Source organism: Argentina anserina, chromosome 1 (genome assembly GCF_933775445.1).
Source record: "Argentina anserina chromosome 1, drPotAnse1.1, whole genome shotgun sequence".
Lineage (NCBI taxonomy): Eukaryota > Viridiplantae > Streptophyta > Magnoliopsida > Rosales > Rosaceae > Argentina > Argentina anserina.
In genome coordinates, this window is record NC_065872.1 from 4276765 (window position 1) to 4415544 (window position 138780).

At 37.7% G+C, this 138780-nt stretch overlaps 18 protein-coding genes and 2 pseudogenes across 26 annotated transcripts; 14 read left to right on the plus strand and 6 right to left on the minus strand.

Moving 5' to 3' along the window:
- Window positions 1-7195: 7195 nt before the first annotated feature.
- Window positions 7196-7792, minus strand: LOC126796429 (auxin-responsive protein SAUR78-like). Its single transcript, XM_050523257.1, has one exon. The coding sequence runs from the start codon at window positions 7710-7712 to the stop codon at window positions 7341-7343; it is 372 nt and encodes a 123-aa protein (XP_050379214.1). The 5' UTR covers window positions 7713-7792; the 3' UTR covers window positions 7196-7340.
- A 6010-nt stretch (window positions 7793-13802) lies between these two features.
- Window positions 13803-21935, plus strand: LOC126797150 (uncharacterized). Of its 3 annotated transcripts, none has more exons than XM_050523824.1 (11): window positions 13803-14645; window positions 14798-15074; window positions 15181-15366; window positions 15465-15620; window positions 15756-16277; window positions 16602-18887; window positions 19240-19442; window positions 19533-19688; window positions 19979-20213; window positions 20766-21073; window positions 21161-21935. In XM_050523824.1, the coding sequence occupies exons 1-11, from the start codon at window positions 13915-13917 to the stop codon at window positions 21465-21467; spliced, it is 5367 nt and encodes a 1788-aa protein (XP_050379781.1). In that variant the 5' UTR covers window positions 13803-13914; the 3' UTR covers window positions 21468-21935. The 3 variants fall into 3 exon arrangements, with proteins under 3 accessions (XP_050379781.1, XP_050379788.1, XP_050379794.1); XM_050523831.1 differs by having other exon boundaries at window positions 14498-14645; window positions 14809-15074; XM_050523837.1 differs by having other exon boundaries at window positions 14499-14645; window positions 14842-15074.
- Window positions 21936-22467: 532 nt separating this feature from the next.
- On the minus strand, window positions 22468-26808 carry LOC126797172 (sucrose synthase). Its single transcript, XM_050523847.1, has 11 exons — window positions 26645-26808; window positions 25893-26029; window positions 25650-25776; window positions 25382-25533; window positions 25090-25282; window positions 24673-25008; window positions 24484-24579; window positions 24211-24384; window positions 23045-24117; window positions 22813-22951; window positions 22468-22727 (listed from the first exon to the last, which is right to left on the minus strand). The coding sequence occupies exons 2-11, from the start codon at window positions 25991-25993 to the stop codon at window positions 22698-22700; spliced, it is 2421 nt and encodes an 806-aa protein (XP_050379804.1). The 5' UTR covers window positions 25994-26029; window positions 26645-26808; the 3' UTR covers window positions 22468-22697.
- Window positions 26809-41507: 14699 nt separating this feature from the next.
- On the plus strand, window positions 41508-46950 carry LOC126805015 (kinesin-like protein NACK2). 3 transcript variants are annotated; one of them, XM_050532104.1, is made up of 15 exons: window positions 41508-41740; window positions 42105-42366; window positions 42467-42556; window positions 42662-42762; window positions 42972-43085; window positions 43172-43253; window positions 43494-43561; window positions 43727-43786; window positions 43872-43996; window positions 44117-44315; window positions 44397-44486; window positions 44573-44662; window positions 44742-45656; window positions 46063-46373; window positions 46469-46950. In XM_050532104.1, the coding sequence occupies exons 2-15, from the start codon at window positions 42129-42131 to the stop codon at window positions 46794-46796; spliced, it is 2811 nt and encodes a 936-aa protein (XP_050388061.1). In that variant the 5' UTR covers window positions 41508-41740; window positions 42105-42128; the 3' UTR covers window positions 46797-46950. The 3 variants fall into 3 exon arrangements, with proteins under 3 accessions (XP_050388061.1, XP_050388059.1, XP_050388060.1); XM_050532102.1 differs by having other exon boundaries at window positions 44117-44486; XM_050532103.1 differs by having other exon boundaries at window positions 44117-44486; window positions 44573-44653.
- A 206-nt stretch (window positions 46951-47156) lies between these two features.
- LOC126798754 (triacylglycerol lipase 2-like) lies at window positions 47157-48355 on the plus strand (annotated as a pseudogene).
- A 1066-nt stretch (window positions 48356-49421) lies between these two features.
- LOC126786194 (eukaryotic translation initiation factor 3 subunit K) lies at window positions 49422-51204 on the plus strand. Its single transcript, XM_050511982.1, has 8 exons — window positions 49422-49671; window positions 49771-49827; window positions 49921-49971; window positions 50084-50146; window positions 50306-50356; window positions 50437-50503; window positions 50585-50667; window positions 50815-51204. The coding sequence occupies exons 1-8, from the start codon at window positions 49531-49533 to the stop codon at window positions 51016-51018; spliced, it is 717 nt and encodes a 238-aa protein (XP_050367939.1). The 5' UTR covers window positions 49422-49530; the 3' UTR covers window positions 51019-51204.
- A 219-nt stretch (window positions 51205-51423) lies between these two features.
- Window positions 51424-60215, minus strand: LOC126786110 (phosphoinositide phosphatase SAC3). The gene is made up of 16 exons (XM_050511867.1): window positions 59667-60215; window positions 59253-59457; window positions 59000-59165; window positions 58263-58485; window positions 57921-57997; window positions 56100-56287; window positions 55928-56025; window positions 55574-55707; window positions 55353-55472; window positions 54253-54613; window positions 53974-54095; window positions 53652-53765; window positions 53297-53482; window positions 52601-52777; window positions 52356-52467; window positions 51424-52046 (listed from the first exon to the last, which is right to left on the minus strand). Exons 1-16 carry the CDS (start codon window positions 59808-59810, stop codon window positions 51936-51938), a joined length of 2538 nt encoding a protein of 845 aa, XP_050367824.1. The 5' UTR covers window positions 59811-60215; the 3' UTR covers window positions 51424-51935.
- A 5380-nt stretch (window positions 60216-65595) lies between these two features.
- LOC126796330 (GDSL esterase/lipase 1-like) lies at window positions 65596-67725 on the minus strand. The gene is made up of 5 exons (XM_050523132.1): window positions 67444-67725; window positions 67231-67349; window positions 66904-67134; window positions 66549-66813; window positions 65596-66271 (listed from the first exon to the last, which is right to left on the minus strand). Exons 1-5 carry the CDS (start codon window positions 67703-67705, stop codon window positions 65973-65975), a joined length of 1176 nt encoding a protein of 391 aa, XP_050379089.1. The 5' UTR covers window positions 67706-67725; the 3' UTR covers window positions 65596-65972.
- A 692-nt stretch (window positions 67726-68417) lies between these two features.
- On the plus strand, window positions 68418-72327 carry LOC126785344 (suppressor of mec-8 and unc-52 protein homolog 2). 2 transcript variants are annotated; one of them, XM_050511017.1, is made up of 11 exons: window positions 68418-68586; window positions 68818-68961; window positions 69059-69108; window positions 69265-69379; window positions 69523-69571; window positions 69685-69774; window positions 70024-70092; window positions 70175-70298; window positions 70688-71043; window positions 71165-71545; window positions 71842-72327. In XM_050511017.1, exons 1-11 carry the CDS (start codon window positions 68540-68542, stop codon window positions 72115-72117), a joined length of 1701 nt encoding a protein of 566 aa, XP_050366974.1. In that variant the 5' UTR covers window positions 68418-68539; the 3' UTR covers window positions 72118-72327. The 2 variants fall into 2 exon arrangements, with proteins under 2 accessions (XP_050366974.1, XP_050366967.1); XM_050511010.1 differs by having other exon boundaries at window positions 68419-68586; window positions 70682-71043; window positions 71842-72325.
- Window positions 72328-74636: 2309 nt separating this feature from the next.
- On the plus strand, window positions 74637-77335 carry LOC126789524 (uncharacterized). Of its 2 annotated transcripts, none has more exons than XM_050515719.1 (5): window positions 74637-74767; window positions 74979-75909; window positions 76084-76284; window positions 76458-76653; window positions 76972-77335. In XM_050515719.1, the coding sequence occupies exons 2-5, from the start codon at window positions 75028-75030 to the stop codon at window positions 77154-77156; spliced, it is 1464 nt and encodes a 487-aa protein (XP_050371676.1). In that variant the 5' UTR covers window positions 74637-74767; window positions 74979-75027; the 3' UTR covers window positions 77157-77335. The 2 variants fall into 2 exon arrangements, with proteins under 2 accessions (XP_050371676.1, XP_050371668.1); XM_050515711.1 differs by having other exon boundaries at window positions 74649-74774.
- A 5301-nt stretch (window positions 77336-82636) lies between these two features.
- On the plus strand, window positions 82637-83098 carry LOC126794161 (E3 ubiquitin-protein ligase RSL1-like). Its single transcript, XM_050520824.1, has one exon. The coding sequence runs from the start codon at window positions 82637-82639 to the stop codon at window positions 83096-83098; it is 462 nt and encodes a 153-aa protein (XP_050376781.1).
- A 1745-nt stretch (window positions 83099-84843) lies between these two features.
- Window positions 84844-86691, plus strand: LOC126794141 (E3 ubiquitin-protein ligase RSL1-like). The gene is made up of 2 exons (XM_050520806.1): window positions 84844-85846; window positions 86274-86691. Exons 1-2 carry the CDS (start codon window positions 84960-84962, stop codon window positions 86350-86352), a joined length of 966 nt encoding a protein of 321 aa, XP_050376763.1. The 5' UTR covers window positions 84844-84959; the 3' UTR covers window positions 86353-86691.
- A 1214-nt stretch (window positions 86692-87905) lies between these two features.
- Window positions 87906-89282, plus strand: LOC126794196 (E3 ubiquitin-protein ligase RSL1-like; annotated as a pseudogene).
- A 1783-nt stretch (window positions 89283-91065) lies between these two features.
- LOC126798601 (E3 ubiquitin-protein ligase RSL1-like) lies at window positions 91066-91880 on the plus strand. Its single transcript, XM_050525612.1, has 2 exons — window positions 91066-91646; window positions 91796-91880. Exons 1-2 carry the CDS (start codon window positions 91066-91068, stop codon window positions 91878-91880), a joined length of 666 nt encoding a protein of 221 aa, XP_050381569.1.
- Window positions 91881-92351: 471 nt separating this feature from the next.
- On the plus strand, window positions 92352-97943 carry LOC126794222 (E3 ubiquitin-protein ligase RSL1-like). The gene is made up of 5 exons (XM_050520889.1): window positions 92352-92451; window positions 92537-92998; window positions 95152-95156; window positions 97601-97797; window positions 97904-97943. The coding sequence occupies exons 1-5, from the start codon at window positions 92352-92354 to the stop codon at window positions 97941-97943; spliced, it is 804 nt and encodes a 267-aa protein (XP_050376846.1).
- Window positions 97944-101553: 3610 nt separating this feature from the next.
- Window positions 101554-104797, plus strand: LOC126794247 (uncharacterized). Its single transcript, XM_050520917.1, is given in 3 exon segments — window positions 101554-102026; window positions 103749-104166; window positions 104555-104797. Coding segments are annotated over 3 exon segments (1134 nt in total).
- A 1596-nt stretch (window positions 104798-106393) lies between these two features.
- On the plus strand, window positions 106394-108605 carry LOC126794267 (transcription factor bHLH128-like). Its single transcript, XM_050520935.1, has 7 exons — window positions 106394-106969; window positions 107070-107165; window positions 107247-107348; window positions 107467-107532; window positions 107711-107776; window positions 107974-108033; window positions 108270-108605. Exons 1-7 carry the CDS (start codon window positions 106394-106396, stop codon window positions 108603-108605), a joined length of 1302 nt encoding a protein of 433 aa, XP_050376892.1.
- A 1257-nt stretch (window positions 108606-109862) lies between these two features.
- LOC126786193 (1-phosphatidylinositol-3-phosphate 5-kinase FAB1A) lies at window positions 109863-118634 on the plus strand. Of its 3 annotated transcripts, none has more exons than XM_050513016.1 (12): window positions 109863-110140; window positions 110397-111102; window positions 111432-112190; window positions 112722-112875; window positions 113056-113400; window positions 113873-114763; window positions 114871-115202; window positions 115595-115718; window positions 115800-115970; window positions 116275-117687; window positions 117820-118086; window positions 118195-118634. In XM_050513016.1, the coding sequence occupies exons 2-12, from the start codon at window positions 110483-110485 to the stop codon at window positions 118519-118521; spliced, it is 5403 nt and encodes a 1800-aa protein (XP_050368973.1). In that variant the 5' UTR covers window positions 109863-110140; window positions 110397-110482; the 3' UTR covers window positions 118522-118634. The 3 variants fall into 3 exon arrangements, with proteins under 3 accessions (XP_050368973.1, XP_050368282.1, XP_050369519.1); XM_050512325.1 differs by having other exon boundaries at window positions 109863-110101; XM_050513562.1 differs by having other exon boundaries at window positions 109863-110070.
- A 5323-nt stretch (window positions 118635-123957) lies between these two features.
- On the minus strand, window positions 123958-132101 carry LOC126782222 (conserved oligomeric Golgi complex subunit 3). The gene is made up of 25 exons (XM_050507470.1): window positions 131984-132101; window positions 131692-131775; window positions 131491-131604; window positions 131365-131409; window positions 131196-131270; window positions 131000-131095; window positions 130754-130831; window positions 129977-130062; window positions 129779-129845; window positions 129614-129676; window positions 129399-129500; window positions 129074-129178; window positions 128887-128979; window positions 128415-128503; window positions 127920-128139; window positions 127104-127190; window positions 126461-126574; window positions 126336-126368; window positions 126081-126167; window positions 125933-125995; window positions 125604-125720; window positions 125259-125351; window positions 124648-124770; window positions 124382-124482; window positions 123958-124297 (listed from the first exon to the last, which is right to left on the minus strand). The coding sequence occupies exons 1-25, from the start codon at window positions 132056-132058 to the stop codon at window positions 124165-124167; spliced, it is 2343 nt and encodes a 780-aa protein (XP_050363427.1). The 5' UTR covers window positions 132059-132101; the 3' UTR covers window positions 123958-124164.
- A 323-nt stretch (window positions 132102-132424) lies between these two features.
- LOC126791258 (DNA repair protein RAD51 homolog) lies at window positions 132425-135492 on the minus strand. Its single transcript, XM_050517687.1, has 9 exons — window positions 135293-135492; window positions 134537-134681; window positions 134332-134442; window positions 134087-134178; window positions 133614-133708; window positions 133394-133507; window positions 133156-133285; window positions 132897-133018; window positions 132425-132810 (listed from the first exon to the last, which is right to left on the minus strand). Exons 1-9 carry the CDS (start codon window positions 135371-135373, stop codon window positions 132687-132689), a joined length of 1014 nt encoding a protein of 337 aa, XP_050373644.1. The 5' UTR covers window positions 135374-135492; the 3' UTR covers window positions 132425-132686.
- Between the last annotated feature and the right edge of the window lie 3288 nt (window positions 135493-138780).

Sequence of the window (138780 nt, forward strand, 5' to 3'; positions counted from 1 at the left end):
GCAGGGCATGGAATAACTCCATGACTCTGCTGTCTGCATGCTTATCCTCAAGTCTCAAGTGCAGATATTAGATCAAACCATCCACTGGTTTTCGATCACGTCATATCAAATTTCTGGGCAACATGTACATCTCTTCCTCTCGATCGGCCCTAAAAAACAAGTAGTGGATAGTATTTACTATTTTTAGCATCACATCTGCTGCCAATATGGGTTGAACTACATACCCTAGACTAGCCCATGTAGTACATTCCAAAATCTCATAAAAGAGAGGCTCTATATGCGGCCGCGTTGTCTTTTCTAGCGGCCGGTTTATGCTGACTAGCTATCTATTTAAACACCGAGCAACAGTACGTGAAGCAGAACATCATAATTCATAAGAGTGACTACATATATATAATCGAGTGATTGAGATCGAGTATACGTGACAAAACCGGCCTATAGCAAAATAGTCTTACGCGCTCGAACTATTTAAGTGTCGGGCTTGTATATGATGTTCGGATACATTCTGTGCATTTGAAATCCTGATGTTGATAATTAATTTTACCTCTAACTTCACTCATCATAATATTGACCGTCACATGAATGTACGAAAGGATCTTACGTTGGAGTCCTATGGTTGATAATGAATCATAAGAAGCAACTTGCACCGAAAGCTAAAGTTCCTCCCCGAAGCAACTTGTGTCAATAAAACAGTAACCATGCATTCATCAATCATCATCATAACACTGTGGGCAGGGGCGGCCCATGGGATATGTGCCAAGTCTGCGGCCGCACAGGGCCTCCGATAGTTTTTATATTACATAGAAATAAATATATATTTTTATCATTATTACTTACGCACTAATTATTGTCTTGTTCAATTAGTAAATTAAAGGTTTATGTTTTTTTCAACTTCTTGAAAGAAGAGGTTCGACTCTTACTGTTCACATTTTTCAATTATAATGCATATTACTTTCTTGTGTGTCACTGTTCTTTAACATTTGGTTAGTTTATGCTATTTTATTGTCACAATTCATCTTCTCTCTCATCATCTTGTTATAATATATATTTTACTATCTCTATTTTTTTTAAACACTCGAAAAAATTACCTAATAAAAAAAATTTCGCACTAGGCCTCCAAATATAATGGACCGGCCATGACCGTAGGAGTTCGAATCCCTCGGTTGGTATATGCTTGTGTATACATCTAATTAAAGTACATATATAACAAATACATATACTTTCAAATTATGTATAATGTGAATAGATATATCTATGGTAATTAGGGGAGGCCACATGCAAATATTTTGGACTCGCCGAATCCAATCCATTCCTCCATTCCTAGCTAGTAATATATAGTAATTACATATCACTGTCATTGATGCGCCACCTTGTATATACACACCTCCATATAATTTATCCACCTCAAAAATGTTCCGGAGGTCTACTCCATACAAACACCGCAGGTCCACCTCCATATAAGTCTCACATATATGGACTTGCGGTGTTTATTTGCTCTTTCAATTTAGATGATCGATGAACATAAGTCTCACATGGACCTGCGGTGTTTATTTGCTCTTTCAATTCAGATGATCGAAGAACATAGCTCCATCTCCTTCTAGTATCTATAGTACTCCCCTCCTATGGGGGTCGATAAGTTAAGAGGTTAGTGTGGAAGCTCCCTAAGTATGCCCCAGAACGAATACAGACCACTGTTTTGGATGGTGGCTAGTAATTAAGTAGTAACGTGCAATTCAACTTGAGATTTCAGATTTCTGCAGGCATCACATGCCATGTCTCTAATTTGGTCTTATGCTTTTGTTTGTTTGGTAACTACCTACAAATTTTTTGTGTTTTTCCTGTGGAAGAAACCCACATCATCGTCAACTCCAATTCAGAAACTTTCTGCATGCGTCTACTACAGATACTGTCGTTGCATGTTCTCTCATCATTTCTATATAGTTGTGGGACAAATATCAAATGCAATCAAGTTTAAATTGACCGATCAAAGTTGAAACATAAGCTTGAATGTCTTTTTAAAGGCCATAATAATATAAAGATAAAATCCAGGTCTATATCTTGAGTAGGAGCTGCATTAATGTGATCAATTATCAGTTGTAGCTACAAAATTACTTTTCTAATGATGTACATCAAGGAATCTCGAAGAGTAAATCTCTGGGGTTACAGGTTGATCGATCAACCAATCTACCATATATAGATATGCATGCGTGATTCATAACTCACTTCTATACGGTATCATATGTAATATATGGAACAGTGTGATTATGTACGTTTGATTGTATTAAACGAGCAGCCAAACCACCAAAGCTCTCTCTCTCTCTCTCTCTCTCTCTCTCTCTCTCTCTCTCTCTCTCTCTCTCTCTCTCTCTCTCTCTCTTTTTTCTGGTTATGCCTCTCTAAATCCGCACTCTGCCTCGAAGAAACAAAAAAACATAAGGGGATAAGAGAGACGGAAGCACACACGTCAAGCATAGGACACGCGTCTATATCAGGTTAATCAACAGAGGCCCTAACACCCAGTCCAGATATGGCAGCCCCAGGCCCAAACAGTACTGTAGTGTGATTGTAGAGGTACTGTAGCTATACTGTTGAAAATGCAACCGACGTATAATATATAGTAAATATATGTGTGTGTATGTTCCAATACATGCCATAACCATGCATTATGCTCGTTTATAAATAGAATGATATTGCTAGAGGCCATTACAAATCCCCACTTGCTCATATCCAACTCCCACATGCATCAGTACGTACTCGATCAGTAGCATCACGAATCAAAACGATAAGTGACCACAATTAGTCTGTTAATATATTTACTCTTTAGTTCAGTTCAATTATGAAATAAATCTTAGCAACCAAAATCAATTAACAGCCATATCAATTATCGCTCACAAATCACGATCACGAGTCGAGCCTGATTCATATTTGGAAATAATTACAGATAAACTTGCCTCTCGATCTCAATATCACAATGAATTCCCATGCAGATATTATGTCGTGGCTCTTAGTGTGCATGATGCTGACTACCACTGCAGCAAATTAACTCGGCTCTGTTCATAATTTTTGACGTTTCCCTGGTGTTATCTGGCCTTGATTGGAATCAATAATACCACGAACAGCTTTCTATATATGGCGAACCCTACCCGCACGTACTCCCCACTAGACCCCGATATATATATTTCCTACCCCCTCTCAGTCTTCAATTCCACTCACTTCATCATTTGGCTTTCAAATTGATCTGATTTCATCTCCTTTTCAGAGTTGAGCCAAAGTGCCAAATACATAGCTACAAGTAAGATTAAAACAGGTTGGGACTGGTCGATTGGATGATTATCTGCATTTCCGGCTCCGTTTGTTATATGTATCGGCAAGAACCGAGGGCCTGAGAACTTATGGTTGGAATAATCTATTTCCCCACGAGGCATTTCTCCTTCTTATCGGTTTGAGCTTTTGAAGTAGGATATATGATACATATAGATGGTCAAAACCCTATCTTATCTGTTGGGACAATATTCGTAAAAGTTAGTAAATGTCGTAAAGCTACCCACTTTAGATCATGCTAGATAGTTGGGCATGTGCGATGATATATATGGTTCTCAGCATCTCGTTTATAACTTAGGAATAATATATATGCTAATCGTTTTATCTTTATCAGGTCAGATTGAAGGAGAAAGCTAGCTTCATAATATATATGATGCGCACCACCTGATTATTAACATCACATATATAGTGCGATCGAAGAAATGAAGTACGTGCGGGCTCATGGCTGTAGTATATACGCATGCAATAGGATTCATCGTAATGTTTATAATAACTACGTACATACGCATGCAATAGCATGAAACAAATCTTCCGAATCCACAATTACAGACATCGTACGTACGTCATGCATGATTATCGAAAGTATTACTGATTATGTATCACATTAGAAAGATAAGGGTCTTACTCCTCACTAAATGTCACCCTCGATCTCTTCTCAGTACTTAACCTAAGGACTTCAAAATCTCACTGCAGGGAGACATCTCCAAATGAGATTGATGGGTACATCGACTATAAAATAAAAGTGAGTCTTCGATTTCTTTCTTAATATGCATATGAGTATTCTAATCTCACAATTTAAGTCGACCTCTCCAACTGAATTTATATATAGGTACGTACCAGACTTACGTTTTTTTTTTTTTTTGGTCTCTTTCTGTCTTAATTGATAATGAAGCACTATCATATCGTGCATGAATTCGGACAAGGATTTCGGCGACAAAAATTTCATGCAGCACATGGCGTCGTGGAGGGAGGGAGGGGGGTCCGATCAGGAGGCCAAATCCGATTTGACGAGCCTCTAACCACGTGGGCTGGTTTTTTTTAGCTCCGGCCATCTGACATTGCTGAAATGACTTAAGTGCCCTTTGGGTCTCTAAGACCGATGCTACATGTCCATCAGTCCATCTACCAAAAGACAACAAAATCAATGTAGGGATGATTGGGATTATGGGGCATCCTATATCATGAAAAAAACCGCGAATAGCGGCCGTCTTCTTCTGCGACAGTAACCTTTGTCTTCTTATATGGTCTTGACAGTTCAGTGCTGTCCAGAACTAGCTCGGTGGCATTTATGTCCTTCATTCTTCTCGCCCTGGTTGATCGTGCATGGCCGGAGCCCGGTCACTACATCTGAATATATATACTGCCGGAACCCTAGATCTTATTATGAAAAGTAAGTACCAAGGTGCAGCCACGGACAAATGACGTATAGTGCACTAGGTATCCAATAGTTTCAATTCTAGTTATTACACATTTTTTAGTAACGAGTATTTAAATCACGTATTTAAAATAGTGAACGATAAATAAATAATAATATATTACGACCCCATACGCAAAAATTACTAAGAACCTAAAACATTATATTGTGAACATTTGTACACGCCGTGTATGCGTCTAATAGTAACAATAGTTTGACACTCTCTCCCATTTTAGCCACCCACACTAAAACTCATGCATATATATGATTTTAGCACAAAATGCCTCAACATTAGCGTTTGAGAATGACTCTATTCTAACTTCTAAGCCAAGCATACTTCTCCAACACCACGTACATGAAGAGCATTTCAAATTGACTGTCAAAATTATATCTTTACCATGGACCATCTTCCCTACATGCATGATCATAATTATAAAATATTCATTGGCCGAACAGTATCATATATGCTAATCGCTAACAAATTGTATCGGTCATACATTCATGCTAATATAAATATGCTGGATCACCTTTAGTTTGCGAAAAGTATGTGGATCAAAGCAAGTTGACGGTGTGTATATACGTACTTTTGGGAGCTTTAGGGTTGGCAATCACTGTTGGCGATAGACGTGTTACTGGTACTATCTAATTATAACAAACTCAATCGATCTGTGTCTCCCACTTAATTTTTGTAGCATAAAGTCTTCGATCAAATTTCAATTGAAACCCGCTTTTCTGCATAAACCCAACACAGGAAACAAAAGCTTTAGTTTGCTAAGCGTGTAGGTGTATATGGACGTATCGATGGGTTGCAATTCTTAAAGATATCTCCAACTAGCTCATCATTAGCTTCCTCTACCTCAAGAAAAATATTTCTGACTTTTTATGTTGAGGAATCTTTCAATTCAGATGTAATATTACTACTTAATTTATACGAAATATGTTTAATATTACTTAATGATATAGCAAACTTTAGAATGCATGAAACTAAGGATTATAAAATTGTAATGCCGAAAGGATCGCCTACTGTAAAGTTGTTGACTTCTTCGATCTGGGGTTTCATAATACGACAGTTTTCTTCATGCTCTCCATATATTATATATAACTTTCTAATTAGGTAGACCTCGTATTCTTATAGTTAGTTACAAAGGGTGTATTACAATAAGCAGTTAATTAAATCTGTAAATATGTTGTTTATGTATGTTGAAGTTGAACTGATTTCTTAATCCAAAAGAAAACAAAACCCTAAATTTCTAACCTTTATTATGCCCTCTTGGCATTTAAAACAAAACAAGCTCGATCTCCCGATTCAAGACTGAGACTGTCCGTAAGGTCCATAATCAACGAATCTGAGCTTAATAAATTGTGGAATCGAAAATTAGCTTGCTGGTAGGCTCTGATTTAGTAATTAAATTGTAAGTTATTGCGAATAAAATAGTGCATGATCGATGATCAATTTGAGTAGAGACAACTCCGATGTGCTACCTAGTTTTCAATTAGCCAGTCTGCATTACCACTTAATCAATTAATTAAGGCTACAAGCTTTGTTGACATGCATATTCAAGATTTACAAATCTTTTATTTCAATTTAGGGTTCTTAATGTTCAAACAATTAGTCTCAAATAGTTAACTCCATGGTGAAACGTCTGCATTGTGTTGGTTCTCTTTAGTATTAGGAAAACTTAAACAGAATTCACAAAGGTACGTATAGCAAACTGGATCAACTAGACAACACATGCATAAACTAAAGGCCTATAGCTTGTTCTACATTTTTGTTAAGGTCAAAACCTACTTCGAGTTATAGTTATCTCTTTGTGGCCGGGGACTTGGGACGAGCATCATTAGTAGTACGTACTGTACAGTGTTGATATTAATTACGTACTCTGGAGTCTGGACGTACTATGTATAACCTTGTGGCTAGTACCCATACGCAACATATTATGGTTAAATGACTTAAATCTATACCAAAATTTCGTACACTCAAAAAGTTGGATCCCACACATTCACATAGCTAGTTGAATCTCTTCTTAGAATGCGGTAAATTATTACTTTGAGCTGCAAAAATATGGAAAATATGCACGTTTTTGGATAGTGATCGTTAAGCAAGAACGAGTTGGGTGTAGTGACAGTATACTAGTGTAATTAGTGAGATTTAACTCTACATTTATCGAGAAGTATAGCGAATCTGAAAATTTCTAGCAATTTGTAGGTAAAGATAATATTAGAGGAATACTTGTGAATATACAAAATGCATCGACCCATAAGTATCAGACCAAATGGAGAATATGCTTAAAAAATACAGATCATTACATATATTTGGATTGACAAAGAACAATGATACATATATATTGAGCTGATCGACCAATTGTCGACCAGCTTGATCGGAGCTAACCTCAGATGGATGTGAAATATTGGGTTAAATCATCCTCAACCGTGCAATCAAATCACACTCGCAATCTTTTACCTACAAATTTTTTTTATCTCTTGAAAAAGAAATGTACAATCCTCCTCTTCCTTATTCGGTTATTCCTCATTCTTCTTTCTCAGTCACTTTCAACTTTCACCTAGTAGTAGTTACCATGCATATACATTCCTTAATCTTTCTCGATCAGCAAGCGTAGAACTCAACGAGCTCGTCCATCGATTCCGGCTGAGGGTCGGCGTTCTCGAGCATCCAGAGCAGGTGCTCGAACAGCACCACCTCGCATGCTACATTGATCGTGTTGTCGTTTGAGGATCTCTGCGCCAGCTCCTTGAAGAGGGGGTGGTGGACGACGTCGGGGCCGACGAGGTAGCGTCTTCGGGACTTGCCGACGTAGACGGCATGTAGGTCCCTGGAGGAGACGACGGCGTTGGAGGAAGAGTAGCTGTCGTCGTCGGCGGATGCTATGGAGCTGATGCTGTGGCGGCTGCTTTTGCTGAATGAGTTCCACTTCTTGAGGACTGACTTGAGCTTCAGTAGCTTTCCACCTTTCGCCATGTTGAAGATAAAGAGTATAACGAAGAAGCTTAGTTCTCTGAGAGAGAGAGAGAGAGAGAGAGAGTTTGGGAAGGTGTTGATAAGAGTTGTGGGTGTTTCTTGTTGAGGGATTTGGAAATGGGAAGGAAGGTTCGTATATAAAGGAGACGGACAGGGGCGTAATGGTAAATTAGTAATTGGGCCGGTGGGTTTGCATTTGAGGGGATTTTATGTTTGCGGCGATTTATTATTGTTTTTTTTCAATATTGTTTGTATTATCCTCAAAGCCACATACACCGCCACATCTTTGCTCGAGTTCCTTTCTATTTTTTATTAATTACTACATACTAATTCATTTCCAATTTATTGATTTGGAATTTGTGGTGCCAAATTAACTTGCGAAAATGTGTGGTACAAGGCTTGAGTTGGGCCGCTAACAGACTTGGGCTGTGCCGAGCCGATATTTAATGGGTCGAGCTCGTGCTGAGCTCAGGCTTTTTTGCCAATTTTTCACCAGTTATTAAGATGATGTGAAAAAAAATACTCACATGAGTTAACTTAACTAGTATTTTTATTCCTAAGTAAACACGATGAATTTTCTAAACTTTCTAGCAAGAAAACATAATTAGTTACTATTGCTTTTGGAGTTTTGAGTTTTGTAGTAAATCATTTCCTTTTCTTTTAGGACTTTGTTATGATTAAGGCCCCCTCACCTCTTTAGATTTCGTGTATATTCTTTTGCTTCCTAATTCTTGTATATTTCTGCGCCTATTCTCTTCCACATTTTAATCTTGTATATGCTTTTTGAACCATTTTGTTTCCTAAGTTCGTTTGATGAGTTAAAATAATTAATAGTGTTTCTTTATAGTTTATACGAATATATGGAATAATTAACAGTGTTCTGTGATTTTAACTTCTGGGACATTTTGACTAATTTGTTTCCTAGCTTTGTCCTAGTGAAAGAGTTGAACAAGATTTGAGAGTGCTAGCAGGATATATGTATATTATATCTGATATCTCTATATCATTATTTTGTTGTAGTTCTTCCTCCTCTATTCCTTTCGAACGAATTTGACCGGTTTCATTCTACTATTTATCTTTTTAAGTCAGAGATAAAGGAAAAAACAAGTTAGTGATGAAACTGATAGACACGTGCTATGTCGTTTTCATTGTCTTGAAAATATTATCCACATACACACTTCTTTTTGGTTCTACTGGCAGACGATTTGAGAAGGTTAAATAATCTAGAAGTAAGCCAATGAAGAAGAAGGAGTCTTCGTCTTCCAGAATAAAAATCCGGGGCAAAATGCCATTATATGCTAACCGCTGGTAAGTGGTAACAACCCTAATTCTTAATATTATCAGAGAAGACAAGGAGAATTAATCATAAAACCCCATAACCTACCTATAACTTGAGGAAAAGGTAATACCCCATGGATAATATAACAATGCCCGAATAATTTATTGGCCTTTTGAATTAAAAAGATTCTACTTGTTTCCCTCCAAGAATATGTCCATCGCGACAGAAGACATAGCAAAGCAAATTGTTACCCAATTATTAAGGTAAGGCGTGAGGATCATACAATATCTTCTCAAGCCAATATTAAAACTTATAGCATTGATATATAGTTTGCAAGTTTTTGGAAAATCTTGGAAAAGATACAGTAGGTCAGTAGCAACCAATGATCATGTAAAGGCATGTGAATTACACATGGACTTGGCATGACGTCCCATAATACTTGAGCCATGTCCTCGAGTTTAATTATTTGTTTCCATTTCTATTAGTAAGGTTTATAAACATTTGATCAGTGCTTAGATCGAAATGTTAACAATTAATGTTCATCACACCCATACTCCTCCACGTGGATTCATGTACATTGTCATAAAATATATATATATATATATATATATATATATATATATATCAAGCAGGGATGATATATAATGGAATACCCGCATATTAATGTGCGAGGCAAAAACTAGTGTGAAATCATTAAGTACTTAATTATTATGCAGATTGAAATGGCAACATTATTTGAACTGTTGAAACCAGTCATGATAAGCCCTGATTCAGAATGAGAGAATGGAAAGGTTAAAAACAAAACATACTATATATATATATACAAAAATTTTTAGCTGCGGACGTCCGCACTGTCCGTACGACGCAAATTCGGCGATTCCGACTACCGGCGACACGCAATAACGGCACCGACCACCGACCAACACAACCGCACTTCCCTCCTCCCGGCGCTCCTGCTTGTGTCGGCCGAAATTGCAGCGCCGGTCGGAATCTCGAAATCTCCGAAAATATTGTGAAGAATTTGATCAGAAATGTATGGTAGAGTATATTAGAAAGGCAATAATAGAGATGAGGAGATACTTAAACCTTTGTTGTTGATTAATGATTATGAATAACTAGTAGTTCTCACTACTCAGTGTCACCCTACCAGTAACATATATGTTATATAATTGCAAATATATAACTAGGTTTTAACAGTGTAGATGATCTTATTGCATGTGCCTTGGCCAAACACATATATGTATGCGCACCGAAAATAACCTTGTCATTTTATAAACATAATTGAATGTTTGATTGATCGATCAATTAATGCGTAATCTTGTACATCATTAGAAATATACCAACCTCTGTTAGTTTAATTTGAGTTCATGTTCTCACTTGATCTGCGCGCGAAGATATATAGAATAATAGTGTCTAATGACTAATTAGTATGTAATCACAACTAAGAAGACTTCAATCTCTCTAAGGCTCTAAGCCTCTAACACCCGGGACAAAAAGTGTTTAAATGAATATTAAACCATTTAAACCAAGCTAATTAAACACTTGTGGTCGAAACCGCGATCGAGGTGTTTAAGATTCTTTTATCATGTTCTTCAATCCACATCAGTCTTCATTAGTTGTTAATTCAAAAGCGATAGTTGAAGGAAGCCACATCAATATATTTCTGACAGCAATCACATCATTCAGAAATCTACGTCAGAATTATAGTAGTTGCTGCAATCTGATTGCTCTCTAATGGAAACATGTACAATCAATCTCATGTTTTTGGGATTGCAGGTTTTTCTTTGTTTTGTTGGAATATTTTGCAGGTTGGTTATGCGAACAAGACATATTACGCAGCTTTCTTTATTGGTACAACACAAATAAAATGCAGACAAGATGTCGTAGTCTATCTATCAATGTGTCACGGTCCCAAGTTTAGGCTCACGGTCATGTGTGCTTAAGGAATATGGTCGAGCTTATCGTAAACGTTAGTCTCTAATTATCATAATCTATGATAGATAATTAGATATATAGGTCGATCAGTGTTTCATGACTTTGATCTGATCGATAGCAATGTGCCCTCTCACCTGTAAGGCTCAACGCTCATTTGGCGATGGATCAAATGGATTAATTGCTACTGTTTGGACCATGGAACAGCAATGTGAGTCAATACTGACAATGCAATTGTTTTCTTATTAGTAACTACTATACATGCACCATTAGCAGTTCAGCACCCATTAGTATAACATTCTCATCAGTGAAAGAGAGTTCCCGCAGGTAAGTTCTGCTGCCGTGCTGCGTATCGTTGTTCAAAACTGGAATTATTTCTCTAGGCAGCAGCCGGCTGATCTTGGCTGCTGGGTCTGCCTTACCTTAGGCATTGACCGTACCTCATGAAGTCATGATCGACCTGCTGCGTTTGCCAAACATTTTTGTTCAGTCACTTCTCAAAAAGAGAATAGTTACTTGAGCACGAATGGAATTTAAACGAAAGTCTAGATGCGTTAAAGAGACAATTGAATATAGAAGTACGTACTGTAGAGTTGCAAAACTTCATTATGCAAACATTTCTGCTCTAAATATATGTATATGTATTCAGAAAGAGATTGGATGGAATATAACCCTAGATTTTTACGTGAAAGTGCGAACATCCAGTAAGATCGAACCTTCGACTGCAATCATTGCAACCCAAGGCAGAAGTGTAAGGTATCTCTGGAAGTTTGGTTTCACAGCGGTAAAGCAAGTATAACTGACGTTACTGACCTAGAAAAATATGTAGTTCACTCACTTCACTGGAAAATTAAGCTTAGTTGGACCTCGCAGTGCCATACGTACCAGCAAACTGTTGGATCTCTTAGGTGCAAAAATGATGCATGCATGATATATATGCACAAACACAAACCCAGATCAGGCTCATTTCTCTTTGTCCATCAATTCTTCAACTGCAGCTTAATAATATTTGACAGGCTTCCGTCTTCTGAACTCTGAAGGACATCCGTACGTCATTCCGCCATGCTCAGTACGTTTCACCAATGATATGTCGACTATCTTCAATTCTTCATCGTTCAGTTCATTTTCCAATCCTTATCAGTTTCACTTTCAAAAGGAACTTCGGCCACTTTCCCCTCATTCATTTCATCTTCATAATCCATCCCAACTGTAGCATGTAGTTTTCGCTTTCGTCAATCAAAACCATAACCTCCCTAGTTAGCTCAATCACAATCATCTGAACCATGCCTTCCGGAATTCCTGATCATCTTTATCTTCAGGGACTTGACAACTTTAATCGGCAACTGGCAACTATATATGCTTGTTTAGAATTTATATATGTCAACTGTGTTTCATTCTTTAAGACGGGAACATTACTTGGAGAGTTGGCCGGAGACAATTTAGAGTTCGGAGTTGCTGTCTCATATGGGCTAACCTTTTCTACTGGGCCGTTGGGCTTTAAGTCGTAGCTTAGTGTCACCTTGGTCCACACTCGCCAACCACAATTAGGGGCACGTCGTAGGCCTTCTCTAACGGGCTGATTATTGGCTAGACCCAAATTATTTCCTTTTCAAAATTCTGAAATTAGTTATCAGTTCAACTGTGACCCTTTTCACGAACTAGAATCAGATAACCTCTTTGAGTATCCAGCTGAATCAGATTACATTCGCCAAACTTCAAATTTAGCTCAATTTCCGCTAAATAAATGATACTGGATCTTTTTGAGTATCTAGCTCGACCACTCGAGCAACTTATATTCACCAAACTTCAAACTTAGTCTAATTTTTGTTAAATAGGACTTCTTTAGTTTACTCCATACGTACGTAAAACACATCTAAGATATGATTGAAACTTGATACTAATCAGTATATCGTTGATATTTTATCACAGTTTATATCTATCATCCCAATTTCCAACAAAACTAACAAAGTAATATTTTTAACTTTTATGTCCGAGGAGAAGTTTGGCGACTTAAAAAAAACGTACTGCAACTGTATTCATTGATAACATATTACATCAAGTATCTTGATTGATCATAAATTCAATGTGATACACACCGGAATAACCGGATGATATAGGGCCAATTTGGCCCCGTAGTTGCTGCTTAAATTCCAATTTAAACCTAGTTGAGTTGTTTGATAAGATGAAATTGATCAACTTTCTTAGACAGATTATGAAAGTTTGTTTTTGAAGCATCGAATTATAGAGATTTCAAAAGCTACCAAATTATTTGAAAGATTACTTAGCATGCCCTCATTTAAAGTGTTTTCATATAAAAACAACTATTTTTAACTTTTGTCGTTTTAGTCAATATCTAAACTCACCACACTTTTATATTAAAATTCATCACACTTTAACATAATTTTGACAATTATTCATACTACACGACTATAACCGATTATTCACACCGCACAGTTAAAATTGATTTTAAATTATTCACCTGGGAACAAACGGCCTATAGTAATATAATTTCATTAATCAACATTACATATTTGTGGCATGTCGACCAAAAAGAGGGTTCCCTCAATGCAACACTAAAATGACCGCACAAGTCGTTATCTCAAAACATTGAAAATAGACCCCGAACTGTTTCCTAACAAACTATATCATAAAAAGAAAAAATGCACGGTCAAAAAAAAAAGAAAAAAAAAGAACACGTAACGTAATTATGGACCGTTAGTCACTTGGAAAAACGTTCCCAGGTGTTTTTGTTTTTAACAAGCCCCCACCTTTAACAGTTAGCGCTCCCGCCTCAAAATCCAATTAACAAATCAAAACGCGGATCCCCCACACCCGACCCGTTTTGTTCTCCACCGTCCACTCCCTCTTCTCTAGACCTTTCGCGCTCTCTCTCAAATCTCAGTCTCTGATTCGCTATCTCCTTCTCTTTGTCCCCATTTTCTTCTTCATTTCAAACCCACCCCCCAAAATCCACGTGATCATCGCCCAACTATGAACCTTACCCAAACCAACCACCGCCTCACCTCCTCCTCCTTCGTCCCTCGTTTCCCGCCCTCCCACGCTTTTCAGATCCGCGAGTTCCGCGTCTTCCGCCGCCGCCGACTCAAGCTCCGCCACCTCACTCTCCGCAGCCGCCTCGGTAACCCTAGCTTCCACGACTTCATCTCGCAGCTCCCCTCCCCCAACTCCCTGCAGTTCGCCGCTCCCGCGATCGCCTTCTTCTCCGGCGCGGCGCTGTTCCTCTCTGATTTCTCAAATTCAAAACGCAGCTCCGGCGAGGTCTCCGGGGAGTGGCTTCTGCTGACCAGTCCGACGCCGTTTAACCGGTCCGTGCTGGTGAGGTGTCCGGCGATTTCGTTGGAGCTGCTGGAGGAGGTGGACGAGAGGCTGGTGAAGGAAGGCGGCAACTTCGTCAAGGTGAATTCCGGTTGGATTCTCTCCGGTACTACTGAGACTGATAGTGATGTTGTAGAAAAGTTGGAGTATCAGAGACGCTGTGTGAACACAGACGACGGCGGCGTCGTGTCGTTGGATTGGCCGGCGGGTTTGGACCTTGAAGAAGAGCATGGACTGGACACCACCTTGATTCTGGTGCCTGGCACCGCCCAAGGGAGCATGGACCCAAATGTCAGGTCGTTTGTGTGTGAGGCTCTCGGCCGGGGCTGTTTTCCGATCGTCGTGAACCCTAGGGGCTGTGCTGGCTCACCTCTGACCACGCCGCGGTATGACCTCACTCCCTTGAGTCTTGTATCATAGTGATTGAATAGTTGAATGCTAGTTGTGTGATATGCATATGTAGTGGAATTGATCAATTGTTAGGGAGTAGAGAAGGCTCGAAAATTAGTTGATGACAGTAGGACTAAATTGTATGTAGGTTATTTTCAGCTGCTGATAGCGATGATGTATCCACTGCTGTAGAGTTCATTAATAAGGCGAGGTCAGGGACTACTTTGGTGGGAGTTGGCTGGGGTTACGGTGCAAACATGTTGACAAAGTACCTGGCTGAAATCGGGGAGAGCTCACCGCTTACGGCCGCTACTTGTATAGACAATCCTTTCGATTTGGTGGAGGCCACTAAGTCCTCTCCTCATCGAATGGCCGTGGATCAGCAGTTCACTGAGGGACTGATTGATATTCTGAGATCGAACAAGGTATTTCTTTCAAAACTTTGTGAATGGAATTTACAATCCTGGTATGGAAGGAGTTGGTACTTAGAATGCTCTCTGTGGTCTTAGTGCTAGTATTTATGCTTTGTAGGAACTGTTTCAAGGAAGAGCAAAAGGTTTTGACGTGGATCAAGCTCTCTCCGCAAAATCTGTTCGGGAATTTGAGAAAGCAATCTCCATGGTATCTCATGGTTATGATGACATTGACGATTTTTATTCACAATCAAGTACAAGAGGTGTGGTTGGGAATGTGAAGATTCCCGTTTTATTTATACAGGTGCTGTGGTTTTCAACTTCATGCCATGCTTTTGAACTTTGATGATATTATTTGTTTGTTTACTGTGCATTCATATACCAAACCTGTCCTTTTATCAGAAGCGCGACGATGAATCAGCACCACCGTTAACAATTCCACGCAGTTCAATAGCAGAAAATCCATTTACAAGCCTACTCTTGTGCTCCTTTTTTCCTTCTTATGTGGTTGACAATTGCGGATCTGCTCTATCTTGGTGCCAGCGCCTAACAATCGAGGTAAGGTCTAGCTACTTATTCTTTGAGGTTTGGAAGAAGTGGTATGATATCCACCTCATGGTCGTCACTATTAAAGAAGCTGATGGAGTCTCACCTTGGACTTCAATATACTAATGAGGATTGTGTGATTTGCAGTGGCTCACAGCTGTGGAGCTTGGACTTTTAAAGGGTCGCCACCCACTTCTTAAAGATGTGGATCTGCCCTTTGAGCCATCAAGAGAATTAGCTCATGAAGAACGTGATGTTGCTGCTAGCTTCTGGTTAAAATCTAAAAAGAATTCTTCAGATCGATATATCTTGAGCCAGTCAGGTTCTTTAAATGGATATGCAGCAAATAGTACAGAGAAGATGTTCGGAGAAACTGATTCAGCTGCTAGCTTCTGGTTAGCATCTAAAAAGGATTCATGGAGAAAGTCAGAGACTGAACATACAGAGCTGCAAGATGTGAAAAATGGTGTACTGGATAAGATTCACACTGATGATCCCGCGTTGGTTGTACTGGATAAGACTCACCCTGATGATCCAGCGTTGGTCAATGAGGAGGAAGTTAATCCTGCAGATGGTGAAAGAGGTCAAGTGTTACAGACAGCAGAAGTTGTTATGAACATGCTTGATGTAACCATGCCAGATATTCTAACTGAAGAAAAGAAGAAGAAGGTGGTGCTTTAAAGTTTTATTTTTCATGCTGTGTTTCACATTTGTTATCCCATTTATGTTCATATCATATATTAATTAGGCTCTCTTTGCTTGGTAACTTTCTTGAAACATAGTATAATTTATCAAGCATATGTACCTGAATGTCAGAAATTGTATCTTCTGAAATTTATGTGGGTTTATTTCTTAGTTGCTCCTAGGTGTTAGGAAATAGCTGTCTTTAGGCTCATTAGTAATTTACTATATCAGTACTATACAAGTAATTGTTTCATACTACTATTTCCATTATTATATTTTGCCTGACATTTTTGTGGTCTGCATGCCCAGGTCTTAGCAGCAGTTGATCGAGGAGACACAATAATGCAGGCTTTGCAAGATGCTGTGCCTGAAGATGTTCGGGGGAAGCTAACAGCTGCTGTATCTGGTGTTTTACATGCTCAAGGTCCTAACCTAAAATTTGATCAGCTCCTGGGTGCTGTTCGAATCCCTGATATATCGGCAGGTTTGAAGCCAAAGATCCAAGACGAGAGAATTTCAAGCTCAGAAGGTGCAAAAGAAGACCATCATTCGTCTGATGTGTTGAAAAAATCGGATGATTTGTTGGATAGCTCTGTTGACAGTCAACCGGCTGATAATAAGCTCCCTGGGGAACTAGAACCGGGGTCTCATCCCTCAGAGCAATCACCAACAATTTTAACTCTGGATCCTACATTGAGCACTGATGGGAGCGATATCTCTGGTTCTATGGGGTCTCATCCCTCAGAGCAATCACCAACAATTTTAACTCTGGATCCTACATTGAGCACTGATGGGAGCGATATCTCTGGTTCTATCATCAAGGATACTTCTGAATCAGGAAGTTCTGATTCTGAACATCATAACAATAGTGCAAAGGGATCAGAGCAGACTAAGCCTAACAATTCCACTGGAGTAATTGTCGAGGACAAGAGGAAGCAAGATGGAGGAGATGCTCAGTTAGACACAAAAGTTGAGGAAGGTAATGATAATCAAAAGAAGGAAAACAAGAATACACAGCCTGTAATAGATGAAAGCAAGTCTGATACATCTGATTCCAATGCCCCAGCACCTAGTACCTCAACACCTAATGCTCCGGCACCTGGTGTCCCAGAACCTAATGCCCCGGCACCTAGTGTCCCGGCGCCTAATGCCCCAGCATTTAGTGTTACTGAGGCATTTGATGCCTTAACAGGGATGGATGATTCCACCCAAATGGCAGTTAGCAATGTTTTTGGGGTTTTAGAAAATATGATTACTCAATTGGAGGAGAGTGCCGATGATGAAAATGAAGCAAACAAGAGTGATTCTGCATCTCTAAAGGAGAATCCTGGTGGTGACAATATTCAAGAAAATTCAGAAATCAGTAAGTCGGACCAGCGTGTTCATGTTGATGGATTAAGCGATATTTCTGTATCTAATGGTCATGTCAATGCTATCGACCAGCAGCCTGATGCAACAACTGTCTTGGAAGAGAAGCCTGCTCAAAGCCCTGTATCAATTAAAGCAAATGGTATCAGTTCACTGGGAAGTGACAGAGTTAATCAGGTAGGTGAGGACAATACTGAGATGAGGGATCAGATGGTTGGTATCGATCATGTAAACAATGTACCACCTTGCTTGACTTCAATACCACCTTGCATAACTTCAATCTCTAGTGGGGTGCATAATTATCTTCTTTCAAAGGTTCGTGCCCAATCACTAGATTTAGATGCAACCGCTTCTTTATTGCTGGACTATTTTCCAGAAGAAGGTCAGTGGAAACTCCTCGAGCAACCTGGAAATGTTGGGGATTCTGTTGATGATGTGGTTGCTCAGAAGGTTGAGGCACAGAAATCTGTTGATGATGAAGTTATTGAACCAGCTTATATAATTTTAGATACAGAAAAGCATCAGGAGCCAGTAAAAGAATATGAAGCGGTAGATATTGTTGAAGAGAGGGTTGAAATTGGTGAAGATGAAAGAGAGGACTTTGGGGAGTTTGTGAGAAATACTATATTGGATAATTTGACGGTTGAAGTTGGTCGCAGACAAAGTGCTGCTGACATAGAAATAATGGAACCATATCTTACCAGAGAATTGGAACAAGTGGCTAATGCTGTATCGTTTTCTGTTGGAAATGCCTATGATCCACGTTTGGAAGTTGAGTACCATAGTGTTGGCTCAGAAAAAGTCGGTACCCTTCATGGAGAGCATGTGATTACAGCCATATCATCTGCTGTTCAAGAGACTAGCTTCTTAAGAAGAGTAGTGCCAGTTGGTGTAATAGTAGGCTCAAGCTTAGCTGCACTGAGAAAATATTTTGTTGTGGCCACAGTGCGAGATAGTGGCCACGCGAAACCTCCAATTCTTAGTCAAGCTAAAATGTCTGGAGAGCATGATATGGCTAAAGTTAGAGGCACAGAGATTCACCACGTGGCTGTTGATAAGTCTGATCATGTTACAAGGTCGGACAGTTTGATTGATCAGAAAGAGGAAAAGATGGAGTCGGTTGATAAGAAAGAGGAAAAAACGGAGTTGAAGAACTTAAACAACAGTGTTATGGTTGGTGCTGTTACAGCTGCCCTTGGAGCGTCTGCTTTATTGGTGGACCACCAGGTATCTTTGAAACAAATTATGTTTACAGTTTACTTATAATTATAGTTATATGCATATATGCCCATACTTGGGTTTTACTGGACTGCTTACTTTATAGTTGGAGGCGACAAGTTTTTCCTTTCCAATAAGACAACTATGCTAATCAAAATTTTATAACATTAAAATGGTGCCTTTGTTTTTTCATCACCTTGTCTTTGCCTTCCTGATGGTGTTTATTTACTTCTTCTGCTGAAGTGGAAGCTGCCTAATAGGATGTCCATGTGGTTTCCCATTGCCCTTTTGAATAAGTTTGGCCTCTAAATTAATATCCTTTTTATGAAGATAGAAGTCAGCTGACTTTATGTACATACAGGATTCAATCACCGGCAATGAAACTTCTGGGAGTTCATTACAGCCCATCAAGATGAATAGTAATGGTCAGATGGAGCCCGAGAATCCTGAGGAGGCACCTGACAAACACCAAAGTAACATTGTCACGAGCCTTGCTGAGAAAGCTATGTCAGTTGCTGGCCCTGTCGTACCCAAGAACCAAGATGGTGGACTGGATCAAGAAAGGTCTTAGCAAAGAAAGAATATATTCAATTTACACATAAATTTATCTGCTACTGCTGTCTTTTACTAATTTTATTGCTAATTCAAAACCAGATTGGTCGCAATGATGGTTGATATGGGACAAAATGGTGGCATGTTGAGGCTAGTTGGCAAGCTTGCTTTGCTCTGGGGTGGTATGCGTGGTGCAATGAGTTTGACTGACAAGCTAATCCAGTTTCTTCATCTATCTGAGCGTCCCTTGTACCAAAGGTATTCTCTGAATTGATGCAGATTTTAATACTGAGCTAGAAACGCTTTTGGTGTTTCTTTCTTCCTTTTTTTCTTTCTTTTTTCATATCGTTCGTGATACATATTGGTGTCTTGAAAAATGTACTCTGATGTTAATCTATGTAGTAAAGATACTAAGACTATGTGAGTCATAACTTTTTTATCTGTATCATTGCATCATGTTCTCAAGGAATGTCCCTTGTAGTGGAGTTTGACTTCTAGCTTTAAAATTGTTTTACTGATGCTCCTTTGTGCTGATTTTGTGTAACTAGGATTTTGGGTTTTGCTGGTATGACACTTGTTTTATGGTCACCAGTTGCTGTCCCACTACTTCCAACATTTATGCAAAGCTGGGCAACTCATACCCCCTCCAGAATGGCTGATCTTGCTTGCATTATTGGCCTCTACGCTGCATTCATGATACTTGTTACATTATGGGGAAAAAGAATACGTGGATATGAAGATCCCCTTGCAGAATATGGGCTGGATTTGACGTCATTGCCAAAGGTATGAGTTTAACTGAAACTCTGGACAGGAACTGGGTATGTGGTCCGGGTCATGCATGTCTATTCATAAGGATTGAAGACTTGACTTGTGTTTACATGCTCTAGTCATTGTGGGGGAAAGCATTGTTGTTTAATTGAGTCCAATACATTTAAGTTGGGGGTATAAGATTAATTGGATGGTTCCTCTTTGTTTTTGGTTTTGACTGGCAGACTAGTAATGGAACCCAACGCACGCATTATTTGAACCACCCCCCCCCAAAAAAAAGAAAAAAAAAGAAGGGAGGCTAACTCTCATTAGTCAATACTCAATATGGTTTGAATTGCGGATTATATGGAGCAGAATAGGCTTTCTAAGGAAACTGCGAGTTCAGTATGGGTAAGATTTTAAGGAACAAATATCACTTTTTTGCCCCATTGGATTCGCTAGAAATCAGTACTCACTATCTCCACTACTGCATAAACAATGCTTACTACCTTTCTTGTTTTGTACATAATCTTATAATGTCAGTTGCTAGCTTCCAGTGATATGATTTTTAAAGCTCTGCGCTTGCAGTTGTTCGATCTTTTCAAGGGGTTGATTGGTGGAGCAGTGCTTGTTTTGTCAATGCAATCTGCAAATGCATTACTTGGCTGTGTAGATATCTCTTGGCCTTCCACTCCATCTTCTTTAGATGCCATGAAATTGCTCCAAGTGTCTGGACAAGTACTTAAGTTGGTTGGTCAAAGTATCTTAACAGCAACTGGCGTTGCTCTTGTGGAAGAATTATTCTTCAGGTCATGGCTCCCTCAAGAAATTGCTGCAGATCTTGGATATCATCGATCTATAATATTATCAGGACTTGCATTCTCATTATGCCAGAGGTTGCCTTTATTTATTGTACGTCATTTGTTTGCCTTCTTGAGGTCTTGTCTTCTTCAGTCTCATCATTTCTTTTAATGGGATTTCAGGTCTCTGTGGGCAATACCAGGACTTTGGCTGCTATCTGTGAGTTTAGCTGGTGCTCGGCAAAGAAACCAAGGCAGCCTTTCTGTTCCAATTGGGTTGCGTGCAGGAATGCTTGCTTCAAGTTTCATCTTACAGAGGGGTGGTTTTCTAACCTACCGGGCTAACTCTCCTCTTTGGATTATCGGAACACACCATTTTGAACCATTCAGTGGGCTAACTGGTTTTGCATTCGCTTTATTATTGGCAATAATTCTATACCCGAGAGAGCCTCTGCCTACAGAGAGTATGGAAAGTACAACTGAGGAATAACTATATCTGATACCAGTGAACATGTTATCGATGATGTTAAGGCGTTTTGACCCTGAAACCAGGAACAGCCTAGGGGTTATGGGGAAGCAAGTACAACAAAGACCAGGTTCAAAGGTGGAAAGGAAATTGAAAGTTGAAAGTGCTTCATAGTAGCTTTTGATCTTTCATGACAGATGGTCACCAAGGCTGTGTATATACATACAAAATCAAAGGTGGTAGGCAATTCCGTGACTAGGAAATGAGCTCGTGTCTTCAATCATCATCCCCATATGATCCGATCAAGTGCTCTTGACTGCAACTTCAACTCTTTTTGCTTCTTCGGTTCTTCCCATCACTATACATGTATATATATGTATGTATAGTGATAAGTACTAATACTGTAAAAATATATAGAAGGAACTGCATATATTGCAGCTGTAAAAATACTGTACATTTGTAATAAGTAATAACCAAGTCCAAATGCCAATAGTTGAAGGCGAGTTTTGTTGCTGAGAGTATATATATACATTGTTGAGGAATAAAATAGAAAAAGGGAATTTTTCCAGCGTAGGGATTCCCTCGCGAATTTTCACCTCTTCATTCTGGAAAATTAGTATATATTTAAGACGAGGGCATACAACTTACTCAGATTGAGGAACGGAGAACAACGATTGAGGTATAAAGCCGAGTCCAGGAAGACAGATATGCAGAAGCAAATAACAAGAAGCTCAAGGAAGGTCAGGATCAGATACGATTGTGAAATACTAGACTTGGCAAGAATGAACAAGGTGTCCGAAAATAACAATGGCCAGTATTTTCTACCTTGACGGTCTCTTTGCGTTCGATGGCACCACATGCAGATATTGAAGTAGCTTTCTGGGACTATATATGGATAAAAACTCGTTTTATTTACTTTGAACATTGTATTTATTGTGTCTCATCTTAAGGTCGTATTGTGAATCGATAATGAGATATCTAAAGCCCAAATTCATAATCGATAATGAGATTGAGATAATGGTGATAGTGAGAAATACGATCGGATAATTGATGAATGGGTTTAAAGCCCAAATTCAAAACATTTCCAATTACAATCAGCAATGATGAATTGAAAATGGAAAAATTAAAGGAGAAGGAAAGCCAGAACACATAATCACAATATTTAGTTATTCTCCCAAACCGCCAAGGAAAACTTGATGATGACACTCGGCTAACAGATTGCTTCTGCCTCTTTTATTTACTTGATCTTGCACTTTACTCCTCAGCAAGAGGAACAGAATCGGCCTGGAAAGGTAAACAGAAATTTGGTGAGTAAAAATGCGTGAAGAAAATTTAGTATAAGTGGGGAATTCTAAGGCAAATAACTCACCAGCTTTTTGTACTTGAGAGCATAGAACATTTCAATGTAGCGACGGCTCTCAAGGCGATCAAGGTTAGAGACATGCTTCCAGAACCCATAAACTCCAGTCAAGGTCAGGAGCCTTTCAGAGTAGATCTGCCAGGTGTACCTAAACAACAAGAAACCAAATATTGGATGAGCTATTCAACAAACTGTGTGAAATGAAGTGTAATAGATAGAGATCAGAAGATGCTTTGCTTACTTCTCTTCGATACGCTGCAGGCCTCCCTGGGAAATCTTGTCCCAGTGAGAAGGGTCTTTCTTGCACTTCTCAAAGAAGTCAACAAGGATCTCAGCAGCTTGCTCACCATGGTATGGATCAATATGGTAGCCGGATTTTCCGTGCACAATAATCTCAGCCGGGCCACCTTTGCAAGTAGCGAATGTGGGCAAACCACAAGTCATGGCCTCAACAACAGTCAAACCAAAGGCTTCATACACAGCAGGCTGCACAAAAGCTCCCTTGGTGTCACAAATGACACGGTAGAGTTCACCATTCCTCACGCGGTTCATCTGAGAAGAAATCCATCTGAACTGCCCATTCAGCTTGTAGGTGTCAATCAGCTCATACATCTTCTTAAGCTCAGCCTTCTCCTCATTGTCCTGGGACTCCTTTCGTCGATCCCCAGCAACAACAACCAAGTTAACCAGCTCTCTAAGCTTCTTGTTCTTACCATACCACTCAACCAGCCCAGTGATGTTCTTTACACGGTCCAGCCTTGCCATTGTGAAGATGATCGGCTTGTTCCTGTCCTTCAACACACACAAGTGTTCTTTATTCTCCTCTTGGCTGTAGATGAGCTCTTCGAGTTCAGGGTGGAAATGTGTCAACCTCTTTTCCTTCTCAGTATAAGGGAAGTAAATGTCCATGTCAGCCCCTGGTGAAACAATGTTGAACTTGGGGTCGAAGACATCAATCCCATGAACAACACGGTACAGACCAGGCATGGTGAAAGCGGTGTGACTCTCGTACTGGCCTACAGTGTCTTTGCTTCCAGCAATCTCCTGGAAGGTACTGGTGATGATGAAGTCGGTGTGGTTCATGGCGATAAGATCAGCAGTGAACTGGCAAGAGAAGTGGTACTTGTCATCTAGTTTCTTCCAGTAGAGGTCGGAATCAGGGTACTTTGTCTTCTCCAAAGCATGGGCAATGGTGCACTGAGTAACATGCAACTTATGAGCCAACAACGAGGCCACAATGTTACCATCACTGTAGTTTCCAATAATGAGATCAGGCTTGCCCTGGAACTCTTTAGCAAGTTCTGTTGCAACATCCTAAAATCACCAAAGATGGTCAGTCTGAATCCGAGTTAAATACAAACCAATAAAAAAGAGACGGGGGTAAAATCAATGGAACAAGGTCCTCACCTCGGTGTAAGTCTCTAGGTATGGCCACACCTCGAATCTTGAGATCCATTTGCGGACAATACCCTTCTCGGTTCTAAAGGGAACACGAAGAATATCAGAATGTTTGGTATTGTACACCTTCTCGAGACGTTGACCACAAGTAGTTCCAACGGCATCAGGAAGGAGCCTTGTGACCTGAGTTGTTAGGTCATATTAACATTAGATAAAGGTACATGATTATTGAACTTAATGAACAAATAGCTAGAGAAATATCAGATTCAGAAAACGACTTACAATAAGAATGCGAGGGGTAATGTCAAGCCCTTGTTCCTTAATACGTCTGAGCATCTCATTCTCCAAAGCACGAACTTGATCCAAGATATAAACAACCTAGAAACAGCAATACAACATAAAGGATTATTAATCAACTAAAACAAACACAAAATAAGACTTCGAAGAACATAAACATGCTCATAGACTGACCTGGCCACCAGTGTCAGGGTACCCCAACACATTGTCTTGTGCAAAGTAACCATGAGGAGACATGATCACAACATTGAACACCATGGGAACTTTGCCAAGGAACCTTTCGAGATTGCAGGGATCAGGTGCCTCAAGGAGTTCCAAGAGGAGTTGGATCATATCGAGCACGCGCTCAGCGTTGTTTCCCCAACCTCTCTCCAAACCAAGATCCTGCAACTTGGCCTCAAATGTTTTGTATGGGGTTGCTGGTGCGAGCGTAGACAGAAACTCCTCTGCCTTCCTCAGAACATGTTGAAGTGCATTCACATTCTGAATTCTGTCATTAAGCATCATATTCTGCACCAACAAAACCCCAATCAATTTCAGATGTCTCCAGAAAATGGGTACTAAGTAGATCAACCAAAAGAGCATGTATACCTTGCCCTTGTAGCAGTGAACTCGGAGAAACTCTAGCAGAGGGTGCATGCTCTCCTTGTCATGGAAGAGCTTTGCAGAGAGGTGACGGTTGAGGAACTCGACACCATTTCCAATAGATTTGGAAAGAGTTGGTTTAGGGAAAGATGCATTGAATGGTTCAAAGTCCAACTCAAGCACGAAGTTTCCATTAAGACTGCAATCAACAAAAGCAACACCAAATAATTCGTATGATAAGAACATCAAACACATCAAGCATAGCTAGGAGACTATAATTTAACCAAATCCAACTCACCTTCCATCAACAAGCTCCTCTTTGAAGTGCAAGTACTCGGGCACAAGCAACTCCTCGGCAACAAGTGAATGCACATTGACACGAATGTACTCCCAAACACCAGGCCTGGGACGAACAGCCAGTGCCACCCATGGAGGAAGAACAATAGCTTCCTACATTAACCAAAACACTTCAAGTTCAGAACAAAACAGAGACATCCTAAGCAGATAACGACTACTTGTACCCAAAAAAAACTAGCGAAAACAAGCAAAAACTTCTAAAAGTTTACCTGGGTGTTCTTCAGAACTTCCCCAAATTCACTTTCCAACAGATTCTTTTTGGTGGCTTCAGGAATTGCTTCAAACTCATCAATCAGCTGATGAGGCTGCAAAAACCCTTTTCCCTTGGCTTCAATCCTACAGAGACCACAATCCCACACATATTACCCCTCTAAAACTACGTTGTTTTCACTGATCCAAACAAACACAAAGTGAAAAAAAAAAACCTCATTGTGATGATCATAGATATATACCTTGAAAGAAAGGCCAGGATCTCGTTACGGTGAGCAGAGAGAGTGTCATCAAGCCTCTCCCTGAGGCTGTGGACACGGGTCAGAATACGTGGGTCCGCCATTGATTTCGCTTCTTAGTGAATCAGAGAAACCAGAAACTGCAAAAACAAACCAAAATGTAAGTGGATAATCACAATACAACCAGTCAACTTTTCAACCTTAATATTTATAAACTAATATCATCATCATCCTACAAAGACTATGATTTTTCAACACCGAACAAACAGCCTTAGACTAAGATTGCAACCTCATATAGTGCTAGGTGGAATACTTTAAAGATCCTAGTGGTCTGTATCACAAGAAACCAGTGGTTTTTAACTATTAAGAAATCAGATCAAAACCAAAATAATAAGCAGAGTGGCTTCCAGTTCAGACCATCATGAAAACCAGGCATTAAATAAAATGAAGGGTTCTGAGCTAAAGATGACATAAAGCCTCTACAACTGAAAACGTTGTCTGGAACAGAAAATAGTTCTCTGGAAGTAAAGCTGGAGAAACCCATTTTAGTTTTTGCTTGTTGGATTTGAACAAGCCCAGTCAAACATTAGTTATGGAAGTGTCAACATAAAGATCTAAGCTCAAACTAAGTGCCTCAAAACCGAAACAGAGCATGTAGAAGGGTGTGATCTACATGATCAGAGCAAATGAAGCTCAAGAAACAAAAAGGGAAACAGAGAACGGGGGAAAAGAACAGAGAATGAGACTAGCAGTACCTAGTTTCAGAATAGGCAAAGAGAAACGGAGAGAAATGGGATGTGGGTTTTCTGAGCAAAGTTGGCAGGTGATTTATAGAAGCGCGAAACAGAAATGGAGTAAATGCCAAGACTTGGAAAAGGGGTAGACTCCAAAACTCGTAAAAAGAATATAAACTTTATCCACTAAAACTTTCCTCGGCTTAAATCTCGGAGATTAAAGAGTAATTTGCGGTGACTGGTGAAACCAGAAAACCATTAAAATGGATCAGACAGAAATGGGAAGAGTATCCATTGATATTCAAGAAGCTGAGGCCTTGGGCTCCAAGGAAATTAAATTGGGATTTACCAGAAATTCAGCAAGGGTGTGAGGTAAGGTAGGAAGGAAATTTAGTCCTGTAAAAAGAATGGGTAGGTTGAAGATTCACATGTTGGACTTTTAGGTCATTTTTGAAGACTTGCAGGTATTCCCTATAAACCCTACAGATGTTATCCTCTAGAACTTTATGGGTTTAATGTAATCTTATCATTAATCTTTGGTATCGGATCAATTTCTTATTACTTTCCTTGTTACTCTGTAGTTGGTACGAAAAGAGACGTATATACTATACACAGATAAAATGAACAGAAAATGTTGGGAGAATTTCAAGATCCAATGGCATATTACTCTAGGGCTCAAAGTGGCAATGAGCTTAAACAAATTGATACATAATGCAACTATTTTGTTAGTAACATTACCTTGAAATGCGACGGATTTTGTTTCGCAAATGCAGAGAGGAATCGAACGCAGAGTTTAGTGAACTCAATGTAAGCAAAAACGCATAGAATGGGAGAATAGAAAGAATGAACGAGAATGGGATGAGGAAGAAGAAGCCTAGATGACCCTTTATATATGTGAAATCAGAGAGGAGAGGAGAGGAGAGGAGTCTTCTTCTTCCTCACCCTCCTAGTCTTTCTTCAATTACAATCTTTAATCAATTATCAAATAGTGCCTCTGTTTTGGAAGAAATGAAAACCACCAATTACTGCAGTGGTTTCAGTGTTGCTTTCTCAAAACCACCGTCTCTGCATTTCCCACTTTCCCCAGCGACCCTAATAATTTATCTGGTTTTTCACTCATAGGTCCATTATCCACTTTCTTATTCCTTTGATCTGTTTAATTATACCGTAAACAAACCCATCTTTGTCCTTGGGATTAATTAATTAATGGATTAATTAAACCTGTTATGGTTTTTCCAATGGCTCCTGTTTCTTTGACCTCATGAACGTCATAACGGGTTCTTGGCGGGCGTTTTCCACCGCGTCTGGTCCTGTAATTCACGGCCGCCTCACCTTAGATTGCTGGCAATTACCCAATTTTTAAAATGAATTTTGGCTAAGATCAAGTGTAGTATTTTAAAATGAATTATGCATTCAATAATGTAATTTTTGTATTCAATAATGTAAATTTTGTCCTAGGACCACAATATTTCTAAATTTATTGTCACTCGTTCCATAGTGCACTGGCGGACCTAGAGGGGACGACCCACTGATTTTTAGAATATAGTAAATTTTTTAATGTTATCTTAATTAAAATACTAAATATTAGTCTAAACATTAACATATATGTCCACTCATAAATTTAAAATACATATTACATGTCAATATACTCTCATATGAATAATTTTATGGGTCCATCACTGCTATAGTGAGATTATATGTGATTAGTCGTAAATAAAACAACTTAAGTGATATACTAAGTGTCCCTATACTGAAATTCAGTGACCATAGACTATAGTCTATCGGTGTTGAGTGATCGTTTCTCACATTATGGCCATATGCGTAAAAGAATGAAATTCAATACTCAAGTAGTGTTTATGACTGTTTGTTATGCGACATACCTCCATTAGACAATGGTATCACGTAAATGTCTGAATAACAAGAAATCGCAGCTTAAATAGGTATTGTAGATATTTCGCGCAACATAGATCTCGTTTTACATTGTCAGCATTACTAGCAAATGAGTAAGATAGTTAGTTCAAATACCAATGATCTGTCCGTTTCTATGATTTTTTTTTCTTCCGAAAAACAGAACCGAACAATAATACGGTAAATTCTAAGGACCGAAGTGCAAGTGCAAGTATAATTTCTAAATTTTAACCGTAATTAGAGTATACCAAAAAAACGGACTGAGGAGTTGCAGGTTGCGTTACGGTGCGGAGCAACGTCAGTGTCGGGAAAAAGCTAAAAGAGTACAAATTCCGAGATCTTGTTATGGGAAACTACGTGGCACTGTCTGATTGGATTCTCTGACAGATCTCCACTCCCCCATACGAGACCAAGATTATTACAGTCTGGGCCGATTGGTGGAGTTTGTATCCAAATGAGGGCAAAGAGCCAAAGACTTGTGGATATACTGTGGGCCTGACACGTCGGAATGGGGTCCGGCATCTGACGTGGCACCGGCAGGTGCCTTTTTTAGTGGTTAATGTCACCGGCAGGTGCTTGTGTAGCGTAATCACTTAATTTCATTTGGGGTGATTAAAGTACTATAAGCTAGATGATTAGGAAGTAAGCAAAATGTGTTAATTAATCACATAATGTGGACATTCAGTGGGAGTAAGTGGTTTTTTTGGACACAGATTTAGTGAGTGGGATCATGCTTTATTCACGTGTGCCTTAACTTTAATTTTGAATTTATTCACGTGTGCCTTAACCATTTGACTTTCTTTGAGTGAGGTTTTGCCTAACGGGTTGTAAATTAGTGGAAGAAGAGTTAGAAGACAATGAATGGCTTCTATGGCTTGAGCTTATTCATTTTTGAGGTTTCATGGTGATAAATTGATGATTTTGTGATGGATTATGAGAATAAGCTTAACAAAGAAATGTGTATGGTAGTAAGAGAACTTAATTTCCTAATTTTAAATTATAGAATAAATATGCCATAAAGTATACTAATATTACAAACCACAACGATACACTTCATTTTCGTGCACGTGTCAATTGAAAATTTCATAGGACAATGGGTGTGGTTTTGTAAAGACAAATTGTTAATTTTCATCTTTAAAAAAGGTTCATGGTGTCGTTAAGAGCAGCCGCTCATGGCATTGGTGATTCAATCGATATTATGTCCAAATCATTGGTCATTTTGTGAGTGTTATTAGACTGTTAGGCCAATATATCAAAGCTATATATAGGTATCAGTACATGAAAATTAATGTTACTTTCGTGAAAGACAAAAGATTTATCTTACTCTCAAACTAACAGGTTTATTGACTTATCATTGAGCTTGTTTGAGTTTGAAGGTTAAGTAGACGAGGAAATTGAAGATGGAACGAAAAATCTATCATACGCCGATGTATACGGTACGCCGGCACATACGACCGCACAATCTCACCACCACCACTGCGTGCAAAAGCTGACAGCCCATGTCGGCCGTTCAGCGGTTCAGCCCTTGATGTATGGTATACAACGATGTACTCCAGACGAACCCATGAAACTTATCATTTTCTTGAATTCATGGAGTTTAGGACCCACTCCAAGCTGGATTTGGTATCGCCATTTACAAACTTTCCATCAGCACTCAACTCTGTTCTGCCCATGTATATATAGGCACTTTCAAATGAATCAAATCTTCAATCTCTTATGGCACACTTCAGCGCGCTGCCACAGATTTAGTTCGAGTTGGCACATATGTCTATAATTCATTAATTCTATAACGCCATTATTGGGCCTTCGATATGTTTTGTTTATTTAAAAAACACTAATTCTCATTAGAGTTCTAGTTATTTCTCTAATTACAAGAAGAAGAAAAAAATAATCGAAATTACTATCTGCTTCATTCCGGCCTTCCGGGGTACGTAGTGACTATCTATAATTGGAACAATCATACCTTGGAAAGAACTTCACCATAAAATGCACCCAGTCAACCCCGATAAACCTCTTATAAACTTTCCTATGAGAATGAAAGCAAATGGTAAGCATATACGGTATGTTCCGACCAGCTCTAACTAATAAATAGTAAACAGAATATATCCTTTCCTTAACTGAGCGGGAAGATATCGATTATATCAATTTTAATGTAAATGAACATTATGAGAATCTCAACAATTAAGGAAGTGATCGAGAAACTTTCTCCCCCGGTCACTATTAGGGTTAGGGTTTTACGTACGTTCATGCTAATTTGATATATATTTTGTGAAGGAGAAAAAGTCTTTGAGCCAAAATGCCTGACGACGCTCCCGCGCCCCTTCCTCTTCCTGCTCCCGCTTCTGGCACCACTAAACTCGTCATCTATATCGTCTCGGGCATCATCGTCTTCGGTTTGACAATCCTTTCCATCTACCTCTATGTCAACCACTCAACCCCTCCAAGCCCAGCTTCACCCTTCAAGACATCACGGTCACCTCCTTCAACGTCTCCAACACCCAACCCTACCTCATCTCCACCGTCATGCAAGTCACCATCTCCTCTCGGAACACAATGAACCACGTGGCGATCATCTACGAGGAGTTGACGCTATACGCCACTTACCGCAACGAACAGATCACGTTGTCGTACTCCCTGCCGGAGACGTTTCTAGAGCACAAAGAGGTCACGATGTGGTCGCCTTACCTGGAGAGCCACATAAGTAGCTATCTTTGAGTGACAATTTCTTATTCACCCACAAACCAAATTACACAACCAAACATATGATCTTGTAGCCCTCATTATGGAGAATTCAAATCTATGTTCATCTTTGATTAATTATAAGTTTAACTTAATTAAATTAATCAATTGAAATTTGGTTTTAAATGGTTTTCCTAACCATTTTTCAACAATTCCCCACATGAATGAAATTGGCCACCAAAGACTCGATAGAATTTGGTGATAGATTTCTACGGTTGAAACCTGCATAGAATAGGTAGGTTTGACCATTTGAACCTTCATTTATGAAAGTATGCTTACTTTACTAACTAAGTAGTAGACGCGATGTCTTTGAACTATTCGTCATTTGTGTAAATGATGACATACTTCACACAAGAGTCCCCCTGGTACACTTTGGTTCTCATTTTTGTGCCCATTTTGGCCATGGAACACACGACTGGTTCTGCAAGTAGTTTGATAAGAGTTATGCCTTCATTAACTCCCATAGAAGTGGCCCCACTTCTCTCTTGCATAGGTGATCTCTTAATTAAGAATAACCCGCATTGCTCTGCTCGATTTCTCGACGCATAAGAATCATTAAAAGTTTTAGCTTAACCTCATCCTTACGGGTATCATTGTTTTTCATCATATGAATGGACTTGGGGAACTCCCCACAGTGATCCGAACTCATCTCCACAATTTGGTTTTCCCTTTTGAACCTGGATCTTGGGATCTCCAGTCAGCTAGGTTAGGTATCCACTGTAGTGATTTTTAATTTCCAATGGGCTTTAGTCCCATTCCCTTCGATGATTTTTCAACTAACTCTCTGTTTAACCCCTTGGTTAAAGGATCAGCAATATTATCTTTAGACTTTACATAGTCTATAGAGATAACTCCAGTTAAGAGTAGGTGTCTAATGGTATTATGTCTTCGACGAATGTGTCTAGATTTACCATTATACATCTTGCTCTGTGTCTTGCTAATTACAGATTGACTATCACAATGTATACCAATCGCAGACACAGGTTTTGTCCATCTAGGAATGTCCTCTATGAACTGGCGTAACCATTCTACTTCCTTCCCACATTTGTCTAGTGCTACAAACTCATACTCCATTGTGGATCTAGTTATAACTATTTGTTTTGAGGACTTCCAGGACACAGTTGCACCACCTAGCGTAAATACATATCCGCTAGTAGACTTTGAGTCTTTCATGTCAGATATCCAGTTCGCATCAATGAACCCTTCTATAACAGCTGTGTATGATGTGTAGTGCAGCCCATAGGTACGAGTATACCTTAGGTATTTGAGTACTCTTCCAATCGCTTGCCAATGCATAGCTCCAGAATTACTCGTGTACCTACTTAGCTTATGAACCGCATAAGCTAGATCTGGTCTTGTACAACTTGTTAAGTACATTAGACTCCTCAATTATTATTGAATACTCTAATTGAGAAACACTTTCACCTTTATTCTTTGACAAATGTAGATTCATATCTACAGGAGTTCTGACAATTCCAGAACCTTCCTTGTCAAATTTCCCAAGAATATTGTCCATATAGTGTGTTTGATTCAACACAAGCCCTTCTGATGTTCTCGTAATTTTAATTCCTAAAATGACATCAGCAAGTCCCGAGTCTTTCATGTCAAACTTAGAATTCAACATGTCTTTAGTGGACTTGATCATCTTATCGTTGCTCCCAACGATAAGCATATCATCCACATACAGACATAGTATGATATATCTATTTTCAGTGTCTTTGACATATACACACTTATCACCTTTATTTATTTTAAATCCACTGGTGATCATGGCATTATCAAATTTCTCATGCCATTGTTTTGGTGCTTGTTTTAAGCCATATAATGACTTAACTAATCTGCACACCTTCTTACTCTGAGAAGGAGCAGAAAAACCCTCTGGCTGTTCCATGTAGATTTCTTCTTCTACATCTCCATTTAGGAAAGCAGTTTTTACATCCATTTGGTATACTTCAAGTTTGCGCAACGCTGCACTTGCAAGTATCATCCATATGGATGTTATTCTCGTCACAAGAGAATAAGTGTCAAAATAATTCAAACCCTCCTTTTGCCTATAGCCTTTAATAACAAGTCTAGCCTTGTATTTGTCTATTGACCCATCAGCTTTTAATTTCTTTTTGAAAATCCACTTGGAAGTCAAAGGCTTACACCCATGTGGCAAATCCACTAATTCCCAAGTGTGATTTTACATGATAGAGTCAACCTCACTTTTGATTGCTTCTTTCCACAGAGGACCATCAGTAGAACTTACTACCTCTTTGAAGGTACAGGTTTCACCTTCAATCATATATGACAGGAAGTCAGGTCCATAGGATTTTGCGGTCCTTGCCCTTTTACTTCGTCTAAGTTCAACCTCAGCCTCAGACTCAGATTCGGACCCCGACTCAGATTTTTGATCCTGAGCATTATTAGTTTTGGCTCGGTTGTCTTCACGTGGTCGTTTAGAAGAATTAAATTCCTCTCTAGACTTCTGTGGAAATACATTTTCAAAGAAAAAGTGCATTTCTCGATTCCATTATCGTATCTTTATGGATTTCAGGAATATTCGAATCGTAGACTAGGAATCGATAAGCCGAACTATTTTGTGCATATCCAATAAAGATGCAATCAACTTTTTTAGGTTTAGGAATTTCCACTTTTGCCAAACATCCCCAAACTTTTAAGTATTTGTAGGATGGTTTTCTCCCTTTCCATAACTCATATGGAGTTTTCTCTTCTTTCTTTTTGGGTACCTTATTTAAAAGGTAATTTGCCGTGAGAATCGCGTCTCCCCACATGTTGGGTGACATCCCAGAACTGAGTAGCATAACATTCATCATATCCTTTAGAGTAAGATTTTTGCGTTCTGTTACACCATTGGATTATGGTGAGTATGGAGCAGTCCTTTGATGTATAATCTCATTCTGAGCACAAATCTCAGCAAGTGACGATTCATACTCACCCCCTCGGTCACTTCTTAGTGCCTTAATTTTCTTGTTGAGTTGGTTCTCAACCTCATTTTTATAGAGAATGAACTTCTCTATAGCCTCACTCTTGCATTTTAGCAAATACACATAGTAATATTTCGTGTTATCATCTATGAAGGTAATAAAGTATTTATTATTCCCTCTAGATAACGTTGATTTTAAATCATACACATCTATATGAATCAGATCAAGGTGTTCAATGTTTCTTTCAACACTTTGGAAAGATGATCTAGTCAGTTTTGTCTCTACACAAGATCACACTTATGCATGTTAATTGACATATACTATATTCTTCACTACCATAAATTAAGGAGACTCATATAGGTGTAATAAACAATCCACCACACATGGCTCTATATCAATTTCAGACAAAACACATTTGTCAACACTGAGTTTTATACTCATAAAACCCTTAAGAACATACATCAATTTATTCGATAATTTCAGTTCTGTTCTACAGATCAATCCAAAACTTGGCTTGGTCATATCATAGCTCTAAGTCATTTTGTCCCCAGTCATAATCACTGACTTTTTCCATACTATCCTCTGATATCATACAACAGAGGTTCATGTCAGCAACCTCCTGAGTGACGACTTCAATCAGGTTTGCCTCTTTTCTTTTTGTTCCTCTTTGGTTTGTTGCAGTCGACAGACTTGTGACCAGTCTTGTCACAGTTGTAGCACTTGCCTTCAAACCTTGGCTTCTTGGAGATGCCTCCTTTCGGCCCCAGCTTGGACCCATGATACTTGCATTTCCTATTTTTGGAACCTTGACCATGTTCCATCATGTTTGCCTTGGCAGAGACATCATTGATCCATGCTTTCTTTTCGGATCCTCGGTTGTCTTCCTCAATGCGAAGCCTAATCTCTAGATCCTCCATGGTCATTTCCTTTCGCTTGTGCTTCAAATAATTCCTGAAGTCCTTCCAAGCAGGTGGTAACTTTTCAATAGCACATGCCACTTGAAAACTTTCACCTAGCTGCATTCCTTCAGCGTGAATCTCATGCAGGATTAGTGGCCCACGATAAACTTTTTGGCGCCGGCATCCTCAGTTTTATATTTTTTCTCCAAGGATTCTCATACCTCCTTTGCCGTTCCCATGCTAATGTACACACTGTACAATGAGTCGACTAGACCATTCATGATATAATTCTTACATAAATAGTCAGAATTATTCCATGCATTCACAGCAGCAATCTTTGCTTGATCGCCATGGTCATCTTCCTTGAACTCAAGAGCATTCTCCGTCAATAATCTTGCCAGATTCAGAGTGGTCAGATAAAACATCATCTTTTGTTGCCACCTCTTGAAATGCAAACCGTTGAACTTCTCAGGTTTTTCCCCATGGGATACTGAGACAGGTACAACAGGAGCAGTAGGCATAGTTGGCACCACTTGCCATTTCCAGAATTTTCTCCGTTAGTCATTTTTAGAAACTGAAACACACACAAGGTGTAAGTTTACTTGAAAAATTGTAGATAAATATCGAATACAAATTATATAAGCAATATCAAAAATAAACGTCTTAAGATTGTTGGAAAAGCAGTGATATATTGCATATATAATTTAATAAACTGAATTATAAATAATTTTAAAGCAAAAACCAAATCATGTAATTTTAATAACGAAGAACACGGAATTAAAATCAACCAAAATACCGAACGATTGGTGATGGAAGAACTAGTCGAGACGTGTGTGATACCACACTGTCCTTAAGATGTTTACACCTCCTCTACCGGTGCAAGGATGATTGGCGCTTGTCTCCCATGATACAACGACTAAACAGTTCTAGAAAGTTGCACTACTAACTAGAACCCTCAACAAACTCAAAAGGTACCTCTATCTATCACCAGAGAAAAACTAAGAACTTTGAGAGTAGGAGAGGATTGTGTTTCGAATGGGATGATTTTACAATGAAGGATGGTGGCTATTTATATAGTGAGGATTTGCAATCAGCAATAAATAAGATGGCTGTTATAGAAATCAAAAGATCATAACATATATGAGTTACATATGTTACAAGCACTGATTTCAATTCTGTTATAATTCTCCATAACACACAATAACTCAGTTGTTACAAAATAAGAATTTGAACAGTCAAAACCGAATTTTCGGAAATGCAAAAAGAATCTGCGTTCCGACCCTCAATTCGGTGTTGCATTCGTGTCCGCAAGTCGCACGGACATACAAGAGTTTCCCTTGTGACCTGAGATTTGCACCCCCCCATGCGCGTGCGCGAGAGGGTATAAGGGAGCTTACACACTTTACAATCCATACACAATAGATTTTATATAAAGTCTTTTCAACACTTCTCTTTTCCAATGTGTGACAAACACATTTCCCTCACTCTAAGTAGCCATATTTGAGTGAAAATTTCTTACTCATCCACAAACCAAATTACACAACCAAACATATGATCTTGTAGCCCTCATTATAGAGAACTCAAATCTATGTTAATCTTTGATTAATTATAAGTTTAACTTAATTAAATTAATCAATTGAAATTTAGTTTTAAATGGTTTTCCTAATCATTTTTCAACTTTAGCTCTTCTCCTGTTTCCCATTTAGCTTGGTCACTTAGCAGAGGTACATATTGTGCATTTTTTCTTAAATCTGAAGCAACGATTTGAAAGTTGGAAGGCATATGATCCATCGATTAAATGTGCCAACAGCATGAATCCACTCCCCACCAGTTAACTGGACCACCAACTAATAATGCAATCATAATACATTATATTTACACATGTCTGCATCATTGTTGTGTAAAAAGAAAACTGTGGATATTCTTGTTTTTCCCTATTGGTAAATGATGGCTATAAAGTGAGACATCTTTCGTTTAACTTCTCTTACTGAATGTAGTTTATAGAGGAGTAATGCTAATAATAAAGTTAACCCATATATTTTTTTAATGTCATCACATGCATCACTCGCACTTGAATCTTACAAATTCATTACACGATGTACGTTCTAATACTATCATCTCTATTTTGATACATAATGTGAGTTTTAGGTTACATCTGAAAAAAAAATATTCACGTCTAATATCATTCAAATCAAATGTTTGCGTTTAACTTTTCTGTGTTATGTGAAAATGTAAGAATTAGATAGCCTAATCGATCAAAAGTTAGGCCACATATAGTTTCTCTTTGCAGCTAAAGACCGGCCTACTCGAGTCAATCGATCTGAATAGGAGGTTGTGTGAATGAGTTATGGGGGGCCGATCTCAAATTGATGGCAATTCATTTGTTGTTTGCTACATATACATATATGTGATGTTACTTATCTTTCACTCAAAGCCTATATTCATTATAATTTGATCATTTCATCGAGCATGCCTTTTCCTTTTTGTTTGGTGTATGGTTGAACTAACCCTAATTAAATAGTTAAATCCCAATTTACTTATCACCCATTTTGAGGGAGTGCAACTGTGTAACATCAATATTTTAAAGAACAGTGTAATGGATAAGATGGTTAAATCATTCTAAATTGGTAGGTCGAGTGGGGCTTGGAAAATTTGATGATGAAAGTGAAAGGTTGTTCTTCCTTGTCCTTATCAAAATAGTGATCGATCAGAGATATTCAGATATATATATATATATATATATATAATATATAGCCAGATAGCTTGTGTTTGTTATTTGTCAAAATTGGAAATCAACGGACTCGACCACGAGTTTTGATTTGTCCTCAAACTCGTTATATTTATTCATTTCGGACCGGTGGTTTCCGCCCTTTTGGTGGGTTTGTCCTCAACGCCGACACTCGATGACTCGATTCTCAGTTCGACTTTTCTCCATGTTCGAATCGATTGTCATCGTATATATATGTTAACATGACAAAGGCCAAGTAATCTCTTCAAAGAAATGACAGAGCTAGGCAAGAACTATTCAAGTCTTCGCTATTAGTGCATGGATTTTTGTTTAACTAATTTGCATGTATTGTTCCTGAGTTCATAATGACATAAACTTATCCAATTTACATTTATATGAAGATTGAAGAAGAGGTATTCAAAACGTACACCTCTCCAAACTAGCTAAAGAAAAGAAAATGCTACTAAAAGGTGGTATACCAATATACCATTTGCCTTTTAAGAGTGTAGTTCCAAATAAATTGAAGTATCTATGTATGTAGAAGATATATAGAATTTCCCTTGCACTTTAGAATTTCCCTACAAAAACAAAATCTCAACTTTCTACTATTTTTTTTCTAGAATCTTAAAAGATCGTGTCAACAAGTCATCCGCAATTCACATATTACACATATAAACACACCAAAATAGAGAGAATAAAACCAAAGACTTCTTTATAAAAAAAATACCACTAGCTAGATAACGACATTTAGCTTACATCCTCTCGAGAGTCCACTTATCATGATAAAATGGAAAGTATATAGGTATTTGGAATTTGCCTTGTTTTTGGAAAAGCTAAAAAAGAAGAGTCCCTCACTCCCTCCTCTTGAAACTTGATTCCATCTCAATGAATCCGGCAAAATTTAGAATATGCTTTGCACAGCTGCCCATTGAGATTGGGTGGCTTGATTCTAAAGTTAGGCTTAGATGTGACAGATTACTAGTTTTCACCGAAGCATACATATTCGGGGTATTTAGATATACACACATTTGGTTATATATGTTTTACATTAAACTCACGTCTTCATTTTACACCAAATCCTATTTATTATGTTAATTATTAATTTAAAATATTTATTTTGGACGTGGATACCAAATCATGTTATATTCCTTAATCTCATATTTCCCAACTTTTTCTTTTCTTTCAATAATCTTTCTTCAACTATGACTAGGAGAGTTCTCGCACTATCATGCATGATTTCCCTTCTTTTGCATCTCTCGTTCTCAATATTATGCGGTAATATTTGATTTCATTAAGAAAAATATGTATGAAATTCTTTCAAAAAATACTACCTTCATACAAGAAAGAAAAGAGAAGTTTTAAATATAGACTCCATATTCCTTAATACACACCCACTACTTAATCCACTATTTATGCAATATTTCAAGTCAATATTGGGGTATTTAGTTTTACACCCAGTTTGACACATACTTTTAAAATAAACTCATATATTATTTAATTCTAATTTTCTCTCAAATATTGTCAATTAAGCTTACAAATTGTCTTTCGTTTTAACAAGAATTACATATGTTACCACTATTTAAATATAATTAGTCAACTATAGTGAATTAAATTCTCTTTTGAATACCTAATTATAGATTGCACATTGACTCATTATTATTGCTAAATTATAGAAATTCTATTTATAATTTAAATTTAAATTAAGGTAGATAATGAATGTAATACTTATGTTTTGGTAATTTAAATTATCTATCTTAAAGGTACATTTTTTAAGAAGAAACTTGAAAATTTGTAGGTTGTTATTTGCAGCACTAGCTTTTCTATATTCATTCATCTATTTATAACTTAATATAAAAGTCGAATTTAACATTGTTAACCTGGTTAATAGGTACGAGACAACCTAGTTAATATGTATCTCTTTTAATTTCAACCTAAAGATTATGAGCATTTTCTTGACATAGGAAAATTTTATATTGTATCTCTTATCGAGGAAAACATGCATATACGTAATTTTAATGTAGCTCGTTATTAGATTTTGTAGTGTATATATATTACATATGTTTTTTGTCCCAAAACATAATATTATACATATAATATATCTAACATGAAGAAAAATATATCATTCAAGAACAAAGATGTGTACGTACCTCACAATAAGAATCTCTCATATAATCTTCGTTTTACTAGCTCATATTTCTTAAAAACAATAATTGTGTAAAACTTTACAAAATTGGATAGATTGATGGAAGAATAATAACAAAGAGATACGAAAAACTTGCAAAACTGAATAGCCTAGTGATGAGTGTATATATAGATTGAAGTTAGTAATATGAATTTAAAACAATGAAACAATTATGGATGAAATTCATTAAATCCATATTCAAATAGATGTAAAAACCTAAAAGTAAGGAAATAATTTAATATAACTTTTTATGTATCATAATGGTAGATCAGACATTTATAAAAAGAATAAATATTGATGATAAAATTTTTTGGGTATAAATTGAAAAAAAATTTGGGTGTGAATGTATTTTAAAGAGGGGGCTTAAATATTGAGCTTATATCTAATTTTCTTGTCAATATTTTACTAAATACACATCTCAAAGTACCAAAAATGCCCTAAATCCATAAAATACAATTATAATAATTATTTATTTAACAATTAAGGTTTATTCATATTTTTTACTAGATTTGCTAGAATGTTTGCCTATATCACACCATTCAATTTAGAATCAAACTCTAATACGTTCAACTTGGAATCCAATAACGATCACAAGTGAAAATCTAAATAAAAATTTCAAAATTAACCTATATATATATATATATATATTATATCAACATACATCAACTTATTTAACATGGTTTCAAGATGAACATGCAATACTAATTCATCACGGCCTGTAGAGAAGAGATATAACATTTGAGGTAGTGACGTATACAACAAAGACCTAGAGAAGAACAACATGAATACATGCATATGATTTTTATTCTCTATTGTGTTTTTTCTATAATAAAGTAATAATATATGTATATCTTAGTCATTTAACCTACCTTTAAAATATGATTTGAAATATTAAATAATAAGGGTGTGTATTAAGAAATAAAATGTGTGTATTTAAAATTTCTCAAAAGAAAATAACTACAATTTTGTGTTAGAAACAAAATGAGTATATATATAGAATGTGTGTTCACACCAGTAATATAAAATAAGGATTATATAAGAAAACAAAAATTAATTAGTTGTAACTATTTATCTAGGAGATGTTTTCATTTTTCAACCAGAATGATAAAACAATGAAGCCGGTCAAAATGAAAAGAAATGAATTTATAAAAATAAAACCTACAAATAATGTTGAAATAATTAATTGGGTAAGATTCAAAAAAAAAAGAGAGAGTAAGTTTATATGAAAATGAGGCTTCAATATGGGTCTATCATTAATTATCTCTACATATTCCCGTGGGCCGTCTACTCTGGGCTTTTTACCCGGCCTCTTTCAGTCAGCCCCGTGTCTTCAGTTATCAAACCGCACGCCGTAAAATGAATGACCCGCTTTCCGTTACGACGCAGAACGTGACCACCCCACGTGCGGTGCGTGCGGTTGCGGGTCCCACATTCCAGGCGCCAGTAATTCAAAAAAAGAAGAAGGAAATATTCAGGTTCGACCGTTCGATTAAGGAAAATGAAAACAAATAAAAACAGAAAAATCCCCAGATAATAAACAACACCAGTAGCCGTTACTTCACTCCCCATCTCTCTCTCTCTCTCTCTCTCTCTCTCTCTCTAAATTTGTTCACACTCTCACTGTGACCAAACCTCTACCGGAGCCAATAGGAAGTGAATCGGAATCCTCCGCCGGCGGTGCTGGACTTCGGCGACTCTGAAGCTTCACTGGAACTCCTTTTTTTTACTATCGTGAGTCTCTTTCTTTGGTTTCAGATTACTGCACTGCTTTAGATTCGTATAGTTTTGCTGTAGAATGTAGCGGTTTTTAGGTTTGAGTGATTTTGTGGTAAGAATGAGGAGTTTTCAGGTTAAATTCGTTGAGCGGGACAAGAAATTTCAAGAATCGCGAGGAGTTTGATAGTTTTAATTTGCTGTTTTAGGTTTTGGTCGACGATTTTGAGCTTGATTTCGTTATCGGAATGCTTGATTTTGGTCATGAGTTGAGCTAGGGTTTCGGTTTTCCCTAATTTGATTCCGTTGTGGTTAGTATCAAGAAACGGATGAGATTGCTGGCATTTTGCTGAATGATGTGGCTGGTGTTGATTTTGTGTAGAGTGGAGGCTAGAAAGTGAAGGAGATGATGATGATGGCTGGGACACCGGCGACGCCGAATTCCAAAATCCGTAGGACTACTTGCTCCACTCCAGGTGGTTCAAGAGTTCGTGAGGAGAAGATATTGGTCACTGTTCGATTGCGGCCACTGAACCGGAGAGAGCAGGCAATGTATGATCTCATTGCTTGGGATTGCCTGGATGAGAATACTATTGTTTTCAAGAATCCTAATCATGAGAGACCTGCTAATCCATACACATTTGGTATGTCCTGCAACTGCTTCTGTATAAAGTGTCTAATTAGGGAAAGTACATTTTCGGCACAAAGTTGAATAATTTTATTTGTTGTTCATACCTGTGACAGATAAGGTGTTTGCGCCGACGTGCTCAACTCAGAAGGTCTATGAAGAAGGAGCCAAGGATGTTGCTTTATCTGCACTTACAGGAATGAATGGTAACTTAACATATAGTTGGTAATCTGTAGTTATAGATATATTATATCGTGTGTGGAAAGGACTTTACGTCAATTCTAAGAGTTTCTAGTTCTTCTTTTTGGCAGCAACAATTTTTGCATATGGGCAGACAAGCAGTGGAAAGACATTTACCATGAGAGGAATCACTGAGAATGCTGTCAAGGACATTTTTGAACACATCAAGAACGTATGGCACAGTTCCATCGAGATCTTAATATGGCTTTTCGATTGTCCTGCATATTGTGAGGGGAAAATTAGGGTCAAAATAATTAGGAACTCACTTAATATCGTTGAAAGTTCCTATGACCTCTCATTACTTGCGTTTAACGCAATGGGTTTGTTTTGTATGTTCTGAGTTTATTTTATTTAATAATTTTGAATATTTCGATCTCGCAGACACCGGAGAGGGATTTCATTCTTAGATTTTCTGCATTAGAGATCTACAACGAAACTGTTGTTGACCTCTTGAAACGCAAATCTGGCCCTGTTCGACTTTTGGATGATGCTGAGGTATTTACAACAACTTTTGTGATTGAGATCAGATAATTTTTATCATATGTTTGTGCTAACTTTTCATGCGTTTTTCTCCAATGTAGAAAGGAACCAATGTGGATAAATTACATGAGGAAATTATTGAAGATGGCCAACATCTGAAGCATTTGATAGGAATTTGTGAAGGTAATGTATTGATTTATGTGGTTTTGTTCAGCAATCATTCCAAGTGATAACTTAGTATGAGGCTTTAGACTTTTCATTTCTAAAATTTAGTTATTGTATGTATCATGTATCCCCCTGTATCAACTTGAGCATCTTTCTTGTTTACATCATATTCTAATGTTTTCCACTACATAATATATTTGGGTAAGATGACCCTTTCTATTCTGTATGTTCCCCTAATAGTAAACATTTTGTTCGCAGCTCAAAGGCAAGTGGGAGAAACTGCCCTAAATGATAAAAGCTCGAGATCACATCAGATAATCAGGCTGGTAAATTTTGATTTTGAATCTTTCCATGAGCCTTTTAAATAAATGTCTTTTAGTGGTAAAATATACATTAGACCTTCATGCATTACTTCTCCTATCATTCATCATTCTAGGATCTTTCTTCCTTACATTGGATTTTATGATCACCTCTTTTTTGTTTTTGTCCAGACCATAGAGAGCAGCCTGCGAGAAAGTTCAGGCTCAGTGAAATCTTTTGGAGCCAGTTTGGTATATTTCCTTGCTCAGTTTGACAGTGTACACAACAACAAATTCTTGTTGAGTAGAAACTGACTAGAGATTTGAAAATTTGCAGAACCTTGTGGATCTGGCTGGAAGTGAACGTGCCTCCCAGACAAATGCAGATGGGACAAGGTTGAAGGAAGGTAGTCATATCAACCGCAGCTTGCTAACACTCACAACAGTGATCAGGAAGCTGAGGCAAGTGCTATATTGTTGATGTGTTTCTTGTAATTGTACTTGGTTAAGATAATTGTTGAGATAATTCGTTTTTTGAACATGCAAGTACTTCTCTCACGATATATATCTTTTCGTATGCAGTGGTGGAAAAAGAAGCGGCCACATACCATACAGGGATTCTAAGCTTACACGAATTTTGCAGTCTTCATTGGGGGGAAATGCTCGAACAGCGATCATATGCACAGTAAGCCCCGCTTTGAGCCATGTCGAGCAGACAAGAAATACACTATCATTTGCAACTAGTGCCAAGGAGGTCACTAATGCGGCAAAAATAAATATGGTAAAAGCATTAGCAGCTTTTCATCTTCTCTGGAATACCTCATGTGATAAACATGCCTTATCTTGCTTCAATAATTTGCAGAGAATAGCCAGACTTGAAGCAGAGTTGCGAAGTCCTGAGCCTTCTGCACTTAGGTCCATACTAGAAGAAAAGGACCTGAAAATTAAGCAGGTGTGATGGAATAAAAAAAGAAGAACATTATTACATCCTCCTATTTAAGTTCTTACTTTGACATGAAATGGACTTTTATTTATCAGATGGAGAGGGAAATGGAAGAGCTAAAGCGGCAAAGAGACCTTGCACAATCACAACTTGAGTTAGAGCGAAAAGTAAACAAGGTGCAGAAGGTACTATTGTATTTTTAATTTGCTTTTTATGATTTTGTGCATTGATAATAACTCAGGTCTTTACCAATTAACTTTCCAGGGATCAAACCAATGTGGACCTTCTTCTGAAGTCGTGAGGCGTCTTTCTTTTCCTGGAGAGGATGAAATCCCTGCTACCACTCCACAATCTCGTACAAGAAATACAGCTCGAAGGCAGTCAATTATGAGGAGATCAGTAACTTCTACAGATCCATCCATGCTTGTGAATGAAATCCGAAAGTTAGAGCAGAGGCAGAGGCAGCTTGGTGATGAGGCAAATCGAGCACTTGAAGTACTGCACAAGGAGGTAGCTACCCATCAACTGGGAAATCAGGAAACTACTGACACTATAGCAAAACTGCTGTCTGAAATAAAAGACATACAAGCAGTTGGCACTATTCCTGAAGTATCTATGATTGAAGGTGAGGCCAACTTGAAAAAAGAGATCACTCGATGGAAATCTCAGGCAGGCAATATTGAATCTCTAGAAAGGAAGCTCGAGAATGTTCAGAAATCTATAGACCAGCTGGCTTCTGCATTTGCAACTAGTGAGGAGAGTTCAGAATGCAAGACCCAGTCAAAAAAGAAGAAACTCCTTCCTTTCACCCTAAGCAATAGCACAAATATGCAGCATTTAATTCGGTCTCCTTGCTCACCTATGACCCATTCACGTAAAGTTATGGATTATGAGAGTGAGAACAAGGTGCCCCAGATTAATGATGCTATGCCTAGTGATGACATTGGTACGTCTGGGAGGTTAAAATGTACTCCACCAAAGAGTGATGAAAATGGTACCCGAAAATCGTCCAAAGACAGAAGTCCGTCTGCTCCGCAATCATCAGTCAGCGTGAAGAAAATGCAGAGGATGTTCAAGAATGCTGCAGAGGAGAATATACGGAGCATCAGAGCTTATGTTACTGAGTTAAAAGAGCGGGTGTTAAAGCTCCAATACCAGAAGAACCTTCTGTTGTGCCAGGTAATTATGCATCTCAATTAGAGTTCACAAGTTTCGATTAAAATTCCATGCTATTTCAATGTCAGGAGTGGTAGTGAAGTAATTCATGCATCATATGAGTATATTGATTAGGCATGAATATCTGGTTTTTGAGATTGTTCAGTTTTTCTGGATCAAATGCTTACTTTTCTCTCAGTCTCTATGCCTTTCCACAAAAACTGTTTTCATTTGTCTTACAACTCATCGGGACCAAGTACTAGAATTTGGATTTATAGGCCCATTTGTTGGGAATATTAGTATAATACCAATGTCGTGCCATATGACATGAAAATATAAAGAAAACAATCACTTATGCTATCACTTCTACACTGGTCAAGCATCTAATAAGTCCACCATATAACATTTGTTATATTTTATTTGGTTTCAGGTAATTTCAATGGAGGAGGACAAAGAAGCTGGAACAGATGAGATGGATAAAATTGATGAATCTATTCCTTTGGCATGGCACCTGACTTTTGAAGAGGAAAGAAGAGAAATTGTCATGCTATGGCATTTGTGCCATGTTTCAATTACTCACCGCAGCCAATTTTATCTGTTGTTCAAGGGCGACCCCTCTGATCAGATTTACATGGAAGTTGAACTCAGAAGGTTGCAATGGTTAGAACAACACTTCTCTGATCTTGGTAATGCGAGTCCTGCACTCTTAGGCGACGAACCTTCAGGAACTGTTTCAGCAAGGTAACATTTCAAACTCCCAAGTTGCTTTTGTGTCCTTGAATCAACTATCTCATTCTTCGTTATAATCTGCTGAAACATTGGCATGGTTTTTGCAGTATCAAGGCTCTTAAGCAAGAAAGGGAGTATTTGGCCAAGAGGGTTGGCTCTAAGCTAACAGCTGATGAGAGAGAGTTGCTGTATGCAAAATGGGATATCCCTCCAGGAGGAAAACAAAGGAGGATGCAGCTGGTAAACAAGCTGTGGACTGACCCCCATAACATGCAACATGTACAAGAGAGTGCCGAAATCGTTGCCAAGCTGGTTGGTTTCTGTGAATCTGGTGAACCTGCTAGCAAGGAGATGTTTGAACTCAATTTCGCTTGCCCTTCCGATAAGAAGACATGGTTGGGCTGGAATTTGATATCGAACCTCCTAAATCTGTAGAACAATAGCCTCTAGCTAGTAGTGTCAGTTCAGTTAAGTCTTTCATCATGCCTGTATTCTCCTTGTATAGGAAGTTTTGTAGTCTACAGGAGTTAGAATGATGAGCTCTGTAATTAATTTTGTATTGTAATGAATATTAAGGGCCATTTTCAGGCATGTATGAGATGATCCTGGTTACTTTAGGAATAATTTTCGATTTCCAGTCTCTTTATCCCACTAATTAATAGATTTCTAGCTAACCGTAAAGAATGGATTTACTAATCCCATAATGGTATGTATGACATCTACAAGGCTATATTTAGGTCTTTTTCGTTACAATTCAACATAAAACAATTCATCATTGTTTAGGGTTAATTCATTATGACGAAGTATCCTTCAGCTTGTATTCTACTTTTTCTTGCTCTGATTTGTGTTGCAGGAGGCACACAATCTAATGGGGATAGTACTGACAATGGTATCTGCCAATTTTTGGTGGAGTCACAAGGCTATTTTTTGCCAAGAACACCAAGTAACAACAGAAGATGGTTACATTCTGGGGCTGATAGAATTCCCTCATGGACATTTTGATAACAAATCGACCACGAACCAGAGACCACCTGTTCTGCTGCAACATGGACTTCTATCAGATGCATCATCTTGGGTACTCAATCCACCGTATCAGGCTTTGGCATTCATCTTGGCTAACCAAGGGTTTGATGTATGGCTTGCTAATACTCGAGGAACAGACTCTAGCCGTGGACATAGATCACTTAAGTGATAAATATCCTGCTTATTGGGAATGGACATGGGAGCAGTTGGCTACCTATGATCTTCCAGCTTTGTTCAGCTATGTGAACCACCAAACAGGACAGAAGTTACATTATGTTGGCCATTCCTTAGGAACATTGACACTACTAGCTGCTTTATCCCAACAAAAGCTGATAAACTCACTAAGATCAGCTGCTTTGCTTAGCCCAATTGCTCATCTGGGTCATGTATCCACACCCCTTGTAAGAGATGCTACTCAAATATTTTTGGATGAGCAATTCTACATCTACGGTCTTCGGGAATTTCCTCCACTAGGGCAGTTAGAACAAACCCTACAGACCATTTTTTGCCTACATCCAGGTATGAAGTGTAACAACATTATGGCTGCTATAACAGGTCCAAATTGCTGTCTAGCTCCTTCAAGTATAGCTCGTTACTATGAGCACACACCACAATCCACTTCGACGAAGAACGTCGTGCATTTGTCTCAAATGATCAGAAGTGGAACCATAAGGAGGTTCGACTACACTCTCCGGATCCCAAATTTTCAGCACTACAGACATTTCACTCCTCCGTTGTAGAACATGGCAAACATTCCGAAAGACATTCATCTTTTCCTTGGCGTTGGAGGGAAAGATGCACTTTCAAACGTTAATGATGTGAAGGCTTTGCTCAATGACCTTAAAAATCATGACAAGGATAAGCTGGTGGTGCAATACATAGAGGAGTATGCTCATATGGATTTTATTGTGGGTTGGAATGCCCATAAAAAAAATTATGGCCCTATTGTCAATTTCTTGAGGCAGCATTGAGAGTCTTGGCTTTCTAATACTGTAGTCTCTAGGACTTAATTTCTTTTGTTTTCCATTATCAATTTCTAAATGTTGCTTTCCTCTAGTAGTTGTCGTAGCTCTAGGCATTTTTGATTATAGCTTTCTCCTTGTGTAACTTGGATTTTTCATAAAAATTTATTAATTTGAAGTTTGAAAGGAAATTATGAGTTTGCCTAGTTCCTACTTTCAGATTCTTGTTGCTTTTTTTGTTCTTCTAATATGAAGTATTGAATGTAGAAGTTTCAAGTCTTTGTTCACGTTATTTCTTCATCTGTTCGAGTTATATGTAAACAGAGAGAGAGAATTAACTGGTAGTTAATAGTTGAAGATGAACGAAATACTTCAATTCTGAGTGTTGTTCAGATCAGCCTGGCTACATGCATAATGTTTTATGTTACAACTATCAAACTCAACCTTCACGAATTCATTGGTTTAATATTTTCCTCTATTTACAGAATATGCAGAAAAGACATCCAGTGCAAGAATGTGCATTGTAATTTTTCTGGATTTTAGATCAGAGAAGTTTCATCACTCTCACACAAAAGTCTCCATTGAGATAGAAAGGTGCACAACACAGTTCTAGCTTTGAAACTATCTCTGTGCATGATTGATAGGGAAGATAATTAATCTAGATTCTGATTGTCATAAGGACGTCAATTCTTTTTATAAGATAACATTCACCTTATTGTTAACAAAAATTTGTGTATAGAGCCTTAAAAAAACTAAAGCAACAAAGAAGTGAAGTTTGTGCTAAAAAACGCTTTAGTTGTCTAAAATTGTTAAGGAGTTGAGTTTGATAAATAAAGTTATTTACGTTACTCATAGATCTGGGATCAAATCATAAAAGTCGAACCCAAAATTTAAAATCTAGATTGTTTAAAATGATACTTCATATTAAAATTAGAACTTTATCTTCTTTTATGTTATTATGTCACTGATAATTTATATTTTTTTTAGTTACGAAAATACCTCAAATTTTAGGAGTACGGGGTTACGTAGGTAATTTGAGATGCCTTCAATGGTTATAGACCTCAGTGGAGCAAAAACCCTCGAGCTCTCTCTCTCGCTGTTTTCGTTTTGCGCGAAGGAGAAGTAGCCAAAACCCTCGCCACTTTCGTTCGTTAGGGTTTCAGTGAATTTTCAAAGCCGAAAAGATGGGAAGAGAGGCTCCACAGCAAACGCCGCCGTCGCCGCAGCAGCAGCAGCAAGTGTCGTTCACGGTGGAGCAATTGGTCGCCGTCAATCCTTACAACCCCGATATCCTCCCCGATCTCGAAAGCTACGTCAACGAGCAGGTCTCGCCTTCTGTTTCAATCAATTCGATTCGATTTGTTGATTAAATTTGCTTTGATTGATTGACTGAATTAGAGTGAAATTATGATTTCGATTCTTAGGTTTCGTCACAGACCTACAGTCTTGATGCGAATCTATGCCTTCTTCGTCTCTATCAGGTGAGATTTAGGGTTTAGGAATAGTGCTTTTGCTTCTGTTTGGATTTTCGTGCTTTGTTTTGTGATGGTTTTTGATGTGGTTTTCGTGTGCAGTTTGAGCCGGAGCGTATGAGCACTCAAATTGTTGCTCGCATTTTGGTTAAGGTATGCATTTTAATCTCGAAAAACTTTCGACTTTTGGTTTTCGATTGTTATTGTTTTTAAGTGGTGGTATAGGAAATGTGGTTTAAGTTTTGTGTGTGTGTTGATGGTGTAGGCGCTGATGGCAATGCCGGCTCCTGATTTCAGCCTCTGTCTTTTCTTGATTCCGGAACGAGTGGTATTGTTCTTTTATTCTCTGCCGATTTACTACTTGTTTGTTTTCATTAAGAGTTGCATATTGTATCGGTGTTTAGTTGTTGTTTTGGTCGATTGAGTAGTTTAAAAGCTTGAGAGTTTTGATCAACGAATTTTGTACTTTGTTTCTTTTTCTTATCAGCAAATGGAGGAGCAGTTCAAGACACTTATTGTTCTATCTCACTATTTGGAGGTACAATTGCTTTGTTGAAAAATGTGGTTTTTCATCATCACTCATGCAGTCCCTTATAACTCTAGTTCTTCTTTTTGCAGACTGGAAGATTCAGTCAGTTCTGGGATGAAGCTTCTAAGAATCGTCACATACTTGAAGCTGTCCCAGGTATTTTCGTGTACTTCATCTGTCCATTGTTTATGTTATCTGCGTTTTGTAATTGTGGCTTACTATAGGAATTGGTTTCAGGTTTTGAGCAAGCGATCCAAGCCTATGCTGTTCATGTTCTTTCCTTGACTTACCAAAAGGTTCCCAGATCTGTGCTTGCTGAGGTATATACTTGTTGTTCCTTCCGAACTTTAATTTGAAAGGTCAAAAGTTTTTAGTATATCTGGTCAATTTATTGGATCTCTGTAGATTCATTTATAGCCTAGTGCAGCTGTCTCTGGAAACTTAAAATATCCTGTGGTTTGACTCAGGCAATCAACCTTGAAGGTATATCTCTGGACAAATTTCTCGAGCATCATGCTGCCAACAGCGGATGGGTTCTTGAGAAGGGTCATGGCAAGGGCCAACTCATTGTCCTACCTCGAAATGAATTTAACCATCCGGAGCTGAAGAAAAGCACTGACGATGGAATTCCGTTAGATCATGTGGCTCGAATCTTTCCAATTCTGGGTTGATGCTTTTCCTGCCCATTTCCATATGGAGTTATGGACCTTGTTCCCATATTTCAAGCTTTGGATTCAAAACTACTTATATGATTACATGGTTTAGATGGTTCATTATGTGGCTCTGTAGCTTCGTTTATTCTATTTTGACTTGCCGAGCATACATTAAAAAGCAATGGAAGGATTTGATATTAAGTTTATCTGGGTGGTCTTCTTTTTCCTTTTGCTTGAAGCTTTATAAGAGGAGAAAAAGAACTCAAATCATTTGCTGTGTGGGACGCAACTAGGCTAAAACTTGCTGCAAAACCTTGCTACATAAATGTTCTGTAATGGCGGTTCTCTTTCGTCGAGATTTTAGATGTCTGCATCTACGAGTTGGTGATATGGAAAGAGTAATTGCCAACGGCAATTCTTGAATGAATGAATTACTGTATATTTATTGCTCTGGGTACTCCTAAATACTCTCCCTAACCAATAATAACTCCACCTATTACACTGAAGGCCAGTAATTTGATCAACAGTAGATTTTTGGATACATGTACCCGCATCGTTAGTTTTATGAATGTTCACAAGCATGAAGGTATATAAAGAATCAATGACCTGGAATTCTAAAGTGGAGTGTCAAACAACAGAGCAAAATATTTACAAGAATTAGATCTTGAGTCCAAGAACCAACGGAGGAAGAGCTCCTAAAGAATCTCAACTGTTGACTATTTACTCTCTACTTAGGTATTGGTTCCCGACTGAAATTTCTTACGACCGAGTCAATGCTGTATCGAACACCACACTGCCTTCTAGTGCTTTTGCTTTCTTTTTGTTCCAGGCATGGCTAACTCACCATAATTTCTCATCCATGGATCAGCATTTAAGCCTCACGTGCCATCTACAGAGAGCCGATAATGCATTACAGGGGAAAAATGATCCAAACTTCAGTGGCAGATTGTTTCTCCATAATTGACCCAGTTCGCAAAGCTATCTGGGAAGTCTTCAGGAACTTTGGAACTCTCTCCATTACTAAAGGATAATTCTGTTCCTTTCCCCTGCAGATTATAAGACAGCAACAGCTAGAATTTTTAACTGATATGGGAGTCCATTTTGTTGGGAAAGACAGGTGCAAGTAACATAATTTCAATCTGACGTCATATATTGCGGGACAAAAGAATGACTATCCAGCTCAAAACAAAAGAAATGGATAATTAATTTTCCTTCCTGGAACAATTTGAGTACTGTAAAATGAATGAGTTTCAGACCAAAACAGAGAAAACAATAATCAAAAGAGAGAAGGAAATACGAACGAAGCTATCCAAGTGGGGCAATTATTCTAGCATTCCAAAGGGAAGTTCACTGACCTTCAAGATGGACCCATATTCACTTGTGGAGGGTGTAGAATCTCCTGTTATTCCGTTGCCAACATTCTCGGATGACAGCCCCTCAAGTGGTGAGTTGGTGAGTAATGACGATCTACAACCATTACATGTCCACTTTCAGGCAACAGTGTAATAAATATGGATATCCAATCAAAATAAAGAAACTCTCTTCTGTAATCAATGAAAAAGATCCGTTTTAATTTTTATTTGGTAAGCACAGTAAATACCTCTCAAACGGCTCCTCCTCGCATGAATTCCCAGAGGAAGATAGCCAGTCTAGATCCACAAAGTTCGAGAAATTATATCCATCTCCGTGTTCAGAATAGTAAATCTGATCACTTTCAAGACACCGATGTCTTTGCAACTCTCCAAAAAGTAGCCTGCGAGGCATCAAGGGCGTGTACCTGTATAGAAACACCAAAATACAATAAGCTGGATGACTACAATGCAAAGGAGTCCAGGAAAACCTAGGGTAGCATTTTTTTTTCCTTTAAGTAATCTTTTTTACGTACTGTCCTCAATTTCCTTGAATATCCTTCTAAGTAAAATAAGTTTTTTTTTATTTTTTATTTCTAATGTTTGCCTCAGCAATGATACAAAACTCGACTTATTCATAATGTGATAAGGGAGAATACACGATGTCGAGCCTGCTTTGGTGGGTAGTCCCAAGAAATAAAATCAAGATAAAAAAATTGCATGCCCTACATTTTTCATCGAACCCCAAAAATTAGTGAGTGCAATAAGTTTCTCACAATATTGCCCTCTTTAGACTTCCTAGTATGCTCTGAAAACTCTCCTCTTGACTTTCCATATTCAAGATCAAAGAACAGTATAGACTTCAAATGTTGTTTTGCTCCATCATTAGAAGATGTAATACAAGAAAACGATAATAATGAACAGAAGAACAAACGTTGCTTGCTAACCTTGAATAAGCAATATCACTCTCACAAGTTGATATTTCAGGTGAAGATTCTGAAAGCATCTTGCTTTGTTGACTTTGATTAGGCAAAACTGGATAGTTAGTCTCCTGCTTAACACTTGGTGCTGACAAAGGCGAGCTATTTGGACATAGAATGTTTCCATCAGAATATGATCTCTTGATTATAGACCTAGATGCAGAGAAGCAATCAGTCAGTAAAAGATTCGACAATCAATATGAAAAAGGGAAGCGTCAGCATTTAGCAAGTGAAAATATTGAATAACACATAGAGAAGATATTAGAGTGAATATTGCCACAAATTATCAAATATCAAGGCATTTGATTGGCCTGCTACATACCATCCATCTTCATCAAGGTCTTTAGACCCATGCCTCCCATCATGGCAATGCTGGTCTGAATTCAGTTCCCATAGTGCAGGTTTATCTTGCTGCGGTTGAAAGTACCCAAGAAATCTGCACCAATATTACACGATTCAGGACTTTCAGCATTGTCATGCATAATTGTAAGTGAATGCATCCATGGAAAAAAGGTTGCAGGATCGTCAAAAGCGCAACTGCTTGTCTTTTTCCATACATATATATTATTGTACATATGATTTACACATTCTTTTTGTTCAGGAAACTTGAAAAAGAATAATATGACTAAGACTCAAGAACTCACACATTAATTGCATCTTGCTTCTGTGCATCCATGTACGCATTGCTGTAATACCGTTGAAGAGTTCTGAAGAATTCCTGAGACTGAGTTGCTGCTCTCCACTGACCTCTTCTTTCTGAAAATATCTGTAAAGCATAGGATTTTATTCAGTTTCAAAGACCCATAAAGGGTATATGACTATCATTTTATAACCGGTAATGAGTACGCATACTGAATATTAGTCAATCCTGAAATCCCAGAGGTTATTCACTCCAAATTTTCACACCAAAACACATTCCTCACCTTATTGTGAGCAGCTGAACCACCATACTGGTGTGCAAGTGTATCCCCCATTCTTTCATAAAATCCCATCAATTCATCAGCCAAGGGATCGTCAAGGTCTATCTTGGGATTCTCTACAAGTCCCAAAGCATGAAGCTGGTGTCCTAGAGCAGCCAACCCATATGCATACTGTGCAACATTAGTGCGATCAAGGCAGTCTATGCAATTGGTCCTGAGCACCCCCTTCTGGAATGTAGATGGTTTGGAAGAATGATCTCCATTTCCAACGTTGTCATCTTCAGTTGGTTTCCCCGCTATGCTATCAACATCCTCCTCTCCATTAGCATAATGTCTTTGGGGAGACATACCATTTTCAAAATTTCTGTTCCATATATACATTGTCAAAGAACAGTAAAAGTAAAACCAGAATTATTTCTTAAAATTTACAAAAACAAGCATGTAATAAGGTTTTATGTGAATATGTGATCATTTCCGTATGTCTTGCAGATTTGATATACTGCAAAGCACATCCTCTTTCCCAATAGGAGTGCCAACAGGTAAACAAATAAATGCAAAGAAACCTTTTGAAGACGTAAGAAGTTTTCAAACAAAGTACAGCAGAACTAAATGCTCTAGAGAACTAATTAAAAAGAGGATAAGGAATTCACAGATTAACAACTAATAAAAAAAAAAATATATATATATATATATATATACATATACGAAAATGTGAGGGACACACCCAAGAATAAGCTGAACAAGACCTCAACAATTGGACATACACTTAACATAATTGACCTATAAGAGTACATTACAGATCTATGGCCCCAGATGAAAGGAATAGTATTGATTGTTGGAGCTCAGACAATGTTCTCAGTAAAATAGAACATAAATTCTACCACCTGGTGGTATTGATACAAGTACTAAGCACGCAAAGTATGAAAACCTAGAACATTAAATGAGATGACAACATACTCAGGATTTTCAAGTGAAACTTCACAGTGCAAGACAGAACAAACTTACGAATACAGTAAATGTACATCTATATATATGGCAGTAAGGTCATCCAAGCACTAAAGGTACGTACAACATGAAAACTAGTGAAAGAGATGACAGCTTACTCGGATGAAGGCCAATCAATCAAGCCCATTTCTGGTGTAACTTGACAATAGAAGAACCCAGTCAAACTCAAGGCATATGTAGCCACCTTGCCCAGGAGTAGTAAAACATTTATAGCTTTGCTGGAGGGAAGAAGGAAACAATGTCACACTTTGTTTAAGGAAAACAATATCAGACTACCTTATTATCAGAACCAAATTTAAAAATTAGGCATAAGATATACCTTTGTGAATGTTTGTGCAAATCCCAGTGGAGGAATCTGAGACGATTCTCCTCAGACAGATCTTTATTTATGAAATCAATTGCATTAGCAAACTCTGTGCGTAGAATGGACTCTCGAGGCCTCTTTTCCTGCGTCTGTTGATAAAAATTACAAAAAATAATCAAAATGTATAGCTCAATAACTGAAAGAACTAACAGCAGAACTACATTACCGAATGCCTCATTTTGTTACAGATGTATGGTAATATAATCATAGTTTAGTGCATATTTCAGTTGGCATTGTGCAGAAGAACAGAAACAAAAGGGAAAAGAAAAGCAAATAATATTAGTGCATGACTGTCACTCCATAAATTACCTTGATGAGATTTAAAATTATGATAGGGTTCCCATATCTCTTGACAAGATTTTCAAAATGAAGCCTAGTGGCTTCATAGTTTTCATCCTTCTTTGACACTGGAAGGAGACAGAAGTTAGTTACACAAATTCAAAACACAATCTTAAGGGCTACATCTTACAACATGACATACATATTATATCTGGTTTAATGTTTAAACGCGATGTTTCTTGTGACCAATATAGAGGGATTGAGCCACGGTTCTGTACAACAGAGCTTATTTGCATAGGAAAGCCCTCAGGAACATCCTCGAACACTATTTGTTCAGTCTCAACATCATTAGCTACTCTTCCCTTCTCATTAACACCACGTTTTAGATACCTATACGAGTAACAGAAACAAGTGAGATGTATACACATGAACATATAGTATGTGCATAACAATGTAAGAATGCTAAGTAGCATTCATTATCCTCCCATATTCAAAGAAATTAAAAAAAAAAGTAAATAAATAAATGAACCATGTTTACAGCTTTAAAATATAAATAAACACTATATACAGAATAAATATTAACACCTAAATCCAAGGGGAACCAAGAGAAGAGACACATTATGCAGAAAAAGAAAAAAAGCCAATGCACTGTTTCTCAGAAGAGCACCTTCAGCACAAGAATAATATGGTGGATACACCATCTAACAAGATCATCTAAGCTTACCTATTTAACCTATTTAATTAGGAAGACAGTCCAGTTTCTTAACCTATTCATCAAACCAAAAAAAATGAAAAACTAATTAGGATTAAATACTTGTGACACCCTATACTTTAGGTGTAAAAACAGTTTTCTCCTTCTACTTTTAAATTTAATATGTATATCCTTTAACTCTTATTTTTTAACAGTTTTGTCCATTCCGTTAGTTGACCGTTAAAAAATTTTTGTTAAGCCGTTAAAATGTCTAGAATACCCCCAATTCAAATAAGATTTATTTTCTTTATTTTCTTATGCCTTTTTTATTTTCTCTTTTGGTCTTTCTTTTTGTTTTTCTTGTTTTTAAATTTAATTCATCATATCTGCCATCAAATATATATAATTGTAATCAACACAAATCATCAAATTAATTGTAAACATCTTATAATCAATTGGATAATGCCTAAAATGACATGTGAGTGTCAGTACTCAAATCCAGTTAGAAACTTCTTTTATATTATGATGTTCTACAAACATATTTTGATTATTTTCTACAATGCTAAGACAAAAAAGACTTCTACTATCATAACCATACTTTGATGCAAAAATAGTTTCAAATTATTTATTTCCAACTTGATGTTAAGCAATTGTCATTAATTCTCCTCTTATTGCACAAGCAAATTAACAAAATTTCCAACAATGAGCTTGGGTGCTCTGACCAAAGGAAGAAAAAATGTTAAAAAGTAAACCTTTTGTCGTACAACAAGGATTAGATTATAATTTGAAATAGAGTGCAATTACTAGTAATAAAGTTTTCAAGCAATGCACTCACTATCATTCGCTCTAAGTTTGAGTTTTGAAGCACACCTACGTGAGGAGAGTCATTCCATTTTACTTGTTTTACATCTACTCCAAGTTCTCAAATAACTTGATAGGGAGCAAGATCGTCATTTTCTTGTTTATAATTAATTTGATAATTTGTGTTAATTACAATTATATATATTTGATAGCACATATGATGAATTAAATTTAAAAACAAGAAAAACCAAAAGAGAAAAAAAAGGCATAAGAAAAGAAAGAAAAATCTGATTTGAATTGGGAGTATTCTAGGCATTTTAACGGTTTAACGGAATTTTTTGACAGTCAACTAACGGAATTGAAAAAACTGTTAAAAAAAGGACAAAACTGTTAAAAAGTAAGAGTTAAAGGATATACAGATTAAATTTGAAAGTAGAAGGACAAAACTGTTTTTACACCTAAAGTATAAGGTGTCACAAGTATTTAATCCAACTAATTAAATCAGGGAATCTAAATTTGATGCGCCCTCACCTGGTTCCTGCATAGTGACGTGAACGTCTTGCAATGAGAGTCAGTTTGAAATCACGTCCAACGGTAGAGAGAGTGGCCTGCATTATGTTTCAATAAGCCATCAGTCCGAAATCCAAATTGAAAAAAAAAAAAAAACAAGAACACAACAATCATCCACTAAATGCTAGCAATTTTAACAGATGAAATAGATGGTAAAAAAAAGACCTAAATAATAATAAATCTTCAAAATACCCAATAATAATAAATCTACGCATGACTGACATGAGATAATAATGATTGTTCCAACACATTCTAAGTGAAGTACTCCAGAGCAGGAACCTGTGAAGGAAAGAACACCCTTACCTGTCTAAAGAAACCATAAACCAATGCAACTGTCCAAGCACTATTTTGTAGATGATTCCTTACGCCCCGAGTTAAGAACTCATTCCACACAAACATGGTTTCATACACGACATGTCCCATCTTATGATCACACATGTTCTTCTGAAGACTACGCATTACATTGTATGAGTAGCTGAAAAAGAAGTCCTTGGTGAGGTCCATTGTGCACAAGAGCTTCTTGTATCTGAGGCCATCAATGGAAAAGAGAATGTATTAGCAGAAAAAATCTGACAAAGAGTTATGGCAGAAGCATCTGTAATATTGCCATGACCTAAAGGATGAGCTGAGCAATGAATAATAAACCCGAGAAAATCTGGGCTATAAAATGTCTCATACTATGAGAAAATAGAAGTGATAACCAAATTCTTAGAACTCAGTTATCAAATATGCATAAATTCGTTTACATATGACATCAGCAAGTACAAATAATCCAGAACATATCACGAACTAGTTTGAAAATAGCATATTTGAGCACTACACAACTTGCAAGAAGAACTAATATTAAGATAGGGCCAATCTAGAAGCCCTCACACCATACAATGCGATGCTGCTTAAATCTCATATGGTCTAAGATAAGATGGATCAATTTTATATATACTAGAGAGTTACTAATTCAGGCCAAGATCAACGAATTGCAGATAATATTACTTCCGTTATAATGTATAGTGATCAATACAGTTTACAGAACGAACAAATACCTGTTTTCATCTCCAGAATCAGATATACTGCACCGAACAGAAGAATTTGGAAGTGGGATCATTTCACTTTTGGATATGGCATAAACCACGTGGCCACGAATGACACCAATTTTTCTTCTTTTGGTTATAAGAAGCATGTAATACGGCCCCAGAAATTTGATAAACCCTACAACCACCAAGCCACAGTAATCAGAGAAACAGTTTGTAGAGTGCACAACAAAAACGTAATCAATCTCAGAGTTCTCCCCCATACCAATAATGCCGTAACAAGTAGTGACAAACTTCAATCCGCCAGTGACCTTGTTCCCTTCATGTACCCGCCTCAACAGGTCGGAGCATTCACGCTCGGTATAAGTAGTAGAATCTTCAAGAACATTAAGCTCACACGGATCCAACCTATCAATTTTCAGTACCCTCCAGTATGTTCTACTCTTGTCTCTCCCAATCATGTAAAAGTTCTGAAATCCACCAAACAAATAACTCGTTATCCATAACATCCATTGCTCCAATATCATAGATTTCAACAACATAATTAAACCTAAAAAAATCGCAAAACTAAATAAAGCATCACAAACAATGCTACCGTTTCGTAATAAAATTACACAAATACATACACAATCGATCAGGAAAATGACTGAAACATTGAGCTGAATAGAGGAATAATTACCGATCGAGTCTCGTAAAGCCTGAACTTCTGCATATCTACGTGCTGAGGAGGAGTAGTAGCAGTAACAGCTTCTTCTTCCTCACCTCCACCGGCGTGTGATGACGGCGGCGGCGGCGGTTCCGGCTCATTTTCGGACGACGCCATTTCTTCTTATAATTTCCAAAATCAAGATCCCCGAGCTCAAAGCTCAGGGCCGAATCAGAATATCATGCACAGCGCACCGAATCCAAACCCTAAAAATCGCAACCGGAAACCCTCGCCGGAAGTTTCATTCACCAAATGAGCCCCAGACTTGGGAGTTCGGCTGCTTCAAATACAACATTCCACAATCAAATTCCCAATCTACAACACAAACGCAGCACAAATCTCCTCCTCCGCAGCAGCTGAGCTGTTTGACCGTGCCAGAATTCCACCGGAGAAAAGATTGAAATCGACTGGATCAACACGGCGCCGTTTCAAATCAGAAAACTCTCTGATCTCTTGCGATTGATTTAAGCGAATAATAATCGAATAAAGGAGAGAGAAGGGAATAATGGGAATATAAATTGCGGGGATCGAATCAAAATGTAAATTGGAAAATTGAGGACGTAAAATTAGGGGAGGATAGATAGATAGATAGGTTTGAAAATGGAAGCTTTATATGGAAGGGAAAAGCTAATCAGCTATATTAAAACTTGAAAAGGAAATATGGAGGCGCAAAAATGTATATATACCATAGAGAATTAAAAAAAAAAAAAATTTAGGGGAAAATAAATAAAAGAGTTTGGGAGGTTCGAGAAGGAAAATTGGGTTGGAAACCAGGGAAAGGAACCGAGACCTAATTATTGGATCGTTCTTTTAATTTTTTTGTACGACACATATTTATTTATTTTTGGTGTCATGTGTGTACGACACATGAGGGCCAAACGAAAGCCACATAAAAACTTGGGTGTAGTCCACACTATTATTTTTGTTTTGTTTTGTTTTTTGGTATTGAATTATTATGATTTTGGATGACCTTGATGGGTGTTTCTGATATTATGAATGATTAGGAGAGTAATTGGTAATTATTTTGTGGTTTTTAAGTGGTGACTGTATTTATCATTGTGGAGTATATTTTGTGATTATACCGTAATGTTATGTTTTTGGTAAGTATAATCTTGAATCTTGATTAAGAGAGAAGACACGATCCTAATTTATCTTAATTTGGAAACCAAGATAAGTATTAATTTGTGGAATAAAGAGAGTAGTTTAAGTGCATATAATTATATAATTACTTGCCGTAAGCATTTTTATTTTTATTTTTTCAGATTATGGGTTTCACAAATTGTTTTTTGAGAAGTGAAATAATGTTAATTATATGATGTACTAATATAGTGAAATACGATCCGATCTATGTAATTTTGTCTCATTGAATAATGTGAAAACGACTTGTTTCTTACCAATGACATTATTATTCAAACGTATTACCAAATTCGCTTCAAACTTCACAACTGCACTTGTGCAAGGCATGTTATCTTTTTTAGTTTTTCACAAATGGCGTTCAAGCTATATATTGTCTTTATATGATTCAATTGTTGAAAATGATGTTATAGTTTTAAATCGGCATATTTCGTTGAATCAGTCTTTTTCTCTTCCCGAGCCTCTTTCTTTGGTTTTCTCCACGTTTGGTGAATCCGGTTTATTACTGGTCATTTGACATTGTGGATCATACCAATGATTACTTCATCCTAAAATCTCCGTTCAAATTACTTAATGGTAATATCTTATATTTAAGTTAGAGACAATTACTCACGAAAGAATGTATATCAAAAGTAATGACCATCAATCTACCTAACTACATAATATATATGAAACACACACAATGTTAAATAATTCAAACACAAACAATTATGAATGTTAGCAAGGCGAAGAAATCTCACAAAGCTCGAATTATACATCATTACGAAAATATATTTGAGTAAATACTGTTACATCTTGAATTTATAATATTTTTTAAAAAAACTTAGTATATTCTTAACAAGACAAAGGAGAGCTTTTTTTTAAAGAATATACTAAGTTTTTTTTTATAAAAATATTATACAAAGGAGAGCCTTTTCTTTTCCCCTTCTTCTTTTTCGATGATCAATTTCCTTCTTTGGTTGGAGCACTTAGAAGAAGTCAATTGGGTTTGACTTCCATTGTTGTACCAAACTACTGTAGATTGTGAAATATAAAATCGTATTAACAACTTAATTAGTCTGTTATTATCATGGCCCGTGTGTTGATTTATATATCAAGCCCCATGGCCATTGGTGGTGATGTGCAGTGCAGCCATGAGTATCCAAACCAAACAACCCAGATTTTGGTCCTCTCTGTTGCTACCCACAACTTGCCTGTCATTTTGAACACCCGTCACTCTATCAATAATTGATCACCATTCACATTGCTCATCATTTTCTGGGTTCACATACCGCCAACTTAGTCTTGCTTCTTTCATCACAAAATAACAAAGAGGGTACATCTCACATTGTCACATTAAACCCAGAAGACTATTGCACAAACGTGGATCACACACACACAAAAACCCTAGCACCCTTCAGGTTGGTTCAATCATATCTTTCGCACATTATTAGCATATGTATATGTGCCTTGAATTTTCGTATGCTATTAGCTCAAGCATATTCTATGAGCTATTGTGAACCATATGCTTTTCTTGTATGATTAGACTTGTATATAATATGCAAAACAGGTCCATCATTTTGGTAATACCAGATTATCACATCCTTGATCCTTATTAAGCACGTGGCAAACTATTGATTTCCTGGGTTTGTCACATCAGAACACGGTGTGATGAGTTGTGCGACCAAATGTGTGACGAAATAGTACCAAACACGCAAATAATATAGTTTCAAGGTATGTTTCTAGTTAATGATCGGGAATCCGGATTAAGTTATTTTCTTTGTTTTAAGAATCGGAAGAAGTTATAGAAAGTGTGCGTTCGATGTGTGAAAACAATTTTGTTTTTTACTGAAATGTGGGCAAATGTTTAAACACGTACAATATAGACCGACGATGAATTACAACTCTTTTGATTGTAGTATTTGTCGTATACATTTGATATATGTAGCAGGAACTTGGAAAGTGTTTGTCTAACCTATTCATACTTCAAAGTTGGGATATAGTTGTTGGTTTGAAATTTGAGTTCATCCATATATCAAAAGAGCAATAAAATAGATTTTACTTTCATAGTAACATGCAACTAGAAAATGTAGAAAGCGCAAAAATTAAGTATAGGCTCTCCCAGCTCTTCCGTCTCTTCCCGTGATATTTAGGAATTCAATGACAACAATAGGGATTTATGTACTGAAATTGGTTTGGAAGATGTGAAGTACATTCGATTCTTTCGAATAAGTATTACGTACATTCAGCTCCTTCGAAGAGACTACGTACATTCAATTCCAAGCACATTTGGATCGGAGTGTAGTGCCTAAACAAGATTGAGGAAATTAACCCAAAAAAGAAGAAGAAAAGATTGAGGAGGCATGCACACTACCGGTGGATCTGGCCGGTAATGGACTGTGCTATCTCATGGTGAAATCTCCAGCATCAAATCTGAACCGTAGTAGGAAAGGTTGTTGTCGTTGCATGTTGATCTCGCCATCAGAACAGTAATTAATAATGACATATTAAAAGAGGCCCTGACAGAAAACTGAAGCCATCGGTTTCAGATTGAGAGTGGTTATACACTCACCAATATCGTATTTGTCATCTTATCTCGTGAACTCATCGTTTAGTTCAAGAATTCCCAATTAAAGTTTTTTTTTAAGAAAGGAAAATATATATTTTACTAAAAAAATATTACAACACAAGAATCAAGGGAAACCTCAAAACCTGGAGTTGGTCACATATTAGAATAAAATCAATAATTAAAAATACGATTCATATATTACAAGAAACGTACCCTAGGTCAACTTGTTCTATCAGTTATGTTACTTATGTAAGTGGTTCATTTGTTGCTTATATACGATATGTTATTATGCGTTAATTAAGCATATACTAGCCTTATAACACACTCCACGTGTGTTATATTTAGTTATTTTTCTTCTAACATAAATTATAAGAAAAACAAAAACAAAAATAAAACTAATACAATAATGGGTAGTTATGTTTCTCTTTGTATTTGTTCTTTTAACTTTTATATTTTCTAAATTATAATCATATCCTTCAAACCATAGTTAAATTGATTTTGGAGTTTAATAATCCCTAGGCAATTTGAGTACGTAATTTAAAATTTTAATCAGTCAAATATAATTATTATTTTATTAATAGATAGAAGATAAGATAATATATGATATACCATATGATCCATGTGCATTATTATTAACATATTAGTTGTTCATATGTGAACGTTTTTGTAACATCACGTACAATTCAAGGCTGTCATGAGTTGCGTGACTTAGCTAGTTTTAATTAATGCCAAACGTACTATAGTAATGACACTTTCATTTGCCCCAACCCCCTAAGTGGACTTTTTGCTGCTACATGCATCAGTTACAGGCATGGCATGGCATCGTTTTATTTATCATATGAGTTTGATTTTCATAGTCGTCAGTAATAAACCAGATGCAAAGCAAAACTATTCATTTTATTCTCAGTTAAGGAGTGAAAAATATCGTCTACCAATTAACATTGAGAGAAGATCGAAGCATGCAGATCGAGTGCAAGCTTAATTTTCCAGTAGAACTTAAATCCGTATTGGATTAGGAGTACAATGCGAATATGCGATTGCTATACTACGTACTCTGGGGATTCTCGACGCAGTCGCGCAAACCCGAAAGATCGTAAAGCGTGTAATGCTCCAAGGTAGAATTCCATGGCCTCTTTGAAGGTAGCATAATGTAACTGGCTAGGAAAATTGCAGAGGCAGCTATAAGTGATGGGGCGTAACAACTAACAAAGCATAGTGTAATCTCGAAGAGATAGTTCAGTGTCCCCTCGAGCAGCTCGAACAAATTGGTTCATGAAAGATTTAGTTGTTACGACTGTCAATTCGTACTTCAAGTAACTGAACATAGAAGATTCCATTTCCAAGACATCCTCGTTCGCTACAACAAAATGGGACAAATATCACATTTATTTATTATTGGAAGTGTAACTAATAAAAGTGTGGCTGATGATGTTACATTGTTAGTAGAGCTTAAATGTGGTCAATAAAAGGAAAATTATATTTAATCTCTAGTGACATCATCAACCACACTTTTATTGACTACACTTTCAATAGTAAATAAATGTGACATTTGCCCCATTTTATCGTAGAGCTTGGAGGAGGTCTTATCAGTAAGGTCATAGAATTTTTCAACCAAGGGTGCGTACCAAAAAATAAGCAGCTTAAATCTTATGATATCCTATGTTGAAATGAGAAGAAGTCTGAGAAAGTAAGATTTTTACTTCCTGAGATATTAATCATAAAGGAATTAAAGCAAATTAATTACCATATCTCAAAGCTTATAGAAGTTCCTAAAGTAAGCTTTAAATTTTCCCGCATTTGTATCAAATGCTGTTCTGCACCTGCAATATATATTCAACCCAATCTAAACAAGAATTTCATTCACATACACTCATACAGTATATGAAATTGAAGCACAGTTCAAACCAATGTAGCTCAATTGCCCTGAAAATTTGCAGCCTGAAGCTGGATTCTCTAGCAAAACTAGTTCAAACTGATAAGTTTTGCGTCGAATACAAAAGAGTGAGAGCATATCACTAAACAAATAAAAGTGTTCCGATTCCTATGCAGTAATTGGGACATGCTAAAGTGAGACTGCTCTGTTTTCTCTGCACAATTCATATTTCATCATTTCTGCACAATTTTTCAAGAAAGTGATCAAGTGCTCGGAACTTACTAGCTAAGTTGCGAGGATAACGAAAAAGTCTAAGACCACGTACAGTTGTGAGATCGAACACTTAATGTGTAAATTACAGATTGATCGGGGTAGTTTTTGTACAATGAAAAATGGATTTAACCTATACACATAATTTTGGTGTCATGGTCTTACAGTGTTCCCCAATCAAATATTAAACTCACTATCTATGAGATATGGGAAAGTACAACCAGTTCTTAAAAGTGAACAATGTTATTAACAACAGAGCAATCTTTGCGATCAAATACAAGAAAACAAACAATACACATGAATGACTCGGATAATGCCTTCACTCTAATATATGATCACATCACAAATACATATATAACCTTATATGATAAAACAGTTAAAGCATTGAAAATTTGAAATTGTATCTGACTAGCTCTAGCCAGTTATATAGAAACTTGATGCATGACCTGAGATCTTAGAAGGACATGAACTGATCCGCTTCTGGTTTATCAAGTATGCCGCCTATGGTGAGCTTCTCCTTCTCAAAGAAGAGACTTTCTAGGTTATATGGCCCGACAGAAGAAGGTGGTCCATTCCACAGACCCTTTGCAAGTTGCTCATGGATCCTCTCTGTTACATGGATAGAGTCAAACCATATATAATTATCAGCATTGTTACATAACTGGTAATCTTTATCCTCCTTTGTGCCTCCGCAGGTGAACGAGCCTCCATATGGTCCGCTTCCGCAGCAAGCATTGATTCCATCCTTGAAACCTTTACACATTCAAAGATTCAATTGATCGATGATTTTCACTTGTCTGAAATTGTTGTTTCAGCTAAATTTTCTTAGAGGCATATAATTGATGAACTCATAAATTTCATATAACTTTCATCCAACACAAGTTGGGACTTGTAGCTCTAGTGATTAAGACTAAGATCGATTACATGTTAAATGATTCCCCAAAATGGAGTTTGAGAAGAAAAAGATGTGATAGTATAACATTCTTCTTTCAGTGCATAAAGTTTGAGAAAAAAAAAAAAGGTTATGTACCATATTTGTTAGGATGATCTATTCTTTCCTGAAGCCAATCATAGAAATTGGAGCTGCAGTACTTGAACTCTTTGAGCACATATCCAATGTTTGCGAGCACATTATTAAATGCATCGTTATGAGCTAGTGCAAGAGCAGAAGCTCCTTCAAAACAGCCCCTTCCGCCTCTCGTGGCTCTGAGGTTCACAGCCCTAAAGAAAGGCAAGCAACCAAGCGGAGCCAACCTCAAGAAACCAAATTTCCTACCGCCTTTCTCATACAACACCTGCATAAAAAGACATTGATTAAGCCAAATTTGGAGGAGACCATGTTTATATTAATGTGAACCAGTGATGAATAAATACTTGAGGCTTACTTGGATTGCCTGCGTCAAATTTCCGATCACCATTCCCACATACTGTTCAGGATTATATTGTTCCTGCATTTTTTGATTACCTAAGTAACCGGCCATATAGTCATTGCTTCCAATACTAAAGAAATACACTGCTTCTGATATCACTTCCTTTGCTTTCTCTTCTCCCAGCTTTTTTGTCAATCGTTTTTGCACCTCTTCAAAGTATCTCAATTGTGTCGGAAGATCAATCGCCTATAAACAAGGTTATCAAAACAATTACATAAGCAGGGAACTAACTTCCATTGATGAAAGCGGCCGGAAGAATTACAGCAAGCAGACTCCACTTACCAATCCTTGATTGGTTTCCGGAAGAACACCAGCTCCACCCGACGCAAAGTTCACACCATTGGTATAATCAATAGTTGGTCCCAAGAATGGAGGGATTATTGGCAGCTTTGCATACTCCGCTACATAAGTTCATGAACTAATACACATCAAAATCACATAGCTGACCACAAGCTACACAGTTTTAATGCAATTACCATATCACTAGTCACTCACCTATATAGTCTACAATGACACGACCATCGGAGAAACGTCCGGTGGGGTGGTCGAAGAAGTCGTTCTGGCCGTAAGGCTTGTAATGTGCCTGGTTTTCCGGGATGGTTGTGATGTAGTTGTTGTTGCCGGGGTCCACAGTCGAGTCCCCGAAAACGAACAAGGCAACTCTACCACTAGTAGTAGTAATAGTAGTGCTAGTATCCAATTCCGGGTCTGTAACAAATGCTCCATGGCAGCTACTCATCATCACAACTGTGATCATGGTTAAGTAACTGAAGAGAAAAATCAGCTGGATAGCCATTTTCAGATGGACAATGATCAACTGATCTAGTGTAATGTATGGTCTGGTTTTATCTAGATTATATACAAACAGAGCAAAGATAGTGCCAAGTTTTTAATACCATTACCTTGTAATTATCAGCTAAGGAGGTTCCTAATTGTCCTTTAGCGTATAACCATAACTAGAGAAATCACTATTTCCAGGTTCTGGCCGGTTATATTGAATGGTTCAATCAAAATGTAGAGGGTAGTTAATTAAGCAAGTTATATATTTTATCTTTGATCATAAATCTCCCTTTTCCCATTGACTATTATGATGCATTGTATTGAACTAGGTGACAATAATGCTAAGATGATTGGACCAAATACGAAGCTTGAAAATGCATTACAATGCATAAACATGTAAATTTTCAGGCAGATGATTAAGTAATGCATTTGATCATATGCTTGGTTGAAATTATACTTTACTATCTATCAAAACAATCTCAATCACTTTCTACAAAAAAAAAATCTCAATAAAAAAAGAACAGACCAAAATATTGAAAGCTAAGATACAATGTAAAATTTATCAGAAAAGTAATAAGAAAATAAAACAAGAATATGTAAAAACAACGAAAAAAATACAAAATAGACTACCCAAAACGGTGCGTTTCAAGGGTGACATAAAGTCATAAACTGAACGAGCACAACTTCATCCTCTTCCACATCGATTCAGAAAGTTTGCTACTTGAGCAATCAGCAAACCCTAACCCCATTACCAAATTCCCAAAACCTCAAAATCTCCCCCAAATTCCAATTCGAATCTCCAATTGCTCCAATGAAGTCCTCAAAGAAACACTACAAGGACAAAGTCGTTCGCCGCAAGTAAGCTAAACCTCCTAATAACTGTTGTCCTCCTCAAATTTACACACACTTAGTTAATTTCAATGATTATTGTAGCCATTAGAAATCGCACTAGCTCGTTCTCAAGTTCAAGTTTTTATCTCGAAATTCGTTATGGGTTTTTGCGCAATGATGCTAATATGGTAGATTTTGGGGTTAATTATTAAGGTTGGTGAATGAAGATTGTGTATGTGATGCTGTGTTTATGTGCAGAGAGGAGAAGCCAGAGCAACCGGAGGTGCCGAAATACCGAGACAGAGCTAAGGAGAGAAGGAAAGATGAAAAGAACCCTGAGAATGATCCAAATGAGTTGGGGACTTTTCATGCCGTTGCGCCGCCGGGGAATGTGGATCTTGGGTGAGTGAGCTGGCTTTCGTGTTCGATTTTGTCGATGGATGTTCTGTTTTTGTTGGCATTGTTCATATTTGATATGGTGTTTTATATTTGTTTGCAGGGCAGCTGATGTGCATAAGTTGTCGATCGAGAAGAGCAAGTATCTTGGAGGTGTGTTATTTGGAGAGTGTGGTGATAGTGGTTTCGACGAAGTTCATTGCAAAGAACAAATTGCACGTGTCGCTTTTCATTTATGAAGAGTTATTTGGTGTAAATGCTAAAGCGGGTTATTCTATACTTATGATGAACTGAGTTATTGTACTTCAGGTGATGTGGAACACACGCATTTGGTCAAAGGATTGGATTATGCATTACTTAACAAAGTAAGAAGTGAGATGGATAAAAAGCCAGATGCTGGAGATGAGGCTGATGCAAAATCCAGGTGATTGGTCATGGATTACTATTTGTAAATGTGAAAGTCTTGAGTCAAGATTTTGTTGTGTTTGCACATCCTGTAATATAATTTTTGCAAGTTTAATGTTGGAACATTAAGTTTCATTTGCTATTTTGTCCTTATGATGACAGAACATCCAAGGAAGACCATAAGGTGTCATTTCGAACGACAACTGCAAAGGTGTGTAACTTTTTGTAAAATGTGAAGGCATCTTTTTTCTTCACATCATAAGCTGCATGCCTTTTGCGGCTAATATAAACTGTTCACATTGATGTCTTCTTTTTGTGTTTCAGTCGGTATATCAATGGATAGTCAAGCCCCATACCGTTACTAAAACCAATGAGATGTTCCTTCCTGGTAGATTGTCATTCATTTTTAACATGGTAAGGGTCAAATTTATACTCCTTTAACCCTGTATAAATTAGAGCAGGGCAGTCTGGTATGTTGGGATCATTTTGTTAAATGCTACCTATCATAGCACCATCTATGCATAATTAAGTTTGAGTAGAAGTACTTTTGAGGCTCTTGCTTGAGACAGTTGAGAGTACTTAGGTTTTATTGTGGGATACTTGATGGATATAATATTTCCTTTTCTTGACATTTACACCATATTCTCATACTTTGCATTTCAGGAGGGTGGATACACTCACGACATTCCTACGACTCTGCATAGAAGTAAAGCCGACTGTCCACAGCCTGAGGTAAAATATTCTTAACCTCCTGAAGTGCTTCCTATCGATGCTGCACTTATTTATCTGGTTTTGACTTCTATTCGATCTGCAGGAAATGGCAACTGTAAGTTTTGATGGTGCTGTACTTGAAAAAGTATCTGCAAGTATGTCATATCTTCGTGTTGGATCTTCTGGGAAGAGTGCCAAGAAGAAAAAGAAGGGTAAAGATGCAAAAGGTTAGATCCGCTGCTTTCGGTATTAAGTATTTGGAAGTTTCAGTTGATGCAATATTAATTTTTGATAAAATTGCTGTGAACGACTGGCTTTAGTCATATTTTGGTAAAAGCTCTGTGAGACACAGAGCATCCGAAACTTGAGTGTAGTTAACAACAGACTGTCCATTATTGTTCAACTCCGATTTCTAATTAGACTAAAGTTATATCCATATGTTTTGTTTGTATATTTCGTATCATATGCTTAATATTGTCTAGAAAAGGTGCCTTTCCAGAATATGCTGTGATGGGTTCTGAACTCATGATACAGATTCCTTAATCTTCATCCCGTCTGCCCTCTGTGGTGTATATTGTTTAATTATCTAATCTTTTTATTTTTCATTTAGTTACAGGAAAGATTTCAGTTGGTAACGGATTTGTGGAAGCAGATAAGCTCTCGAAGCCTGATATTGGGGTTGTGAAGAATGAAACTAAAAGAGAGATTTTGCCCCCACCTCCGCCTCTTCCCAGGAACACTAATATAGATTCAAAAGAAAAACAAGGCCCCACTGTTGCACGAGCAGATGAGGATGACATTTTTGTAGGTGATGGTGTTGACTATGCTATTCCTGGTGAAGATTTGACCCAAAGCCCTCTTTCTGAGGACATGGAAGAGTCTCCAAGGAACAGAGAAAAAGTTTCTTATTTTGATGAACCTGCCTATGGTCCTGTCCAACCCTATGGGCTGCCGAATGAATGGCAAGAAACAGTATGTGGATCCTAGTCTTTCTCTGTTTCAACTATTGTGTTGTACCTGATTTTTCCAGACTAAAACTTGACTTGCATTTGCTAAATGATGAGCAATTCTTTGTCGATTTGATTGGATGTAGAATGGATCTGATGCGAACGCACAACAACCAATGGTTGGTCCCTACCCAGGAGAGTGGCAGGAATACCCATATGCCGAGCAAATGGCCTATCCTGAACAGTACCTCCAGCCAAATATGGAGGGTTACGATGTTCAAGAAGGTCTAGCTATACAAGATCCGCGGTTTATGACTCAAGAAGAGAAGGATAGGGGCTTAGGATCTGTGTTTAAGCGGGATGACCAAAGACTTCAACAATTGAGGGAGAAAGATTCTCGAGAAAAGGATCCAAACTTTATCTCAGAGAGTTATTCTGAATGTTATCCGGGCTATCAAGAATATAATCGCGAGGTTGTTGACAGTGATGATGAGGATGACTTGTCAAAAATGGATATGGGTGGACGAGTAAGTATCCCCTAAACTTTATCATGCTTAAATATCGCGCATAGCAGCTATGTTTTTTTTTTGAAGGCAAGCAGCTATGCTTTCTTATTTTGTAGATTTATTGTCTGGCATTCACAATGGACTGAAGTCTCTGGCAGCAATAACATGACTTAGAGGCACAATGATATAGTTCTGTTAACATGTGCTTGTTATAGAATCCTCATTCTTGTTCAATAATTATCTCTGGCCTATAGATTCATTATAGTATTTGTTAAATCAATGCTGATGTAGTCTTGTTTTAACAAATATCTCAACAGGCAAAGGGCCGTCTTCACCGGTGGGACTTTGAGACGGAAGAAGAATGGGCAACATACAATGAACAGAAGGAAGCTATGCCGAAGGCGGCATTCCAGTTTGGTGTGAAGATGCAAGATGGTCGAAAGACACGAAAGCAAAACAAGGACCAGAAGATCAGTAATGATCTGAACAGGATCAACAAGATACTTGCTAGAAAGAAGTCAGAGAAGGATGGAGATGATGGTGGTGGCCAGTACGATGAAGATGTACAGCCTGGCAAGAAACTTCGAGTTTAGAGCTAGAAGTTGGGTTGACAAATTGTAACATGAATTTGACAAATTGTGCACAACACAGTTACTTTCCTAGAAAACAGAAAGAATTGCGTCTATAATTTATACAACATTTCAAGCTAAATTTGAAGGTTTTGTCCATGAAACATCCAGCCTGCCATCAATTAGTTTTTTAGTTAAATTGATGACATGACATGTATTTGACTACAATCGTAAATGAATGGAATAAAGTCGTTTCCTAACTTGATGAGCAACCACCTTAACATAAAGGTGACAAATATTTTGGACCCATTGAGGATATTGTTGAAAGAAAATTAGTATTGTTGTGGTGAAGTTGGATGCGGCAAAGTATCAAGTTCTTGACGAACTTGTATAGTTATAAACTACTTTTTGTGAGAACTTGTTGATATCTTGTTATGAACTACTTTATGTGTTGATAACTTAATATTTTGTGACACCTAGCTGACTCTATTAATCCTAGTTTCGTACTCATGCAATGCACATTAAATTACTGGAAGACTAAAAGAGATTGGGGCATTACCTGAACAGAATAGGAGTGCAACAAAAAATGAGGCTAAAATCAAACTAATAGAAAAGTTAATCTGTAAACTAATTTGAGGTTTTGATATTTCATAGAATTCCAATTTCATAAATGAATTAAGTGACAGTTTAGAGTGTGTACCCTGTAAACCTCAACAGGGCCCTAATCTTCAAACATCATATCATCTCCAACAAACAAAACCCCAAAACTACTACTTATTACTTAATTCACCAATCAAATTGTAACAAAAGAAATCAAACAAAGACCCAGACCTTCAAAATCCCCAATTCTATGATCTTGATAAAACCTAACTCCACAATAAAATTTACAAAAAATAATTACTCACCAAACCTATAGAATATGCGATCTTCAGTTTCTTCATAACAAAAAAAGTGATTGAATGATCATCATCATCATCATTCATTTTGATAGTGTGATGTTAGTTGCACTTGCCTTCTTGTAGGGAAATCCTTAGAACTCTTGCCGCTGTAGAAGTATCTTGATATGTGAGCCTTGCACTAAATCTATCAACACTAAATCTGGTAGTGTTGATAGACCGCTTGCTTACTGGTAGATTATTCAACCACTTCCTTCTCATATATGAACAATTATCTTGTTTAAAAAATGTTGCAGTAGTTGATAAAAACTTTATGACAATGATGAAATGCGGATTTGTGGATGCACATGCAAATTTGTAAGCTTCTTGCTCTTTCTTCTATGAATTTATGCTTTGAGATGCATGAATAGGTACATTGATCACATTTGAAGTTTAAGAAGCAGTTTGAACATATTTCACCCCGTTTAGGCGTTTATGCATATGTCTAAACGAGGTTTTGAAATTGAAATATACGAAATTGGTTGGCAGTTATTATTGTGTTTACTCATTTTGGAGAAATTTTTGTTCATAAAAAAAATCTTCCGAATTGGTTTCATCTTGCTGCGGCCTGGGGGTTATGTTATGATATGGTGGTTTATTGAGAGCATCCATGGTTGAATTGAACTTCGATGTCTGATTTTGAGAATAGATATGCGAGTACCTAGCATGTACACTTTGCATATATTACATGTGTTAAGTACCATTAGTTCTTACAAGCAAAAATCATGGCAGATCAACATAAAAGGTGACAACTAATGGTACTTAACACATGTATTTGAATTTCGTTAAGTTATGTGTTTCTATATTCTTATGAGATTGTGGAAATGAGATGTTCCATATAAATTTCTATATTTATTCTGTTAGTTTAACAAGTGCTAGGGTAAAAATAGAAAATGAGATTGATCTATGTTTTATCAGATTGTGGTCGACTGGTTGGCGGTAGTTCTTTAGTTTAGATAAGAGACACAAATTAAGGAGTATGGAGGGAAAATTGGCGCCAAAATTGAAATTGTTAGGTGTCTTTCTCAAGGTAAAGGGCCGAAAAAATATTGTTTCTCTCAGATGGGGTTAATTTTGTCTTTTAACCCTCTTTGTGGGCCTCACGTACTTGCCACGTCACCAAGATGACGGAGAAGTTGAAAAAAAAACTGACGGAAGTACTTCAATGATAGCAATACTAGAGTCTGGGTATCACATTGGTACGATTAAGAGTTGAAGTATCACATTGGTAGGTACACCATAATTGAGGGACTGTTGGTGAAAAATACTCATTTTAAATAGTTACACTTGTGAATTGTGATATCAGTTTCCTTACACATGCTAGTGAGAATCGACATCATGATATTGACAATGTTAGTACTATAACTTACGAACATGCCACAACTTACAATGTGAAATCAGTCCTTGCGATCATAGTTTGGACTTTGGAGAGATGGTGTACGCCAACTTTGAACTTGCCATGGATCACGATACGAAACTTGTATGAACAAAAAAAAGAGAGAGAATACGTGGAAAAAATCCACGCCTCAATAAACGACATGCCGTCGAGAATTTCGGACGTGATTATGATCAAAGGGTCGAGAAGGCCTTTTCGTATTATATCAAACTCTCCTGTCTTCTTCTTCTTCTTCTTCTTCGATTGCTTCCATTTTCTGTTTACGATCACTAACCCTAGAACGAGAGAATCTCAGGCCCAACCTAATTCGTTCTCGATTTTCATCAATTAACATCTGCAATTGGTTAGTGGTATGCTTACTATCGTCTATTTCTCTCTATCGCCTAATTATCTGTTCCATTTTACGATGAATTGCTTTAGGAAAGTTAGGAACCGAATTCCAATTTAGCTATTCATACTTGCATATTCGTCTATGTTTGAATTGAAATTAGAAGTTACTATTGCTTTTTTGTGCTTTGTTAGGGTTTTGATTTTGTTTAGAGTTTTCTGATTAGGAACATTTATACAAATTTATGAGATTTGTGTGGTGAATTGCGAAATTGCATGGCGAGTTTCGAGGGTAGGGTTTCCTATCCGTCCTTTCCTAAGATAGAGAAAAGCAACACCCAATTCCACTTTGCTGATGATGACTTCATCGATGCCGAATGGCCTGTGCACGAAGGCGGCGGCGGTGCGGCCTACCCGTCAGTTTCGAAAGCTGAGAAGCAGGATTATTCGTATCCATTTCCCCCGGAATTCGAAAGCTTTGGTGATGGAGCCGGGTATGATTCCGGCCAGGAGCAATGTGATTCGGTTGTGGATGATGGGCTGCCGGAGGTGAACTTGAGGAATGTGTTGGCTGGGATGATTGCGATTGTGACTGGCCAGAACAAAGCTGCTCCCAGTGGATCACTGGAACAGCAGCAGCAGCCTAGTTCGGGTGTTTCATTTCTTGGCGCGGAGAAGAATGGTGATACCTACTTGCATTCGTCAGTATACACGCCCAGTGCCCCTCCCCTTTTTGAGCCAGCTGCGTTTAATTATAGTGCGTACAAGGAGGTTTTGGAGGCTGAACCACCTGAATGGCTTCCTGATAGTTCGAGTACTGTTTGCATGCAGTGCACTTCTCCTTTCACTGCCTTAACTCGTGGGAGGCATCATTGCCGGTTCTGTGGCGGGATTTTCTGCAGAGCGTGTAGTAAAGGAAGGTGTTTGTTGCCTGTCAAGTTTAGGGAGAGGAATCCACAGAGGGTCTGTGATGCCTGCTATGACAGGTTGGATCCTTTGCAGGGTATTCTTATTCATAGCATTAGCAATGCTGCACAAGCCGCAAAGCAAGATGTCATGGATTGGACATGTACAAGAGGATGGTTAAATCTCCCTATCGGTTTCTCCATGGAACAAGAGATATACAAATCAACAAACACATTGAGAAGTTACTCCCAGGTGAAATTTTACTTTCCATCCACTCTTACTTGTCTTCCCATTTTAATCACATATGTAAAAAGCTGGAAACTGAAGATGTTACTGGTTGCTATCAATTCACTTAATTTAAATCATATAGTTCCAATTGTTATTTGCTTGATGATGCTATATGTAATGTATGAGGGGAATGGGCAGGTTTCAAGGCTGAATCCGGAGAGGTCCATACCCTTGGCTGTTCTCAAAGGAGCCAAAGGCCTGGCAATCCTAACCGTTGCTAAAGCTGGTGTACTACTTTCTTACAAACTTGGTACTGGTTTGGTGGTTTCTCGAAGGTCAGATGGATCATGGTCTGCTCCATCAGCTATATGTTCTGTTGGCTTAGGATGGGGTGCGCAGGTAAATTTGCTATCTTTAATTCGTAATGTTCCATATCTTTTGTTTGGCTTTGATATGATTTTGTAAGTTGTGAAGTTGAAATAGGTTGGGATATTCTTCATTTTAACCTAAATATCCAACTTATTTCTTTGACGATTTTTATCTCTTTGTTTACTTTCTCTTTGTTTTTCCAGATTGGGGGTGAGCTCATGGACTTCATCATTGTCCTTCATGATTTAAAAGCTGTGAAAACGTTTTGCAGTCGCATGCATTTCTCTCTGGGTGCCGGGTGCAGTGCTGCAGCAGGGCCGATTGGTAGAGTGCTGGAAGCAGATATGCGTGCTGGAGACAGGGGTTCTGGAATGTGCTATACGTACAGTTGTAGCAAAGGTATGATAATGATAAGCAATTCAGACAGAAAAGCCCTTCTGCTATAATGTTGAGGACCATGAAATCATAAATTGCACATGTATGTCTTCATTTGTGTTGGATGGTAGACTGTAAATAAAAATGCTCTACAAGTCACAAGTTGCAAAACCTGTACTGTAGTATTGACAATGTACATGTATGAAAACATGCTACTTAGCCAGTTAGCGTTTCATCCCCTAACTGCGTCAAATCCCCCTTCAGGACCGTAGTCATGTTTATTGCATTTTTAATACGTATCATTTGTTGAATGTTGTTCACTGATGTTGCAATGTTTGACAGGCGCATTTATAGGAGTGTCATTAGAAGGAAACATTGTTGCCACAAGGATGGATACAAATCTTCAATTTTATGGTGACCCTTACCTGACAACTAATGATATACTCCTTGGGACAGTGGAAAGACCAAAGGCTGCAGAACCCCTGTACGGGGCTCTTCAATCCCTTTATTCCAGTCTACAGTCCTAGACAATTCAATTGCCATCTGATCGACTACTTGGTTAAGCTCTGTTTAAAATTGTAAATTGTCTTCAGAATTCTGATCTTTCCTTCGTTGCCTTTCTTGGCAATTGTATATAAGATGTGTATAGGTATTGGTTTATACGCTTTACAAATTCATTGTGAATTTACTTGAAACTGCTCTTGTATATAAGCAACAAATTCATGTATTCTTGGTCCTGAGTTCTGCAGTGGCTTTTATGCTTGGTGCATTGGTGGTACGCTTAGCCTTCCTGGTATAAGTAATCTTTCATGAAGGATGGCAGTTTATCCTTGCTCATAATAAGCAATCCTCATGTTTGGAGATTGGAGAAGTGATCATGATAATGATCAACTGTATATTTTATCTCCAAACATGAGGATTGCTTAAAACATTAAAACATATCTAAGATAATATATATCTGAGTAATGCTACAGACCCCAAAAAAATATACCAAATATAAATCCCAAATGACGTGGCACCTGTCAATAATCTTTGTTGACCTGATTATTTCCAATGTGTAAATAAGAATTAATTTGTTCGTGGAAATCAAATCTTATTAAATTAAAACCCTAGTATGAGCCAAATAGAGGAGGAAGAGGAATTAACCTTAATCTAAGTACTGATAATACGCACCAGACTAATGCAATCCCAAGCATGAGGGAGCGGTTTTGATGCAACTTCTCATCTTCTTTCTTGTATTATGAAGTGTGCTTAGTTTTCTGGAGATCATATGTTCACATGAATACTATTGTAAGCAAAGAAGGAAAGTGAGAAGAAGTTTTGTCCTATAAAGTTGCACATCACAGGGTTGATGCCTGGTTGTGAACGATTGACTCTTACGTTTGTCTAATTCATCTTCTTCCAAATACAATGGAGAAATTAAAAGTTTCAATTGCATCTATTATTAAATATGAGAAACAATTTCCTTTATTTTGTTTTTTTTCAATAAATAAATAGTTGTAAAATAATATACCATGAGGAAATTATATACTGATGACATAGCATGTACCACGTCATTTGGGATGTTATTTTGGTTAAAAAAATTGGGTACTATTATGGAGTAATCTGAACTGTTGCTCGTATCGAAAACCAAGGGGTAATTTTGTAGTTCAAAGCTGTCGACAACCGAAAGCTGATTTTCCAGTCCTTATCAAAACGGAGTAAGAAATCCTGATTGACCAAGCATTTTCCATACGCATATCTTCTGCTGATTCTCCGTATCCTACTCTATATATTACTCGAATTGTTTTTTCTGTTCCATAAGTTAACTCTGAAAATTAGGGGATCATGGCATCAATAATGCTGGAAAAAGCTGCAGGACGACTCAAGGAAATCGGCGCCGAACTTATTCTTACCCTCAAGTCCATCTTAGGTAAACTCTCACTAAGCCGGAAAATAACCAAGTCTCCGGCCCCGTCTCAGCCTCTGTCAAAGGAGGACCTATCCCATCATCATCACACCGTTGATCATGATCATGATCACTTCTCCAATGGACAACCTTCTAATTGTACTAGTTTCAATATCCCAAGTGAAACTTTCATATGTGGTTTGTGTTTGAAGCTTATTCGACTAGAGTACTCATTCGATTTCAAGGGCTGTGCCCATCTGTGCTGTACTCCATGCCTTGTCAAATTTGTAGACACCAAGCTCCGGGACAATGTCGGTTGGGTTCTTCACTGCCCTGTGCCAACCTGCAATGGAACACTAGACCCTGACTACTGCCGGCCAATCCTACCAAGGGAGGTATTCGATTCGTGGATGAATGCTTTGTGTGATCGGATTAAACAATCTTCCTATGGGGCAGAAAGCAGTAATACAACTTATACATGTGAGTTTTGTGTGGAGGAAAAGAGTCTGAGTGACTCTTTTAGTTTCGAGGATTGCAGCCATTATTACTGCCTCCAATGCATTGTTAACTTTGTGGTGTCAAAGCTGGACGACAATGTGACCTCCATTGTGTGCCCGGTGAAGGACTGCCGGGGAGTGCTAGACCTGCACCACTGTCAGCCAATTCTCCCCAAGGATGTTTTCGATCGGTGGGGGAAGGCCTTGTGTGAGAATGTGATTTTGGGGTCTGAGAGTAATGACATGTATTACTATTGTCCCTTTAAGGATTGCTCGGCGCTTCTGGTTCTCGATGATCCGGTGGATGGGTATTATGTGTATAAGTCTAAGTGTCCACATTGCAAGAGAGACGTTTGCTTGAAGTGCAAGGTTCCTTGGCATTCGGAGTTCGACTGTAACAAGTTTCAGAAATTGAGAGACAAGGGTGAAGACGAGATGGTGAAGGAGCTTGCGATTAAGAAGAAGTGGAGGAAGTGCCCAAAATGCAACTACTATGTTGAGAAAAAAGATGGCTGCACTTACATTAGATGCAGGTGATGATTTTAACCCTAAATTCTCTAGCTTTGATTTCTTTTGATTCCATTTCTTTGAAAATTAAAATCTATTATCTTAGTCTTTGTCGATGATCGAAGTTGATCACTACTATTATTGATGTATTAAGTTTGAATTGTGTAGGTGTAGGCATGCTTTCTGTTATAGCTGTGGCGTAGCAGCTTCTGTTGATGGTGCTCATACGTATCGTTGTCCAAGCTGTAAACAGTAATGCTTTTTGTTTAGGGGTCGATTGGCTTTTGGAAAATGACATCAGAATTAATTGAAGTTAAACTTTATTTTCAAGAATTACCCTTTTATTTTCTCATGAGGAGTACATATATGATATATGTGGATGTGTTTGTGTGCATTAGCCATCTCAATATAGATCCTAGTTTCCAAGTGTCACACATATCTCTCTCATGTAGTTATGAGTAATGTTTGATATGGTTTACCTTATTTAGGTAAGCTGCACGATACAGATTACTGGGATTATGCATTTTTCCTAATTGTTCTAGGACCAGGTCCTATTTCACCTAGTTTTTTTAGGACATCGTCAACAGAAACCTATGACAGGTTTTGCGTAGTTGTCCCATGCCAGGACAACTAGGAAGCAAGTATCTATTGTCTACTCCAATTCTGAAAAGGGAGTACTGATCAAAGATGACTAGGAACATTACTTTAAGGAAATGTGGAACAATGTCTGGCTTCGGATAAGAACTTCGACAACGAATTTTATGATGATACTAAAGATCTCATGGCCCCTGTACTGTCGAGCAACAAGAACGGAAAATCTTCTGATCCTGAAACCAGTAGTGCTGGTACAAACTCAAGGATTAAGTCAAGTACAACTAGTACTTCTAGGTGTGATACATGTGCTAAATGCTAAGTCAGTCCCTTCAAAGACTCGTTCCGCATGATGGATTGCAAATATCTTTACTGTCGACGATGCATTGCGCATTGCATACAGTTAAAAGACTTCCGCAACAATGGCGAGTGGATTTTGTGCCCAGATTCCAGCTGCAGTGGATTATTAGACCCTGAGCACCGTCGTCAGATCCTCCCGAGCAGTGCTATTGATAGGTTGGTCAATTCCATACATGATGAAACCAGGAAACCTCCTGAGCCTGAAAGCAATAGTTCTAGCACTAGTTCAGTGAGTACTACTAGTGCTAGTTATCCAAGTACTACTTTTATATGTGAGATGTGTGATGAGCCGACTCATCTGAGAGATTCATTTGGCGTTCAGGGTTGCATCCATTTTTATTGTCACCAGTGCATAGTTAAATTTGTATCGTCCAAGCTCAAAGACAATGTCACATCCATTGTATGTCCAGAAGTAGGCTGCAGAGGAGTGTTGGAACCCAAACTGCGTCTTTGATAGCTGGATCAACGCCTTACATGATCATAATGGGCAGTCTTCTGGTGCTGATTCCTTTATTAGTGATGGTAACTTTACATGTGATTTATGTGATAAACAAGTTCATCTGGAGGACTCATTCGACGTCAAGGATTGCAACCACTTTTACTGTTCACAATGCATTGTTAATTTCATATTGTCCAAGCTCGCAGACAATGTCAGTATGTCATGTACATTACGTGTTAAAGGCAGCGTTTTCACCTGAGATATAGGACTTGTGGGCTTTACTCGGGTGCACCTTGAAATTGGCAAAACTTTCTTGCCTTCCCAGCAAGTCACGCACCGCAATCCTTCGTTGCAGTTACTGCATGTCCATGAAGCATATATGTCCCTCCTTGTGGGGTGAAGTAACTGCAACAAATACAAAACTAATTGCAATTACAATTAATTGCAACAGCACCTGCAACAATAGCAACGCGCGCGAGTCTTTGACGTCTAGGCTCCATTGCATGGAGATTTCTTGAACTAATGGAACTGTCCCACACAAGAAACGTTATTTTTTGTTGTAGGATTTAGAGATCTGAAACTTGATTGATGATGGCAGAATGGTACGTTATGCATGTATTGCATTGATCTATTTAAAGAGGTATTCAAGAGTATACAATCTAATGTAATCAAGAAACATAATCCTAGGATAAATATACAATATTCCTGATTCGACCAAGTACTAGCTTTGATTTTTTCTAGTACTTTCATATATGGCAATATTTTCCTGGAAATTAAGTATTTCTATTCCAATTTGGAAAGGGAGAATAAACTCATCGGACTAGCCTAAAGTGGGAATTGATGATTAATCCATAGCTTAGTGGGAATAAACTCAAACACTATATAAAGTCACTCATCGATCAAACTAGCCTCGATCATTAGCGTCTCTCTTATTTCTTTTTCGATTTCTGCCTAAATTCATTTTTTTTGTTTCCAGTCATTTTGCTTTAAGGATGAGTTTTCTTAAGAGCGTGAAAACTATAGGAACACTCAGTGTTCTAAATATCAGATATATCAGCGATATATCGGTGATATTTAGAAAACGATACGATATTGCTCATATCGGTTGCATATATCGGTCAACGGTCAAATATCGGTCAATTTTTTTTTAAAAATTTTCAATTTTTTAATTTTTTAATATTTCTTTCCTCTTTTTTTTTTGAAAAACTTATTTTTTTTTTCATTTTTTCATATATACTTTTAATTTATATATATATCTTTTAAATATATATGATGAATTTCAAGCCTAAATAATCATTCTTAAATACTTATTTTTATTATTATGTGTCGTTCATGTACTTTAATTGTCACAAAATCAAGTATTTATTTTCTTTAGTTTACTTAATACTGTTTTTTAATTTATTTGATACATATTGAAGTATAATTTTATATATTTTATTGAAAATAAGCAAATCCGATGAAAACCGATATATATCGATATATCCCGAAGATATATCGTTTTACCCCTCAACCGATACGATACCGATAAACGATATTTAGACCATTGGGAACACTAAAGGGTATGAGGGTATGAAGAAAATTGGCACAAAAGTGGGTGAGATCATCCCTATACGAGTAGAAAAGTACATGTTGAAGAAGGTCTGGCTTCAGGTAAGAACATCGACTACGAATATTATGATCATATTGAAGATCTCATGAGCCCGCTCCTATCGAGCAACAACCAGAATGGAAAATCTTGTGATATGTGTGTTAAGCCAACTCATCGATCTGGAAGATCCATTCAACCCTGAGGCTTGCAACGACCATTTCTACTGTCCGGAATGCATCGTGGAATTTGTGAAGGATAACCTTGCAAAAAATGTCACCTCCATGAATTGCCGTGAACCAGGCTGCTGTGGAGTGTTAGACCCCGAGTATTGCCGTCCAATCCTCCCAAGCGAAATCTATGACCGCTGGGGAAAAGCTTTATGTGAAGATGTGATCATGGGGTCTGAAAAAAGCACTTGCAGCTACTTCCAATGTCCCTTTGCAGATTGCTCGGTGCTGCTGATTCATGACGTACAGGATCAGAATGATGAAATCAATCAGTCTCAGTGTCCTAACTGCAAGAGAATAGTCTGCACCAAGTGTAAGGTTCCATGGCATAACAACTTTGATTGCGACCAGTTTCAGAGGCTGCGTTACTAGCTCGAAATGAGATGGTGAGAGCAGTAGCCAAGAAGAAGTGGAGGAAGTGTGAGAGATGGCGGGTACTGCTATGTTGAGAAAGAACCTGAGCTTAGGATTTTAATATGGTAGTTGCATATCATCATTAAGCTGTCTGGTTAGAGAGCTTCACTTTCTGTAGTTAGTAAAATTCTATAATCGTTTCATATTATATGTAAAACTTAGCTAGCTCTCTCTTGCAACACTTTTTCTGTGTTACCTAGGAATTGGGGTTTGGGTTTGTCTGTTGACCAATTGTTTCTCTTACCCCAAATTAATGGTGTTCACCAATTTTAGGCGTATTTTTATAGTTGTGATTGTATCATTTAGATTGTTTAGGACTTCAGACTGCAAATTATTTGAGAAATTGATTTCACAATTGATTATTGGCTCATTGCTTATTATATTTTGTATAAGATTAGAGTGAATTTTTATTTTGCCGATCTCGGTCTGAATATGGATTAGGGTGGGTGTGTTGCTAATTCACTAACACAACCCTTTGATGAAAGCTAAAAACTATCTTAAAAAGAAAAAAGAAAAATACTCGTATGGGTGCTTTCTGCTACCATTGTGGAATAGCATCTCCCCTAGAAGGTCATACTCGTATCTGTCCGAGCTGTAAGCACTAAGCCGAATGCTCTACAATCTCATCACATATCACAACTTGACCTTCTTTGCAAAAACAACTACTTGGTTGGATAACACAATGGAGGACAACTCAGCTATCACTATGCCTTCTGATGTCATAACATTAGTCGCATCAAACTTTGCCTTCAAATTTATTATATGACAGGTGATATGGTAGTATCTCATTTGTCCACATGAAACAGATTACATAATACGGTTGCTGATGATATATAATCCACTTGCATAGTTGCATTTGTGAATTAGAGATGAATGACTTGTGGAATTTTACATCTCTTTTTCCTTTCTGATAAACCTCTCATTATGCAAAGTGATTCTATAAGTATAAAGTTATAAACTTGTCATCTTCTGACATGTGTAGCTTTCCATGAGTGTGGATCGCTTGTTTTGTGAACTTCTTGGATTATACAACTTGGGAGTACAATTTGTGAACTAGTGTCGCCTTGTTGGAAATCTTCTACGTTACAATATAGTGATATACGCTATTTTGATCGAATGACCACCTTATATTCTTTTACAAGCCCAATTTTTAATGAACTACTAATGAAGATGTTCTACATTATCACATATTCGAACTTAACGACCTTACATTCCTAAAGAGAGGGAAAATCAAAATTATAGTAATTTGCGTTTAATAGAAAAAGAGAACGAATTTCGTCCTCAATTCATCTATACAGGTTCTTTATCGAAATCACTTAAGAAACGAAATATTTTATGAGTTTCATAGCTAATTTGTGTCGTGAGACTTTGTCAGGAACACGTCTTCTTCTTCTCCTAACCACTACTAAAAATGATCTCTTGATACCCCACTTTCCTCGTGTTCTCTTTCTAGACCACCCCACTTTTTCACTCATACGCTGTTAAAACAAGATTGAAATTTTTTCTTAAAAAGATTGAAATTTTTTCTTAAAAAGATTGAAATTTTTTCTTAAAAAGATTGAAATTTTTTCTTAAAAAGATTGAAATTTTTTCTTAAAAAAATTGAAATTTAACTCCAACCCATGAAGTAATATATTTACAAGTCGAACTCGAAAAAAGACTCAAACTCGAAAAAAAAAGAGTCGTCGTCTCTGTTGCGAGTCGAACTAAACAAAGACTACGTTGTTATAGCGGGAGTGATTGAGAACTGTACTGGTAGTTATAGTCGCAGCAGTAGAAGAAGAACAGGGTCCTCCGATTCCCGCTGCGCCTCCCCAAAATGCTCACCACCTCCAAACCCTCCCACCCTCACCCGCCCCCTATTCCAATCCTCACCATCATCGACGGCGCTGACGTCATCTTCCCTCCACTCCGCCCCAGTTCCGCCGCGATCGCCCCCCAAAACATTCCTTCTCCCTCCCAAGCAACCCCCAAACCCGCCGCCTTGATCGACCTCTCTGACGAACCCTCCGACAACTCCGACGACGAGATTCGCGTCCTCCGCTTCAAGCCCACCAGAACCCACTTCAAAAGGCGCCGGGTCAACTCGTTTTCCGTAGCCGGGTCGGTGTCCGAACCCGGCCAGTCCTCATCGGATTCCCCACTCACCGACTACCCCCCATTCGTCTGCGAAATCTGCGCCGACGAAAAGCACGGCTACCAGTCCTTCCCCATCGAGAATTGCCGCCACGTGTACTGCTCCGATTGCGTCATCAGCTACATCGACTCCAAGCTCCAAGAGAACGAGCCCACCATCCGCTGCCCTGTTCCCAACTGCCCGGGCCTCCTCGAACGTGAGTACTGCCGCTCCGTTTTACCCGCCGCGGTGTTCGACCGTTGGGGGAAGGCCATGTGCGACGCCGTGATTCTCGGGTCGGAGAAGTTCTACTGTCCGTATCAGGACTGCTCTGTTTTGATGATCAATGATGGGGAGGCGGCGGTGAGGGAGTCGCAGTGCCCGCATTGTTCGAGGATGTTCTGCGCGCGGTGTAAGGTTGCGTGGCACGTCGGGATGAATTGCGCCGTGTTTCAGAGCCTGAGTGCGGAGGAGAGAGGAAATGAGGATGTTATGCTGAGGAACTTGGCGCAGAGCCAGAACTGGAGGAGGTGTCCGAGTTGTAAGTTCTATGTGGAGAGGAGTTTTGGGTGCTCCTACATGAAATGCAGGTGATGTGGTAGCTTTGTTTTGGTTGATTTGATTGAGTAATGGTGCTTAGTTTTAGTATTGCTTTCATTGTTTTCAGTTACTAGACCGTTCATAAATAGGAGTGTAATGTGTTTGGGGAATAGCCAAGTGTAAAAAGATGGTACTTCTCTAATGGGGAAGAGTGTGTCTTTGCTATATATGAGTGGAACATGTTAGTTTTTATAATGTGTTGAAATGTGGGGAGACTATTATAATGTGTCTAGTATAGTAGTATATGAATCAGAACCTCTATGACTGCTTCGGCTTGGATAAAGAATCTGTTTTTGGTGTGTGTTATGATGTTTTTATATTCTTTGTTGTCGAAGTTGTTTTGCTGTAGGTGTGGATTTCCAGATTGTGTCTTTGTTGTGTTGTGTTGAAGCATTTTGCCAACGTATATTGCTGCAGGTGTGGATATGCATTCTGTTACAGTTGTGGAGTGCAGGCTCTAACTCACACGGGTACCTGTCGAAGCTGTCGTAAGTAATGTTGTAAGTATTGCTATGGGATGATATTGTTGCAAAACAAGGGGGTTTTGCTATTTCTCGTGTTGATGCACTGGTTGGTCCATGTAGTGGATTTAGCAACCACTCTACTTCCTTAATTTGCAGATGCGATGTGATACTAGAGAACTAGAGGTTTAGTCTTCATGTTGTGTCATAGGTGATACGAGTCATATGACAGTGCTTTAGTTGTGCAAGGGATTTAGATTAGGGAAGTTTTAGTAGACTTCATGAAAATCAATCCTTTGAGAAAATTTCTGTTAACATCATTTGGTAACTGAGATCATATTTCCAGGGAATGTATTTCAAAAGCAAATTCTCTTGCCACATATCAAATTTGGGCTTGATCATGATCATGGTGTCATTTCACCGACTCTTCCCTCATTCATTTTGTTAAAGAACCAAGGGCCAACCAAAGGACAAGTCTGGAAGAAAACAAAATGGAATACGAACATAGAAGGTTGGAACTAACAAACTGAAAATAACATAATGTATTAGTCTCACAACACATTTTTATAGTAACACATCAAATAAGCAAAGTGTAAATCTTTGGGTAATTGATTAGTTTCACTCAATACAACTATATTCCAACACTTCCTTAAGCACACAGCCTAAGCTGCTTCAAGCGCCTACACCATCTCACAAGCTTGAAGCTTCATTGAACATTTGAACCTTTTAACACTTGGCAAATCCGAGTTGATCGAAGTGCACGTCTGTGATCGAGTAATCTCTAGATTTAATTTCAAATTGGATGGAAGTTCGTACCAAGAGACTTTGTACGGTCTGGGTGTGTATATATATATTAGTCATAACACATGATATGCATGTGCAAGAATGATTTGTTAAATTAGAAAAAAATTCAGAAAAAAGAAGAAGATATTGAACGGTTATAGATTAGATAATGGCAGTAGGGCAGATAAAGTGGATAACATCTAAAATTTATTATATTTTGATTTTATTATTGACATTTTTACTCTTGAATTATTAAAAGAAATTTCAAATTAACCTATAATGTAAGGGTATTAATGTAATTTTAGAGGTGATTTGGTTGACAAAACCTGTTTTGGTTATTAATATGTAATTTCCATAAGTTCCTAAAAAAATTCTTCATTTCCAATTAGAACTTTTGCTCTTTCGGATCCACAAACTCAAATTTCAAACTAATGATTTTTTTATTTTAAAAATTGAATAAAAATTTCTTATGGAAGTTTTTCTTCAAGTCCCACTCTTTACGCCTTGTACGGTATATTTTCGTATAAGTTGGGATATTTTCATGAATTTAGGAATTTGCTCTTTTTAAATAAATAAATAAAACTTGAACTCCTTTTTTAGGTTTTAAAAGGTAAAAGTGGCTATATCGTGGTTTAGCAGCGGGGGTTGGTTAACATTGAGATAGAACAGGGTTTCTGAAAAGAACTTGAGAAATTGATCGAAACTGTCATTGGAGTTGAGAATGACAATGTTCAAAATATCAGCCAACAGATTCTCGAGACGATGCAAATTGGATCAGAAAGTAATGTCCCGAATATATGCTGAGATGGCGAAAATCGAAGACGATGTGGTTTGTGTTGGAGAGGGGATATCCCACATCTAAGAAGTGACAAAAAAAATAAAGCTTATAAGTGGGTGAATAATAACCAATTGTACCGAGACCTTTTGTGATTAAAACCCAACACCTGTGAGGTGGTTAAGTTGGGACAATATTGGTACAGTTGGTCCACGGGCCACGCTTGTCGCTGTTTAACATGGTATCAGAGCGGGTCCTTCTCCAGTCGCGCCTCCAATCTTTCGTGGGTCCGAGTTGGGTGCCACTTTGTCATGCCATCGGAGGATTTCCGATTGGATGACCACTAAGTGTCGTTGGTTACTGGACCTTAGTTTCTTTCATCCCAGTATGTGGGATGTTAATCTGTCACGTGCAGACCTAAAAATTAGGTTGCACGTGAGGGAGCGTGTTGCAGAGGAGATATCCCACATCTAAAAAGTGACAAAGAAAATAAAGCTTATAAGTGGATGAATAATAACCAATTGTACCGAGGCCTTTTGTGATTAAAACCCAACACCTGTGAGGTGGTTAAGTTGGGACAATATCTGTACAGTTGGTCCACGGGCCACGCTTGTCGCTGTTTAACAGTTTGCTTCACAACAAAACGCTCGAGCAACTCCAAAACCAATTCAGTCGGTGAGGACAGAATCCTTAATTCATTCAACGAGTCTTTTGTAAGGCCTCTGCTATCAAATCAGGTAATCTCATTGAGCATTCTGATCCCCGATATAGAAGAAATAAACCCAAAGCCTTCAGTAGTCGATCGGAAACCGAAGTTGGGAATCATCCAATTCCAATTCCAAAAAGGACCCTTCATTTTTATGTGAAATTTGCACTGAGCCCAAGCCTAGGAACAAGTCATTTGGCATTAAAGACTGTAGTGATCATTCATATTGTACCGAGTGCATGATCAAATACGTGGACTCCAAGCTAAAAGAAAACATTACAAGCATTAAGTGCCCTGGTCCCGATTGCAAAAGGTTGCTAGAGCCGGAGTACTGCCGGCCGATTCTGACACCTGAGGTGTTTGAGAGGTGGGGAACTGCATTGTGTGAGGCAATGATTCTCGGGTCTGAGAAGTTTTACTGCCCCTTGAAGGATTGCTCCGGGTTGTTGATTGATGATGGGAAAGAGGTCATAACGCAATCGGCGTGCCCTAATTGTTGGAAAATGTTCTGTGCGCAATGTAAGGTTCCATGGCATACTGGGATTGACTGTGAGGAGTTTCAGAAGCTGAACAAGTAGGAGAGGGAAAAAGAGGATATTTTGTTGAGAAAACTTGCGCAGAAGAAAGAGTGGAAGAGATGTCCAAAGTGTAGAATCTATGTGTCAAAATCAGAAGGCTGCCCGTTCATGAGGTGTAGGTGAGTTTATCTATCTGCTGATTTAATTTCCGTATTCCTTTTCTATCTACTGCATAGTTTTAACTATGATCTCATTTGATATATATATGCTCTTATGGTGTTCTTTACTCGTTTTGTATTAAATCATCTCTGGTTACTCTATTCATGTTTGGTTAAGTTTCTACCAAGGAACCTTGATGAAGGGAGGATTGCATGCATTGTTTGCCTCATCATCCCCTTAGGAGGATGATATTTATATGATACAAAACAAAAACTGGTCGAGTGTTCTGCTTCTGCCATCTATATATATATACTCTTTTGGCTAGATGCATTGGCTCAAAAGAAAAAGAAAAAAAAAGGGTGAATGCGTTTTTTCAGAATAACACTAGTGTGTAAGACGTAACTAGTTGTATACCACATACCATTTGCCCCAAACTTCGGCAGAGAACTCCATACTGACAAGCATATGTCTTCATGATGAGTTTAGAAATTTAAATAGGCATACCCTATAATCTTTCAATTACTCAACACAATTTCAACTCGTATTGTTCAATGAATCCTTGAACCCATTCTGAATGTCTGTTTTCGGTTGATTGCGCAGGTGCCAAACTGCTTTCTGCTACAGAAGCGAACACGTTTTGAAGAGCCATGATCACTATTGTCCCAATTGTAATGGGCGCTGACATTTTCTGCGGTGCTGGTTGGGAAGATTCTTAAAAGTTGTAATGCATGATGAATTTGCATCCATTTGCTTATGAATTTAATTAGCTGTGAACTTGAAGGGTTAAACGTGTTAAACTTTCTTAACAGAGTCGATTGGTTTTCTTGTCAGAGACCATTGTACTAGATAAAATCTTCCGCGCAGTTTAATCAGCTACGTACAGAAGTCGCAATATGATTTCACCGAGGAAAGAGACCTGCAATAATGTGTTTTTGATCTGGGCTTGATATGCCTTTTCACCAGATTATATCAGTTAAAAGCCTGTTTAAGTTTGATTTGTAGACAACTAGCTATCCTAGCTGCGTGCTAATTGTATCACAAGTTTCTGATTACTGTAGAACTATTTATGTTCTTGATTATTGCAAGGTGTACCTCTCAAATCATAGCAAAGTAGATTCTTTGTGGAGGTTGGTTCTGCGATTCAAGGCTATCCATGGGTGCACTGAATAGACTCCCATCAACTATACATGATAAATGAGAGTAAAATTAATTTCAAGTTGGGTTCCTAGCTACATATAAAGCCTTACATGATACATCTATACATTGAGAAGCCAAATATAACCAAGATCGATGGAGGAATTGAAGAAGCATGCTTGATGTGAAGACATACCCAGATCTTCGGCTAAGAAATATTCAAGACAAAGAATGCATAAAATGCACCGTGCCTCATCAATGCTGCTTCTTTAACCTCTAGAATTTACAACTGAACCGTAAGTCCATTCTCTTCTCAATAACTCCTCATACAGAAAAGTTGGGTTCAAATTCAAGTTAGGTTCCTATGTTCCTATGCCTCTTTGGTCCAATATATTCATTCATGATTCAGAAATGTTGGGTTTTAATGAGGACCAACGTTTTGTTACTGGTGCATGCATGTGTGAATTCCAAAGGAGTCTTTTCAAGTTCCAATGTTTAACGTTGGTTTTGATGCGTTCTTTAACTAATAGTCACTGAAGTACAAGCCTTTCCATCTCTATGCTTCCAAAAGTATCTCACTCGGTCTCAATCCTATAAGATCATCCATCAACACTGTTTTCATAAAAGAAAGAAAGAAAGAAAGAAAGAAACCCCTCATAACGTCTTTGTAATTATGAATGGGGAAGCTTCCAACTCGAAGAAGGATCCGGTTTTTTGTGAGATTTGCGCTGAGGACAAGTCTGCAAACGACTTGTTTGGGTTTCAAAAATGCAGCCATTCTTACTGTAGGGACTGCATAAAGAATTATGTGGTTTCCAAGCTTCAGGAGAACGTTACAAGCATTAGCTGTCCTGTTCCTGATTGCAAAGGATCGCTAGAGCCGGAGCACTGCCAGTCAATTCTCCCTTCAGAAGTCTTCGATAGGTGGTTAAGTGCTTTGTGTGAAGCCTTGGTTCTTGAGTCTGAAAAGTTTTACTGTCCCTTTAAGGATTGCTCAGCTCTGTTAATTGATGATGGGGAAGAGATTGTACGAGAATCGGAGTGCCCACATTGTAAAAGAGTGTTCTGTGCCCAGTGTAAGGTCTCTTGGCATGCCGGGATAGACTGCGCAGAGTATCAGAACTTGAATGAAAATGAGAAGGAAAATGAAGATAATTTATTGAGGAACCTTGCTCACGAGAAAAAGTGGAGGAGGTGTACAAATTGCAAGTACTATGTTGAAAAATCTGATGGTTGCTCTTACATGAAATGCAGGTAATTTGTTTAAACCTTAATGGTATGCCATTTGCTTCTTGATTTTCTTCATACCTTGCTATTTTAACTTGGGAAATTCACAGGCTGTTTATTACTAGAGTTAACGGCTATCAGGTGACGTACGCGTTTTGTGTTTGTATTTGTTGCAGATGTGGATATGCCTTCTGTTACAACTGTGGTGTAACAGCTCCCCTAGATTCTCATACCGCTACTTGTCCAAGCTGTAACCAGTAATTCCCTTTTTGCGATACTAGTTATTACTAGGGGTTGATGCAGCACAATAGAGGGCTTTAGGTGATAATTTACATTCCCTAAATGCATGAACGTACTGGAGATCTTGTTCCGTACGTACGTAATATTGCTTTGAATTCTATTGAAAGATTGATGGGTATGTTGAAACATTGTTCTTCTTCTTTAAAAAGTGGACGTGTTCGAACAGGACTCTACGGAGCTCTTTATTCCAATTGGTTTTTACTCGTATATATCCATTGCGAATGTAAAATGTAATTGCGGTTGGTACATATTAAGAATCCTAGTTTAATTGATCGATCTAAGTTGTAGTTAACCATATTGTTAGGGTTTCTTCCAGTTTTTTTTTTATACTTCTCAGGTATCTTCTAGCTTGTATATAGTTTTATGATAAACTGGAAAGGTCAAGTTCGCTTTAATTAGAGAGAAGTGACTGTGAGTAGCAAGAAACCCACAATGGAGCACATAGCTTCTGAGACGTCTCATATTGAGACTGTGAACCATGAAGATGATTCCCTTCCCTCCACAAAGAAACATCGCTCCATAAAGAAATATCGCAAGAACAAGCACTAAAGCGATTTTAGATGAGGGCATATCAACTCCTGATCGAACTCCTCTTACTGTTAACCTCATCTACGAAGTCGAAGATGATGGTGAGCCTATTCAGCCTAGGAACAAGCGAAGAAAAATTGGCGATGGAGAATTTTCAAATCCGGGTACTTCCATCAACAAGAATGAGCCGACAACTTTTGTTTGTGAAATTTGTGTTGATGACAAGAATGCCAACGAGTCGTTTGGCGTCAAAAATTGCACCCATTCTTACTGTAGGGACTGCATAAAGAATTACGTGGCGTTGACCAAGCTTCAAGAAAACATCACAAGCATCAGTTGCCCTGTCCTTGATTGCGGAGGGTCACTAGACCCCGAGCATTGTCGTCCTATTCTTCCACCTAAAGTGGTTGCGAGGTGGGAAACTGCTTTGCGTGGGACTATCATTGCTAGGTCTAGTAGATTTTACTGTCCCTTTAAAGACTGCTCGACAATGTTGATTGAGGATGAGACACAGGTTGTGACGGAATCGAAGTGCCCTAATTATAAGAGATGTTAGAACAATTTTGGACATATCACGTATTATATGATTATTATGTTTAATGTCATAATTTATTTCTACATGGAAACAAAGATAGTATCAAATCTAGTTCATAATGATTTAGTGTATTATATCATTATGGTAATGAATCCTAATTTAAGTCTAGAAGCAAGACTACAAATCAGTATTGAATCAGGAATCTAAATAAGATGACTTTAACTTACAAGATGTCTTTAATGGAATGACTCTTAAGGGTTAAAGATTCTCTATATATAGATGGTAAACGTCCATGTTATCACTACAAATTTTTTGCGTGAGTTTATGTCCATTGAGAAAGCAGAGAGTATTGACTAACAGAAGACCTTGCCTAGCACCTTGTGATTTCGGATTAAAGCACAATGGATCACGGTGTCGTCGTTCATGAAGATGTTAAGTAAATCTCATTCACTAAGTTAACGATTAGTTGTTATGCATATGATCTTTGGTTTTGTACTCATATCATGTAATTTTGATATTGGAGGAAATTGGTTCTGGTGTGATATTGGATGATATTATAAAGTTAAATTGTTCAATATCTCAACAAGATATTTCTTTTGTTGAAACATATAACACTAAAAGTACTAGCACCTTAACTGGTGTTAAGAGAACTAAGAACAATGAAAAATCTGCATATTTATGGCATAGAAGATTATGCCATGTATCCAAAGAGAGACTGAAACTATTAGTAAGGAACAACATTTTAAACGAATTAGACTTTTCAGACCTTCATGATTGTATTGAATGTTTTAAGGGTAAGATGACAAACAAACGGAAAAAGACTGCAGTAAGAAGTAAAGAGTTGTTGGAACTCATACAAACTGATATATGTGGTCCATTTAAACATCAAACTATCTGTGAAAACGTGTATTTCATTACATTCCTTGATAATTTCTCTAGATACGGTTATGTTTTTCTACTCTCAGAAAAATCACAGGCACTTAAAGCCTTTCAAATCTATAAGGCTGAGGTAGAGAATCAACTAGAGAGAAAGATCAAAACAGTAAGATCAGATAGAGGTGGGGAATTTTATGGAAAATATACAGAAAAATGTCAACAAAAGGGTCTTTTTGCCTTGTATCTGCAAGAGCATGGAATTAAAGCTCAATATACAACACCCTATAATCCCCAACAAAATGGTGTTGCAGAGAGAAAGAATAGAACCCTTCTAAATATGGTTAGGTGTATGATGTGTACTACTGGGTTGCCAAAATTCTTATGGGGAGAGGCTTTAAAAACTGCAAATTATATTTGCAACAGAACACCAAATAAAGCCATAGAGAAAACTTCTTTTGAATTATGGTGTGGTAGAAAACCAAGTCTTTTTCATTGTCATGTATGAGGTTGTAAAGAAGAAGCTCAGATTTATAATCCAAAAATGAGCAAACTTGATGAAAAGTCTGTTAGCTGCTATTTCATAGGTTATCCAGATAAATCTAAAGGTTACAAGTTATATTCTGCTAAACACTCACCCAAAATTTTTGAAACTCATCAAGTCAAATTCATAAATGAGAAAATTCACAATACAATTTATGAGGATTTATCCTCAGATTTTGAAGAACTTGTGATGGATGAGAATTTAGCAAATACATTACCTTTTGATAATGATAATGAATTAGCATATGACATCATTAGAGAAAATCAAGATGCAGATGATCATGAAATTGATCAAGGAATGCAAATTGACAATCCAGAAAACAATATAGTTGTTCAAAATCCTCTCATTGCTGCAGTGACACTGTAGCAGAACCTAATCTAATTCCACAACCTCCACAACCTCAAAATAATCCAATTCCAGCTCTTCCTCAAAATCATATGCTTAGAAGATTCGAAAGAGCTAGAAAAGCAAAATTTGGGGGGGGGGGGAATTGTCCTTACATTATCAGTTATCTAACTGAGGCAGACGTAGTAGAAGATTGTGCAGAAGACAATGATCCAACAAATTTTGTTCAAGCTACAAAATGTGTTGAGTCAGAGAAGTGGCAAGAAGCTATGAAATCTGAGATTGAGTCAATGGAGAAAAATGAAGTTTGGGAATTAGTTGAAGTTGTTCCAAGACAAAACGCAATTGGCTGCAAGTGAGTTTACAAAACCAAGAAAGAGGCAACATAAAACACTGAAAGACACAAGGCAAGGTTAGTTGCAAAAGGATTTACGCAGAAAGAAGGCATAGACTACACTGAGACCTTTTCTCCAGTCTCTTGTAAAGATTCTTTTAGGATTATTATGGCATTAGTTGCACACTATGATATGGAGCTGCACCAAATAGATGTCAAGACAACCTTCTTAAATGGAGAGCTTGATGAAGTGATCTACATGAAGCAACCAGAAGGATTTATTGAAGCAGGGAATGAGAATTTAGTCTGCAAGCTGAAGAAATCAATTTATGGACTCAAGCAAGCTTCTAGGCAGTGATACAAGAAATTTGACTCAGTGATTTCCTCTTTTGGCTTCAATGAAAATCTAGTTTATGAGTGTGTTTATTTAAAAACAGTTGTAGATAAATTTATTTTATTAGTACTATATGTTGATGATATACTTTTGGCTAGCAGCAATCTAAAACTGCTAAAAGATACCAAAAGCTTTATGTCAAAGAATTTTGACATGAAAGATCTAGGTGAAGCATCATATGTACTAGGGATTGAGATTAAAAGAGATAGAACACAGAAACTGTTGGGATTGTCCCAAGAAAATTACATTTTTAAAGTTATGAAGAGATTTAGTATGGAACAGTGCTCTGGAGGAGAAGTTCCAATGTCTAAAGGTGTCAAGCTCACGAAAGGTCAACAGCCACAAACTGAAACAGAGAAGGAGAACATGAAGTCAAAGCCTTATGCAAGATTAGTTGGAAGCCTCATGTATGCTCAAGTTTGCACAAGACCCGACTTGGCTTTTGCAGTTGGGATGTTATCAAGGTTTCAATCTAATCCAGGTTATGAACACTGGGTTGCATGGAAAAAGGTGTTGAGGTATCTACAGAAGACAAAGAATCACATGCTAGTTTACATACAAGTCAAGGATTTGAAGGTTATTGGATTTTCAGATTCTGATTTTGCAGGGAATTACCCTGATTCAAAGAAGTCCACTTGTGTATAATTGTACATGCTAGCAGGAGGAGCTATTGCTTGGAAAACCATGAAGCAAGCATTGATCACAACATCAACCATGCAAGCTGAGTACATAGCAGTATATGAAGCAGTGTGTGAAGGGTGTGGATAAGGACTTTTCTACAGCAAACTCAAGTACTCAGTCACATTGTGGAAGACAAATTAGAAGTCTTTTGTGACAATGAAGCAGCTGTGTACTTCTGCAAGAACAATAAGAGATCTAGCAATTCCAAGCATATAAATTTAAAGTATTATAGTGTTAGGGAGAGGGTTAAAAAGGGTGAGTTAGTGGTTCTAAGCATAGATACAAACTCACAGCTAGCTGATCCTTTCACAAAAGCATTACCAGTTAAAGTGTTCAAGAAACACATAGAGATCATAGGCATTTTGCCTAACTTAGATGCTTGAGGTCAGTGGGAGCTAAGTCCAATAGGAGCAAACTAAAATTTACAAGTTTCAAGTTCTTGTTTTAATTATCCTTGTGATAACAGTTTTCTTTGTTTTAAATAAAGTCTTGAGGTACTTTAGAATTGTTATGTCATGCTGCAGCTTTACATTAGTTTCTGAAAAACCTACACAAATAAGTTACAGTTGTATATATACTTGCATATCCGATGACTTTAATCATGGCTAGCATGATGATATGGTTCAAGCAAGTTATAAAATCATTGGTGTCCAGTTTATTGCTTGAAGTTCTGGTTTTAGAACATACGGTAGGACTTGATGTATATGTATTATATACTTGTTAATACACATTATACATATATATCAATACTGAGGGTTTGGACATATGTATTTTGCAGGAGCTTATGTTATAGCAAAGAAATTCTGCATTTTTGTTAAGGTGTAACTCGTTTCTTGTTCTGCATAAGTAACTGCAAGGTGACCATGTTGTGATGAGATTTTTGATTCAATTGTTTCTAGCGCGCACTACAGTATGTAGTATAGTTTATGACATTACAGGAACTTGATTTTCATAAACCAGAAGTGATTGTCCAAGTGGGAGATTGTTAGATCAATTTTGGACATATCACATATTATATGATTATCATGTTTAATGTCATAATCTATTTCTACATGGAAACAAAGATAGTATCAAATCTAGTTCCTAATGATTTTGTGTATTATATCATTATGGTAATGAATCCTAATTTAAGTCTAGAAGCAAGACTACAAATCAGTATTGAATCAAGAATCTAAATAAGATGACTTAACTTACAAGATGTCTTTAATGGAAAGACTCTTAAGGGTTAAAGATTCTCTATATATAGATGATAAACGTCCATGTTATCACTAGGAATTTTTTGCGTGAGTTTCTGTCCATTGAGAAAGCAGAGAGTAGTGACTAACAGAAGACCTTGCCTAGCACCTTGTGACTTCGGATTAAGACAAAATGGATCACGGTGTCGTCGTTCATGAAGATGTTAAGTAAATCTCATTCACTACTCATATCATGTAATTTGATTTACAAGAGAATGTTCTGTGCACAGTGTAAGGTCCCTTGGCACGCCGAGATCGGCTGCGAAGAGTTTCAGAAGCTGAATGAGGATGAGAGGGAGAAGGAGGATATCATGCTTAGGAACCTTGCTCAGAAGATGCTTTGGAGCAGGTGTCCAAAGTGCAAGTTCTATGTGGAAAAAATGGACGGCTGCGATGACGTTTGGTGCTGGTCAGTTTCTCATTTGATGTACATTGCCCTTATAGTTGATTATCACTTGCTTTCTTTTCCGCTTTAAATCTGTCCTGATGTTCTATTTATTTTGAGTTGCTTGCAGGTGCGGAACTCGTTTTCACTACACAGCCAAACTCATTTAGGGAAGCAATATCTACACGAATTCTAGTTATTGATCAGCAATGTTCTACCTCATTATGAACTTCCTCTTTCATTTTGTTGATTCAACTTTATCCTTTCCGCATGTATACTAGTATCCTATTTGCTGTATGATGGACCTTTTTAAATGTAATTTCATACAATTTTTGTCATAACCATAATCCGATGTTTAATTAATTTGATTAGATATGCTATATATGGGTTGACCGTGAGGGCAACTCCAACCATGGTTCTATAAACTAAAACTTGTCCTATAATTGAGAAATTCATCTCTAACATGTAAATATAGGGGGTGTTAGTCTATGAAATATAGGACTCAGACCTATTTGAAGTCTTATATCTAAATCAATTTCAAGACCACGACTCAATCAATTTATGAGTCTTGCATCCGTTTAGTGAGTCATTGTTTTGATGAAACAATACAAGATTAGTAAACTATTCAAGTATATTGAGTATAACACCACATATAAAACCTTATTGTTTGAGATCAGATTTATAGGACTCATGAAAAGAGTGTTAAAATGAGAATATCACCCCAAATAAGACCTATTGTTAGAGTAGTCCTGAATGTCAATACGTTAAACTTAGCTAGCTAGCTAGTGGGTTGTTGATTTAATAACCTAAATTGAATTTTCTGGAATACTCTGTTTTGTTTGGTTTCTGACATTCGGCTGAGAAGATGAAGATCAGAATTTATGGGTGTGTTCTACTTTCAATTGCATAATTGATAGGTTTGTTTGAGATTCATTGTCTGGGAATTTTTTTATTGTGAACGATATGCTTAGTGCTCCCGCAGTCTTGCCATGATTGGATCAAGAAAATTGGGAATTAGTATCTAATCATGGTTCTTGTTGATACTGAAAGTTCTTCTCTGAGAAATCATATTGCTTTAAGAGTATAACTTTATGAATTAAATTCTTTCCGATTGAAAGAAGATGATGAACCTCATTTTTCTCAAAGTTAATATATCAAAATAATAAGAAATCTTAAAGAGTTGACTCTGTGAGGTAACCGTTAGAATGCTGATGTGACATGTGTCAATAAATAAATGGGAGACAGAGAGGGCTAGAGAAATAAGGACAGAAGATTGTATCCCACAATTAAATGATTTTTGGATCAGGATTCCAAGCGCAATTCGTGTAAAAGAATCATTTGTCACAATTTCGAAATTTTGAACGATAAAAATTTAAATTTGAAGTCATGATAACTCTAAAACAATCTCAAACATAATGAAATCATCTTACAACAACAGTGTATCGAAACTGAGTTCACAGTACGACTCAATTGACTTGAATAATACATTACAAATTTATACACTCAAGCATTAAAACAATTGGAAATGTAATATTCACTCAATCCTCACCACAAACAGAAGAAATAAATTTTCAGCAATCTTCAGAGTAAGCCCTCTGAATCTGCTACTCCACACCTGCAGAACTATCACATACACCATCGAATTGGCGCACCGGGATTGTAAACACAAACATGGTAAGTTTTTCAGCCCATATGAGTAAACCAACAATATAATATACATTGCATACAAAGGAAATATGATAGATAACATTTAAAGACAATCGTACTCATGAAACACTGAACAGCCAATTTGGTTGTCCAATATTATTTAAAATGTGTGTACTCATGAGACATTTGGCAACCCATTTGTTTGCCCAATAACATTTAAAAACACGGGTACTCATGAGACCCAGGTACCAATCTGTTACTCCTCATGTAATATGTCGACAGACACTAGTCAACCCATTTGTTACCCAATATCACTCAAAATATGGGTACTCATGAGACCCAGACAACCCATATGTTACCCTTCATGCAGTACACCGGCAGACAGACTAGAGCTCTAACTGATCGTAACTGACACCCGGTCAAGGCTTGGTTCCGATTACTGCCAACAACGTCTGAAGACCAGAAAACGTTTTAACAAGACTCAATGTTAAAACCATATACAATATAACAATCCACACATGTTTATTGTACTACAACCAAGCGACTCTTTCACAACAATATAAATATAATCACCACAATATAATCTCATTTGGAAATAAAAACTGTGACATTATATAATATAGCAACTCATATATATGTATTGTATTTACCATTTTTGTACACATACACAACCCACTATATTATATAGATGTCACAGTTCACTCTTTTTAAGAAAACGTAAATATGAGTCACCGTCAATAGTAGACTTGTCATAATGAGATGTACTCACTTTATTTCCTGCGTGCAATTTCCTCGACATTGAAAGTGATTCCCTCACTCGTTTCGTCGGTCACCTAATAGCATGATAAAATGCTTAGAAAGACGATTCGTAAAATCACATGCGATAATTCATTACCGTTGAAACACTTTTCACAAAACATTGTTCATGAAAAATGGTTCATACAATTAATGTTCACAAAATTGTTGTTCACGCATCGCCGCCTTCCGGCAGCAGCGCGTGGCGCTCACGTGCCGCCCAAACAGACGAGCGTAACCTCACACACAGCCCCCAAAACTCCGCCATTTCTCCTCCTACACCGTCCTAGATCGATAGCCCATCCCCTGCCACCCTTATCTACTCCCACGCGCTGCCACATACGGCGACACGTGCGCCGCCACCACCTCCGCCCAATCCTCATCCAATCAACAACCTCCCAACATGAAAAACGTAGATCACAAGGAGAGAGACACAACCATACCTTTATTTTGCCCTAAGCCGGCCGAAAACCACCGGAATTGCCGCTGTAAGATCACGAATTAGGATTTGAAGATCAGAGCTGATGCGGCTCGATTCGAGCCTCACCGCCGGTGGAATCGCCATCGTGGCCTCGAGCTCCAGCGTCACCGGCGACGCCGATTTCGCCGGTGCAGCAGCTGCTCTTCCTCGGTAGCGACGCGACACGGTGCGGGGTGGTTCACCACTACCACATATCGACGTGGCTCGGCCATGCGGTCCCAAAGACACCAACGGTGTTGTGCATGGTGGCCGGATGAAGGAGATTGTCGGTGAAGGAATTGGTGACTGGAGAGAGGGTTGAGGGAGAGGAGAGAGAAATTGGGGAATTTTCTGATTTTTTGGGAAAGTTTCTAAAAATGTCATTTTATAGCCTTCTAAAATCGAAAACCAACTTCTGTTGATAATAACTTTCACATACGACACGTTGACATCTGATTAAGATGTGCTGTGTGTCCACGAACTCGTATGGACGATCTCTACAACTTCCATGAAGGAAGGTTTCAGAGACGAGAGACTGAATAAAAGTCAATTCTCGAGCCCCAGAAAACATAACGTTTTTCAACTTAATTTTTCCGAAATCAGTTTTATTTTCCCTGACATTGACGAGAAGGCAAAAAAATGTGATTTTACTCAAATTACTGAGCTTAATAGTCTACAAGAATTTTACGAATTAAACCCGAAAACTCGGGGTATTACATACGTATATCTCTTCAGAAGAAAACTAGGGTTTAGTACTCTAGGTTTTTCAATTTTATAGTTGTGGGGTGTCTTCGAGTGAACTAAAGACCGAAGTTTTATACTTATGAGTTGTGGCCATATATTCGAGTTACAAGGACTAGGGTTTGGAGCATGTAAAAATGAGAAGCAAGCAACGATCCTCAATCAAGAAAAACGATTCTCAGTCTCATATTGAGATTGTGAACATTGAAGATGACAACCCCTTCTTCTCCACAGTCATTTCTCGTAAAGACACATCCAAAGCGATCTCATCAGATGATTCAGATCAGAGCACATCCACTCCTTTTCGGACCACTCCTGCAATCAACTTCATCGACCTTTGTTATGACGATGAAGATGATAATCTTAGGGTTCTTACGTTTCAACCCTCCAACACTCATTTCAAAAAGCGAAGGAAAACTGAAAACGGGGAATCTTCCAAATCCAATACCAAGAATGATTTGCCGTTATATTTTGTTTGTGAAATTTGTGTTGATGACAAGCCTGCCGGTGAGTCCTTTGGCATCCAAAATTGCAGCCATTCTTATTGTAAAGACTGCATAAACAAGTACGTGGCATCCAAACTTCAAGAGAACATTACAAGAATCAAGTGCCTAGACTCAATTGTGGCATTATATTGTGTTTGAACAGTAGTATAGAAGGCTTGAAAAGCCGGAAAAACCTCATCTTTAGTTTTGAGGAGAACAACCCATGAAAGACGGGTGCAATCATCAATAAATAACACATAATACCGCATCCATGACACATTAGACTCTTTGGAAGATCCCCAAACATCAGAATTAATTAATTCAAAAGGAAGAGAACGTCTATTAGAAGTGCTAGGGGAATATGTAGATCGATGACTTTTGCCCAAAACACATGTCTCACAACGTAAAAGTGACTCATCCACATTAATAAACAAAGTAGGCATAGAGTTTTTCATAACACTAAAAGATGGATGCCCTAAGCAACGATGCCATAACCAAACTTCACTTAGCTTATCAGAAGTGGAGAGCAAAGCGGTTCGAGACTGTGCCCCTGGTTTCTCCCCCGCATATGTCTGATCCAGATGAAATAACTGGCCCCTCAGATACCCCCTACCAATTAACTCCCCGGTGAGAAGATTCTGAAATATCACATACATAGGAAAAAATGTCACAGAACACTTAGCGTTAGTGTTCAATTGGGGAACAGATATCATGTGATGAGATAAAGCATGTACATATAACACATTGTGAAGCTCTATTGTGGGAGTAATACGAATTGACCATTTCCCTAATACGGGAAATGTCTCACCATTAGCATTAGTAACATAGGGTACTGGTGGAGGAGACAATACGGTAAAATAAGATTTGTCATAAGTCATATGATCATATGCACCAGAATCAATAATCCATGTATCAAAACCAACAACGTTAGAAATATTTAAAGTCATACCAATAGATGCGAGAGGTATTGCTTCTCCTGCTGTGTTATGACCACGTCTAACCAGACCATAAATATCTGGTTCGTGGACGAATTGAATGGGAGAACTCTCTGTGGCGTCTTCAAAAACCATTGAAAAAGGAAAAACATGATTGATGCAGCGGGAACACAATAGGATAAAAACAAAGTTGAACCTGTCTTGTGTGCACCAACACTGTCGGTGTACCTACACTGACAACCAAGATAATAGAATGCGGGTCTCCGGGTGGGGTCGAATCCGGGTTTTCGCCGAAATGTTTTTCCCCGTCGCGCGCCGCTTCTCTCTCACCAGAGCTTCAGGGGTTGAGCTTCAGGGACGGCGGCGGCACCGGGACGGGGGTCCACGTCTTTGGGTATGACACCGACGGCGGGTTAGACTTCGGAACAGACGGGGCTGTCGTCGTTCGCCGAGGTTCTGTGCAGCGGTGGGCGGGTCGCCGAGGCTCCGAGCAGCTATGGACAGGCCGTGGTGATTCTAAGCAGCTGCTGGCGGGTCGCGGGCTTCAAGGAAAAACTTGACGTCGACAATGAAGCTTGCTGCCAGACAGTGCTGTGGGGAAGAGGTTGGAGACCAAGCAGCAGCGGCGGGCGGGTCGCGGAGGTGTCGAGCAGCAGTGATGATCACAGCTTGAAGGAGAGAGCAGAGGACGTCGTCTGCGCCAAAATGAAGGTGCAGTTCCACGCAAAAACGCAGCGGAAACCCAGGTAAAAACAGAGCTCCAAAAAAGGCTCTGATACCAACTCAAATTGTATTTAAGATGATTGTATTACACTTGATTTGCAATCTATATATAAACTAAACAACTTAGCCTACTTCCACAAATCACGGAGTAAATCACGCCCGTGATTTCCTCTTTTAATCATGCTAACACCCAGTAGCTGATTGCCAAGGGTCACTAGACCCTGAGTATTGTCGTCCAATTCTGCCACTTGAGGTGTATGATCGACGGGGAAATGCTTTGTGTGAGGCTATGATTGTTGTGTCTCAAAGATTTTACTGTCCCTTTAAGGACTGCTCGGCAATGTTAATTGATGATGAGACCGAGGAGGTTGTCAGGGAATCAGAGTGCCCTAATTGTAATAAAATGTTCTGTGCGCAATGCAAAGTTCCTTGGCATGCCGGAATCGGCTGCACGGAAATCCAGAAATTGAATGAGGATGAGAGGGAGAAAGAGGATATCATGCTCCTCAAAATTGCAGAGAATAATCGATGGTGAAGATGTCCAAATTGTAGGATCTATGTGGAGAAATGGATGGGTTGCGACTCCATATATTGCAGGTCAGTAACGGTAGCTCGTTCCAATATTTTATGCCATTTGTTTCTTGCTATCTCTGTTATTCCGGCTCACATCGTTACATACAAACTTGCTAGCTATCAAATTACATTTCTGCACTGAATCTGTAAAACTTTGTTACATACAAAACCCTAATCTGGATTGTTAAATCGTTTTGTTGTGTAAAACCATGAATTCTCACGGCCTCACTTGAGTTGCGTTACTAGCTCCTCTTGAGTTGTTTCAAAATTATCCATGGTACAAAACATGGTTGTGAAAATGTGCATTGTACGTCAGTACGTTCCAGGGTTTTGGCTTCTTATTTTGATTTCTTTCGATGAAACGCCGCGCGTCTATGTATCGTATGAATTCTATTGAATTACTTTGGTTTCTTGCATTGTAGGTGTGGAACTACGTTCTTATACTCAAATGGACAAGACGCTTCAAGAAGATATATGACCCCTGGGCAGACCTTACCCTGGGGTGGGGCAGGAGGCATGGACGTGGTCAGAATGAGGACGGCCGCTGGGAGAGGTGCCTCCAGGCGGAGCTCACCCTGGAGTGGTGCAGGTGGCAAAGACATGCTCAGAAAGAGGAAGCCTGGCCGTTAAAAGAAGTGGCTTCATCATCTTCTTTTTTTGGATGAGTTGAGACGGAAGTACCAGGATGAACATCGTAACGATTCGGTGGCAGCCATCGGTAAAACTGGTCGGGAAAAATGGATATTGTTGTCTGATTCTGAGAGAGCATCCCATATCTTACACGGCCAAGGTAATAGCAACTTATGAGAAAGAGATGGCTAAATATAATATGCAGTAGTAACTAGTAATAATAAGTTTTTTGAGAGCGGAAAGGCTAGCACGTACATTCAAGTTTAATAACTTGTGGTTGAGTTTCTTTGGTTTTTCATTTTCAATCAGGATCTGAATGTGATGATGATCGATGGTGATGCATGTTTACAATTTCTTAGTGAATGTCATGCATGCATTTCTGAATAAGGTTGCATTGTGTCTATCTCTCGTGAATAATATATAGGAGTATTAGACAATGGCTTCTCCACCCTTATTTCTCGCATCTTTTTGTGTTGTTATGCAAAATCAAACTCTTACATTATTGTCACTCACCCTAATGTTGGTCGATAAGGAATTTCATAGTATAGCTAGTGAGAAATGAAAAGCTAGAAATTGCCTTTGCCTTCCGTCTTATTATGTTGTGTTTGGTTCTCAACCCTTGCATGTGTTTCACTCGCCATCATCTATTGTGATGTGATTCCCACTAAAGCGCTAGCGATTCATGAAGAGATTGATTAAAGCCCAAGTAACCTGACATCGGTAATTACTTGTATTTTGGTCAACAGGGAAGTGGGTGATCGAAGTTGAACTTCCCACTACTAAAGGTCAAACAACTGAAACGCTATTTTCATGGCATGTTCAAAAGCTCATGGAAATTCGTAACATTATAGAAGACAGAAAACTCACCAGAGCTATACATCGAGTTCTGATTTTGTACATCCTTTGAAGATAATCATTTGATTTCGAAAACTCAAATCCTATAATTGCGGATCGAGCTCTCTTAGACATTACAAAACAGTAACCGTTGCACACTGCTCACTTGCATACTGCTACTACTGTAACCATTGCTTGCTGCCGTTGCTTGCTGTACTCTCTCGGCTCATTCTCTGGGTTAGTTTCTCTCTTATTCTTGTACACCATTAATTCTTTCAGATTTGGTATATGCATATACGATCACTTTAGTTAAATGTGAAGATTAGATGTTCGAGTCTCTATACTGCTTAATTTACTCTCAGTAAAATCATGGATCATGACCGTGGGACATGTTAATCGATCCTACATTTAGCTGCTATCAGGATTGTAAGACGCTAGCCGGATATATTGCATTTTCTCTGATCTTTAATTAATCGTGGTCAAATTGTCATAGATATATTTTAATTTATACGAATTATGATTGGGGTTATGTATACATTGCAGGTAAATTTAGGTTTTCAGTAAATCTAGAGGGTTCCTATACCTAATGAGTTATAAGAGGGCTCGTAGTTTCAGCAGTTTTATTGTTTCCAATTCCTGATAAAATTTTCTTTCTTTCTTTTAGTTTCTGTCACTAGGTGTAGCTGTTAGTTTCATTTCTGTTAGCTTATTCAATTGGAGATGCTTATGAACGTTAATTTAGGTGTAGCCAGCACAAACTCAGCTAAGGGAGTTCTTTAGAACCTCCGCTGTTGATGATGGACGAGATCCTTGATCATTTTTTCAGTTCCTCATCATGGACAGATGATGATGTGAAAGAGAGATCATCTTTGGGCTGTTTTGAAGATCCACCAACAAACGAAATGCTTCTCAGTTCACTAGGAGTAGGTATAATTGAAGATGACAGCAATGACTCTGCTACAAATCTGAGCAACTCAAACCACAGCATGGAGAGCATGGCTGCGCAGTCCGCTAACTCATCTGTTGGGCATAATTTTGAGTCAGATGCACAAAACAATGGCAACAATTGTGCGGCTTACATCTCGAATGACCAGATAGGCCTGCTATATGATATGGATGGTTACATGGTAAGATCAACATCTGTTTCCTCCCTGGAGCAACAAAATGTGGGAGGCAATTGCTGTGAACACTCTGTCGTCTTTCAGAGAATAAATGGAGATTTTGAAACCCTTTCTCCAATTTCTCAGCTGTGGCATCTTCAGGCTTATGAGAGTGTCTCTTCCTCTCTTTATCCTCCTGGTTTAGGACAACAGAACCTGTGCAGTTTCGGCAGTAATGATACTCATGAATTATCTGATTTAGTCACCACAGAGGTATAGTCAGCTTAGTCTCACTTAACTTTGGTGGAATATAATTTGCTATCATTATGGTGAATAAAGTGCTATAATTGTTCCTGTGGTGAAATATATATAGAAGGTAACGCAGGAGATGGAAAACTATCCTTTGCCCTCTTTTGCTTCAAAGCCTCAGATTCCAAGGGCGATGACCGGATTGCAGCCTTTCCTGCAGGTACTTATATATGGTTAGCACCAATTTCTAAATTTAAAGGCTGCTATTTTCTGTTATAAGGTTATATATTTTCACTTGCAGACTACATCAACTAACCCCTGTGCTGAATGTACTGGAACTAAAAAGCCTCGTATAAGGGCACGTCGAGGCCAGGCAACTGATCCACACAGTATTGCTGAAAGGGTTGGTTATATTTCATTTGCAGCTTTAATTCTTCACTGTATTGTCTGTTTGAAGACCTGAACCATTAAGAGTTAGTAGAAGTGGACTGAAAAAACTCTCCTATGCACACATTTTGCAGCTTCGGAGGGAGAAAATTGCTGACAGAATGAAGAATCTGCAAGAACTTGTAACAAAGTCTAACAAGGCAGGCTCTTCTTTCCTTTGTGTTCCCATAATTCCTTTTACATAATTACATATAGAGGTGTCTTTAAGTTGAGAACTTAGCATTTGGTTTACTGTGTTTCTTTGCATGAGTTCATTTGCAAAATCTTTACGTTACAAAGGTATGTCTTTATGTATTAATAGTATACATGATTTTTCAGACTGACAAGACATCTATGCTTGAAGAAATCATTGAGTATGTCAAGCTTCTTCAGCAACAAATCAAGGTATGCAGGATTGAGAACTTCACCATTTAGACTAATTTCTTTAGAGATAGGGTGGTCCTTGTGAAGTTGTGATTGTGGAACTCACTGTACAATCTCATTGATTGGGATCTTGCACATATGATTATAACAGAACCGAGTTTTTGAATCTATTACAGTGCTTAATTCCATAAATTCGTGCTTGATAAAATGAATCGCAGGTTCTAAGCGCGCGCAGATTGGGAGCTACAGGGGCAGTTTTATTAGAAGATCAGAAGAAGGTACTTATTGTAACTTGTAGTGTCCTAAACCATCCTCTAAACTTCTGTTCAGTATGTTCCAAATGTCCCTACATATTTCATAGTTAAAAAAACTAAAATATCTGAATAGGTAACAGTGAAGAACACAAGTAGGCTGGACTGAATCCATTTGATAATGTTATCCATGTTTCTTCACCCAATACTCTTACACCTATCTTACTTGATTAATATCTTCTGACCAAGTAAATCAATGTCAGGGGAGCAATGGGATCTCCTCAGATTCCTCATTACTTGATCGAGTAGCTCATGACAATTCTTTCAATGAAATTGCTTTTGAACAAGTATTGAAGCTGATGGAAACTGATGTGAGCAAGGCAATGCATTATCTTCAAAGCAAAGGTCTCTGCATGATGTCCATCCCTCTAGCCAATGCCATATTGACCGAAAAGGAATCATCACTGCCTCCTGATTCCGGCAACAATTTGAAGAACTCCGGTTTCACTGATGATGGTTTTGTTCATAACCCCAGCAGCAGCAGCAGCAGTAACAGCAACAGATTGCCTGGCGTTGATAAAACGCCTGGAAATCCATGATGGTTATCAGGGTTAACTTAGAACACAAGAATGGCAAGATACCAAGTGAACAACTTGTGATGATTCTCATTCATTTACCTTTGAGCAGAGTTGAACAAAGTAGTTCTAGTCTTGAGAATAGTCGTAACTAGAAACTACATGATGAGTTTGCTTCGCTTTTGAACCGTTTTGAAGAGGTTATTAATAAATTTTGGGATTGATGAGGAGTCTCATTTCATGAAATAAATGCTTACTTCATCTCCCACCTCATATTTAACCATCTGAATTGATTGACGTCTTCATTTTTTAGACTTGTGAAAATGGCAGCTAGCTGGAACTGTGGAACAGAAAGTTCAGTCACGTGCCACGTGGCCTTGCTCACGAGTGGTTTTGACAGGTCTTAGGGAATCTTATATACTAATTGATTTGGGTTAATTTCGTCCACGTAACGCTTTGATCAAAATGAAAGAGAAGAATCAATGTGGTGCATGTAGTTTTTATTTTCTATAGCTTCTGTCGACAAAACTTGTCTTGCTGTCAAGTCCAACCTACTTGTTACTAAAAAAAAGAAGCTTCAAACAAATCTAGGAAGGTGCATGCGGCTGATATTTTAGCATATGGTTTTTCAGACCCTACATCCTATCATATTAAACTTCAATTATGGAAGAGTATAGTTTTGGTGCTCTTTCTCAAAAGAGTCATTACCTTAGTTTCTAAAATATTTTAATTTCATAAGAAAAAAAAACAGGGTAACGTATAATCATAAGTAATGTCTAATACATAACACGTAGCTAGAAACAATACAAGTGCGTATTAAAATCCGTTACACTATAGTATACAAATTCTCATACACTATAGCCGGAATCTGGAAAGTTTTTTTTTGGTGATTAAGAAATAAGGAAGATAGTGAGATAAACAATGGTTAGTTTTTTTTGGATAATGACAAACAATGATTAAACCAGCAATAAAGAAAAAAGGTAGAAAATCAGTAATTGCATTAAATTGTAAGTAGGTGAATCACATTCTTGAGCAAGGTTTTATCAGTAGGAAGAACCAAAATGTAAGACTACAGATGCGGCTGACATTTCCTCTTTCTTTATCTCTTCAAATTTTTGATGGCTCCATATATTTTCATTTCTATTTTGTGTGTGGCCTATATAGTTTCTTAGTATATAGTACAAATTACATGAAAAATATGTACGAATTTTCTGATAGTCGGTTTCAGATATAACCCACTTTGTTAATTGTTACTATATGTTGCTGACTTGCTGTTATATGAACTCAATTTCTCATATTCTTGTAATGAAAAAAATGACATTTATACCAACATATAAGAAGGGCTGATATTCCTCTGCTGGGGTCCATCTGAGATTTTATGCTTCGATTGATCGATTAGGTTTTGTTGCAGAGAGAGATAGAAGAAGCAAAATAATCTATCTCTCTGGGTTTTGAAGATTCAGCTCTGTGATTCTTGCGAATCCCAATTGTAAAGTTTCAACCTTTACACCAAATTTGAGGTTTTTGCTCATAATTGAAGCTTGTTTACTATTGAATTGGTAATGATCTGTGTTTCTGTTTCTGGGTTTTGTTGGGTTTCTTGTTTAGTACCAGAAATGTAGCTCCTTTTTGGGTTTTTGTACTGTCAGTGTTGTTTGTGTGTTGCATGCTTATGAACTTGTGTTGTTGTGAATCCAACTATGGGGTTATGGTGGCATTTTGATTGAAAAGTTCAGTTTTTTTATGAGCTATTGGCAATTTTTTATGGTGGCATTTTCTCATTGGAAATATATTGGGTTTTGTTTGTTGATTCAGGTTGTTTAGTAGTGAACTGATGCTTGTTTTGGGAGATTTGCTGATGACCGTTTGGTCATGAGTGGCTTGGGTTGGGGTAGCTGTCGATGGGCACCCCCGACAACAAAGTATTTGAGCTAGTTGACATTTTTAAGTCTTGGATGCCCAGGAGAATCGAGCCAACCAATGTCTCCAGGGACTTTTGGATGCCCGATCAGAGCTGTAGGGTATGCTATGACTGTGATTCCCAGTTCACAGTATTCAATCGGAGGCATCATTGCCGCCTATGTGGCCGAGTGTTCTGTGCTAGGTGTACAGCAAACTCTATTCCTGCCCCGTCTGATGAGCCAAGAATAGGTAGGGAAGACGTGGAGAAGATTAGGGTATGTAATTTCTGCTTCAAGCAATGGGAGCAAGGGATAGCAGCAGTTGATAATGGTCCCCCTGAACCTAGCCCTAGCCTCAGTCCATCAGCATCTACAACAAGCTTGATCAGCACCAAGTCAAGCTGCACCTTTCACAGTAGCAGCAGCACTGTTGGTTCTACCCCTTATTCGACTGGACCTTACCATCTTGTGCCCTATAGTTCTGGTCTTAGCCCCAGACAATCTTGCCAAGATGATTCAGTTACTGGCCAGCAAGACAATGTGACATCTCAAAGGAGCATTAGTCCTGATGCTGCCATGGCAGAGTCGTGTCCCAACCACTTTGGCTTTTGCATAGACAGGTATCTTTTCCTTCATCTATAATATTTTCTCACCTGTGTAAGATACTTGTAAAGCTAAAATGAAGGACATTAATTGGGGGTTCAAAGTGGATAGTGAGTGTCTCTTAAAAAAAAAAATCTGAGACACTCTGCAGTTAGTATTTTATTTACTTTAATCAAAGAGTGGTTCAAATGATACTGCTTGTGTAACGTGTCAGATAAATACATGCTAGGTCATAGAACGACCGTAATTGTAAGAATTTTGCATGATTATTATTGCTGTAATCTTCTTTTCATATGGTTTTATGAGATGTAATCCTTTTGTATGTGTACTTATCCTTTGGTACCAGGAGTGATGATGAGGATGATGACTATGGTGTTTATCATTCAGATTCAGAATCAAGACATTTCTCCCATGCCAATGACTATTATGGTGCAATTAATAACGAGGAGTTTGATAGCGTGTATGAACCTCAGAAGGTGCACTCTGATGGAGAAAACACAGATGCAAAAAGTTTGAACTCACTATCACCTGAGAAGTTAGATACACAGGGTGTAGTCGGAACAAAACTTGGGGAACAACCAGAGCATCGGGATAATGGTGATCAATGTGAAACTTCTCCATATGACATGGAGACTACAAATGCAGAACCGGTGGATTTTGAAAACAATGGGCTACTTTGGCTCCCACCAGAACCTGAGGATGAAGAAGACGAGAGAGATGCTGATTTATTTGATGATGATGAAGACAATGAGGGTGGTGGTAGTGGTGGTGGCGGCGGATCTACAGGGGAGTGGGGATATCTTCATTCTTCAAACAGTTTTGCTGGTGGGGAGGGTCGTACTAGAGAAAAGTCAATTGAGGAGCATAGGAAGGCCATGAAGAATGTGGTGGAAGGTCATTTTAGAGCTCTGGTGTCTCAGCTTTTGCATGTTGAGAACCTGCCTTTGATTGATGAAAATTACAAAGAGACTTGGTTGGACATAATTACGACTTTGTCATGGGAAGCTGCCACACTTCTTAAGCCAGATATGAGCAAAGGGGGAGGAATGGATCCTGGCGGATATGTGAAGATTAAATGCATAGCTTGTGGGAATCGGAGCGAGAGGTAATGTTCTTAGCCTATAGATAAGTATGCTTGAACTTCATAATACAGCTAAAAGTACGTGTACCAACTTCAGAATGGTCATAGCGCCTTTTAGCAGATATATATGACTGTCAAAGCGACTGATTGATGGTTCTGTTACTAGGTGTTTTAGTTATCTGTCAAGTCACATGTGTTGCTCATTAGGTCATGAAAGTTGTTTGATGTTTCTATAGTTAAATGTATCTTATTTGAATAAGTTATTTCACGAGGATGGAGGTTTGAATTTAACATCTGAACTCTACAACATATTGAATCTAGAGAAAAGAGACGGTATATTTCATTGTATTAGAAACTTGGATCGATGATCTATATGCTTAGTTTTGTCCTTGGATAGGATTCCAATGTTTCCACATGTGATTGTGCTGGATGGACACTCCATATTATTTGATGAATATATTGCTAATTCATGTTCACGTCAGCTCCATTATTTATATGCTGTTTTTGCAAATTACTATTTAGAGGACTTAAACGCCTTTTGACGTCACTCTGCAGCATGGTTGTTAAAGGAGTTGTTTGCAAGAAAAACGTGGCCCATCGACGAATGACTTCAAAAATAGAAAAACCACGTTTCTTGATCCTTGGAGGAGCTTTGGAATATCAGCGTGTATCAAACCACTTGTCCAGTTTTGATACTTTGTTGCAGCAGGTTGTCTTCTTGACCTCTCCTATTTAACCATTTGTGAGTTTAGCTCTGAATTTGTAGGGTTTTGACAAGAAATGGAACTCTGAATATGTTTTATTGTTCACTTTCTTGGACTGTCTCTAGGCCGCTGTTTCTTCTTCTGAATAAATCATTAATACCATTGTTGTTATTTTTTGTTTTCAGGAAATGGACCATTTAAAGATGGCAATTGCTAAGATTGACGTGCATCACCCTAATGTTTTATTGGTGGAGAAGTCTGTATCGCGATATGCTCAAGAGTATCTTTTAGCGAAAGACATATCACTTGTTCTGAATATTAAGAGACCACTTTTAGAGCGAATATCACGTTGCACTGGGGCACAGATAGTCCCTTCAATAGATCATCTTACATCACCAAAGCTAGGGTATTGTGACATGTTCCATGTGGAGAAATTTCTTGAAGTGCATGGCAGTGCTGGGCAAGGTGGGAAGAAATTGACAAAGACTCTGATGTTCTTCGAAGGCTGCCCAAAACCGTTGGGTGTTACCGTAAGTCCTAAATATCTACACATCACTCTGGGACACTGAGTTTCATATTATGCTGTATTGTCTGGAACTTAATGTTGTCATGTGTGTGAACCTTAAATATGTAGGCTAGATATTGTTATTTTCACTGAAGTTATCTAGTACTAGCACAACCAAAGTGTGTGGAGAGAAAGACTTTCCAGATAACCACCATGTATTTTTGCTACTTTTTAAATATATCATCTCTATCAATTAATTCATTTGATATTGCAGGGTTATTTTTGTCAAATTTTCAGTTTTGGCTGACAGCCCTGTTCTGTTAATGATAGTATATAAATAAGTATAATATCTGGCAGATATAGCATAGAGCCAGGGGTCGCAATGTTTAGATCAGTCATCCAAGATGTCATATACTGTTATGAGCTTGAACCTGTGGTTTCTGACATCTTTTTCTTTTGCAGTACTAACTGGCTTTGTTCCCTTTTTCTTGTTTCAGATATTGCTGAAGGGTGCCAATGGGGATGAGTTAAAGAAGGTAAAACATGTTGTGCAGTATGGAGTTTTCGCAGCTTATCACTTGGCTTTGGAGACCTCATTTTTAGCTGATGAAGGTGCTTCTCTTCCGGAACTTCCTCTGAAGTCCGTGATAACTGTACTGCCTGATAAACCATCAAGTATTGACAGGTCCATTTCCATCATTCCTGGTTTTAGTGTGCCAGTAGCTGGCAAGCCTCAGGGTTTGGATCATAACAGTGAACTCCAGAACTCAAATAAAGGCTTCATTTCAGAAAGTGGGTCACTTACTAAGGTTCAAGCTAATTCTGTCTGCTCATCTAAAGCTCCGTATTCTCAATCTTCTCCTATAAGACATACCTTGAGTTCTATGGAGTATACATCTCCCTTCACTTCCTCATCTCCCCCAGGACAAGATATGAGAGACACCTACCGTAAAGAGCTCTCTTCCATTTGTGCCTCTGAGAACAATAAGGATGTAAGTTCTCAAGAATTCTGTCCGGCCAAAACATCGAAGGCAGGCGAAGCATTAATTCACAATAGTTTGATCTCTAATTCTTTTAGCACCTCAGAGGCATCTGGACTTGGTGGAATTGAAATCGCTGATGATGTTTATATAGCTGCAAATCTCAGAGAGACTCCAGATCTTCCATCCATAAAATATCATGCTGATAAACAGAATGAGGAGGTGGGATCTTCAAAGGAAGAGTTTCCCCCCTCACCTTCAGATCATCAAAGCATTCTGGTTTCTCTATCAACACGTTGTGTGTGGAAAGGAACTGTATGTGAACGTGCCCATCTTTTTCGAATCAAATACTATGGAAGCTTTGATAAGCCTCTTGGGAGGTTTTTACGAGACCATCTGTTTGATCAGGTATTTATAAAATCTTGATCATTTCACTTTTCTTGTTGTTGCTATTAATTTTTAGTAACAAACTCATAGGCCCATGTTCATGTGGGATAATCTGCTTGTTGATCTAGGGTTACCTCTGTCGTTCATGTGGGATGCCCTCAGAAGCGCATATTCATTGTTATACTCATAGACAAGGGAGCCTTACAATATCTGTTAAGAAGCTCCCAGAGATTTTCCTACCAGGGGAAAAAGAAGGCAAAATATGGATGTGGCATAGGTGCTTGAGATGTCCTCGGACTAGTGGCTTCCCTCCAGCCACTCGTAGAGTAGTCATGTCTGATGCTGCTTGGGGTTTATCTTTTGGGAAATTTTTGGAATTGAGCTTTTCAAATCATGCAGCTGCAAACAGAGTTGCAAGCTGTGGTCATTCCCTACACAGAGATTGTCTTCGGTTTTATGGGTATTCTCTTGGTCTACTTCTTTTTACCTTTACAAAGTTAAGAAATGTTAAACTTACCAAGCAGCACTGCTCTCCACCAAGGATGAAAAAGATAGAATATGATTTGTTGTTTCCCACTATAGAATATGTATTATTATGTGCTCATGCTGGTTAAAGTTAGTTAGCTTTAGGTGATTTGCTGTCAGGGTGGTCATAATGTCTTCTTGTCCCCATTTTTAGTTTACTTCTTTTAGATTGAGTTTTCGAAAATTGAATTTCTCAGGAAATGAACCAGGTGAATTTGGTGAGAACGTAAGGTTCCTTGAGCATGTAGTTAGGTCCTCACGAATTCAAGTGCTAAGATTCAGCTAACATATTTCCATCTTCTGATGCCCTTGCTTCTACATATACAGGTTTGGGAGAATGGTTGCTTGCTTCCGATATGCCTCAATTCATATCCACTCTGTTTGTCTTCCTCCACCAAAACTGGAATTTTACTATGATAATCAGGAATGGCTGCAAAAAGAAGCATATGAGGTGCAATGGTTGAATCTTAATTTATACTGCAGGGGATTCTAAATTGTTAATGCTAATGAATTAATTGATCTTTTCAAATAGGTGAGCAATCGGGCGGAGCTTCTATTCACTGAATTACATAATGCTCTTAATCAGATATTAGAAAAAATAACAGTTTCAGAGACGCAGGATAATAGTAAGAAAGCACCTGAATCAACTCCTCAAATTGTAGAACTTAAAGGGATGCTTCAAAAAGAAAGGGAAGATTTTCAGGTAGTTTGCATGAATCCACCCCCTCCTGATGTTTCTGTTTTTAAAAAAAAAACTGAAAAAGAATTTATAAGTTTGAGCAAGTTGTTTTTTGTAGAAAAAGAAAGTGATGATGAAGTTCTTTAGTACACAATGAACTCCCCCTCGATAGGAAAAAGAAAAAAAGAAGCTTATAATTTTGAGGGAAGTTATCTTTATGGGGGAAAAATTGTTTTTTGTATTTTGTTTTCGCTTTTCTTTTCATCTCTTAGAGATGTGTGTGTGTGTTTAATATTTGGCTTGTCATTCATGACATGACTTTGTTCAGGAATCATTACAAAAGGTCATAAAGGGGGAGGTGAAATCTGGTCAGCTTGCAATTGATATTCTTGAGATCAATAAATTGCGGAGGCAGTTACTCTTTCACTCTTATGTTTGGGATCAGCGCCTTGTTCATGCAGCCAGTAATAAATTTCAGGACGGTTTAACCATTTCCATGAACAAACTCAAAGAAAAACCCGTTGGCATGGAGAAGCTTGCCAAGAAAACAGAAAAAGGTTTCAGTAGTTGTACATCTCTTCCAGATATCAAGCCTGGTATGAATCTTAACCAAGGAGCGGATGCTGGATACTTTAGTCAGAAAGGAGTTCAGAACAGAACTGTAATGGGTCTGGACACAGATCATGGGAATGAGACCTCTGTAATTGTCAGTGATAGATCTGATTCCTTGGAGTCTGGAAAAATTGTACAAATGGGTCTCACAGAAGATAATGAATGTTCAGCTGTGGAAAGTTTATCAGATACCCTTGATGCAGCTTGGACTGGTACAAATCACCCAACTAGTACAACACCTAGAGAGAATGGCTTTTCACTTCCTCATTCAACCATGGTAAAAAATGCTGCGTCTGTTGTGGAGAATGGTACATTTGATCAAGGTGGGATACAAGCAACTCGTTCCTTTAGTATGACATCCCCTGCTCTCTCTGGTTCATTCAGTAAAAGTGCTTCATTTAACACTCAAAAGCTCTGTGTTGGTGACCACAGTCCTGTTTATGTTGCGCGGTTCCGGGAGCTGGAAAGACAAACTGGTGCGAGGTTGCTACTGCCCATTGGTGTTAATGATACTGTTATCCCAGTTTTTGATGATGAGCCCACTAGTGTTATTGCATATACCCTTGTCTCTCCTACTTATCATTTGCAGATTTCTGAACCCGAGAGATCAAAAGAAGCTATTGATTCTGCAGTCTCATTACCCTTTTTTGATTCAGCAAATCTTTTCTCACTGAATGCTTTTGATGAGGCAGTTTCTGAGACCTACAGAGGTCTTGGTTCTTCTGATGAGAGCATCAGATCCATGTCACATACGCGGAGCTCCGACTCTCTCATGTCAAAGGATACACATACTAGAGTATCCTTTACAGATGAGGGGCCTCTCAGTAAGGTGAAGTATACAGTGACTTGCTACTATGCATCACAGTTTGAGGCATTAAGGAATGCATGTTGCCCTTCTGAATTAGATTTTGTGCGGTCTCTGAGCCGCTGCAAGAAATGGGGTGCCCAGGGTGGAAAGAGCAACGTTTTCTTTGCTAAAACCTTGGATGATCGGTTTATCATCAAACAAGTCACAAAGACGGAGCTGGAGTCATTTATCAAGTTTGCACCAGCTTATTTCAATTATTTGTCCGATTCAATCAGTACTAGAAGCCCAACTTGTTTAGCAAAGATCCTGGGTATCTATCAGGTATTCTTGGTTGCTTATGTTCTAACTAAAATGCTTGAATACTTTGCTATAGACAATGATCCTAGTGACCCACTTTAAGGAATCTTTGCACAGCGTTGTAATTTCTGTTTTTTCTTGGCCTTTCCGTTTTAGGTGTCAACAAAGCATGGTAAAGCAGGGAAAGAGACGAAGATGGATGTCTTAGTAATGGAGAATCTATTATTCAGACGGAATGTCTCGCGGCTCTATGACCTGAAAGGATCTTCTCGATCACGTTATAATGCAGATACAAGCGGGAGTAATAAAGTACTACTGGACCAGAATCTGATTGAAGCAATGCCAACTTCTCCAATTTTTGTGGGGAACAAGGCAAAGCGGCTATTGGAGAGAGCTGTGTGGAATGATACTGCATTCCTTGCTGTAAGTTGGTTTCAACTGCTCATTATATTGAAGGTTGATGAAGTGTTTTGCTTATTATCATGGTTTCTATATATTGCTAATAATACGTTATCACGGATTTTGCTGCAGTCAATCGATGTGATGGACTACTCATTACTGGTTGGAGTGGATGAGGAAAAGCACGAGCTAGTTTTGGGGATTATTGATTTCATGAGGCAGTATACATGGGACAAGCACCTTGAAACTTGGGTGAAGGCCTCGGGCATCCTGGGAGGACCGAAGAACACATCTCCAACTGTGATTTCACCCCAGCAGTATAAAAAACGTTTTAGGAAAGCTATGGCAACTTATTTTCTCATGTTGCCGGATCAGTGGACTCCTCAGATAATTGTCCCAAGTGGGTCGCAATCAGACCAATTTGAAGAAAATTCCCAGGCTCAATCTGAAGTCTTTTAATTCTGAACTCAACAGCTCTTACCTGTATAGATGAAATATAAGTGACCCTATATTTTATGTTCAAATATAAAGTTGATATGCCTCAGCTTCAGAAAGCTGCTATAATTCTCTGATATCATATATCTTTTCAATTGCAGCCCAACCTTTTCGGAAGCAAAACTGGTCCGAGCCATATCAGATAAAGATGAAGCACACAGTACATGAATAACATGATTACAAGATGAATACGATGAAGATGTCTGCAACAAGGTGGCAACATAGATCTTTATTCTTAAGAATTAAGATTAAAATTAAAAATCAAAATAAGAAAATCAAAAACTAAGAAATAAACACTATTTCGTCTGAAAAAAAATATTTAACTTGCGAATCAAGGAAAACAAGTCAGAGAAGATTCAGAAGAATAATATCAGCATTCGCAAAAGAAGATTTGTCTTCAAAGTTAACACTGAAAAAAATCCTGAAAATAACAATTATTATAGAAAGTTACCCGTTCGGTTTCCAAAACTGTATCTGATTCTAGCAATATAACTCTAACAAAAAACTAACAAAATACATATTTGTGTAACTTGCTAATTGCCTAGTTCTGCAAGGCTTCAAAATACATAAATCTTTGGCATGATTAAATTTTCCTTCCACTCTGGCTAAGGGAGAAATTGATATCATTTGCTATTTTCTGTGTATTATGCGAAATTCCGAACAGTCCACGCCTCGAGAACCCAGCACAGTAAAGGCCATTCTGTGACTTCCAGTGGTTTGGGAACCTTTCTTTCGGCATTCCAATGTCATTGAAGAGATACTTGTCATCCTATAAACGATTAGTGCAACACAAACATATGAGAAGTCTATTCTATAAAACTGCTCGTAAAAGATATTAGAATTCAAAGTATTTAATAGAGGCAGAGGTGATTTTCCAACATACCTTGAGCCACTTCAGCACAGTGCTTTTGTAGCCTGTAGCAAATATTATAGCATCATAACATTTGAGATGGCCCTTTTCAAATTGGATTTCATTTCCTTATATGCTTGCTATGGATGGTAAAACCTAATCATGAAAATCTCATGGTTATCAGCATCATCAGCAAATAATTAAGAGAAATCTACTGGATATGAAATTTCCTAATTGCAGTGGGAAAAAAGTATGGAGAGATATAAGTCATGTATGTATATATTCTCTATGTGTACCTTGATTTTCCCCGCTCTTGATCTTCTGAATGCACCCAATACTTGTCTAAAATTTTATGGACTAAGATGTTTTTAGAGATAATAAGGTAAGCAAATCTATGCGGGAAGATCTCATGATTAATTGTAGGGGTATTTAGAAATACACCCAATTTTCAGGATATGTTTTAAATAAAACCTACTATATATACATTTGATAGACGCAACAGCACACACAAAGATATCCTATTATCAAATCAATTATATCAATATAGTAAATGGCAAATAGGGGGTCATTACCCGCAAAGGATTGGTGAAACTAAAATTTAAAAACACAAATAGACGCGTAAACTAGAAATCTGGCAGACTCGACCTAGGAGCGGAAACCTAATTAATTAGCTAATCTAGACTCAACCAAAACTTACGAAATTAAATATAAACTAACTAGACACAGTGGTGGACTACCACACAAATTTGAGGATATTCAGAATTGGTTTGATTGGTGGAAAAAAATAAATAAGACAGAAGTACTGCTAAAAACAGAATATTAAAAGTGAATATGGATGTAAATATGAGAAAAACAATAGTTGAGAACTTCTCTCCACCACTAGATATGCTTCAATTGCCCTAAAACAATGTCAATAATTATAGATGAATGTACTCACAGTTAAACCAATGTCGTTAGGTCATTAGTTGTATTACGTTCTCTTACTTATCATGTTAAGCGAAATGTCGGTATCGACTTAACTATATTCTCAATTAATTAATCTATGAAATGTCGGTATCTAGACCAAAATAATTAAAATCATGAAGTTCTAAGAACGTTTGAGTAACAACAAAGAATCTAAGGTGTCGGTAGCTTTAGATTACCAAAGAATCACTTCACACAAGTACCTGCAAAAAATTTGTTATCTCTCACAAAATATGCAACGATATGTCGGTCATATACACATTCAAGATAATAAAACCCTAAAACATGCATCAAAGTATCGACTCAATGAGACATGCAATAGAATTATCAATGACCAATCAGTGAAGAAATTCTCATATAAAATTATATAAATCAATTTGAGTTTGAAATCAAAGACATATCTAGAGCTTTGATTAGCCTCTAACTATTAAGGAATTTAGTTACACATAATCTTGAATAAAAACCTCAAAAAATACATGAGAGATGAATTAAAACAGAAGAGACTGAATTTCTTTTTTCTTGTGGAGGCTTGATGAGATTTCAGCACCTTGAGGAGTTGTGGGTTGTAGTTTGAGGAGATTGAATGTGAGCTTGAGAATATTGAAAGTGACTTCTCTTCGGCTCCCCATGTCCGTCTTCTCTCATTTCTCTTATGTTCCTCCACTCTCTATTTTTTTTACCCTCTCTCTCTCTCTTTCTCTCTCCCTTCTCCTCTTCCTCTCCCTCTTTATTCTGTGCGGCTTCTCATTTCCTTCTTTTCTCTTATTTTCTCATTTTCTCTTATTTTCTTCTTTTCTCCTTTTCTCTTTTCCCTCTTTTCTGTTTCTCCTCTCATTGTTCTCCTTTTTCTCTTCTTTTCTCTTTTTTCTCTTCTCCCTCTTTTACAGCTTTTCCGTTCCTCCTCTCATTTTTCTCTTCTTTTGTCTCTTTTCTAAAAAGGAGATTCTTTTGTTGTAGGGGAAAATAAAATATAGCAAAATAGCTAAATAAAAAGAATAATTAACACAATAAAAGTCACAGAAATATGTGACTATCAATATTTTCAGTAGACATTTGAAATCTGTCAATTATGATATATTTCATGTCTTATTTTTTATGAAATTTACAAATTGCCACCATTTAATATTTTATTTATATTTATAACAAAATAATAAACAAGTTTAATTGACGTTAGATCTGAAATACTATGATTATGAGGTTTTTGTAATGCTGACAAATTTTATGTTCAAATCAATTTAATTTTTATTACAAAAATCATGGATTTTTTCCTATAATTTGTTGTATAGTTAGGTGCTAAGGAATTCATTATCTATATAAAAGGTAGAATCATAAATAAGCCTCAAATAATTAGAGTACTATTTCTAGTTTACTTGAGTTTTAAATACTCTAGTATATAGGAAGTTTATCTAATGAATATTTTGGTATGATACCTATATATTAGACTGTAATTTTTATTGTATCTTGTCATTAGGTTTTTTTATTTCATTATACCTATGATTATATATATATATATATATATATATATACTCGTTACGTTTTCTTTAGGTAGGAAGTTATGTTACTTAAGCCCTTCTTAATAGGTACATTAATAATGTAAATAATTGAGATAAATAAGCTATTTCAATCAAGATTAAAATGACTAATATACCTAGAAGAAGAGAAAAAAAATATCAAAGAACGAGATTGTGTAACTTATAATTAGACACATTTCGAGTAGACAGATAACATCAAATGTGGTAGGAGTAAAAATGCAATCCAATCAGAAAAATAAAACGGTTTCCCTCATTTGATCTCGTTCTCCAACCACTTTCACAGCACAATCGGTAAAACAAAATGTTTTTCCTATTTCTTCTCCAACCTCTTTTTTTTCACATGACACTTATATAAAGAGTATATATACATAAACAAGGTAAGACTATAATACTTATGATAAAGTTAAATCCAACTAAATTTTAGTTTAGCATTTGAAATCTAAATTGATGCTAAAATTGAGTATGATACCAAATATAGCAATCTACAATCTGAAATGGCAAATCATAAATAAAAAAAATGAAAAAAGCTATCAATTATAGACAAACTCTCAATATGGTAAGTTTGCTTATGTGGAGTTGGTGTAAAATAAAAGAAAATCATGTATGAGTTTATTTTAAAAGAAACTTGGCAATATTGAGTATATATCTAATTATCTCTCAATGGTACTGTCAGACACTGGTCGATCTAGCCTTGGCTTACCTAGGCTTAAGCCTAGGTGAGTTTTTGAGAGGTTAGAAAAAAAAACTCATCATATAAACTTTACCACAAAGTATAAATACTGATGCATTTGACTATAACAGATTATTAATAATTTTGTATTCGAATCCTTTGGTATTAGAATCAAGTAGCTAAAAAAGATAGTATAATTAGTTTATAGTGCAAATAAGATTTTGTTTGAAACTCAAAGACTAAATGTTTAATGCCAATGATGCTGTAATATGCACGAACTGGTATATAGTAATTTAAAATTGTTAGTGTATAAACATATTTTATTGTCCAGATTCGATGAAATTTTTTTCATTACAATTAGCCCGGGTAATAATTTGATCATGAATCCGCCACTGCTATCAGATAGTGACATTTGTGTGATATAGAGGTGTTTCAATTTTTAACGTGAAGGCTTATGATGATGGATCGGTGTTTAGTGTCAATACACTGCAGACTAATTGTTGGCGAAAGATTGACTACTTATTTCCCTACGACCCTTCACCTTTTGATCATGGGATTGTGGTGAATGGTGCTGTTCATTGGTTGGGGAGGAAGCTAGCAGACTAGTCATTGGTGATTTTGTCTTTCCTTTTAGCAGAGGAGGAGGTCAGAGAAGTTGCACTACCGCCCAGTATTGGTGCTCATCCGCCTTCAAGTACTTCAATCGAACTAGGGGCATTCAGATACTGGATATGTATAAGTATAACATCAAGGGTCAGACCTTGGAGTCATTAATGAGTTTTGGGTCATGAAGGAAGATGTGTGACAAAGACATGGACTAAAGTGAACGTCTACACACGCGATCACCGATTACGACATTCCGGTTTCTGGACCGAATCTCATGATCTGATGGTGTTAGGTAAAAGGTCATTGGTTATGTACAATTTTAACGATGGCACGTTTTGGAATCTACCCATTGGGGATATTTCCTATATATCATTCGGCCTAAAGGGTTAGTACTGTTCACTTTGATTACTGTTCGTTTTTTTTTTGCGTTTCTGCCACTGGGGCTGTTGGTCTTTCGGGTTAGATTTTGACAAAACACAAACAAAAGCCGCTGCAGCGCGTGGCAGATGGGGTCTGTAACTACTCTTGGTATTTGCTTGACGAACCAACTACCATCACTTAAGGAAGATGGATTTTTCACTTGCTTGATTAGGAGGTTCTTGTTTGCAAAAGTCCAGTGATTACTTGTTATAAGTCTCTCAAACTATAGTGAATGACAGTAAAATGATATGCAATCTATTTGTCGTGTTGAGGTTATTGAATTTGCAATTTCTTCATTGTGTTGTGACTTGTGAGTTATGAATAAACACACACGGGTAACTAGAATGCAAGACTACATTATTACCAACACTTCTTGTATATCAAAATCTCCACCGACTCCACAAACGGTTTCATATATAAGACCTTCTCATCAGCTTATATATTTTCTTATAAGAGTTGGTACATTGCAGAATACGTATTAACCTTACAAATCTTGATGAAAATTTTAAATGTCATAGGACGACAAAAAAAGTTGCTGAATTGATTTCAATGGCTTTCGAAACACTCTAAAGTAGAATATCAAGTTCTGCTTGCAGGTCTTGAAGAGAAGGCATCTTTATCATTCCCTGTATCTCTTCAGGTGAATACTCGGCCTTTAGCAGGGATTGTACTTGTACATGAGCTTCCACAATATTTGTTCTGAATAAAAGAGAGGGAAAAAAAAGATTAATTTTGTATATTGATAACCAGAGAAGTGCACAGTACATGTGAATTTATACTTACTGTATTGGTTTGAATAGAATTGTCCGCGTTTGTGAGTTCTGCAGATAAAGCTTCATTTTCATCATTACCACTGGCAACTCTTGGTGTATAGCAGTGCTTACCTGTTCCAGATATATAGTACGAATCAGCTCATGTCATTATAGTATTGGTGGATATCAATATTTTTATTTGAAACAAGATATATATAGCTGACAAACGTTAGGTAACATTCACCAACACAGTTGATGGCAGAAGTAAGAAAAGGAGAAACTCACAAGAATGCATACCTTTTGAACAATTTCAGCCACTTTATCAGGACTTGCAAAAGCTTGATCTTTGAGTGGTTTAGCCATAACCATCTCTGCCTTTTGATTCTGGCTGCCTGACATTGCAACTTTCACTGCCGTGACCTATATATAGAACAGCACAAGACTTTAAACTATAGTGAACTTTGCAAATGGCGGTGTAGATAATGTTTTTATTCATGTGTGATGTTGCCTTCATTCAACTGAAGGATGGAGGTATCCCTCTCTCATCACCCCAAAACTACCGAACCAAATTGAAGCCACTATCATCCCAAAAGCCACCCAATTCAAGTGACGGCAGAATTCATACGAAGAAACCTACGGAGTTTACAGGTAAAAATTCTTTTGGAGAAGGGTTGGGAATGTTAAATGAAATGTTTGAAGTTACACGTAGCATTCAGATAAAGACCGCACAGATGCAAGGTTAGATATATGGGATTCTAATATTATAGTGCATAATTCTTCTCATCTCTCCACTGGGTGTAGACTAATTTTGTTCTAAAATTGTGGTTTATTGTAACCCTGGTGTCTCAGTTTCTCCAAAACACGTTACAAAGCTGTCCGACCATTCTATTGCAGGGGAAAAGACGAACCTTGGTAACAAACGACAGCATGGGATCCACCACTAGCTTAGTGACCGACATGATGAACTCTTCACAAGTGGCTTTTAGGCTTTTCTCCAGTTCCTGCAAGTAAATTCAGATGAATAAAAGTACTAACCAATAAGGTTAAATTTATAAACGGCCCGGATAAACCCTTGCCAGAATATAAACCAAAGTGACAAGAAAATAAGTAAAACCTTGCTCTAAGTCCTAATATCAAATTGAAAAGGTTGCAACTAAATAATTATATTATCAAACATAACATAAGGCAAGGGGGTATATAAATGTCACCAAAGTATATGCTAAATTCTTGACTAAAAAGGCAAACCGACAAACCTTCTTGGCATCTATTTGACTTTCCAAAACACGGGGAGATAAGGTTCTTGCCAGTGATGTTGTCCTGGACCAGTCAAATAGAGAGGCTTGACCTCTAAGGATCCGCCGTAGATGCTCCTGGAGGATGAGATACAAAAGTAATTACAATCTCCATTACATCATTGTACTTAAGCCCAGGAGGATATACATTGATAAAGTAAATTAAAAAGTAAAAATAAAATAAAAAATCCATTTGTATGGTACAAGTTTCAAAAAGTGTATAATAATAATAATAAATACTTGAAGTAGCTTCAGAACAATTAATGCTCCAGAATGCTAGAACAACTTACCAGCAAGTGTGAGAAGTCAAGTTCCTTGTGTGTAACAGAAAACTCAATATCAAAGGGTGCAATCTGGGAAGACAAACTACATGTGTTATAATAAGTAATTTAATCATATAAATCCTTAGTATATACAGCAGCAGAAAGGATAATTCACCTTCTCCCTTAAAATAAGAAGATGCTTTATGAGAAAAAGTTGACCATCCATTGGCGATGATCTCTTTGCAATGAGCTTACTCGCTTTCTGGTACAAGAGAAACACATAAACAGAGCCAGATGTTACTGATGGGATTACACAAAGGCTACTCTTAAGTCCTAACTAAATCTCAACATCCCCATAAACAAGGATAAGTAGAATTATACAGAGCATTTCATAAGAATTCCATATGCCAATGTACAATTAACTACACACCTGAATAGATATTGAACAAACTTCGACAACTTCCTGATAGAATTTAAAAAAATGTCAAAACAAAATCTGTAAATAGCATTATTCAAGACAAGTTTAACATGGTGGTCGTGCAAAGGCTTCAATACCTGTGCTAAACCAGTGAAAACTTCTGGTTCTAAGCAGCGATACAGTTTTGAAAGACAAGATAGCGTTTTCTCTAGAGGTGGATACCAGGTTTTAAAGACAAGGTTTTCATCATCCTGCAGTTTGAGCAAAACCAAAATATTAAGAAAAATATCGAAATCATTACTGTAACTTCTACATATATAAGAACAAAAGTGTGTAATGTAGAATCAGCCAGCTACAGTAGTACAACCCCTAGCCACATACTATAAGTCATGAAGTAACGACAAATGACATTTCCGGAATCATGTAACATCATGGGAAAAAATGTCCAAGTGTGTAATGTAGAATCAGCCAGCTACAGTAGTACAACCCCTAGCCACATACTATAAGTCATGAAGTAACGACAAATGACATTTCCGGAATCATGTAACATCATGGGAAAAAATGTCCATACTCCCTAGAGGTAGGCTACATAATTAACAGATACATTGACATAAGAGATGAATAACTTATTTAGTTACCAATTGAAATCTCCAGGAGTTTTTATGTCCCAATGTCTATAGGTTATAAGATAGGGAATAAGAAAGTCCGACACCAAGATACATCAAGCAACATAAACATTTATGTCAGGTCTTGTAGAAATGAAAAGAAATGAAAACTTACAGAAGTAGTCTCAAGTTCATCTGTTGCAGCTTTTTCCAGCTTTGCAGGGTAATCCAAATCTTCATCCAAAGGTAGATAGTTTGATATCTGAAAAAGAAGCAAGATAAAGCTTTTTAAGAGAGACAGAGAGAGAGAGAGAGAGAGGAGAGAAGAAGGAAGATAAGATAGTTTAACAGAGAAACAGAGAAAGACCAATGATCCAATCTACGGCAGTTGAAAGCTGAGTGAACGTAATAATTTAAAGGAATAAAATTATTTTAAAAATAGCTTTTTGCAATCTCACATCTCATGACCATTTTAAAATATTTAACTATTTATAAACAACAAAAACAAACGACCATATGATCAACAGGTTTCATTAATATCCAGACAAATGATATCCATTTCTTTCAGATTCTAAACTATCAGGTCCCATTATCCACGTCTCATGACTATTTTAAGGTATTTTAACTATTTATAAACAACACAGACAAAAGACCATATGATCAACAGGTTCCATTTATTTCAGTTTCTATACTATCAGGTCCCATTATGCACTTGATTTCTCCACATTGAGTGATAACCTCCACCGATTCAATAAGGATGCCAGAGGTATAACATCTTCCAATAAAATATATTCAAGAAGATTTATAAAAATGAATTGAGATATAACTTTTAGGACAATGTCAAAGAAACAGCAGAAAACAACTCAATAATGTATCTACAGGTACTTCATATGCTTATGATCAATGAAAAGTAACTGCTTGAATTGCCGCTTAAACATCGAGAAGAGATTCTTTTAATGAAGATTACAAATCCTCAGGAATAAATACTCACCTCATCACGAATATGTGTACGAGCACGGAAAGTCAACCGCTCATGAACATCAGCAAGAATTCTCTCCAGTGTAGGACGTAGGCCAGCTAATGATTCACTCCGCCGACTTAATTGTTCGCCTAGGACTTCAACTTTCAATATATCAACAAGTTCGCAAAGAGAATCAATGTTCGTTTCATGAATAAGCTTTGGCCGTAGTGTATCGTATAAATATGTAGACCTGCATAAAGTTATTCTATTGTTTAAACTGTGCATAACCAAACCCACAAACAATCTCCATTATGCTGTTTTTTGTGGTTATTTAAAAATTGGCACTCAACGTAGCCCCTTACCATAAGTACTGACATTTTCATCTATACTGATTTTTTAATGTCAAATATTGGTTACACTTGTCAAATCTTCCTATGTTATAATCCAACTACTTACTGCAAACCTCTCAAGAAAGCAAAACAATAGACAAAAGAACCAGAAGTGGAAAAAGGATAGACGACCTACAGAGGATCTATCAATGGAGCCAAACTTGAAACATCCTCTGCGGAAGATGGGAAAAAGTGGTCAAAAAGCTGGTGCTCAAGCTGACAGACCTGAAATTGATACAGGTGTCAATTACAGTCAAAACTTATTGACCTTCAGAAAAAGAAATGAAACAAAAAGCACCTAGATGGCTAGATATAATTAAAGAGAATATAGAAGACAAAATATTACAGAAAGGAAAATCCTATCAACTGTGACCTGGAATCCCAACATTGTTGAGTTGTACCCAGTGTGACTTTAAGGAATATCTATGTACTGTTACTACATCATACATCACAGCTATGTTGGTTCTTCTAAAGTATATAAACAGTATAGGGTCCATACCATGACATATTCACCTAATGTAAAACAAATACAAATCCATTCATTACCATTCCATTTTTCTAAAGAAATTTATTTTCAATTAATATACTTGTAAATAACTATTGATTACCTGCATTAAATATGCACATCCAGATCTAGTCAATGATGGCAATGCCTCCTTCTTGGCGAATTCAGATATTCTTTGATGTACTATACCTCTTACCTGGATGATGCATATAAACAGGATTAGGATAATCATGAACTGACCATATGAAATGGAGAAATAAACATGTATGAACAACCAATCATCAGTTTACCAAGGAAAGGCGTTGTTCACAGTACAGCTTGTGACATTCTGCAAGGATCTGAGTGTACTCTTTCCTTGATGCTCTACTTTCAATTTCCTCAAGCACTGGCTTAAGCTGCAGAGACCATATTTGTTAGACTATTAATAGAATCTCTAAATTAAAGCACACAATTGCAGTTCCATTTAAAACATTCTCTATAATACTAGTGCACAAATGTTTGTTAAGTTGATCAAGCTATCAGCCTTTCACACCATAACCACTTAACTATAGTAATCGGACTTCACAAAAATATGATACAGTACCATCATTGCAAGCCAATATATTATACAATTACCTCACTTGCTGCTGCCTTGAAACGGACATATATAACAGATGCTTCTACGCCCTCCGAAACAGAAGCTCTGCTGCCGCCACTGCTTCCAATAGCTGCCTGTACCTGATGTAAAACAGTGGTCACAATATTCATACTGAGTATCAGTCCAAGTGTTCAAAGAAGTTTACTATAGACATACATTAACAAAACGATTTTCAATAATAATGAGACTTTACCTGAGAAGAAGCACTTTTAAGAATTGCAAGTACATGGGCGCGAATCATGCCCAAGGCTCGAGACTGTCCAAAAAACACGCAAGTATATCAATGAAAGCTAAAAATACCATGACAATAACTCTCTATGTTTCAATTAACATAATCAAATGGTCTTGAAAATTGTACCTGTAGTTGGCGAAATTTGAGTAGGTAAACACTGGATTCTGCATATTGCGGATTGCTTTCAACATACCTAATATGGACAGAATATAGTTGAAATATCACGTTCTAATATCAAAAAAAAAAAAAAATTTGCTACTTCTCACTGTTTCCTGGCATCAATGTAAACGCAAGGAATTTAACATAGTCGTGTTTGTCACTTACGCTATGCAATCATCGAGCCGTTTGAGCAGAGGGAGAAAGTTCTCATTTAGAACATTCATGTTTGGAGAGTAAAAATTTGTAGATATCTGCACAGTGGAACAGTTCAATATGAACTCTGAACTCTGTTGATTAACATATACACGTGTGTGTTGATACATATATGTATATATACATGGTCAGCTGCTGTGTCTACAACATTACATGAAAAAACAAGTAAAAAAGAAGAGCATGATTGCAATCACTAAACATACAAGAAGAAACTAGGATGCTAGGCACAACCTTCACTAAATTTATTTCCTTTTACATTGAAACAACCCTATAAGGCTACAGGTTATGCCTGGAAAGGAAAGTGACTCTATGGAGAAACTGACTTGTACACATTTGTGAGCATTCCTAATTTATGAAAGGTTGAAAAATCACAGTTCCTATTACAGATGTTAAATAAATAACTACTGTTCTTAAATAATTAAATACTTAAAAGTTGTGTACTTACTAAACAGTAAATTTAAGGGCAAGTAGTCAGTGACAGAAGAAACAGAATATTCGATACATCATGACTAAAATCAACAAAACCCGTCAATAAGAAAGGGATAGTAACTTCAAATTTTCATCTTTGTCTAAATTTTTGGCAGTTCCTACCATTTTATTGACCTTGTCACAAAGTTACAGAGACAAGCTTCTCAAACTAAGAAGATTTTAGGGGAACAAGTAAAAGAAAAGCACAAAACGTATATAGAACAAATTGTATCACTAGGTGAGGTAGCATTCGAACCTTACATTCTCCAATTCATCAAAATAGTTGAGCTTACTGCGGAGTGCTTCAGAAAATTCAATCAGTCGTTGCTTTTCTATCAACTACAAAACAAAACGAGCACACATAAAGGTCTAGATATTTCAACAGATACTACAAATATATGCTACATTAAACATCAATCAGCAAAGCCATATCACAATTTCCTGAATTTCTGGCCAATAGGTCAAGTGAAACTAGAAAACTGGAGAATAATGGAAAGTAAACCGCACCAGCCGGTCGCACGCATCATGAAGAGTTTTTGTCTTTGTTGCTACTGCCTGGTGCTGCAATTGTAGCTCATTAAACAAGTCTAGAGTATCATCCACCTGCATTCAAGGAAGCGCAGCAATGTCCGTAAGAAAAAAAAACAATCTCAAAAACAAAATTCCCTCTCGAAATTCGCAGGAGAAAGAAACAAGAGACTACCTGCTGAAGTATACCATCACATATCTGTATCCGCTCCATCAACGTGTCTACATAGTGGCGATACTTCTCCTCTGTCTATAAAAAAAAAACACAAAAACCAGTGCATTAACCTCCATATCACACTCCTTTCGAGCTACATTACTATTTCGCCACAAGAATCATCACTAACCTCAGACTTCAAGGCCGATTCGAGATCCGTAAACCAGTTGTAAAACTGCAGGAACAATAACAAATCACATTGCAGCCAAAAACCTCAACAGGACTGTCAAAATACACGAAAAGCCGGAAAACTTACCTGATTCGTATTGACAAGAACGGCTTCCATAGCAGCAGAGTGTTCCAAGCCGAACGAGCTGTCCTTAGTAGAGACAGTGAGGCCATTCTGCTGCTCCGGGGTTCGATCCTGCGACTGAAATTCACCGACGAAGTTCAAATTTGATGATCGAACAGTGTTCACGAATCGAGAGAGAGAGAGAGATGCAGCGTAATTTCTTACCAAATTTGGCGGCAAAGGTCGCTCGGCGACGGCGTGGGAGAGGTTAGCGATCGCCGCTTGCTGCTGCTCCGTCAACGGCGCGTTCTGCAGAGTCAGAGAAGAGATTAGGACTACGTCAAACTCATTTATCAGAAGGATCCGATCTGATCCGAGATCTGATCTGGTGCGGAGCTTGGTGATTGAGAATCGTAGCATACGAAATGTACGAAACTCAGAGGAGATGGAGAATTTGAAGTTAGGGGAAATGAGGAGTTCCAGAATTGGAGGGAGAGAGAAGATGAAGAAGAAGAACCTGTTCCCAGTGAGAGGCAAAGTTGTAACCCTTGGAAACAGCTCCGGATCTCGGAACGGCCGGCTTAGTCGCCATTGTTGAAGCTTGAAGCTTTGCTCACCAAATCTCACGATTCATATAAGTCTGAGCATCAAGAAATGAGTATCCAAGTGTTAAAAAAGCCTTATCGCCCTTCTTTTTTACTTTTTTACTTTTACTTTTTACCTGTTTGAAGATGTGTTAAAGGCTTAAAGCCTTGCTTCCTACTACATAGAGATCTTTTGGCAAAGAGATTCAAGAATCAGATAATGAGATAATACTGAGACAAAGTAATGGAAAGGCGTATCATTAGGTAGATTGACATTCTCTCATGCCTCTGCCGATCTATACAACTTGCATAGCAATCTTCTTTTTTCATTAACTTGTTGCTCAGACAAGGTAGCCATAGATAAGGGCTTATGCAGTACATGAGCTTGTTGAGTGAAATTTTACCAGAAAAAAAAAAGAGAAGAAAACAAGAAATGGAAGTTTAGAACAGCAAGCAAGCTGGCAAAGCTTTTGGCAAGCAAACTCTTTGAAATTCCTCGGATACATTTTGTAACAGAAAATTACAAAGTTGTGAAGCTATCCGACTTTCCTGAGAGGTTCACTACAAGACAGATATACAAGAGTACAGAAGAATATATTGCTCTGATAGAATATATTGCTATGAAAGTGGATTTGTCTAGTCCTTCACGTCCGTGACGCCCTCTGGGGAGATCTGAAACCGTGCTTCTGCTTCAGCCAGACAAGGAGAGCTTATTACTTTGCAAATCCGCTCCTCCCCTCTTCCCTTCCGGACAGCAAGCCTATCAAAAACAGAGATAAATGATGTGAGTAACTTGCACAAGGATATGTTCTTTTGGAAGGAAGGTGTTGACAATAAACAACAAACCTTGTCGTAGAAGCATGTGCCATGATGTTGCCACCAATAGGCTTAATTTGAGGCCCAGCAAAGAGGGCAGAACCATCCACTTGTGCAACTACTTGATTTGTGATAACAACAGCCACACCAAACTGCATTCACAATAGACAGACGTCAGCAAAATGATAGTCCCGAGTTCTAATCCTAGAAAACCCTTAAGATCATCTTAGAATTCCTTCGCATAGGATATAATCCGTTTTTCCCTTGATGTTGGTGTAAGAGTTCTTACCTCATCTGCTAACTTCCGAAGACTCCGGAGAAACTTTGCAAGATGCATCTGCCGCGCTGAAAGTTCTCCTCTTCCAGAGAAATCTGTTCTGTAGAGAGCTGTTGCACTGTCTACTATCATGAGAGCAAACCTGCAGATCCAAAAATTAATGTACTCAGCCTAACCTGTAACATTCCAGATTTAAGTAAGGCTCTCAATAACACAACCACAAATCCATAACTCGTATAAAGACTCGTACCTCGTCTCTACCATCATTGAAGCTGCTTCGAGCAGTAGCCTTGATTGATGATCAGTATTATATGCTCTGGCATAGGCAACATTCTCCAAGACATCAGCACCATTGAGTCCAAACCTGTAGTAACACTACCGTTAAGTATCTAACATACATTACCCATAACTGTGTTTTTATCTCTTGTAACAAGAAACTGTGTATTTATCACAGAGTGGCAGAATCAAACCTTTCAGCTATCTGCAAGAGTCTCTGTGGCCTGAATGTACCCTCAGCATCAATGTACATTGCCTTTCCCTCACCGCCTCCTTGATCTAATGGAAGCTGAAACATCAACAAGGAATTAGATATGCAGCACACCACAGTGAATCAATAATATAGGTTGTTGGACTTTGCTTGAAAGTGGTTAAATGAACTTGATTAATGTGTCTTATCCTAATTTGATTAAGCGTGAAAGAACATCATTGGGTATTTGACATTGTCTGATTGCAATTTCACATTGACAAGGGAAATAAACATCTGGAACACCATATTATGTCTTATAGGATTGAACTAATTTGTTGATATGAGGCAGTGCCACAACATGTCAAACACTAATAAGCAAATGGTGCTAGTCATTTCGACAAAATACTTGCTGGAGGCAGTAGGGACTAATCCGTATAATAGAAGGGATGCTATAGACTGAAGCTATAAGTCACTTACTTGGCAAGTAACACAAAGCGTGTGGCACAACTGAGTCTTTCCAGAGCGAAATTCACCATATATCTCAGTAATAGATCCTGTCTCGATTCCTCCTGAATAAGGCAGCAACAATGATTCCATTAAATTATTAAATGAACTTCAATGACTGCATTTCTACTGGTAGAACAACGACATAGTAAAAAAAAAAAAAGTGCTCAACAAAGGATGGAAAGCTAATTTTAGAAAGGAGAGGAGTAGAAACTGACCCTCCAATATCTTATCAAGTTCTCTTGATCCAGAAGTGATTTGAATGATTTCGAGTCTCTGAGAATGAAGCTGGCTAGCACTAGTAAAGCCCAACGGCACCAGTTTTGATGCTGAAATGAAGCAAACCCTTAAAATATCAATGCATGGCAAACCAAAAAAGCAGCAAAGAATGTCGGGAAACTAGAAGGAGATAGAATGGCAGACCTGCTTCAATGATCTTGTCAACTTTAGCTTCACTGATTCCTTTGATTTGCAGAAGCTCTTTCCTCGGTGAGAAAGCAACAGATTCGACAGTGCAAAGACCCGCGTCTTTAAGCTTTTTTACATCAATGGAAGCTATTCCAGACGCCTTAAATTGAAAAGACAAACATTTCATCATCAACCATATAAAAATTGCTCCTTTGGCCTTAAAACTGATTTAAAGTGATCTAACACGGAAATAAACTGAGCAATCCCAGTTGAAACCCAATTATAAGTAACATAAACAAATTGACTGCTTTTATTACCAATAAACCTCATCATGAACCACACAAAGATTGCTACTTTGACTTGGAAAGTGAACACAAGCTATCCAGATTCTCAAACTCTACTGAATTGGGATGATTGACAATCAACAAACAAAACCCAAATCCCAATCACAGCAAGAGGTGATTGCCTCCAGCCTAGGGTTTCATCATTATAGGTAAAACCCTAAAACCCAAGACTGAGCAAACAACATATCATTCAATTTCATCGCCACAACCCAAATCAAATCCATAACCTGTACAAAAGATACAATCTTGCACAAGATTTAACACAACCCACGAACCCCAATTGGAACAAAAACAAAACCCCTTTCTTCAATCATGAATCAAACACACCAATCCCATAAGAAACCACATTATACTTAAATTGAACAACAACCCAGATCAATAAACCCCTCAATTGACCAAATCCGACTGTAATTTCAATTGGGTTTACCTGAAGCTGATCCACGGGAACAGGGCCGTGCTGCATTTCTTCGACCTCATCTTGCTGCTGAATGGTTTTCTGTTGCTCCATTGGCTCCGGTGAACTGAAACCCTAACAAGAGGACGTGCGCTTCTGCGACTCTATTGAGGCCTCGATGCAGGCGCACAGAGATTGGAGAGAGAGAAAATGAGGGGCGAGAGGGACGGAGTTGATAGTTTTTGAAGGGTTTTAGTGGCGCGCCAAAGTGAACACTGGTATATGTGAGATGATAGATAGAGAACCTTGTGAGGGAAGCTTGAACTGTACGGGCCTCTTGTTTATGCTTTCCTCTTCGGCCCATTATCAGCCCACTTATAGATAATATAGGTTTTTCCTTTTAATATTTTATTCATAACTTTCTTCTTTAGATTTTACATGCAGCCATGCAGGGATGAAAATGGTTTTCTTTCTTTACTCTCTTTTGAGGGTCTTTTTCTCGGGTTAATCTATTATACATCAATATATGTTATATATTTCACATTCAACGATTGATAATGGATATTATTTTTCTGACTCCACTTATAAAACAATATCGACCGTTATATGTGTAATGTATACTAGAATTTTCCCTTTTTTTCTATGTCTTGCGAGGGTCTAAATATCGGTTATCGGGGTTGTATCAGTTGAGGGAAAAAATGATATATCGGGAATATATCGGAATTATCGGATTTGCTAATTTTTAGTTAATATTAATATATTTTGGGGTTGTACTAAATAAACTTGGGAAAATAAAAATATTTAAATGTTTTGACAATGAAAATACATAAATAAACAAAATAGTACTAAAATAAACATATGTGTCTAAAGGATTGATTGAGAGGGACATTGATCATAAACTCTCTCATCATCGGACTCGAACTCAAGCTTATCATCTCCATTACCTTCATCCTCATCTTCCGATACAAAATCATCTTCATAAAGCTCTCGTACTTCCCGGAGTTCACTATCCACTTCGGATGCTTCTTGTTGCATTTTCATATCTTCAATAACATTATTTTCAATAAGCCATTCTTGTGCTTCTCTAGCAAGTAAAACACAATGCAATTCACTCAAAGCTACCTGCAAATAGCAACGGTCACAGTAAATGTAGTGTGAGCAATCAAATTCAAGTGAAACGAGCGCCTCCAATCCACCTCTAAAGACTTGTCACCTATCAAGTCATCCAACTGTTCAAATTAAAACAAGAAACCAGCTTCAATCAGCTCTTTAGTTTTCGAAAATTGATCATGCACAACTATAAAACCAAAGCAAATTTGAAGCAGGCTTGATAACTTAGGCGCCCACCTGCGTACAAAGTAAGGCGGAACGTCGTCGTTGAAGCCCTACAAGCTCTGCAAAACAGCACAATGCGATTCAAAAATAGTAATTGGAGAGTGAAATGCTACACAGCCATTTATCCTAGGGTGGACAAACTGACCCGAAAACCGAAAAAAAAAACGGTTCCGAACCTAAACTGAATCCGAAAAAACCGAAACCCAAATAAAACCGAATTGAAAATAAAAAAATTGAACCGAACCGATTCTATTTGGGTTGAGTTTTGGGTAAGTCCCTTAGAAGCCGAACTGACCCGAAAAACCCGAAGTCAATGGTCAATGGTCAATGTTACAAAACGACATCATTTTGTCATATTTATAATTTTACATTATTATTATTTTTTAAATAAAAAAAATATTGTAGTCGGTCTCACAGTCGCACCGAATTTCTAACCTAATTGACCTAATGTATAAGAGGCACATTATTTAGCCGTCTTGCTTCCTTAGTTCCTCTATCTCAAACCAAAAAGACCTCTTTGCAAATATCTCTAAGTCTCTTACTCTCTAAGTCCTACAATGGTAGAAGCATTGATATGTACTCAAAGTTGGCTTAGGGGTGAACATATTGCTTTGCATCATGTGCCTACAAGTGAGGAGATTGAGATTTGTGAAGATGCGGAAAGAGGTACAATTTCATTTTCTAATTATATATTGAATTTAGTTAATGTGATAGTTGGTTTTGTTGTATGTATAATTGTGTTTTGTTTTTTGTTTTTCTTATTGTGTGCAACCATGCATGTAGATGAATTGTCAAAGAGTTTGAGAATATCATATAGAGATCATGCCGAGGGTGGATCATGTGATATGTTACCTCTAAGATCAAACTCATTCATGTGAGCTTGAGAGATGAGAATTGTGGTGATACCAAATTGCCAATCATGCTTTGGATAATAATGTTATTTTACTTATATGTTTTTTATTTTGTTTGAAAAACTTAAAACTTTGGACTTTGAGCATTATTTTGATGGACTTGAAATTTATGATTTTTCTTGAACTTTATTTATTGAAATTAATGTATTATTACGTTTTTAGTATACGGGTAAAACCGAAAAATAACCGAACCGAACCGAACCGTATGAGTTGGGTCGGGTTGTGGGTTAAAGTCTTAAAAATGGGAAAACCGAACCGAATTTAAAATTTGGATTGGGTATTGGGTTTTGTCGAAACCCGAACTGCATTGACACGTGTCCACCCCTAATTTATACATCCCCATAGTCCAAATAACTAGAATCATAGGTTCTTCAGTTCTTGATGATATAACCAGACATCAATAATCATACATTGGGCTACACAGCCTACACATCCGAGTTCCTTATATCCAACTAATCCAAGAATCAAAGATATAATTCACAAACAACATAATATACAAGCATCTAACAAGTTCCAACCACATAAATTAACAAGAAAATGAAGAAAATTCATCTCAGCACGATATGAAGAAAATTTACTTGTTGGCCTATTACGAAACCACGATGGCGACGGCTCTCTTCTCTGAATCAGATTCAAACGGTGAGGTGAGGCGATGACGATGGCGATGGCTCTCTTCTCGGAATCGGATTCCAACGGTGAGGTGAGGTGATGGCGACGGCGATGTCGATGGCGATGGCCGTGAAGAAGCTCTCTTCTTTTCGGCGAGTTCTTCTTGAAGGCTGAAGCAGAGTTCCAGTCTTCCAGATCGAAGCAACGAAGCCTCGAAGTCGAAGGTCGATAATGATTAATGAAGGCGAGATGGCGACGACGGGTTTTGATTTCATTTTGACATCAAACGACGTCGTTTCACAACAAAGAACCTACCGATATATCGAGGTCAATATTGGGCCAAACCGATATATTGCCGTTGACCATCATTTATGCGTTAACCGATAAATTTTAACCGATATGCCCTTATCGTATCAGTGTTCGAAATATCGGCCGATATATCTGATATTTTGAACATTGATGTCTTGCTACCTCATGGTGCAGCTAGAGAAAGAAAATGAGTTGTTAGTTGTTACTAGGTACTGCATATTCAAACATCGAACTTAAACATTATCGATATGCAATTTAGCTAGGAATATGTACGTGTTGAAGGAGATGAGTGTCAATGAGGGTTCACAAGAATGGGAAAGCACTTGCTTGATCAGTGGAATCATCACCAAAGTCTGA

Excerpts from the sequence above, each read along its gene's own strand:
- LOC126796429 (XM_050523257.1), bottom strand. The coding sequence starts at position 7,712 with ATGGCGAAAGGTGGAAAGCTACTGAAGCTCAAGTCAGTCCTCAAGAAG.
- LOC126797150 (XM_050523824.1), top strand. The coding sequence starts at position 13,915 with ATGAACCTTACCCAAACCAACCACCGCCTCACCTCCTCCTCCTTCGTC. Across the intron at positions 16,278-16,601 it reads CTGAAGAAAAGAAGAAGAAG|GTCTTAGCAGCAGTTGATCG; the intron begins GTGGTGCTTTAA and ends CTGCATGCCCAG. Across the intron at positions 21,074-21,160 it reads GCATTCTCATTATGCCAGAG|GTCTCTGTGGGCAATACCAG; the intron begins GTTGCCTTTATT and ends ATGGGATTTCAG.
- LOC126797172 (XM_050523847.1), bottom strand. The coding sequence starts at position 25,993 with ATGGCGGACCCACGTATTCTGACCCGTGTCCACAGCCTCAGGGAGAGG. Across the intron at positions 25,534-25,649 it reads AAGTTCTGAAGAACACCCAG|GAAGCTATTGTTCTTCCTCC; the intron begins GTAAACTTTTAG and ends TGGTTAATGTAG. Across the intron at positions 24,118-24,210 it reads ACCTAGAGACTTACACCGAG|GATGTTGCAACAGAACTTGC; the intron begins GTGAGGACCTTG and ends TGGTGATTTTAG.
- LOC126805015 (XM_050532102.1), top strand. The coding sequence starts at position 42,129 with ATGATGATGATGGCTGGGACACCGGCGACGCCGAATTCCAAAATCCGT. Across the intron at positions 42,763-42,971 it reads TTTTTGAACACATCAAGAAC|ACACCGGAGAGGGATTTCAT; the intron begins GTATGGCACAGT and ends TCGATCTCGCAG. Across the intron at positions 43,254-43,493 it reads TTTGATAGGAATTTGTGAAG|CTCAAAGGCAAGTGGGAGAA; the intron begins GTAATGTATTGA and ends TTTTGTTCGCAG.
- LOC126786194 (XM_050511982.1), top strand. The coding sequence starts at position 49,531 with ATGGGAAGAGAGGCTCCACAGCAAACGCCGCCGTCGCCGCAGCAGCAG. Across the intron at positions 49,672-49,770 it reads AAAGCTACGTCAACGAGCAG|GTTTCGTCACAGACCTACAG; the intron begins GTCTCGCCTTCT and ends TTCGATTCTTAG. Across the intron at positions 49,828-49,920 it reads GCCTTCTTCGTCTCTATCAG|TTTGAGCCGGAGCGTATGAG; the intron begins GTGAGATTTAGG and ends TTTCGTGTGCAG.
- LOC126786110 (XM_050511867.1), bottom strand. The coding sequence starts at position 59,810 with ATGGCGTCGTCCGAAAATGAGCCGGAACCGCCGCCGCCGCCGTCATCA. Across the intron at positions 53,483-53,651 it reads GACCTTGATGAAGATGGATG|GTCTATAATCAAGAGATCAT; the intron begins GTATGTAGCAGG and ends CTCTGCATCTAG. Across the intron at positions 52,047-52,355 it reads AATATGGGTCCATCTTGAAG|GGGAAAGGAACAGAATTATC; the intron begins GTCAGTGAACTT and ends TATAATCTGCAG.
- LOC126796330 (XM_050523132.1), bottom strand. The coding sequence starts at position 67,705 with ATGATCACAGTTGTGATGATGAGTAGCTGCCATGGAGCATTTGTTACA. Across the intron at positions 67,350-67,443 it reads TGTCATTGTAGACTATATAG|CGGAGTATGCAAAGCTGCCA; the intron begins GTGAGTGACTAG and ends GAACTTATGTAG. Across the intron at positions 67,135-67,230 it reads CGGAAACCAATCAAGGATTG|GCGATTGATCTTCCGACACA; the intron begins GTAAGTGGAGTC and ends CCTTGTTTATAG.
- LOC126785344 (XM_050511010.1), top strand. The coding sequence starts at position 68,540 with ATGAAGTCCTCAAAGAAACACTACAAGGACAAAGTCGTTCGCCGCAA. Across the intron at positions 69,109-69,264 it reads GAAGAGCAAGTATCTTGGAG|GTGATGTGGAACACACGCAT; the intron begins GTGTGTTATTTG and ends ATTGTACTTCAG. Across the intron at positions 69,380-69,522 it reads GAGGCTGATGCAAAATCCAG|AACATCCAAGGAAGACCATA; the intron begins GTGATTGGTCAT and ends TTATGATGACAG.
- LOC126789524 (XM_050515719.1), top strand. The coding sequence starts at position 75,028 with ATGGCGAGTTTCGAGGGTAGGGTTTCCTATCCGTCCTTTCCTAAGATA. Across the intron at positions 75,910-76,083 it reads CATTGAGAAGTTACTCCCAG|GTTTCAAGGCTGAATCCGGA; the intron begins GTGAAATTTTAC and ends GGGAATGGGCAG. Across the intron at positions 76,654-76,971 it reads TACGTACAGTTGTAGCAAAG|GCGCATTTATAGGAGTGTCA; the intron begins GTATGATAATGA and ends AATGTTTGACAG.
- LOC126794161 (XM_050520824.1), top strand. The coding sequence starts at position 82,637 with ATGGAAAATCTTGTGATATGTGTGTTAAGCCAACTCATCGATCTGGAA.
- LOC126794141 (XM_050520806.1), top strand. The coding sequence starts at position 84,960 with ATGCTCACCACCTCCAAACCCTCCCACCCTCACCCGCCCCCTATTCCA. Across the intron at positions 85,847-86,273 it reads TGCTCCTACATGAAATGCAG|GTGTGGATATGCATTCTGTT; the intron begins GTGATGTGGTAG and ends ATATTGCTGCAG.
- LOC126798601 (XM_050525612.1), top strand. The coding sequence starts at position 91,066 with ATGAATGGGGAAGCTTCCAACTCGAAGAAGGATCCGGTTTTTTGTGAG. Across the intron at positions 91,647-91,795 it reads TGCTCTTACATGAAATGCAG|ATGTGGATATGCCTTCTGTT; the intron begins GTAATTTGTTTA and ends TATTTGTTGCAG.
- LOC126794222 (XM_050520889.1), top strand. The coding sequence starts at position 92,352 with ATGGAGCACATAGCTTCTGAGACGTCTCATATTGAGACTGTGAACCAT. Across the intron at positions 92,452-92,536 it reads TCGCTCCATAAAGAAATATC|TCGAAGATGATGGTGAGCCT; the intron begins GCAAGAACAAGC and ends TCATCTACGAAG. Across the intron at positions 97,798-97,903 it reads TGCGATGACGTTTGGTGCTG|GTGCGGAACTCGTTTTCACT; the intron begins GTCAGTTTCTCA and ends AGTTGCTTGCAG.
- LOC126794267 (XM_050520935.1), top strand. The coding sequence starts at position 106,394 with ATGGACGAGATCCTTGATCATTTTTTCAGTTCCTCATCATGGACAGAT. Across the intron at positions 107,533-107,710 it reads TTGTAACAAAGTCTAACAAG|ACTGACAAGACATCTATGCT; the intron begins GCAGGCTCTTCT and ends ATGATTTTTCAG. Across the intron at positions 108,034-108,269 it reads TATTAGAAGATCAGAAGAAG|GGGAGCAATGGGATCTCCTC; the intron begins GTACTTATTGTA and ends AATCAATGTCAG.
- LOC126786193 (XM_050513016.1), top strand. The coding sequence starts at position 110,483 with ATGGGCACCCCCGACAACAAAGTATTTGAGCTAGTTGACATTTTTAAG. Across the intron at positions 114,764-114,870 it reads GAGACCATCTGTTTGATCAG|GGTTACCTCTGTCGTTCATG; the intron begins GTATTTATAAAA and ends TTGTTGATCTAG. Across the intron at positions 115,719-115,799 it reads TGCAAAAAGAAGCATATGAG|GTGAGCAATCGGGCGGAGCT; the intron begins GTGCAATGGTTG and ends CTTTTCAAATAG.
- LOC126782222 (XM_050507470.1), bottom strand. The coding sequence starts at position 132,058 with ATGGCGACTAAGCCGGCCGTTCCGAGATCCGGAGCTGTTTCCAAGGGT. Across the intron at positions 131,776-131,983 it reads TTGCCTCTCACTGGGAACAG|AACGCGCCGTTGACGGAGCA; the intron begins GTTCTTCTTCTT and ends CTGACTCTGCAG. Across the intron at positions 128,140-128,414 it reads GCTCCATTGATAGATCCTCT|GTCTACATATTTATACGATA; the intron begins GTAGGTCGTCTA and ends AACTTTATGCAG.
- LOC126791258 (XM_050517687.1), bottom strand. The coding sequence starts at position 135,373 with ATGGAGCAACAGAAAACCATTCAGCAGCAAGATGAGGTCGAAGAAATG. Across the intron at positions 134,179-134,331 it reads ACTTGATAAGATATTGGAGG|GAGGAATCGAGACAGGATCT; the intron begins GTCAGTTTCTAC and ends TGCCTTATTCAG. Across the intron at positions 132,811-132,896 it reads GCACATGCTTCTACGACAAG|GCTTGCTGTCCGGAAGGGAA; the intron begins GTTTGTTGTTTA and ends TGTTTTTGATAG.